The following is a 144,179-nucleotide window of genomic DNA, read 5'->3' as shown; positions in this document are numbered from 1 at the left end:
AATAAACTCCTTAGCACTGGAACCTCTGGAAAGCAAACTTCAGCGTGATACACATAAGACTTCATATTTCTCTGCTGCCCATTAAAATGCTGGCATAGGGGATCCTGGGTGGCGCAGCGGTTTAGCGCCTGCCTTTGGCCCAGGGCGCGATCCTGGAGACCCGGGATCGAGTCCCACGTCGGGCTCCCGGTGCATGGAGCCTGCTTCTGCCTCTCTCTCTCTCTCTCTCTCTCTCTCTCTGACTATCATAAATAAATGAAAATTAAAAAAATAAATAAATAAAATGCTGGCATATATTGGACAGTTCAGTGATATTCAGGCCAATGCAATCAGAATGAAACCTGAACTTGTGTTTAATGTCACCTAAGTTTAACTCCGTTCCCCTAGATGCCCCTGCAATTTTTCTGAGGCTTTTCATTTATATATTTTTTAAAAACACGTACATTGGTCATTGTATTTCATGATTTAAAAATGCTGCTGTAAATAGAGAGTTACTAAATATACCACACATACACTGCCAATTTTCAAAGCAGGGAGATAACATTCCAAGTAATAGAAAAGCCCAAAGATAAGAATAAGCATGTTACAGCATGTTTGGGAAACATGAGGCAATATGCTTAGCTGATGTATAAAAAATAAGGGGATAAAAGCGGTAGGACTTGTGTGATGTCAGACTATAAAGCCCTGGAAATTAATCTGAGGTGTTTAATTAATTATTTAACTAATTCTAATAATTCATTGAGTACTTAACTCAGCAGGCACGTTGCTATGTACTGATGATTTATATTTGAACAAGGTAAGATACCTGCTCTCAAGGAGCTCAGAAATTCATAGAAGATACGAGAAAACAATGCAATACAGTATGACAGCTCTAGACAAGACATATGTAAAATGCAGTAAGGACTTAAGGCGAAGGTTTATTCATTCTTCCTAGCAAAATGAGACAAGAAATGCTTTACAAAACAGGTTTCGTTTCTTGGTATTGAAGAATAAGTGATGGTTTACTGTCAATTTTGTTAAAGGAATCAACAGTTACAAAAATCCAGAGGCAGATATTTTAATTCAGGTAGCACATTGTCAGATTGTGCTTTTTGCTGTGCCCTTCTCTCTAAATATTGCAATGACAGATAAAACAGATTTTTGAAAATAAAACTTCAGACACAAACACATTCATGTTTAACCAGAACAAAAATTTGTAGAGGCACTTGTTGGCTTAATCAATGATACATGAAGCAGACTGAAACAATCAGTTTCTATACTACTGGGTATGTATGTATGGTAGATTATAGAAGCCACGTTCATTATATTAAATCAGAAACCAGATGGGTTGTTCCAACCTGTGAGAGAAGGCTAAAAATCTGTGACTCCTTGTTGTGATTACTTTTTAAGTGGAATTGTGTATCTGAGATGGTGAGAGAAAGGTCACAAAGCCACATACACAGTACCTTGGTCAGGCCAGGAGGAATTCAGTGAATAAACAAGTCTTTCTGTAGTTTTATCACAGGAGAATAGCACCCAGTTGTAAGTATTTGATCTGGTTCTGGAATGAGGGAGGATACAGAAATGCACCTGCAAAATATCTATCCTAAATACAGTAAGTACAGAGATCAAGAGAAAAATAAACCACAGATACAAACCTCCCAGTCAAAATAAGCCTCCAAACAAATGTCTAAAGCGCATAGGAAAATTAAAGCTAAGTCACTCCATTCCTGCAGTCTGGAAGATAGCCAGAGTGACCCTCATGATTAAAGCTATCATGATTAAAGCTATAATAATGCATGAAAAAAAGGCGTTTGAAATACATATGCACTCACACACATGCACATACACATTTTATAGGACTTCTTGTAAGGTGACATGAAAATAGGGATATGGTGAGTGGAATAAACAGAATGGTAATCCTGGGAAACCTAAGGGTTCACAGCCAGTCTTCACTCTGAGGATGTCAGCTCACCTTGAAGAAAGCAGTGTGATGACTACGTGTGATATGGGCAGGAGCAGAAGATGAAGTTTGAGAAACTCCCAAGTTGAGAATTGCCAATTAAAACTGGGACCTCAATAGACTCTACAGAGTAAGAGTGAATGACAAACACATCACAAAGACAAAAATAAGAACTTGACTTTCTCACTTCTGGCACTTGGTAAAAAAAAAAAAAATAGTGCTCTCCCCTTAGAGATCCTTTAAAAATATTTTTTAATTGATTGTAACTTATATATATTTAAGTTCACAAACTTAAAGTATACAGATATTTGAATTTTGCATTTGACCACAACAGAGATAAAGATACAGAACATTTCCATCATCCCAGAAAATAATATTATGCCCCTTTTCAGTTAATATAGCCCCTATTCCTGGAGTAACTATTATTATGACTTCTAGAATTATAGATTAGATTTGCTTGTCCTTGAACTTCATATAAATGAAATCACACAGCGCATCCTGCATGTGTCTGACTTCCTTCGCTCACTGTAAGAAGCAGAATAATGGACCACCAGAGATATCATCAATCACTTCAGCTAAAGTCAGTAACAATTTTCTTACCAGCACTTCCAGTTGAATTTAAATTTGGAAGAGCCATATAAGGACATTTTTCTTCATGAGGAAGACTCTAGTGTTAGATCTTAAAAATAAAAGATCATTAATGTACCTTTTTCTGGTGTACCCCTGAGGGTTTCCATTGTTCCTTCCATAGGTGCCTGAGTTATTATTCTACCTCTATTGTCACAAAATTGGTGTGTCCCATTGATGTATCTATAGCTACTTTTTTTTTTCAACAATTCTCTGCTTATACTAAAACCCGGCATCTAAAAAGGTCAAGTGTGTAACTGCCTGCCTAGCTATGTTGATAGAGCATGAGACTCTTAGAACAAGTACAAGAGGGACAAAGGCATTTTTATTAAATGCACTTATATGTTACTTAGGGGTATTTAGTGAGTAGCTTAGGCAACAAAATAGTAATTATCTTTATGATTTAGGCCCACGTCAATCCAACAAAAGGATATAAGTGGTTGAACCACAATTAGGTTTGAATTATTAGGCCCCCATTCAGCTGGGTAAACAATTGAAGGTAGTACCAGACAGTCCAGCCTGGGGGACTGAAAAAAGCATCATGCTCAAGAATCGATCAGTTAGGGTCTAGAATTTTCAAAATAAAATACGTAAGCAAGAGATGATCCCTTTCTGGGAAATAGCCATATTTAGTGACCAAACTGATTGTGAGAAGTTGAGAAAGATAGCGTCAGAAATGTTTTTTAGCCCACACTTGAGGAAGCTATTCCAATGCTCATTAATACCAGGTGGTTGTGAGTAGATAGTAGGCAGAAGGGAAGGTATATCAGTATATCAACTCCCTTTGGTATAGGTCTATTTTTGAGTGGGTTTTGCAATTAAAGGAACACATAGCCAGATTGCAAAAGAACCACATATCTAAAAACATGACAAAGATTATTTTCAGAGGTCATTAATTGAATCAGCTGATCAAAACAGCAAGAAGTATCAATAGCCATGAGTAGCCATGAGACCTACTGCTCTGAGAGAGTATCAGTAATATAATGTAGTCAGTCCTTTGGGAGCAGGCAAGGGTCACTTCTGCAATGTGGCCTCTCTTACCACAGATCAAGTGAAGAGTTCAGGTAGGACAGGCAGTGAGATCTGCATTAGAAATATTGATTCTCATAATGTGTGCTCAGTCCATGAGGGTGGGTGTGTTGCCATGTCTAATACAATGATGGATCCAGATAGCAATCTGGACAGATTCATTCAGCAACTTGATCTAGTTCCTCACTAAAATTGGGCCCTAATCCTGGGCATCTATGAGTGACTCAGATAGCTCAACAGCAGCTACAAATTGTCTCCACAGTCATGGCTCCAAAGAAGAGTACCTCAAGCTGCTAATCTGTAACCTTCCAAGTGGGACACCATAGGCAATAGAACCAAATATAACAAGGTCCCTGCAGGGGAGTGGAACTAAAACAGGTATATTAAAATCAGACAAAATAGATGTGCAGGTTCAAATCATTACTAGTGATAAGGATAAATGACTCAACTGACCAAAAGCACATAGCAATTTTTTAAAGATTTATTTATTTATTTATTTATTTATTTATTTATTTATTTATTTATTTGAGGAAGAGAGATCAGGAGGAAGGACAGAGAAAAGGGGATAAGCAGATTCCCTGATGAGCATGGAGATCAACATGGGACTAGATTCCAGGACCCTGATATCTTGACCTGAGCCAAAATCAAGAGTGAGATGCTTAACCGACTCAGCCACCCAGACGCCCAATCACACATCAATTTTAAACTTATATGCACATAATAATAAAGTGTCAAATTATACAAAATAAAAATCTACAAGTCAAAAAGGAGTAGACAATATCACTTCTTTTACTAAGAAATTCAGCAGTTGCTTTTAGTAAGAGATTTTAGTGTAATATTTCAGTAGTGGTTGCACTAAACAAAAAAAATGTAAGTAAGGATATGTAAATTTTGGACAGTACACTTAACTTCTTTTAATGGGCACATTTAGAACCCTGAATCCTATAATTAGAAAACACAAAATCAAAGCATATAAGAAACCCTTAGGAAAATAGGCCATGTAACCAGGCCATAAAGACTAGTCTCCCCAAATGTCAGTGGTCTATGGTTCTGCAGACCACATTCTGTGACCACAATACGATTAAGTTAGAAATACATAAAGACAGCAACAATAAAAGTGACAACTTGTTTTATAAGAAAGCTCTCTCAAACTTTTACGCAGTATACAACTATAATTTATACAAGTTTTTAAAGATCATTGAAAAGGAGAGGATAGCTATTTTTTAAAGGTGTCATAACCTGTATAACCTTGTAATCTTTAAGAACCATTATAAGCTTGAAAGCAGAGAAAGTGACAATATATCTGCCATAGACAGAAGGTTTGTGTCCTAAAGCTTTGTATGTTGTAACCTAATCTCCAGTGTCATAGTATTTGGAGGTAGGGGTCTTTGGGAGGTGATTAAGGCATGAGGGTGGAGCCCTCATAAGTGGGATTGGTGCTCTTATAAAAGAGACCCCAGAGAATTCCATCATTCCTTTCATCATGTAAGGACACAGTGGGAAGATAGTTGTCTGTGAACCAGGACACAAGTCCTTACCAGACACTGAATTAGCCAGAGACTTTTACTTGAACTTCCCAGTTTCCAGAACTGGGAAAAATAAATTTTTGCTGTTTATAAAACTGCAAGGACCAGTCTGTGGTATCTTGTTATAGCAGCCCAAATGAACTAAGACAACAGGAAAGGGCAGTTACCACCCGTTCCTACTCATGCATGTACACATAAAATTACCAGCTTTGATTCTGGCAAACAGAAGTTGAGAAATGTGTGGGGGGAAAAAAAGATGATAATAAATCATGGTAAAGTTTGATTAATTCCAGAAATGTTGTCTCAGTGCCATTGAAGAAAATCACTGCAAATGTAGAATTATATATTCTTTCAAATTATTCAGGCCTAAAAAGCAACTGAGGTAAGATTTGTGACTTCTTGTGAGGAAACTATTGTAAATCTTTTCATTTTGTTCACGTAAAATAATCAGTCAAGAATTAGGCCTCCAAAATAGATATCTTTAAACATACAAAAATATAGGAATGATTATTATTGTTAGGTAATTCCTAAAAAATAGTGAACTGAGATGTTTTATTTGCTAGTTTATTTTGAGAGAGCAGGAGAGAGCATGCACAAGTAGGGGGAGAGGCAGAGGGAAAGAATCTCAAGTAGACTCCCCACTCAGTGTGGAGCCTGATGTGGGGCTTGATCCCATAACCTTGAGATCACAACCTGAGCCAAAATCAAGAGTTGGATGCTCAACTGACTGATCTACCCAGGTCCTCTTGAGAGGGATGTATTAAAACACATGAAAAAATGATAAGCCATAATGATCATTAGTGCCTTTTGGTTGTGATAATAAACCATTGAAATATAATAACATTGACTACTTTATATTTCAAATGTATAGGTAAAATTAGAAAAAATAATTTAAAAATGAGGCAGTAATGTTCAGTGTTAAATTATTCTAAGGAGGGGATCCCTGGGTGGCGCAGTGGTTTAGCGCCTGCCTTTGGCCCTGGGCATGATCCTGGAGACCCGGGATCGAGTCCCACGTCGGGCTCCCAGTGCATGGAGCCTGCTTCTCCCTCTGCCTGTGTCTGCCTCTCTCTCTCTCTCTCTATCATAAATAAATAAAAATTAAAAAAAATTATTCTAAGGATACCATTTTTTTCCCCTACAGAGTAGATAGATACTCTAGATTTTGTTATAAAAAATAATGTGTGTGTGTATAAGGATAAGATAGAAAAAGAAAGAGGGAGAGGAGGAGAAAAAGAAAGGAAATAGAAGAGAAAAAAAGGATCAATTGACCAATAGCATTGAAGTCGGAAGAAGAAAAGTAGGATACATGAAAGTTTTCTTCATATTTCCTTCATTATTTCTGTATTTTATTATTTTCATAGACGTACCAGAGACATGCATTTGCTGCATGTCAATAAAGGACACGCAGTGAATTATTACTATATGATAAATAGAGAAAAATACACTAGTGATACAGTTGGGAGCAAATTATGGAAGGTCTGTGATCATGTTAAGAAAATGGAACTTTCACCAAGAGTCAGTATATTGCCACACCAGGGTTACTAGGTGGGAAGTAATTTTAACAGATTTCCAACTTAGAAAGAGAATTCTGGTGGCAAAGGTGGTGTAATAGATTGGAGCTGTGTTAAGTTGGAGGGAGGGGGACAAATTACAAGGGTATTACAAAGTTTTAGGCAAGGCGTGATGTAGACCTAAATTAAAATGCTAAGAATGAGTCCAGCAAAAGGGACAGAGGTCAAAATTTACTTTCAAGGCCTCACTTTCTTAATTTCTCTCTCACACGACAGCATTTCCAGACCACTTCATAGCACAGTGATCATCCTCTATGCACTTGCTGCTTTGTAGTCTAGAGCATTATATTTGATCATTATCCGTAATCCATCTAGATATATCAAACTTCCACTGCCCTTCTGGAAAGCTGAGTTTTACAGATGACAAAGACTAGAGATAAATGCTCTTCTAGCATTAATTCTTATCCTTTAGAGATGTGCAGGGCCCTTTTCTCAAGAGTCTGCAACTTTTCTACCAAACAGAGTAGCAATCACTGTAAAGATTTTATTAAGTATGCTTCATCCAGTACCAACAGAACTTTGTATCTGTGCTATAAGGTAACTGTCTTAGCTGAAATCCATCCAATTTTATTTTCCATCCAAATATGTATTATAATCAGCACCTGAATATGTGAGACAAAGAAATACATTTGAAATCTGTTTAAATTCATGTCAGAAACACTGAATGAAAGCACAGGCTTCATCGATAGGTCTGGAGAATAAATTTATTTTATAAACCAAATGTAGCAAATGTTTCTTTCTTCTCTTCAGTACAAAGTTGGGCAGTAGAGAATTGTTCTCAATTATAATAGGATTCTTTTCTATATAAATTTCCAGTGGTATGTCCTAGAGGGGGCAAAGCACCCATTAAAAGAAAAAAAGAGAGACATGCTAAATTAATTAGAATTACAAATAGGGAAGACTCATCAGATCATCTGGTCTGTTCTTTCCATAACTGAATCCAGGGAGATTTTAAATCCACATCTATTTGCACAGCAATCATAAATTCTGCATTGATATTTTATAAACATTTCTTTAAATTCACTATAAAAGGAGTGCCTGAGTGACTCAGCCAGTTAAGCATATGCCTTTGGTTCAGGTCCTGACCCCAGGTCCTGGGAATGAGCCCTGTATCAGGCTCCCTGCTCATCGAGGAGTCTGCTTCTCCCTCTGCCCCTCACCCAACTCATGCTCTCTCTTCCACTCTCTCAAATAAATAGATAAAATATTTTTTAAAAATAAACTCACTAAAAAGTACATGAGGTCTATTTTTGACTCTTGAAAAATCATAAGGCCTTTGTAGTTTGTCTTGTAGAAGCTACAAAAGTCAAAACATTGATTGATGACATGGGTATACATATTTAAAAGACATTCTCTGAGATGACTAATAAATGCATTATTTATTACATTGGACTTTATAATTAATAGATCATCAAACTCTTGGTGACAGACTTTAATTAACTAAATTCACAAGGTTGGTCAATAGGATAATTTGTTGAGTTATATGATCTGTGGTAAAGCATTTTAAGTAGCTAGCTTATATTTAGATTCAAGACTAGCTTATAGATAATGCTGAATTAATTATAATATATTCAGAGCATCTGTTTTCCCTGTAGGAAGGGAGGTGAATAACTGTGTCCAAACTCTGTACCTACTCTCCTGGATGTGCATGTGAGCATGTGCTTGTGCGTACACACACACACACATACACACACACACACACACACACACACACACATCCTAGCCAGGCTTGATTCAATTTCTTTTGCCCTCTTGCTCTTTCTCTTTGCTACATGACTGCTGTCACAATCTCATAAAATTTGCTTCTCTAAATACTTCTTTGTTGTGTTACTCCTGGGTCTTAAGTTAATGTATTATTTCTTCAGAACTTTTAACAATACTGATTAAGCCTAGGAGACATTCTGTCCTCATCCAATAAATGCTGAATGAGTTTAAGCTAGAGAACTGCTTTGGTTTTCTTATCTTCAAATTCTTGGGAGAGGGGGCACCTATCATAGTAGAAGTCTCTGTTCTATCATAATTAGAAAAAAAAGAGAGGCCAAGACTAAGAATGGATCAGATTCACAGGAAATAGAGCCATGACAAATATTTCCTTACTCGGTGTCAGTGTTATCGATAGCTTCCTTGAATATCAAATTCTCCTTGCTGACTTTGTAATTATGCAAAATTTTGACACTATGTCAATTTGCCAAACACACATCCCTATTCTAAAGAGAATGAGAATGCACTCACTGGTTAATCTAGATATTCAAATACATATTTTCACTCCAAGTCCTGGATTCCTACTACTGCACCAATGACTCCAAACTTACCATGGCAAAAGGTTCAAAGCACTTGCCAAGAGTTTTCTATATTCAAAAAAATATATTAAAACTCTGCATGCTTTTCTGTATTAATTTTTAAATGTACTCAGATGCTACTCTAATTAACTAAATAAAAATTACTTTTAGCATTGCTGAGCACAGAGCAGTATGTTTAATTGTACGTTTTAAAAAACAATTCAGGCTAAAAGTACAATTTTTTTCCAGAATTCGAATAATATTTTCATTTAAAAAGCCCCTCTTGCTTTCAAACACTTGAAAGTATTGCCAAATACCATTTTATAATAGCACGTAATACTATTTTGCAGGATTTCATTGCCTGTGTCTTACAGGATTTTTCCCCATTAAGATCCATATACCCCAATTTGTCTTTATTCATGAATAACCATGACAAGCCAGGATAAGCAAAGACTTGAACCTATCTGAGTCATTTCATTGTAAATTCCATTCAAGAAATGATCTCTAGGATATAGTATTTTTGCCTAAAAGCAGCATCTTTACTACTGTTTCCCAAAGAATATGACATAGAATAGAATAATGACTGCCTAGCAACTTTTCAGGGACTCCTTCAAATACATATGCACCTTGAAATATTAGAAACAGGGAGTCAGAATATTGTGGTGATTTTAACGTCTCTGTTACTAACTCATGGTGAGCTCAGTTTTCCCATCTGTATAATCATAATAACAACAACAACAACAACATAAAATTAACATTTTTGAACATTTATAGCATGCCAGTCATGGTTATAGTATTTTTCTGAGTTTATCTATCTAGATCATATCTAGTCACTGGCCAAAACAGTGACCTCATGAGGGGGGAGATTTGGTGACCTATGAAAAGGACTGCCTTAATTTTCTAAAGTTTACCTTACAAAGAAGATTGGGTCCATTATTTTTCCTGATGGCGATAATCTCTAGGAAGCTATGCACAAAAGGCAAATCTCTGGCTCAAACATGAAGGATCAGTAATGGTGGCAGAGCTAAAATTAGAATTTTGTTTGAAAAGTAATTCAGAAAGCTGGAAATCTCAATGTTCCTGCAGTTCACTCTAAACCACCCTTATCTTCAAATGTTACTCTGCAGCTGCAAGAATATCACTACCAGGACTTCTGTGCAGCCATTTGAGTAGCTTGGCCCTTCCTGGCTCTGAGGCTAATAATGTACAGAAAAAGGAAATTCATAATACAGCAAACAGATCAAAGCAGTCATTGTCATTTTAATTTTTTTAAGATTTTATTTATTCATGAGACACAGAGAGAGATGCAGAGACACAGGCAGAGAGAGAAGCAGGCTCCCTATGGGGAGCCCCATGTGGGACTCAACCGAGGACCCTGGGATCAGAATCTGAGCCAGAGGCAGATGCTCAACCACTGAGCCAGCCAGACACCCTATGGACATTTTAATTTTAAAGAAGAGTACTTATTATACATTTTAAAACAGTTTGATGGGCAGCCTGGGTGGCTCAGCGGTTAGCACCGCCTTCAGCCCAGGGCCTGATCCTGGGTCCCCGGAATCAAGTCCCATGTCAGGGTCCCTGCATGGAGCCTGCTTCTCCCTCTGCCTGTGTCTCTGCCTCACTCTCTGTGTGTATCTCATGAATAAATAAATAAAATCCTTAAAAAAAAAAAACAGTTTGAAAAGTGATAAAGTGAAAAGTGGAAGTACCACCCATTGAATTTCTTACCTTCTTTGAGGTCACTATTTTATTCAAGATGTTCTCATTTGCACTCTATTCACATATATGAAAAATATATAAATAGACACAAAAGAAATAAAAATAAGAAATTTAAATTTTTTTTATTCATTTAATATATGTGTTGGCTATTTTTCCATGTCACTATATATAAATTCATCTCATTGTTTAAGGCTGCATGATTTTACATTGCATGGATGGATCACAGAAACATCCAGCCACTCCCCTGTTGCCCTGAACAGTCCTGCTCTGTCCCAAGTTTTCTTTCACACAGCAAATCAAAATCCTTGCATTTTCCTGGACACATTGTCTTTAGAAAGTAGTTTAGAACTCTTGTTTTTAGGGATGCCTGGGTGGCTCAGTGTGTGAGGCTTGACTCAGGGTGATCCTGGAGTCCCAGGAATAAGTCCCACATCGGACTCCCTGCATGGAGCTTGCTTCTCTCTCTGCCTATGTCTCTGCCTCTCTTTTTCTCTGGGTCTCTCATGAATTAAATAAATAAATAATCTTAAAAAAAGAACTCTCGTCTTTAGACATTGCCCTTTGGGAGCCTCACCCTCACTCCCATCCCCAATGTTTCAGTGTTTCTTTGGACTATATATTATTCTCTCTGGTAAATCCAAATTTTTCTTCTGCATGTTCCAATTTCAGTGATGATGCCTAGTTCCACTAGGTTGGGACCCTAGTGACAATCTGACAGGTCTGCTCACTAGGAGTTAGGCAAATCCTATAGTGTGGGAAGTGAGAAAGGCTATGGGAAGGTCATGAAGGAGGAAGAGGGTAGGATGGAGGGGAGGGTCTTAGCGTGCAAAAGAGAGGGGGCTGATTTTTTTTTTAAGTAAAGTACTTCAAGTTGGATTCAATAATCTCTTTAGGTTTTCTTTTTAGTTCTAAGATACTCTGACAAATTTCTCTTTGCTCACAAATCTGTAGCCCCATTTAAATGCGGGGTAATTAACCCTTGAACACATAATTGCCCTGGTCTTAACTCCCTAGTTCATTTTTGCACCACATTGAAATCCTAGAGGTTTTTTGCTTGACTGACCCTAGAAGTCATATATTTGTTTGCATCTGGCAAGGTACATGACAGAAAAAAAAATAAATCTCCTTCACCAAAATAAATTATTCAAAAGGAAGGTTTTCATAATTCCTGCACATCTCAATTCCTATACCCAAGAGAGGTCCAGAGCAGACACTGAAAACACGCTTGTTAGAAGACTGAATGAATGAGTTAATCATTTCCCTCCCCCCCCAAAAGTAAGCCAGCCTCCCATTTTTTGGTTTATATGGAGAATTAATCTTTTACCAAAGTCTTCAACTCAGACTCTGTTTAACACTCCATTAAACAAGGGAAGAAAGCCTTGTTATTGCCAGAGTAGTTTGCAAGTTTCTCTTCCTGCAAAAGGGAAAGCAATCAGAAACAGCAAAAGGTGGAAAATGTAGGTAATTATTTGTCCCATGCAGGTTGTTATTCTCTACCATGAGGAGAACAGCACGTCCTCCAACCACAAAGTACTTGAACCATCATCTCAAAACAAATACTGCCCCATCAATCAGCAGCATTTTGTTGAGATTTGCATGCATATTCCAGGCCTCACAATCTGAAGCAACATAGTAGATATCCATCAAGAAAAAGGAGGCCTAGCAGTTAGGCTTATTTTTAGAAAGTTAACTACAAGCATTATGGCTATGAAAAAAATATAAGTGAAATCTTTACGGAAAGCATCATGCCTTTTCTAAAGATGCCAAGAAGAAATCGGAAATTTGTAATAGCAATATATAGTATTAACCATCCGCTGCATGATGTTCTAATAGCTTTGCAAATATTAAGTTATTTATTCTTCAAAATACACCAGGAGCTTCTACTATTAACACCCTACCCCGTTACACAAGATAAAACTGAAGCAGAAATGTTTAGAAATTCTCTGAGGGTCTCACAACTCGTGAGCAGCAGTCTATATACGAACCCAGGCATTTTTGTTCTGAGGAAATAAATATTATATGATACTTAATAAATTAGCAAATTATCATATACATAATAGATACTTAAATTTTAGAAAACAGATTTTACCTCTGAAGCTTCTGAACTAAATCAATTGATAATGTCGAGCTCCTAACAAATCAATTTAATAAATACATGCACTAATCACTGTGTTTGACATTGTGGAATTTCAAAGTGATGGATAAGGGACCAACTCTGGGCTAAAGAATTCATTTAATTAATGGTAACAAGGGTCAGATTAAATAATGCTATAATGAAAACATTTTGTGACATGGGAGGGAGGTTAGTGTTAGAAACAATGGCAGTAGTTTCAGAGGCATTTTATTGAAAAGAAAAAGATATTTAAGACTAGTTTTTTTTTTCTTTTTTTACTCACTAGTAATCTGAGTTTCAGCTACCTTATATGTTACCTGAATAAATAAAATTCTTTCTCCCATATTTATTTACTTTTTTCAGTTGTTTTTGTTGTTTATTTTAGGTGAGATGCAGGTAAGGCAATGTATAACAATGGACATAGCAGTATATAAATTAATGTGGTATTACCAACATTATCACAATTCTTGGATGATTTGCATTTTATTTGTTGTCTACAAAAAAAGGGATTGATTCTTTTTTTTTTTTTTAGATTTATTCATTTTAAAGAGAGAGAGAACATGTGTAGGGGGGAAAGGCAGAAGAAGAGAGAGAGAGAATCTGAGAAGACCCCCACGGAGTGTGGAGTCCAACAAAGTGGGGCTTGCTGGATCTCATGACCCTGAGATTATGACCTGAGCCGAAACCAGCAGTCAGATGCTTAACTGACTGACCCACCCAGGTGCCTCAAGAAACAATTATTTCTATTTTACCACTATCTCCAGTCATTTTATATTTACGTCTCTCCCTAAATTAAATTTTAATTATTTCATCACTTAATTACTTCCTTCCAATGATACTCAACTGTCCTGTTTTGTTATTGTTATTTTATGAGCTTCAAGAATCTACCAACATCATCACTACAGCTATAGGAGACTGTATTTTCCAAAAATGGCTTTAACAGTATCTTCCATGCCACACTCTCTTCTTACAATTTGACTTTGAAGTTCTTTCCTTTGAGATGTGGGACTGGTCTGTAACTATGGCAGAGGCAATGACATGTGACTCCCAAGGCTAGGTCATAAGAGACAATATAACTTCTTCTTGGTTCTCTTGGGATGTCATGTCCAAGGAAGTTCAATCAGATCACAGAAGGATCCACATGGAATTTAAATGACCCTACAACCCAATTCTTGTGGGAGCTGACCAGTGAAAGAGGAAGGCAATGGAAAGGCCTAGTTGTTTCTTTCAAATACAGGACTCATGTCATCCTCAATGGCTGCCAAATCAAGAGCATTATAATCTCTAATAATGAGTTTTGGTTTTCCTCCTATAAGTCAGTGATCTACAAATTATTTTGATGTAAACATCTATTAATAAGTTTGACATCTATGATCAACATGTTTATATGTATTTATGAAATATGTAGGCAGACTAGTAGATTTTATGTTATAAATATACAAAAATATAAATTTTTAAAAGCTAAAAACACACAAAAATTATAAATATATTCACATTTCTTGTTGGTACCCAATAAATTTGTCTTAATTCATTCCCCAGAATATACATGCCCCACTTTGGCGACCATTGACAATAAAGTCCCTAAATATTCTATTCTATATAAGAATCTAAACCACTTAGATTTGTATTTTACAAAGGTCATTCTGATGAGACTGGAGAATGAATAGTTAAGGCCAATTATGGCAAGGAGGGAGTAATCACATAAAAGACTATCCAACACATGAAAAAAGTAGGATGGTGGTATGGATTAAAAAAACAATGTGGTCATTTGGAGCAATGTTTGTGAGGTGGAATAAAGAAAATTTAATGGCTGATAGAATGTATGTGGTGAGGGATTCCAAGTTTTAAAAAAACTTCTAGATATGAAGCTTGAAAAAAAAAAGAAGTGGGTAGAAGTACCATGGAACTGAGATCAGTAATACAAAGAAATAATGTCCTTTTGAAAAAATATAATAAATTCAATAAATTAAATTTGATTAGTTTAGGTTTAAGTTACCAAGAGTCATCCAGATGGAGAGAAAGAGTCTTGAATATGCAACATTTATTACTCCTGAAGCATTAATTGGCAGTGTGTGTGTGCATTAGTTCAAACAGTGATGGTGAATTATTAGATCAACCAGAGAAGGGGCATGGATTGAGAAGCATTCTGTTTAAATTGCTGTTATTAAAAAATAATAATAATAAATTGCTGTTATTGGTATAGTAATGATAACGGTAATACTTGCATTATTACATCACTGATATTTATTTTGAAACTTTCTCTGATTGTTTTAAGTTATTTTATGAAAAACACTACTAAATCCCAAATAAAGCCTTTAAGGAAATAATGGAATAAGTATGTGATTCCATAGTTTCTACTGAGAAATGAAGGAAATGACAACTGGAGAAGAAATATTTTTATCACTAAAATAGAAAGAAAAATCTCCAGAATTAGCTCCTTTTTTTAAAGGTTTTATTTATTTATTTATTTATTTTATTTATTTTTTTTAAATTTATTTATTTTAGAGAGAGAGAGTGTGCACACACAAGTAGGGAGAGGAGCAGACTGAGAGGGAGAAGCAGACTCCCCACAGAGCAGAGAGCCTAATGCAGGGCTTGATCCTGGGACTATGGGATCATGACCTGAGCAAAAGGCAGGTGCTTAAGTGACTGAGCTACCCTGGCACCTTCAGAATCAGCTCCCTTAAGCAAACAAATAATTGTTTCATAACATTTTAGTTTAGACCATGCCAAAATCTTCTAAAGGAAGCAGTAGAAGCTCCTGGTTCTAGAAATATACCATTGATTTTTGAACAGCATGGGTTTGAACTGCACAGGTCCTCCCACACATGGATTTTATTCAATACAGGACAGGACTGTAAATGTATTGTCTCTTCCTTGTAATTTTCTTAATAACATTTTTCCCTAGCCTACTTTATTATAAGAATGCAGCGTATAATATGTATAAATACAAAATATGTGTTGACTGTGTTGGTAAGGTTACTGGTCAACAGTAGACTATATAAGTAATTAAGTTTCAGGGGAGATAAGAGCTTGGCACCCCTTACCCATGTATTATTCAAGGGTTAACTATATAGTATCAGAGAGAGGAGTCATAAAACTCTTTTATAAGCAGCAAAACTCCTTTGGCAGAAATATAGTCCGTCAGGTCAAGATCACTAATTAGAATTGAATGAATTCCACTTAAATTTTGCATTAATGCCATCTCTAATTTCTACAAGTTTAACAATATCTACCCAACAGAGCTTGGAATTTTTATCTCTATACAATATTCAGAGTACATAACCTTTTCAGAGTCTCCTTTTGCTTTAAACATGATTACTTCTTCCCATTTATTAGAAGTTCTTACTTGGATTAAAACAAAACAAACAGAAAAGGTCCAGTTGTTTTTTGTTTTGTTTTGTTTTGTTTTTTTACTTAAGAATCATGGATATATTTCACATATAATATTTTGCTCTTCTAGAAATTTGGCAACTGACATTTCAAGAACTTACCCAGACCCATTTATCATTGTAGCCATTTTAAAATCAATTTAGTAATATTGGAAGCTCATAAATGGTCGTAACAAACATTTGGAACATGAAAAATGAAGTCTCTCTGTCTTTTCAATTTTAGAAATGAAGGTATCTTAATAGGAAATGTTCTTACATGAGCAAAGGCATACCTTTTTTTGACCTAGAAAAAAATAATACTGATAATCATTTTTTGTTTTTATATAGAAATTTATCACCTAGATAATACTTACAGTTTCCAGGTTTCATATTTTTAGTAAATCAGGCATGGTAGGTATTATTACTCCCATTTTACTTACGGAAAGAGTAAGTACTCAAAATTATGCAAAGAACAAAAGATACCAAGTTAGGACCAGAATGAATATTTGACATCTCATCCTGTTTTCACTATATCATGCAATCTCCACAAAACTGAAAATAAGACCAAGAGGCATTTATGATTGTTTTGCCTGTCCCCTAGCAATATGGGATGGGGCCAAACCTTAAATCCACTCTTGTTCTCTTCATCATTTTACTGAAATGAGTCTTGCCAGGAATGCTAGATGAATGTTCTGTGGAAATAATTAATCAATAAAGGAATATGAATAATAAGCAAGAGAACTGGCAGTTTGTCCACTCATTGCAGTAAGTGGAAAGTTGGAACACACACAGACAACTGCCAATGCCTGGGAATGTATGCGAAGCATCGTGATAGTAAACTGTAGTAGGACTAGCTCTCTGAGAATTAGGCTATGTCCAGTAGGAAAGACTACTGAAGGCATGTCCTGAGATATGAACGAAGGAAAGTTTCAAAGGCAGAGTACAGAATCAGGAGATGAAGGTTAATCATCTTGGTGCTTTTCCATTTGAAGATCTCCTTATAAAATGTATCTGTAACTGTATAAATCTGATTTTCTCTCTTCAACTATGATCTTACAAAAGATTACCAAAGATTACAAAAGATCTTACCAAAAATTTTACAATGCCCTTCAAAGTCTCCAAATATATATATATATTTTCATTAAGCTTCCAACTCTTGGTTTCAGCTCAGGTCATGATCTCATTGGTGGTGGGATGAAGCCACTTGTCAAGCTCCTTGCTCAGTGAGGAGTCTGCTTTAGGATTCTCTCTTTCCCTCTGCTCCTCCCCCTGTGCTCTCTCTTTCTCAAATAAATACATGTTAAAAAATAAAATTCATGACCTCCATATCCATTTGGACATTGTTTCCTAGGACTACGGGCATCAGCTCTCCTAGTCTGTGTTTTCTGGACATGGGAACTAAGAGATTTGCATGTGAAATTTTATTGAGAAGTGCTCTTGGGTAAAACACTAAAAAGAACTATACATGATGAACAGAAATACCTAATCCAGTATGGTGGTTGAAAGAAAGGATGATTCAGAAGAGGTGATACATGACCTGAAAAGTATTTTCTTAGTGACGGTGAAGAAATGGGAATAAGTAAGGCATCTTGAGAAGAGTGAATATCACACAACAACATGTTGGCATGTGTATGGGAATCTCAAACATGGGATATTGCTGGAATGTAAGTGTGAAGCAAAAAGTAGTAGAAGATAAAGTTGGATGGTTATACAGGGGTCAAAATGATAAGCTGAAAAGTTTGTAGGTAATGAGTCAGGGAATGAAATGATTGAAATTGCATGTTGGATCATTCTGGCAACTTTAGAAAGAAGAGATTTGAGAGGAACTCTTTTAGATGCAAGGAAACTCTAGTTAGGAGACATAAATGCCTTCTGCCTCTCATCTCTACACATGTACTGTCAGTAATCAGTTTTATATCCTTTTAACTTCTGTGAATTTGTTCTATCCAAGTGTATTGGGAATTGATATTTGCTTGTTTTCTTAAAACCTCTAAGACTACTTCTTTGACCTGGTTTATTCCAATTTAATTCAAAGGTTGACAGATAATTAACAATCATTTCTTTTATACCAAGTGCTGTGCTAGGTGCTGGGGAATTGATAAATATATTGTTCCTTTCTGGGAGGCATTTTAACTTTTACCATACTTGGTTGAACTATCAACTTGAAAGTTCCCAATGCCAAGTCTAATAACCAAATCACCTCAAACCCTCTGAAACCTTTTAAACTTCTTGTTTTCTTCTTAAAATAACTTTGTAATTGATAAATTAGAGATTCCATTCTGTTTTTTTCTAAATTAACCATTGAAGGGATCATAAAATGGACAACAAAAAAGCTAATATGGGAGACAAGTGAAATAATGAGAAACACTTCATTAGAACAAAATGGAAGAAAAGGAGGGAAAATGGAACAAAGAAAAAAATAATGTGAAGGTTAAGAAGCTAGATACAGACAAAATATAGTGTAAGATCCCATTTATATAAAGTTTAAGAACAGGCAAAAGTAATCTATGATGCTAGAGACCAGAATAATGATCACTCCAAGGGTAGGGGCTGTATTCATAGGGATGGAGCATGAGGTAATCTTTATCAGTAATGTTTTTAACTCTCTGCTGGTTACATGAGTGTAAACACATGCAAACATTTATATATCTGAACTCTAAGATGTGTGTACTTTGCATAAGTTATGCTCAAATTAAAAAATGACTTTTGAATATTATAAAAATATTTCTAGATAAGAACATTTTTTTCTCCCCTCCAACCAGTACTAGGCTGAGACAGGCAAGCTTCTTTTCTTACCTGTGTTAAAGCATCAGACTTTAATTTACTCTTTGGGATCCTGGTTTTATGTGAGGTGTCACCACGGTTGTTCCATTTTCTGCCTATACAAAATGTACTCATACAAATGGCCTCCTCAAGGTTGGGAAAACACCCTCAGTGAGGGCTGACTGGACAACTGTATATTTCCCGGAGTTCTTGGTTGATTGGTCTTATGTTGTTCTTCATATCCCTACTTTCCTGCCACCTTATAATGAGTGTTACAGATGTATGTATGTGTGTTCCAAATACATATTTTATCCAACATTTTGGTAGTTTCAGGAAGATTGTTCTAGATATATAAATGTACAATGTGATAAGAAATGTCTCTCTCTCTCTAGCATGAATTTTCCCTCTGTGTTTTAGACTTGTTGTGTGTTGGATCAAATCACCTGAGTGGGAGGTTTGTTATTTGTTGATTTCTGTGGTTATTGGACCCAATCTCATTATTCTGCAGATGCCACCAGTCAGGCTCTAGCTCCTCACCCATCTATCCTTCGCACCACCCTGAGTTCAGGACCACATCTAATATTTTTAACTGGAGCTGTTGAAAGAGACAGAGGCAGTGAAAGAAGAGGGAAGGAGAGAGACAGAGGAATGAAGAGAAAGGGAGAAGGGAGGGGAGAGATGTATTAGCTGCTAAGTGACTATTTTTCTGATGTTTTCCCATTTTTGCTATGGTTTTTAATAAATTTCTCATTAGATTTAAAATTGGTTTGTGCGAAAATGGAAGGTTTTTTTTACTCAAATTTTATTCAAATTTTAACAGATTTTACCTCTTTTCATCAGCTCTTTATTAACAGTTTTTCCCAGAACTCTTCATAATTTTTAATAGAAGCCCTTTATTTTGTCATTTATTTATATTCTGAGTTTCTTGAAATATAGTCTTATTGGGAAGTCAATCTAAAAAAAAAAACTGTCATAGAGGTGCCTGGGTGGTTCAGTCAGTTGAGCCTCCTACTCTTGATTTTAGCTTAGCCCATGATCTCAGGGTCATGAGACAGAGCCCCATGTAGGGCTTTGTGGTCAGCATGGAGTCTGCTTGAGATTCTCTCCCTCTCCCTCCGCCCCTCCCCACCACTAGCACACACACACACTCTCTTAAAAAAACAAAAAAACTGTTACATGTGCTAAATTCTGTGGTATTTTAAATTTTTATTTTATGAATAATGAAACTAGATGCTATTCCACCCTGTTAGTTCAAAATTCACGATTAGATTCTATTTGACTTTAGTTAATAAACTAACCGGAGTACAAGAGTAAGAGGTACTTCACCTCAAAATCCAGAGGCTGTGCCTTATGATGGTCCAATAATAAATGACTAAGTATGGTAGTGGAGTCACTAAGAAACCCAAAAGAGATATGCCTAAGAGAAATATTTAAAGAATTGGGCTAATGTAGCTAACTGTTAAAGATCCAGGTGGAAGATAATCCAAAGGAAAGCCTGTTACCTAATCAATGGGATCAGTGAAGCATCATTTGGGAATTGCCTTGGGCTGTCATCAATACTGGAGATAGAATAGTTGTTCCTGCCTGGGAACTACCTTTGCTGAGAAAAGCAGCTTCCTGGGATCCCTGGGTGGCGCAGCGGTTTGGCGCCTGCCTTTGGCCCAGGGCGCGATCCTGGAGACCTGGGATCGGATCCCACATCGGGCTCCCGATGCTTGGAGCCTGCTTCTCCCTCTGCCTATGTCTCTGCCTCTCTCTCTCTCTCTCTCTCTCTCTCTCTCTCTCTCACTATCATAAATAAATAATAAAAAAAAGAAAAGAAAAGCAGCTTCCAAACCAATGAGAGCCATTGGGAACATAGCTAGTACAATCAGGGCCAAGATACCCACTTCATAGCAGAACTACTACTGTTGCAGGATCGCAGGGTTCTTGTCTCAAGGAGTAGAAGAGTGAATCTCACAGACACAAAAAGTGAAGTGATGTGAAAGTTTATCAAGTTAGGATGAGAGCAGAAAGGAAAGGAAAAGCTCTCTAGAGTGAGAGGGGTCCCAAATGGATCGCTGCGGAGGGCTGTCACTGGCAGTCTTTATTGAGAACTGACTGGGAAGCTTGTGGCCTTGAGATTCTTATGCCATCCTGGTTTGATCAAGGACTATTGATAACATCCCTACTGACTTAATTCTTTGAGGTTTGGCCAATTTCTGTGATTACACTGTAGTCACCAAAGAAAAATACTCCCTAACATCAGGGGCCAATGATCTGTTCTATTCCTTTACTTCTTGTTCACTCTGGCTGAGAGCTTTTACCTGCCAGAAATAGAGCCTAGTCGGGGGCCCTCTATATCTCCCTGCCTATACCTTACCCTGTCCTTCCTTACTACTAGGGCAGGAAAAGTTGGTCTTTCAATATACTTCTGCCATGGAGGGAAGGAAGCAAATTTCTTCCAGAAAATGTCATAGGGTTGAAAGATTACAAAGTGAGCAATATTTCACATGACCTTCAATTATAATTATACTGTTAGACCCAGTGGATGTTTTGCCCTGACAAAATTCACTGGCTCCAAAATGACCCTCTATGAGGTCGATTTTGCTTCATGATAATCCTGTGATACAGAATTAATTTATTTAATGTCTACATAAGGAAACAGTATGCTCTGACTTACCTAAAAATTGTGAGACCAAGAAGTGACCAGTCCAGGGCATCAACCAGTTTCTCCCAATCCAATTCCAGTGGTTTACATGATATAAAGAAGAAGAAAAAAGAAATTGTGAAAATATATAATTAGCTACATGACCTTAGGAAAGTTAGTGCACATCTCTGGAAAGATTCTTTTCTTTCTCAAAAGAAAGAGAGAAAGAGGAAGAGAAGAAAAGAAAGAAGTTGGAGGAAAGGTAAAGGAAGGGAAGGGAGGGGAGGGGAGAGGGGGAAGAAAAAGAAGGGAAGAGAAAAGAAGGGAGGGGAGGAGGAACATTGGAGAAAATGCATCATAAATCCTTAGCTAACATGCTGAAAGGTATGGAAATACAATTCAAGAATGTGGAGGGGCATGTGGGTGGCTCAGTTAGTGAAGTGTCTGACTCTTGATTTCAGCTCAGATCATGGTCTTAGGGTCCTGAGATAGAGCCCACATAGGACTCTGTGCTGAGCATGGAGCCTGCCTGAGATTCTCTCTTCCTCTCCCTCTGCCCTTCCCTGTCCCACCCCTGCTCACTTTCTTGCTCATGCACATGCTCTCTCTCTCTCTCAACAAAAAGAATGCAGTCCCTAGAGCATGACTTCCTAGAATTTACATATCAAACTGTACAACCTTGGGCAATTTATTTTACCTCCCTATGAATCCATTTCCTACATAAAAATGTGGATAGTAATAGTACATACCTCAAAGAGTTACAATGATTAAATGAGTTCATTGCATAAAACAAATAGAAGAGCATCTGGCACATGTTAAGTGTTCTGTCCATATTATTATTACTATTATGGATGAAACTGATAATTTTATAATGCACCCATAAAAAGAATATGACTTTTATTATTTGTGTGTACAGTAAAAATAATGGCCTATCAAAACATTATATTGAACTCCCTTCAGATTATAGCATAGTTTACATAATGTATCACAAGTAACATAGAAGCAAAATTCCCATTGAAAGAATGACCTAAATGAGAGCAAGTGAAGCTATTTGTCAAATGTCTGCCATAGGATAAGGGCAAATCATCAAATTTCTCCACAGTCTGAATAAAATAGAATTGCATATTCTCATAGGCTATCTGATCTGATTTTGTGCTCACAAAGCAAAATTCTGGTTATTGATTCTATTCCACATGTTGGTGGAATAGAGAAGGTTAACTTTTTGGGTAATAAAGTTTTTCCGGGTCCTGGTCTAGTTTTTGTTGTTGTTGTCGTTGTTTTCCTTTATGGTTTATAATTACTTAGCATTTGATTTATCAGTCATTCTTCTAGAAGTTGGTTCAGTCTGATTCAGCCCTCCAGATTCTGGTTCCCTGTGAGGGAATTTTGGACCAGGAGAACAGAGGACCACATCTGTACCATAGTCATCTCATTAAATGCCATCAACCTCTCCGGCCCATTCTAGGGACCCACATCTATTAAGTAAAATGTGACTAGTCCATTTATACTAGTCACTCTCCATTCACATTATGTAATGATTTCCATGGCTTTCATCTCATTGCTTGATTGAAGGATTTATGTAGAAATAAGTCACAGCCCCAAAGAAAGGATAAAAGCCAGGATCACACAGGTAACAAAAGGATAAATAAATATATTGGACTTCACCCAAATAAAAAGACTTTTGTACATCAGAGGACAGTACCAACAGAGGGAAAAGACAAGCCAAGGAATGAAGAAAGCAAATCATATATCTGATAAGCCTTTAATATCCAGAATACATTTTCTAAAACTCTTACAACTTAACAAAAATAAAATATTCAAATTAAAAAATGGGCAAAGGACTTGAATAGGCTTTTCTCCAAAAAAATTAAAAATGGCCAATGAGCACGTAAAAAGGCACTCAATATCACTAATCATCAGGGAAATGCAAATCAAAACGATGAAATACTACTTCACATCTATTATGATGGCTATAATACAAACAAACAAAACCAGAAAAAAAGTGTTAGCCAGAATGTGGAGAAATTGGAACCCTCAAACATTGCTTGTGAGAAAGTAAATATATGCAACCATGTGGAAAACCAAATGGCAGTTCCTCAGAAAACGGAACTTTTTGTATTTCCATATCATCTAGCAAATTTGCTTCTGAGTATGTGCCCTAAAGAATTGAAGACAAAGATTCCACAGATACTTGTGCACTCATTCATCATGGCATTATTTACAATAGCTAAAATATGGAAGAAATCCTAGTAGATAAACAAAATGTGGCATAGACATAACAGGAGAATATTATTCAGCCTTAAAAAGGAAGGACATTCTGATACATACTACAACATGGATAAACCCTGAAGACGTCATGCTAAGTGAAGTCACTCATCATAAAAAAACAAATACTCTACGATTCCACTCATTTGTAGTACTTAGAACAGTCAGATTCATAGAGAAAGTAGAATGGTGGTTACAAGGGGCTGAAGGAAGGAAGGAATGGGCAGGCCTAGTGTCCAATGGGTAGAAAGTTTCCATTGGGGAAAAAGAAAAAAATTCTGGAGATGGATGGTGGTGATAATTGCCCAACAATGTGAATGTATTTAATGCTATAGGACCATACACTTTATTTTTTCTTATTTTTTTAATAAATATTTTGTTTATTTATAAGAGACACACAGAGAGAGAGGCAGAGGGAGAAGAGAAGCAGGCTCCATGCAGGGAGCCGGATGTGGGACTCCATCCCAGGTCTCCAGGATCAGGCCCTGAACCAAAGCCAGATGCTCTACCACTGGGCCACCCAGGCATCCCAGAACCATACACTTTAAATGATTAATATGTTACATATATTTCATGACAAAAAGTTTTAAAAGTCAGGATCAAAGAATAAAGGACCATTTACATGGCCTGCCCTCCCTCTACCAAAAGAGTAAGAAGCAAAGAAATAAGCTAATAGTAGTTGGTTTGCATACAGTAATGAGGCAAACAACAACAACAACAACAACAACAACATCAATTAATTTAACCAGATACCTATGACTTCTCTCCTCATGTCTTCATCATTAATTTCTTCATCAATCTTTTCTTCATCAAGATTTCTGTTGCACTTAATACCCAACAATGGTGGTGCAGCTCAGACTGCACTAGAGATTCAATCAGAGTTTAATAAGGAGTCACTTCTGTGTATCTGAGTCTCTGCTTTGTGCTGTAATAAAACATCAACTCTCTGTAATATGGTGATCCTGCCAGAGGATATTCGAATATTATCATCCTGTAATGGCAGAGTTAACTTGAATTCTTAACTCAGTCTTCTTTCCTGATGCCAGTTTTCTTCTGAGGGTGGGTTCTTCAAAAAGCATGTGTAAAACTATTATTCTGAGAGTAAACATCACATTTGACATAGTCACATAATGTTAAATTACAAATTATTCTAGATCAATTGCCATTAGTACCTTTTAATGGAAGTTCCTAAAAAAAAAAAATCAGATGAAATTTAAAATTGATTTTGTGACCAGGGCTCTGAGTCATAGGATCTAATAAAACAAAAGAGTTTTGATATTTATACTTAGGGTCTAAGTCTGACACACTCTCTGATTTAGTATATAAACCTAAATAGCAATATTTCTGACAAAAAATATATATGCATGAATGCACAGAGAAAAATTACACATATATGGCCCATTCATTATCTGATAATCTTTTTTATCTTAGGTGTCAACAAGCAACAAAATTTCAGTTTATGTATTTTCCCATAGGAAAAAAATTATCCAGAATGCCATTAAAAACTTCTGAAAAGGTTTTTCTTTCTCATTTGTCTCTAGCCACCTCATCAAGCGTATACTTCCTCATTATTCTTTCTAAAGCACAGCTTTGATCATGTCACTGACCTGTACAGAAACCATTACATGTTCCCCGTTGCCTGCCAAGTGAAGCCTAGAACCTCCTTCAAGCTGTCCAGGACTTAGATCAGCCTACAAATTCCTTCTCAAACTGTCCTGCACTATTCTTCTCTATTCATCTTCCCCTCTAAATAGAACTACCAACCTGTCATTCCTGAATAAGCCCCCCAATTTTCCAATCCCTAGACCATTCTCCCTGACTGAATATGACCCTATGTATCTAAATTCCACTCTTCTATGGCCAATGCATTATTTTCATCTTGCTTAGTATCATATGAGAGTATAAGGAAGAAGATCTATATGTCCTGGTGCTGCTTCACCATTTGTTTACAAATTATAACTATATACACTACCTACCCTGTGATACTTATTAAAAACATACAAATAGGAAGTAAGAAAGATGTTTCAGCTTCCTAGGAATCTGGAAATCTATGTTCTATGTATTCTATGTATGTGTATCTTTCTGGAAGTAAAAAGCTTAATGGAAAAAATAATAATTGTCAGTTCATTTGTCTAGAAATTTGACCCCAAAAGAGTAAAAAGAAACTGTATATATACAAGTATTGTTGTTTGTTTATTCCACAAATACTTATTAAATACATGCATATACTTAGAATTATGAAAGGCAATGGAAGTGATGAAAAAATACAGAGATTAGTTCTGAATTCCATTTTTTAGGAGTAAAGAGGCATAACCATAATACAAGATCAAAAGTGACACATTGTAAAAAGAGAGATGGTTGTGGAGCTAAAAGGAAGAAGAGAGGTTGTGTCAGCTGGGAGGATCCCAGAAAGTTTAATGTTAAAACAGGATATTTCCATTTGTCTTCAGCAAATGTCAACCACAATGGAAACACATTAAGACAGCTAAGTATAAAACCCATCAACATGAATCTGTTTCCATGGTGTCAATTCTATATGTTTATATAGATTTTTTTTGGACTCATGAAAAATATTTTAGCAAACCTATACAAACAAAAACATTGAAAGCCATATTTGCCACAAAAATACTAATGTTCTTAGATATTAGTGATTTGGAAGATCATGGTGTATACTCCCACCCTGAACTACCTCTCTCTTAGAGATTTGGGGAATTATTTTCAGACAATTCCTCCTTGGAAACTACTGATGCTGTATGATTTCATCAGCACAAAATAGTTTCATGAGTAGGAAGATGTTTATTTCAGGAGCTAAGTTTTGTCTTTCACAAATTTGAAGGGCTAGAGGCGAGTTTATGAATCAATTACAGTTTATTTCAAGATGTTTCTTGCCTTTAGAATCTCTGAAAAGACATGTTCCAGAAGGTCTTTTAAAGGTCTTTATTTTTTAAATGAATATATGGATTCCTGTGGTGAAGAGAGAAGCAAAAAAGAAATCCTGTTCAATTAATAAACCCTAGAATGTTGCTATTAATAAAAGCTAAATAAACCAATATAGTAGTTATTTGAAAAGTGAGGCAAAGCAGTGAATTTAAAAACATAACTTAATACATGTTTATTTCGTTTCTGTGAGGTTCCACAGTTTCAGGCATGATGGACACAATGAAAAAAGCAAACAAGGTCTTTTCCATGCACCTCATGTTCTAGATGTGTAAGTTATAGGGAGAAGGGATATGAAGAGTAGGAGAGGCAGTAAAATGCTTGTGATTAACAAGTAAACAAATTTCAAAACATAATTTCAGGTACTGATAAGTGCTATGAAGGCAGTAGTGGAAGGTGACTTGATAGAGAATTGGAAGGGACTTCAGGTTAGGTGATCATGGAAGGAGGCATATATAAAAGAGGTGATATTTGACCTGATACCTGGATTTTTAATTTACAAAACAATAAGCCATGTAAATATCTAAGCAGAAAAGCGGTAAGGGCAAAGACCCTAAGGTGGAAAACAGTTTAGAAGATTCTAGAAAAACAAAAAGGCTAGAATAACAGAAACATGGTGACTGAGGCAGAGGATGCTACAAAGTGAAGCTGGAGGGTTAGGGAAGATCATCTATGTTTGCGTAGTGTATAAAAATACTTTGGGTTTTATTTCTCAAAGCCCTGACTTGAAACCATGGTAAGGATTTATGTATACCTTTCTATATTTAGTGAAATGGAACTTTTATATTTATCCAAAAAGCCATTCAGAAACTTTTGAATGCTAGAGTTCCTCCTATTGAGGAACATGGTAGAGTGGAGGGGAGAGAAGGTAGACAAGAGGATAGACTAGGTACTTACTGTGTAAGGATTTATACAGTGATAGACGAGAAAGTGATAAAAGCCCCGGGTATATTACATTTATAAAGTATTTTGGATATTCTCGGGACTGATCTATATTCTAGTTGGTAAGATTCTTACATATAGCATAGCATGTAAATTGAGCCTTGAAATATAGATATGAGTTGAGTGTGTGGAAATGGAAGGTGGTAGGTGCTTAAAAGTAGGATTAAGACAGAAAGAAAAATACAGAATCTTTTATGAAACCCAGCAAACAACAATTACAATAAAGTGTTATTGATACAGTGCATGTATTATGAGGCAATGAAGAGAAAAACCTCCATTCATTTATTCAGAGAATATTTATTGAGCAAATACTATGTGGGAGATACCAAACTAGCTACTGATGAACAGTAGTGAATAATAAAATCCTTGTTTTTATGGAGCAGTCCAGTAGGGGGAGACAGACAATACACAAGCAAATGCAGACTACAGGGCTGTTATGAGCACTTCGGAGAAAAATGAAGCTGAGACAAAGGAAAGGCAATTCAATAAATGGTTAAACTTGTACAAAGAGTGACTAAGAAAGGCCTCTCTAAAAAGTAACATTATAGTAGAAACCTGAAGCACATGAGAGCCATCAAAGCAGAGAAGGCTGTAGGCAGAAATGCCCAGAAGTGGGAGCATATTTGGAATGTTCAAGAAACAATATAAAGAATGGGATAACTGAAATATTGGGGGTGATCTGCAAAGGTGATAAGAGATGAGGTCAGAAAGGTGAGGTGAGAGAGACAGGACACAGACATGGGATATATAGTGCCTCACAGGTGATAGCAAGTTGGGAAGCCATGGGAGGACAATGAATAAGACAGTAGAATGCTATTTCATTTTCAGGAGACACTGTGACTACTCTCTTGAGCAGAACCAAAGAAGGACAGAACAGAAGCAGATGGAGCAACTAGGAGGCTACTGCAGTTATCAAGATGAGGGACAGTGACCTGGAGCTGGGTCTTTATGGAGGAAGTGATGAGAATGGAACAAATTCTGAAAATACTTCGAACTGATAGGATTTGATAATGGATCTAACACTGGGGAAAAAAAAAGGGAAGTCAGACTGGCACCAGTTTTTGTTTGTTTGTTTGTTTGTTTGTTTGTTTGTTTGTTTTAGCCCAAGCAAATGGGATTGCCATTCATTCAGGTAAGGAAGACTCCAGGAAGAGCAAGTACTAGTTAAATTGTCTAGATGCCACATTTAGATAGAGTATGTTTGAGATGCCTATCTGTACTGAAGCAGAGATTTTGTGTAGGCAGCTGAATCTACAGCTCTAGAGTTCAGGGAAATCGGGCTGGAAATAAAAAATTGGGAGTCATCAGGAGTTACATGAAATGTAATGCTTTGTGACTGGAGTATAGTAACCGTGAAGTAAGTGTACATAGAGAAAAGAAAGAGGTTGAGGACTGAGCCCCGAAGAGTACAAAATTTAGAGTCCAAGGAGAAGGAGTAGATTCAGCCAAGGAGAGGGGTACTAATGAGGAGTAAAATAATAGAGTCGAAAGGAATTAGTCCCCTAATAACTAAATGCAGCAAAGAAAGAGTAATCAATTGTGACAAATACTTTCAAGTAATTTGAGAGCTGAAAAGTGACCATTGGATTTAGCAATGAGGAAGTAATTAGTAACCCTGACAAGAGCAGTTTAAGTGGACTGGTAATAATTGAAACCTCACCAAAGTAGGATCAATAGAGAACAGATGGAAAAGAATTAGTGAAGGTTAACTCCCCTGAGAAGTTTTGTTGTAAAACACGGCAAAGAAACAGGACAGTAGCTGGAGGAGGAGCTAGGGCCATGAAAAGGTTTGCTTGAGAAGGGAGTTAATTTAGTCTAGCTGTGTGCTGCTGACCATGGTCCAGTAGAGAAAGAGAAATTGGTGAGACAGTACAGAAAAGGAAAACTGTGGAAGTGATGTATTTGAATGCTCCAGAGAGTTGTTATCTAGGGTCCCAATGGTTTATCCATATTAGTAGGAGGGAAAGCCAAGTATATTGGTACAAATATTTACAGGGGAATAGATGTAGTAGTAGAAACTTGAAGAAGTATTTTTTTTTCAAGATTGAATATTTTAGAGAAAGCAAGTGAGCAGGGGAAGAAGCAGAGGGAGAGGGAGAGAGAAAACACTGAGGGCAGAGCCCTATGACAATGTGGGTCTAGATCCCATGACCCTGGGATCATGACTTCAGCCAAAATCAAGAGTGGGGCATTCAACAACTGAGCCACTCAGACATCCTTAGAAAGTCTTTTCTAATTGCTTTTTTCTTCTCTGTGAAATAGAAAGCAATGTTATCAGCTGAAAGTATAGCTGGAAAGGAGATGGTTTTAGTGGCTAAAGGAGAGAAAAATTTAAGAGACCTCTAAAGGATTAGGAGGAAAAAATTCCCTAAATGGATTGTGGGTCAGGAGAAAATGTCTGTTGGAGATTAGCAGGTATGCATTTAGAAGTGGTACCATTGAGTAAAGTGTTTTTCTCCAGTATGATTGCAAGGTCAGTTTACATGGCACATTTAATTTAATCAAATTTAATTTTGCAAAATTAGTACGATGTGAGGGCAGTACTATGTATGAATGGGTTCTAAGCAAAGTAAATACATGGTGGGGGGATAAATATAGTAAAAGGTGATAAGATCCAAAGATTAAAAAAAAAACAGAGGCAAAAACTGAGAAAATGTTGGGTCATGTTCTGTTCTCAGTATAAAGAAACATATGAACTGGATGCATTGTCCCAAATTTTGGCAGTAAGGCTGGTAGATAGACATATAAATAAGAAAATTTAACCGGATGTAATGAATAAATGCTGCACCAGAGGTATGCACAAAATGTTATGTGAACACAGAGAAGGGATTGAATAAGTCTGATGATTCCGCCATGAGCAAAGATTGGGAATAAAGAAAACACTTAAAGACATAAATTGTTAGCTGAAAGACCAGTGGTAATTGTCCAGGTAGAGAAGATGGAGCTGGGTATGCTATGCTAAGTAGGAAGAAGAGTAAGTTTAACGTCCAAGGAGTGTAAAGAACATGACATGTGGGGTATGCAGTGCTACTTGGGATTAGCTTGAGCATAGGTGCTGGAGGGGACAGGGTAGGAAATGAGGCTACGCTTCGAAGTGAAAGCCAGTCATAAAGTACTTTGCTGAGCTAAAGCATTTGGACTCTTTTTTTTTTTTTCTGGATATAATGAAAATTCACTAAAAGTTTTCAGTGTGTCCTTTGAGAGGTTTTGTGTGTCTATAAATTTGTGTGTGCAGTGAGGATATGCATACATGTCTGTTCAAGACAGCGCATGATGTTTCTTTTTGTGAAAAAGTCAGCACTTGTTTGGTCACACGTTGATGTCACATGAAATGAAAAACAACAGAAAGCTGGGTTGTGGATACAATATTGGCCCAGGAGAGAGTAGAAGTAAGTCTTTCTTGGTAATAGTCCATTTAGAAACACTGGTCTCATCACTATCAGACTTTAATGGATGAAAGTGATCAGTATTTATGAGTTGGGAGCAAAACCAGAATCTGGCCAGTATCAGCAGGGGTTTTAGTTTCTCTTTGAGTCCAGGTCTGCGTCCGTGTAAGGAGACCGGGGTGGGGGTGGAGGATGGATGTATTTGATAACTCCAAGTCTCCTTCCATGTCTATGACCATGTGAAGAAATTAAAAGCCAACTTATAACTAAAATGAATACATGTCAAAAAAAAAAGTGGCTATCCTCTTTTATAGCTCAGGAATGAAATGTAAAATCGAGTTGCCCCAAACAAAAGTTGATATAGTAGGTCTACACCTAGGAAGTGCACAATGGTGTTGAGTGCTGATACGTCTATATTGATTTTCAAGCGTAGCGTGGAACATTGTCATCTGATCTGCTTAGCAAAATTTTGTTTACATTCAATGCTGACTGAATTTATTTCATTTGAATTCAGAGGAATAAACCAAAACTTTAAAACAAAGCCAGAAAGTCTTCCCTCTGTTTATATGTTTATGTAATTTTTGTGACAAAATGTTGTGACAAACCCATGGCCTGCAGTGAGTACATGAGGTTTAAGTGGTTTTATCTCAAACTGGAAGCAGATGTGAGGACGGGTGAGGTGACCAAATGCTGTATTACAAAACCAAAACAAAACCACCGTTCAGTGTCTTCGTCTCTGCAAAGCACCAAAATGATGTGTTTCAAGGATCGGCAAAGGTCTAAATGAAATTTGTCTTCATTGGGAATTAGGATTTAATCCAAGACCAGCAAATAATTCAGTTGTCTAGGGATCTGAGTGATCCCCATTAGCACCATAGGTTTCAGAGGAAACTGAGCTGTTGACCAGCTGTTAATCACACAGAGCCGGGTGATTAACCACACTGAGATCTCTTCACCTTCTACAGATGCCACACTCATAAGCATTTTAATATTCTGCTTTTATATCCCCATGCGAGACTATTTCCTCTTTCCCCTCTTTTCATTTCTGCCTACACTACAGATCCAGCTCACATTCATTTATGAAATCACACTTGTCGTGAGTGTAATGATCATAACCAGATTAAAAACATTCAATTTGTAAACAACATAATCCCATTTTGAATCCTGGTGAAGCTACCTGTTAGGAATCCTAGGGTGTAAGAGATAGTCCCTGAATGCCACAATCTGTTCTGTATATTGGTGTTTTCTTCATAGATCCAGAACTATGGGAGGAAGCAACACTACTTTCAAGGTTGTTAAAAGGTTCCAAGATCTGAAACTAGCACTTTAATTTGTTAGATTCTCTACTATAGCACCACACATTATTTTTATTCTTGTTATTCAAACACCTTGAATTTGCTAACTCCTTCTTATCAATTATTCAACCAGAGAAAAGTCGAGATAAATTTTACAATTTCCTTGACATAAATGAAGATTTCAAAAAAGGTAATGTCAGGTCACTTGGAATGAAGTAGTGACCTAGATTAGAAAATGATCCAGTGGCTTACATTTTCCGTGTGTGTGTGTGTGTGTGTGTGTGTGTGTGTGTGTGTGATATGTTACCTCATGTGGCACATAAACCAACAACTAAAACTCAGAAAAATTGAGTAAAAAAAAATCTGATGAGACCATCTAGCATATAGCTAAGGTCAGAAAGCCGGCACTTGATGTTTAAAATCACTGTTGTTTCCTCTCTACCTGCAAGTGTGAGTAGCATTGACAATTGTTTCAGTTTCCTAGGCCAAGACTCTACCACCATCTCATCAGTCCTCTCTCTACAGTGGTTTGTATCTCTGGTGATTTAAAATTTATATATCCTCTTCCAGTCTTTTAGTCATTATAATTAAATTTAAACTTATGTTTTATAGATTTACTATAAATAAATTATGATTTACTGTAAGTAAATCATCTAGATTAAAAAAAAAATCATCTAGATTTACTTAATATCTATATCCACTTGATAAAGAAAAGAAACTTTAGCCAAGTTTTACTTTCCTTCCCCCATCTCAGATATCTCTCATTGTAGAGAATCTGAAAATCTAATTGCAGATTTTTATTAATATCCAAATTTTTACATTTTCATCAGCAATTATATAAACTATAGTTCTACTGTGTTCTTCACTAGTGTCTTGTAACCTATATCTTCCCTTTCTTGCATTCACTTTTTATTTCATTAAAATATAATTTCTATCATGTCTTTTGAATTGATCTGAACTCTTGATTATCTGAAAATGTCTATTTTGCTAGTTAACTCTGAATGACTCTGGTTTCAAAAGCATTTCCGTTCATAATATTAAAGAGATGTGTTAAATGTTAAAAACTAGTGCCAATCTGCTTCTTCTGTAGGCAATCTATTGTTACTGCCATCACCATGAATGCTGTCATTCTTTTGTATATACTTTGTGGCCCTCTGAGCTTTCATGGCAGTTCCCCAGTCTCACTCTTATGTTCATTTATTAGGCTTGGCACTTGGCCATCTGTGTCATCCACTATGTTGTTGCTTTTCTCTTTCTCTCACTATTAATGATTTTCTCTCCTATATTATCTCTATTCTCTACTTTTAAAACTCCACTTGGCTGATGTCAAAATGTCAGAACATACACTCTATGTCTCCTAATTTTTCTCTTTTGCTTTCTGTGTCTTTGGCTTTTAGCACAGAGGGCCGATCTTGCAGTCATTGATTATTTTTTTTCCATCTATGTCCATTCTGAAAATCAACTTAGGTTTCGAATCTTGATTTTTTTTTAGTGTAAATATATAAATGCTCAAAGAAAATGAAAATTGACACTAATGTTCTCACCAAACACTAAATATTTTCTCATATTTTCCTGCAGTCATATTTTGCAGATAGACTTGAAGTCACTTTTACTCACCACCTGCTTTGTTCTCTTCCTTCATTTACTGAGGCAATTACTATCATGAGAGGTGTAGTCTTCAAGCCACTTTTTAAAAAGATTTATCTATTTATTTATTTGTTTGTTTATGAGAGCAAGAGAGCATGAAAGCATGAGCAGAAGGGGCAGAGAGAGAGAGAGAGAGAGGGAGAATCTCAAGCAGACTCCATGCTGAGTGCAGAGCCTGATGCAGGACTAAATCTCATGACCCTGAGTTCATGACCTGAATGGAAACCAAGAGTCTGATATTTAACTGATTGAGCCACCCAGAACCCTCTCCTCAAGCCACTTTTAATCACTTTCATCTGGATATATATCCATAAGCAATATAGAGTTCATGCTTTAAATTATACAACTATCATTCAACAATATATATTGTTTGCATCTTGCTTTTTTATTCAATACTGCATTTTAATATCTAGCTATTTTATATAATATAGTTCAGTCATTTTAAATATTATATGCTATTCCATGATATAAATATACATTATTTATTATTTATTTTCCTATTATATCTTCTTATTAGTGGAGAACTAGGCTATTAGTTATTATTAGAATTGTAAGTGATCCCATGTCACTACCCTACATCCATAAAGCCCTTGATATTTTTCCATCTCATTTAAGCTAAAATATAAATCCTTATCCTTTCTACAGGGCTCTAAATGATGCTCACCTTGTATACTATTCCTCCAATCTTCCTTCCTTCCAATTGGCCCTCACTTTCCCTGTCCCAGCTATTTATAGATTCCTTTTGGTTTCTCACATACTCTGAACTCTTAGGAGTCTTCACATATACCATGCCCTGTGCTTGGAAAGCCTTCCTTGTCTCTATCATTTGCTAATTTCTTATCATTGTATCTCAACCCAGTTTTATATTTGCAGAGTAGGAGCTTAGGAAAGAAATTATCTTCTTCTTCACTGAGAAAAAATAGTTGTGTTTCTAAGAACTGGGGCCTCCTTACTTCAGCATGAAGGCAAATTATTTTTAAGAGATGTTTAGAGCTGAGCCCTTTCCTAATGATGGGCAAGAAACGGAAAGCTCTGTTCAAACGGTCTATCTGAAGTAGATTGGGAAAAGGACATGGGGAAATAGTACTAAATTTGGTTACATGAGTTCCATTGCCCAAAGGGCAATCCAGATATTAGCCAGTGACCTGCAAGCCCCAGGACCATGGGATGAAAGGAATAATGGGACTTCATTCAGTTGCCCAGAACTATGAAGGTCTTAGGCAATGACTCTGGTAAGGGGCCCAGGAATGCCTCATCAAGGCAAGATAAAATGATAGCTACAACTATCATTATTAGTGTTTAATGTTAAGCATGTAATTTATCCTTATTTACATCATCAATTAAGGTGATAATCTCAAAGATATTATAATTTTCCAGAACCTTTACAAAACCCAAATTCCCAAGAAAACTTTTTTTTTCCAAAGATGCTGCTTTTGTTGATCACTTAAGGCAACATGAACTAGAAATCCCCTTGGAAATTTGTTTTTTTGGAAAAATGCCAGATTGTTTCACCTTATTGTCTAGGTTTATTTTACTTTATAATTCTGTCCCATATTTGAGAAGCCAGAAAAGTACCCGGTATATCTTTCCTGGTCCCCTCAGGGGACTTTGAAATGATTGTACCATGTACAAATGACAGATCGTGCTTAAGCTTTCAAACAATAAAGCTGTAATTTTAGAAACAGCAGAGAAGTTGCCCTGTTCTTGTTCTTCAATTAGAATATTTGGGGCTGGAAATCTTTTTGGAACAATCCCTCATGCCTAGTTAGTCTTCTTGTCAGTTATATGGTAAGTCTCTGAGTGCCAGGAGAACATGTCAACCCTGGAAAGTGATTTTATGAGGAGGCTCATTTAATTTTTATGTCTTCACCAGGGAAGTCATTATTTCTGCTAGTAAAAGATTTCTAAATTGGCTTATAATATCAAGTATTACATTTAGGATGCAAGTGTTTGGGTGGTCTGAACAGTGAATAAAAGGGGTTACTAATGATCATGTGCATGCAGTTGTCTATTGAACTGACTGGGTTGTGAGCATGGCATACTTTTGAATGTCAACTCAATTTGTAAAAATAACTTGGACTCTTAAACACTCAGGTCTGTATAATAATTTATGGACCTCAGATTAGAATCCCATAGAGTGCTTTGGAAATTTATTTAGGTAGATTTTTCTTCCAGGAAAATCTCATCATGTAAGTTTGATAGCTAAAACAGTGTGCTAAATGTTCCAGGCAATTGCCTGCTAACTTTAAATCTTGGACATGCAATATAAAATTGTGCCTACTGATTTTTTAAGGAAAAAAATCAAATTTATTTTTTCTTCCAATTTCACAGTATATTTACATAGAATTAAATGCATAAATGGATTCAAATACCATCTGACCTACTCTCTATTTTTCATATAAGAAAACTGAGACCTAAAGAGGAAGTGGCTAATATGGTTATACAGAAATTTACTGCAGAGCTAAGAATAGAACACAACTTTCCTATACCCAGTGTTCTTCCAACTGCACCCCAGATCATACCAAGTCTAATTATACATAAATGTCCATACATAAATGTGTGGATGTCCAAGAATATAGAGCTTCAGTCTCTAGTTCTCGTACCTCAGCTACTAAAATGAAACAAATTCTTTTTTTTCACTCAAGAGTAGGGTAAATAAATAAACATTTGAAAGAAAACTGCAAACAACTTCCAATATAATCATTAATATTCTCACTTTGGTTGTTAAGAAAAACAACCAAATTATCGTTTGAATTATAATAAAATCAGTTTTACAATGATGGATTTCAAGTATGAAAGGAAAATAACCTGAAATGGAAGGAATCAAGTTCCTTGCCTTCAAGGCATATTTATTCAAATATAAACAGTCACCGTTTATATGCCCTTTCTATGTAGTTGGCCCTAGAAATGATAGAGAAACTTGGAAGAAAATGGCTTCCTTGCTGAGTTTCCCAGTGTATTAAATTATACAGTTTCACTTTATGGTTTAAAATACCATGCTGATCGATGTATGAGGCATAGGATTCTCTTGACAATTTGTAAATAAATGAATTAAATTTTAGATTCACTTGATTATTTGACCACAAATCATCCAACTTGATTTGGATTCAAATTTCTCAAAGTTAAATTATATAGGAAGGACTTAGGGAGAAGAGCAAGTCATGGTAATAAATACCACAGAGGATGATATTTTTTTACCGATTAAAGTATATTCCTATTTTCATTTGCTCCCTTTTATAATTCTTTAAAATTATAAATTGCCATTTTGAAATGGTAAACACTACAAATTTAATCTCTTCCATTATCCCCAATACCCTTTGTTTTTTTGTACTTATGTTCAGGCCATCTGTATGGCTACATTTTTTCAAGAAAATGAGCCTGAAAAGTTTGTTGTTATTTTTTAACTTGAAACACAATTTTCCATGAGAATTTTCAGAAAAAAATTGTGACTGTTTATGAAAATGTTGCTTCAGAGTAGTGACTCCACAGAGAAGAGACTTCTTAAAGCAAGGACAGTTGATAGAGAAGTAGCTACTCTTATTGTAGTATTTTGTAATGTATATATATGCATCAAATCACTATATTATGCACCTGAAACTAACATAATATTTATGTCAACTGCATTTCAATTAAAAAAAAAGCCAATTAAAGAGGATATCTTGGGGCTCCTGGGTGGCTCAGTCAGTTAAGCATCTATCTGCCTTGGGCTCAGGTCATGATCCCGGGGTCCCAGGATGGAACACTGAGTCAGTCTGCCTGGTTGCAGGCAGCCTGCTTCTCCCTCTCTTCCTTGTTTGTGCTCTGTCTCTCTCTCTCTCTCTCGCTACCTCTCTCTCTCAAATAAAATCTTAAAAAAATAAAATTTTAAAAATAAAGAGGACACCTTATATTTTTTCTTCAGTGCAAACAAACAAAGACAATGAATTTCTTATCCTGGCTGTGCTAAATTAGAGTAAACTGTAAATTCTGTAGCTCTATTTTCCACAATATCCAAAGGATATTAAGGAGTAAAATAAAGAAAATATATCCAGAGTTTTTCAAATTCTTTTACTTATTCTGATTTTTTTGTAATTGAAGGTCATTCATATTCAGAATTCTAAAGCTTCAACTGACATATCAAATTATCTCTTACAGAGAGAATCATACTGAAATTTTAAGATATTTGTATATTTTTGCATATTAATTTATGGAGATCAGAAAGCCAGTTTAAAGCAAATGCCTTCTTTTTCCTTTGTTCTTTGAGTCTTTCTTACTGCCCACGTGGCTCATGTAGAACCTGGAGCATTACTATTGTTGGCGTAAGTGTTTTCTATTATTCTCTAATATTTTCTCTTATTTCTATATTCATTCTATTAAATGAATTAATAAACACATATACTCAAGTTTAATCTTGGAGAAAATTTTTGTTGAAATTTTTGAAAGTATTTTCATTATTGTTGTCTCTAAGTTATTCTTTCAGTTTATCCCATACAATTAACTCTTGACCCAGATTCCTATAAACAAATATAAAGTCATGGAAATAGGTAAAACTAGGAAAAGACTCACATTGTAAAAAGTCTTTACCAAGGTCAGAGTGGATAACAACACAACGACCAATACCCTTTATTGAGCATTTTTTCTGCAGTAAATTCTTTGCTAAAAAGCCTTCCATAGATTACTTAATCATCAGAGCAACCTTGGTAAGTGGGTACTATTAAATATATCCATAAGGAAACCGAGAGAACTTAAGTAACTCAAAAAATGTTGCAGAACTGGCCATAGGCATAGCTGGTAAGTAGCAAATCTGGGATTTAAACTTTAATGGTCAGTGCCTAGACTAGACTGTATTAGACTATATTTAGGTCAGAGGAACCAATCTATTTAGGAATGGTGGCACAGGACTTGTCAGCTCAAAGTAAATGCCCTTTACATAAAATTCTGAGTTCTCTTCTCTTAGATAGGATTGAAAGGTGCAGAATATACCAAACTATATTCCATTGAGATTTAATGAGAATTAAAAAGCAATAAGGAGTGTCTAGTTAAAACAGTTATTTCGTTCAACTTGACTTGATTGTCAATTTACAATTTGTGACTTTATAATCTACTGTGCTGTTCTGACATTTTTATTTCCTTTCTTGTTCTCATAGTCTCTCCTCCAAACAGCAACAGAACAATCTTTTAAAAGTATAAATTATACCATTTCCAGTCTTAAAATACTCTAGGGCTGCAGTCACATTTAGAGTGTATCCCCCTCCTTGTTAGCTTCTGCAAAGTTGTGCATGAGCTAGCCCTTGCCTACACATATGACAGCATCTCCCCTCATTTGCCTCATTATGACTTTCACCTCCACTCACTTCAATCACAGCCTCTCCTCGAATATGCCCAGCTCCTGATCTCCCTGAAAAGCTCTTCCCTTGAATTGTTAAATGTTTCATTTCATCATTTCATTCAAGTCTCCATATATACTCCTTAGAGAAGTCTTTCCTCATTAACTTACTTAAAAACCACCCCCAACCTCATCACTCCATCCCTTTTCTGGCTCTGCCTACAAGCTTTTATTAAAACCTAGTTTATTTACTTTTGTATCTGTAAGTTCCATGGGGGCAGAGACTCAAGAGCAGCACTGTTCACTGCTGTGTGTCTAGTGCTCGGACAGTACCTGGCACTTAGTAAGCATTCATTAGCTTTATGTGAGAGAATAAATTTTATGATCCTGAATTATTTTAAAAATTATATTCTTGGTCTAGGCACACTTTTTCACTTTAAATCATACTGAAAAAATTTTGCAGTATAAAGATGTTTAAGAGATTATAAATTATTTTACGAAAGCACATTTGGACTACTCATTAGGTCAAAATTATCTTCTGATTTTTAGATATATTTTCTAGCCTACATTTTTATGACAGTATTTAAAGGAGGAAAAAGGATGGATGGGTGGATTCTATTTTTCAATACTTATGTATCTCAAAGTGATACACAAACAGCAGAACCTTTGATTATATCAAAGATCCACAGAAGGAGCAGCAAGGATAGATAGCTCAGCAACCAAGACAGGGCTCTCTGGCTTGTTTCTCTCATTTGCAAAATCCAGGAACTGGGCCTGATGGTTTTGAAGACCCATTCTAGTTTATTGTTCTACAAATTGATTATTGTAATTTGAAAAAGAATTATCCTAACCCTGAAATATCAAAATAAGAATATAATTTTACTAATTTGAATTTTATAAATTATAGCTATAAATGCCAATAACTTACAAGAATCCTTCCTAATTAGAAAAGATTACCACTCAGCTACTCCACTTACTGTGTGACATAGAGGATGCGGAGAAAAGGGAACCCTCTTACACTGTTGGTGGGAATGTGAACTGGTGCAGCCACTCTGGAAAACTGTGTGGAGATTCCTCAAAGAGTTAAAAATAGACCTGCCCTACGACCCAGCAATTGCACTGTTGGGGATTTACCCCAAAGATTCAGATGCAATGAAACGTCGGGACACCTGCACCCCGATGTTTCTATCAGCAATGGCCACAATAGCCAAACTGTGGAAGGAGCCTCGGTGTCCATCGAAAGCTGAATGGATAAAGAAGATGTGGTCTATGTATACAGTGGAATATTCCTCAGCCATTAGAAACGACAAATACCCACCATTTGCTTCAACGTGGATGGAACTGGAGGGTATTATGCTGAGTGAAGTAAGTCAATCGGAGAAGGACAAACAGTGTATGTTCTCATTCATTTGGGGAATATGAATAATAGTGAAAGGGAATATAAAGGAAGGGAAAAGAAATGTTGGGAAATATCAGGAAGGGAGACAGAACATAAAGACTCCTAACTCGGGGAAACGAACTAGGGGTGGTGGAAGGGGAGGAGGGCGGGTGTTGGAGGGGAATGGGTGACGGGCACTGAGGTGGACACTTGATGGGATGAGCACTGGGTGTTTTTCTGTATGTTGTTAAATTGAACACCAAAAAAATTAATTAAAAAAAAAGAAGAAACAATTAATAAGAAACATATAATGGAAGCCAATCTCTGATATCAACCCAAAGGTATGTCATTATCTCACCAAATTTAAGTAAATTCATGAAGCCATGAAATGATTTTTAATGAATTATGAGCTCTTCTACCACACTTTAAGCTGAGGTCAGGAAACTATGCCTTATATTTATGTTGGCTATGTTTGCTAAAGTACCTACCATATAATAGACTCAAAAATCTTTGTTGAACTAATAAATTAAAATTCAATGTAAAAAAAAAGGGGGGAGTAGCTTCATCTTTCTGTGCCTTAATCTCTTCACTTGTAAAATAAAATTAATTACAGTATATGCCTTATAAGGTAGATGCTAAAATTAAATGAGCTGATATGCACCATTAATGTAGCATGCAACATATTATAAGTGCGAAATAATGTTCATCTAGTAAACATAAACGCAGTTAATAAATTTAAGGTTTTAAGAACAAGTTAAAGTGAAATATACTATGAATCTTCCTAAAACTATTAATCAACTTCTACACTCCTCTTTTTAACAAAAGAAGGGACATGGGGGATAATTCAAAAAGTAAATTTGAACATAGACCTGATTTAATTAATACAAAATTCTGAATCCACTCAGTTCAGACAGAAGTATTATTATAATTATTTTGCCTTAAATCATTTATGCAGATATATTAGCATTATTTTTTTCTTTTTTTTTAAATTTTTTTTATTTATTTATGATAGTCACAGAGAGAGAGAGAGAGAGGCAGAGACATAGGCAGAGGGAGAAGCAGGCTCCATGCACCGGGAGCCTGATGTGGGATTCGATCCCGGGTCTCCAGGATCGCGCCCTGGGCCAAAGGCAAGTGCCAAACCACTGCGCCACTCAGGGATCCCTAGTTTTTTTCATATTAGGAATATGTTATAAGAAATATACACAAAGGAATTCAATAGTTACAACAAAAAGAAATGTATATGTCTCTTCTTTAATAAAACCAGGAAGTGATGATTTTGCAAAACCATATACTAGGAATAATATTTGCCAAATGTTTCAGTATTCAAATCAATCCAGAGAAGAATAACAGAAGAGATACTCACTTTTAGAATTAAGCAATGTACAGATTTCACTAAAAGTTTGGAGAAGTTCCTGAAGAACATAATCATGATTCTTTTATTAAAATAATTAATAACAAAAAAACATCAGTGGGCCTCAGAAGAAGAAAATACATTTCTTATGGGTTGCTATTCACTATTTTGACTCAGTAGAAAAGTAAGGAAGGTGAAGCCATACAAGAGACAACATAAATATGCCACCTTCAGCTTAACTCAGCCATGTAACTCTGAGTTAAGATGACCAAGAAGATGCAAATAACCATTAAATAAACCAGAGAACTCTGATCTATGAGGCTTCATTGTGAAAAATAGTGACCCTTACTAATGCAATCTGCATACCTAGAGAGGACACAGATTAAACATACCCAGAATGGAATACACCACAAATTACGTGAAAACGTATCCCAAAATGTGCGCTGTCACTGCCTATCATGCCCACTTTCACTGCTTTGCTACACCATGGAGCAAATAATATGTCTGGAAGGTACTGCTAACATTAAGATAGCACAATAAGCAGGAAGTATACAACATGGGATTTCTATTTTAAACAAAAGGTAAGGACAGAAATAATGAAACAACTAAACAACATGAAAGAAAGAAGGCCCCAGAAAATGAAATTTTGTAAAATAAATTTTTGAATTCATTATGGTAAAAAAAAAGAATATAAATTATTTGCAAAGAAATTTCAAAGAATGATACAAGAAATAGAAAAAAGACAGCAAAATAGGAAAAGTAAACCAGAAGAGATCAGGAATGGCCATTAAAAATCACAATGACTCGGTGGTGGGCACTGAGGTGGGCACTTGCTGGGATGAGCACTGGTTGTTATTCTGTATGTTGGCAAAATGAACACCAATAAAAAATAAATTTATTATTAAAAACAAAAAAATCACAATGAAAAGCATTATTACAATTTGAAAATACATTAATATTTGTAAGGCATATGATTGATACTGTTAAAATTGAAGCAATGTGGCAGAGGACAGATGTAAACATGCAATACCAAATGGAAAAGACAGTGACAAAAATGCTGAAAGACATAGCTATGGAAAGCACAAGGAAGAAACCAATTGAGACATAACTGGTATTCCTGGAAAAGAGAAAAATACACACATGGAATGAAAAATATCTATGTTAAGAGAGATGTTGCTCAATGTGGCAAATTAACAAGCAAACTTGGCTCCCTCTACCACATTAAAACTAGATTAAACCAGAGAAGAGGGTAAGAAAATTTGCAAATCCCAAATGATAAAGAAGGAAAAAAGAATAATGAATGTTGATATAACCAAGATGTACAAAACATAAAAGATTTTATAAATGTACATATCAAATATAAATGTAAATCTGAACATAAATAATTGGTAATTAATGATAACATAAAAGCAAAATATTCCTCATAATGTTATGATTTTATATAAGATGGTAAAGGAACATCATCAATAATATGATAAAATAGTTTCAATGAAAATTTGCAAAATGTAAAAATCTAGATGGACAAAATAGAAAGATATAAGATGGAAAAAAAATTTTAAAGATTGTATTTACTCACGAGAGACACAGAGAGGCAGAGATACAGGCAGAGGGAGAAGCAGGTAAAGAGAGAAGCAGCTCCCTGCCAGGAGCCCAATGTGGGACTCAGTCCCAGAACTCCAGGATCACGCCCTGAGCCAAAGGTAGATGCTTAACCACTGAGCCACCCAGGCATCCCTAAAATGGAAAAATTGATGCAAAAATATAATATTTGACATAATCTAATAATCATTTTAGGAAACTGAAATGAGAATCAAAAACAACCCCTCCTCATTCTCCAAAAAACTTTCCAAAGGAAAATAATTATATGATTAATTCTCACAAACTTGTTTTAACACATTGTTATAAAAAAAATAGAAGCTAATGAGGCCTTCTAAACCTAAGCCCCAAACTAAAATAAGGATAACACAAAAAGCGTAGGTATATTTCAAATATGAATATAGTTGTAAAAGACCCCAATAAAATGGTAAACAAACACAAAAGTGTCTTAAAAATAATATATTTTGTTCAGTAGACTTAACTCAGAAATTCAGATGATCTATCACATTAATGAGTATAGGGAAAAAAAATCTAATGATCAATAGATACAAAGTATTTGATAAATATTAACAAGTATTTATGGTTAGAACCTAAAGCTAGGAATTGACTGGAGCATTCTTAATTTGATCAACACTTACAGGAAATCTCATGATTCATGAAAAATCTTTAGTTAGACATATTATCTTTAAGATCAGAAATAAAAAGGCCTGGTTCTCCAGGCCTATGATTGAAATAAATCAATAGACAATTTAAGAATAAGAAGAGAGACAAAGCTGTCCTTATGTACAGATAATAGAATTAACCACATAGAAAACTCAGCATAGTGAAAAAAAAAATCAGAGAGTTGCCTGGGATTCTGAATACAGGATGAAAGTACGAAATATGAACATGTATTTATATTGGTAATGTCTAACTGGAGTATGTATTAGGTGCAATTCACAATAGGGGGAAAAAGATAGGCATTCACATAAAAATAATTTACCTTGCATAAGAAATTCATGGAGAAGAAACTTTAGTTATATTAAAGGATATAGAGGATATAAAGCAGCTTAATTCAGAGACTAATTTCATGTTCATGGATGGAATTTTTAACATTACAAAGATATCAGTGCTTTTTCAGATTAATCTATAAATTCAACACGAATTTGGAGCAAAATCCAAAAGGGTTGTTTGTTGTTGTTTTTGAGGAACTATGGAAAACTACTTAAAAAGTTTATCTTGAAGGGCAGCCCGGGTGGCTCAGTGGTTTAGCGCCGCCTTCAGCCCAGGGCGTGATCCTGGAGACTTGGGATCAAGTCCCACATCGGGCTCCCTGCATGGAGCCTACTCCTCTCTCTGCCTGCCTCTGCCTCTCTCTCTGTGTAGTGAGAATATTTAAGTTCTCTCTTAGCAAATTTCAATTATATAATACAGTGTTATCAACTATAGACACTATGTTATACGTTAGATCTTCAGACCTTACTCATCTTATAGCTAAAAGTTTACACAATTTTACTAAACTCTCCCTAAGTCCTCCATCTCCCAAACCCTTGACAACTGCTTTTCTATTCTCTGTTTGAGTTTTTTTTTTTTTTTAATTTTAGATTCCATGGATAAGTGATATCATGTAGTATTTGTCTTTCTTTGTCTTAGTTCACTTAGCATAATGCTCCTAAGGTAACTATGCAAGGTGGTGGATATGTGCGGAAGAGATGGGAGGAGTACTTCTACAGTGTATTTGTATATCAGATCACCACAGTGAACATTTTAAAAATCTTACAACTGTACATGTTTATTACACCTCAGTAAAACTGAAAATTTAAAAATATATATTTTAAGCCAGGAAAAAGGGGATCTCTGGGTGACTCAGTGGTTTAGCACCTGCCTTCAGCCCAGGACGGGATCCTGGAGTCCTGGGATCGAGTCCCATGTCAGACTCCCCGCATGGAGCCTGCTTCTCCCTCTGCCTGTTTCTGCCTCTCTCTCTCTCTGTGTGTCTCTCATGAATAAATAAATACAATCTTAAAAAAATAAATAAATAAACCAGGAAAAAGTACCTTCTTAATGGAGTTGTAAAGATTAGTTGAGTAAAGCACTTAGAACACTGGTAGGCACTGGATAAATACTCAGTAAGGATTAGTCATGAACACAAAGCAGGAAGGAAAACATTCACTCCTTAGTATGTAGGGTCACAGAAACTGGTTCACATTCCAGTAAAAAAAAAGACTTTAAGAACTCCAGGTGAGCTTTTAAAAATTAAATATAAGAGATAAAATGCTAAAACTAATAAAAAAGGGTTTCTTTTATTTTTTAAAGTATAAACTGCAAGATAAACAGTTGATAAAGTTGATTTCATTAAAATTCAGATTTTTGTGCTTATGATCCTTTATGTGTTTATGATCTTTAACAGAAAGGTAAAAAAATAGCAAGGAGATATTTGCAACATCTAATACTAAGAACTATCTTTAGACTATAAAAAGAACACATAAAAGTTATTAATATCAAAACCCACCAAAATAAACAATGCCCCAAAATAACTCTAAATGGCAGAAGTTATGCTATAAAAGAAAATTCTGTGAACACTAAATCATTTTAAATATAAATAACACTAAACCGCTTTGAAAATTATGGTTATTGAGGAGAATGTAAAGTTGTAAATCTTAATACTGTAAAAATACCACACAATAAAAATTGAAACTATGGAAGCCAGGGGAGGAGGTAGGAAGACATATGGACATAAATTTCTTATTTTTTAAAGCAGGGAGACAATAGATAATGTGCAAAACTTATAAATTGGGAAACATTATTAGGTAAATAAATGATTGCAATCATAACATAGCACCCTAAATTACCAGACTATGAAAACAGAAGTGCATAAAACAAACCAAATATAGACTAGAAGTAAAGGAATTCAAAAAAAATGCTGAAAATAAAATGAAATATAAAATTAGAAATCAGAATATGAAACATGTGCTAAATTTCCAAAGCCTCTCATACATGTTTCTAATATATTCTGTGTTTCCTACCCATGGCCAGCCTCTTAAGAGTTGTTTTAGTGTTTGATTCATCTCTGTGCCCAGTTCCATGCACATGGCAGGCATTAAAAAATAAATTCTCGGGATCCCTGGGTGGCGCAGCGGTTTGGCGCCTGCCTTTGGCCCAGGGCGCGATCCTGGAGACCCGGGATCGAATCCACGTCGGGCTCCCGGTGCATGGAGCCTGCTTCTGCCTCCTCCTGTGTCTCTGCCTCTGTGTGTGTGTGTGTGTGTGTGTGTGTGTGTGTGTGTGTGTGTGTGTGACTATCATAAATTATAAATAAATAAATAAATAAATAAATAAATAAATAATAAATTCTCAATTATGATGAATATATATAGTTAGAAGCCTATCTACAGGGTTGCAGAAGACTTTAAAAATATCATGTAAGGTTGATTAAATCCTACTCTGATGGATCCCTGGGTGGCTCAGCAGTTGAGTGCCGGCCTTTGGCCCAGGGCTTGATCCTGGAGTTTCTGGATCGAGTCCCACATTGGGCTCCCTGCATGGAGCCTGCTTCTCCCTCTGCCTGTGTCTCTGTCTCTCTCTTTCTCTGTGTCTCTCATGAATAAATAAATAAAATCTTAAAAAACATCCTACTTTGGATGCCAATATTTTGAGAAAATTTGAAGAACAATTAATCATGTATTAACCTTTACTTGAGGGGTTCAGTTTAGAGTCTCAGCAGGAAAAAAAAAGGCACACTGAAATTGAGTAACTGGAAGGGGGTTTTCAAAATGGATTCTTGGCAAAGAATCTAGTCTAGTATAGGGATCTCTGTAAGCTAGCTCAGCACACTGGGTGTAGTAACAGCATAGTCCCACTACCACCCCAAGTCTTGCAAAAGTGAAGTAAAGAGCAGTTTTGAGTGGAGAGAGAAAGGCCACCTAACAGAAGGTAAGACCTGCCATATAGACAGCCCATAACAACCTCTGAAGAAAACTAACAAGGAAAATAAAACCCTGACTTGACTTCCCTCTCACAGAATCTCCTAGAAGTGCCATTTATTGGTCAAAACCAACTGAATGCTAGAGGACAAAGAGCCAGCTGATGCAGCTTCCAAGTTTATTCTCCTGGGCCAAGTGCAGGTAGAGAAAGGTGAGCAGAGGGTCTAGAGGGAGAAAGAAAAGATAATCTGACATGGCGACTCTCTTATTTCCCACAACATTAAGAATATAGTCTTTGTCAATTCTTTTCCATGGTAGGCAGATAAATATTATTTTTTAAAATAAATGCCATGTGGTTGGATTCTGAGCTTCTGTCTGACCCATAATTATAATCTCTATCTTCTGTGTATCTCTTTGCAAATAAACTAGAAAATCTACATTCTGTTCACTCAAGAGTTCTCAGCCACCAGTCTTATTTGGTTTTCCGTGGGTTAGAAAATTGGGTCTATGGGACTCCTGGGTGGCTCAATGGTTGAGCATCTGCCTTCAACTCAGAGCGTGGACCTGGGGTCCCCATATCTGCATCAGGCTCCCCACGTGAGCCTGCTTCTCCCTCTCCCTGTATCTCTGCCTCTCTCTGTGTGTCTTTCATGAATAAATAAATCTTTTTTAGAAAGAAAAGAAAGAAAGAAAGAAAGAAAGAAAGAAAGAAAGAAAGAAAGAAAGAAAGAAAGAAGAAAGAAAGAAAGAAAGAAAGAAAGAAAGAAAGAAAGAAAGAAAGAAAGAAAGAAGAAAGAAAATTGGGTCTATGATCTAGTTTCTGGTCGATAAAAAATAAGTCATGAGTGGCAGATAGTTTTCTGTTCAGCAACAATTTTCTAACCAGGCAATTTTCAGTGCAGCGAAGATGGATTTCTTTCTCTGCAAAGAAGATCCAAAGAAGCACCTAAAGAGTGTCTTTGTTGGCTTTTAGGATAGCCAATCCTTTGGTGCCAAATCTTACATGATCCTTTTTACCACATCATTCATAAGGACAGATGTTTTGAATTGAGGATCATACAAAAGCCAAAGTATGCTCTTGATCTTAAAAGACAGGATTAAACTTCCACTGTACTATAATGCTTTTTTCATCCAGAGACATTAATTTTAAGATACATTCTTTTCATTAGAAGATTTCTGTCAAATGAACTGAAATACTCTCATGGTCCCTGTAGCTGGTTAAATCTGAGCTCTGCAGAAACATTTTCATCAGTTCACAAGACAGGCAGAGAGTATAAGACAAAATATTCTCACCAACAAATGGAACTTTGGGTCTCATGTTAAAAAGTATCATGCCATGATATCATTTCTTAACTCCTTTGTTTTTACAAGAATTCACGTAGAACATATGCCAAAATATAGTTCTCTGCAGAACAGTTTAGATCTTGTAATGTATTCCGTATTCTAGTTAACTTATTTTCCCACCTACCCAGTCATGATTTCAACTATTCTAGTAAATTCTTTAATTCCCTTACCTATCCTTTTTTTCTCAAATTCTATAGCTTATCTTCTGTGATACAGATCTGAAATTAAGAGGTACCTGAATAGCTTCACTTACATGTCACATTGGTATACACAACTTCTGACTGCTTGAAATATGCTATCCTTCTGAGACTCCCTGTCTCATTAAATAATATTATTATTAAATTACCCAGTTTTCAGACAGAAATCTAGTAGTCTATGAAATTATTATTCTTCATTACACAACCCAACGCCTTAGCCAATCACCACAGGTTGGGTTCCCAGGGAAGCAAACTCTGAGGTAGAAATCAGTGTTTGTAAGTTTAGTAGAAAGAGTTCTTGGGATCAACAGCTATAGAAGGGAAGATATGGAAACAGTAGTGTGTAGAGGGACAAGTTGGATTGAAATGTAGTCTCGGGATCCCTGGGTGGTGCAGCGGTTTGGCGCCTGCCTTTGGCCCAGGGCGCGATTCTGGAGACCCGGGATCGAATCCCACATCGGGCTCCCAGTGCATGGAGCCTGCTTCTCCCTCTGCCTGTGTCTCTGCCTCGCTCTCTCTCTGTGGCTATCATAAATAAATAAAAATTTAAAAAATTAAAAAAAATATCTTAAAAAAAAGAAGAAGAAATGTAGTCTCAATGGACGCCTCAGCCAATTTACTGTGGTTGTTCTTGAATGAACATTTATATCCCCAGTTTGAGTAGTCATTGGATATGGGTCACCCTCGGAAGGGGTGCAGCGTTGGATAAAGGAGCTCTTTCCAGCTGGAACAGGGGTGTTTTTAGCAGATGCACTCCCTGAAAAGTGAATTCAAGAGGCACAGTCTCCACTGCATCAATAAATCACTTTATCCTATCATTCTATATCTTAAATAGTTCTCAGGTCAGTCCACTCCTTCATTTCCCAGTTCCACCACCCTCATCCATCACTAACATGTATCCCCTATATACCAGCTATATAAAGGTTCCACCATATCCAGTACATTTCTCTTCTCGTTTATTTTTCAACCAGCTGTGCAATATTTATGAGTCACTTATGGGACCATCTCTCTCCTCTGCTTAAAAACTTTCAGTAGACTCTTATTGCCTTTATAACCAACATCAATTTCTTAATAGACTAATAAGGCACTAATGATCTTTCCTCCGCATGTCTCTTTAACATCCTAAAATCATTTCCTCACTTTTCATCCTCTGGCAATGCCTGACTATATCAAGCTTTTCAAATGTCCTATATTCTCACCAGTCTGATTTTCCATACATTAATTCTGCTGCCAAGAATGCACATCACCTACCTCTGCCTTTATAGTTGATTTAGCTATGCCTTTTTTTTTTTTGAGAGGTATTTCTTGAGAATAGGTTAGATCCTTCTACTTCTGCTCCCTTAGCATTTTTCATCTCTTCAATCATAAACCTTCCTTAACATAAAAATGTTTATAGATCTCTATTATTATTATTTTAATTTGTATTCATTGCCTGTCTGCTAAATAATCTCATGAGGACAGAAGTTGTGCTAATCTTAATACTTAACATGGCTCAGTATGTGACATATAGTAAGTGTTAAAATATATATATATATATATATATATATATATATATATATATATATATTTGTTTGAATGTATGTGGCTCATCTAACAGGATTGTCTAAGTTGAGCCAGGGGAATACTTCAAAACTTCTGAAACTTTGAGAAGTATATAACAATGCCATCCAAATGTGATAGACTTGGATGGGATATTTTTAATTTCTCTTTTTTTTCATGAAAATTAAACCAATTTATAGTGATGATTTATGATAACAATGTGTCCTCAAGTAGATGTCATCTGTTTGCACATCAGTACGTTACCTATTATTTAAGGTTTGGGGAGAAACAAATGAACTCATCTATAAAGCATTTAGTACAGTGCTGGACACAATAGGCATTCAACAAATGCTAGCTATTGTTTTAAATTATACTATAGTATAGCATACTGCTATAATATACTACACATATATTAAACGGAGTTGCCTATTTATTAATTTTTGTCACAAGAAAGTTAGCATCACACAGTCCTTTATACTTTACCAAGCACTATTACATTATTTAATTTTCACAAGAATCCTATAAGTCATGGACTATTGCTTTGGGTGTGTCTCAGTTCTTACCTCATTAAAATAAGTGATTGGCCTGAGGCAGACAAAAAGTATGTCATAAAATGACAAAGTCTCTTTATGTATTTATAATGTTAATTTGTATATATGTATATGTAAGATAAATTTGTACATATAAATTTCTGTTCTACATAATACAAATTTGTTTAATTACTGGAGATGCTCTATACCAACTCTTATATCTGCTACTTCTGAGAGCCTGTAAATGACAGCTATAATTTGACCTTTGTAGTTTGTCTCTGAGATCTCTTCTTCATCTCCCACAGGCTCAGTACTATGGTTGTGGAATTTCTAACTTATTCTGATCTTTGCATTTTTTTCTTGGAAATGAAGGGAGGTATCTGTATATTCTGTGTGTTATTGATAAAATAACTGGAACATTTGGTTAACCAAAGCTCTTGAGAATAAACTGTGTTTGGAAGATTTACACTTATGTTCTTTTAACATTCATTACAAAAATAGAATATCTAAAGAATCTTGGCTTTGTTTTCATTTTTGGTTTTTATTAATAATGTACATGATAAATTGTGCAGAAATAAATACAAGTTTAATGGAGTGTATATGGACAGTCTTACTCTTATATAGCATTTGACCCTTATGCAATCCAGTCTCAAATGCTTCAACAATAAAAATTAAAATTGAAAAAAAAAGGGACACAAACACACCAAAAGCAAACTCTTAAAATATTTTGAAATAAATAGGTTTTTGTTGAATTTTTTGGGGGGAGGAACAAAGAAAATAATAAAATTACACATATCTCAATGACACATATCTCAATGACACTTTCTCAATTACACATAACTCATTATCTTCTTGAGAGATTTCTCCCCTGTGCCTGGCAGCTGCTATTAGATCATCATTCTCTCCCTATCTCTCTCCCTCTATCTTTCTCTTCCTATTAGGTAGCTTGAGCCCTAGTTCTTTGTAGGATAATTTAGTCTATTCATCGCTTTACTTAAGAAAGAAAATATATCTGCCTTCCAATCTGCTCACCTAAAATAGGAACAATAGATATTCAAAATACTCTAAACATATTTGAAAAGCCTTATAATAATAGGCAATTTCTGCAATTATTGATTGACATTAGTACAAATGAAAAATTTGTGGTGTTTGTATAATTTTCATAGTACCATGTCTCCCTCAAGTACTGAAGAAAGTGCACTGAAATGCTTATGAGTGTGCATGAGATCACTTATTCATTCAAAAAAAAATATGTGCTCAGTGCGTGTCAGGTGCTATTCTAGTTTGGTGAAATATAGAAGTAAGCAAGAGATACATGATCTCAAAAATCTTTTGTAGAGGTTTCTTTCTAGTGAGAAGAGAGAAAATATATAAACCAAAAAATAAATTTTAAAGGCATTGTTAATACAGAAAAACTCCACAAAGAAAATTAAACTGGATAATCAGTATGGCCAAGTGACTATTAGATTGATAGGCCATGGGAAGCCTCCTTGAGCATGGCCCATTTGAGTCAGAAAGCTAAAGAATAAGAAGGATTCAGCTTGCACAGATCTGAAGAATGGCCTTCTGGAATAGTGAATGCAAAACCTTAAGAAGGGAGATAGGCTAGGCCACCAAAATTGAAACCAAGGCGTCAAGGGAGAAGTATAAGATAGGCAGATAATAGATAATGGACCCATGGTTGGCCATTCAAATTCAATTCTATGTGAGATGTAAAGTCACTAAAGGATTTTGATGAAGAACTTAAAACGAAGGAAGGTGGTATGGGCTAGTTATTAAGAGCCTGGCTTTTTGGAGCCAGACTGCATGATTTTGAATCTCAGTACTAAAAATTGCTAGCTGTGTTACCTTAGACAACTCAAATTTCTAGCCTCAATTTCCCATAAAATAGAGTTATATATTACATTATCCATTTACTTTATATGATTGCAGATTATTAGTATCTACCTTATTTCTTTTTAAAAAGATCACACAGGAGCAGTATGAAGAAATAATTGCACGAAAGAAAGTAAAAATTTTGAACTCCTAAGGAGATTGCATCAGTTTGTATTGCTAGCATAACAAATTTTCTCAAACTTAGGGACTTGAGACAACCAACACAAATTATCATATTTTCATCTGTAGGTCAGAAGTCATATATAGGTTTCACTGGCTAAATATCAAGGTGTTTGGCAGGGCTGCTTTCCCCTCTAGAGGCTCAAGGTAAATTCACTCCCTGCCTTTCCAGTTTCTAGAGACCACCTGCATTCCGTGGCTTATGGCCCCGTCTGCCTTCAAAGACAGCATGCCTTCTCACATTGCATCTCTCTAACTACATCTGGGAAAGATGCTCTACTTTCAAGGATTCATTTAATTAATTTGGACCCTCCCAGATAATCCAGATCAATCTCTTCAAGGTCTGTACCTTTATTTGTATTTGCAAGGTCCCTTTTGCCATGTAAGGCAACATATTTACAGGTTTCAAAGAATTAGGGCATTTGCACCTTTGATTATTATTTTGCTTAACACTGCCTAACTCAGGAGTTTTAGGAAGATATTTTAGTAATATGTAATACTTCTGTAATTTTTACTTTAGTGCCATTTAAACAAATATTCAACATAGTATTTAAATAAGTCCTTTGCAAATGTTATGTCTAAAAATATACTGTTGTTTCAAATTATAGAATTTCCTCATTATCCAAAGACACTTGAAACAAATCTTCTGAAAAGGGGAAACATATCTTAGTAAATAGCAAAAATCAATTTTTAACAAAAAAAATAATTTTCTTTATTTCAAAGTTAACAGTTGAGGCTATACTGCAATTACATGGTAATTTTTAGAATTAAAAATTAAACAAGAATCATTATTTTTAAAAATAATTTTTAGCAATATAGTGTGATGTGTGATATCATAACAGAACATTTTTACATTGACCTTTCAAAGAATGGTAAAGAAAGACATTTTGGCAATTCAGAGCCCATTTCTGATCAAGTAAACAGTTAATTTAGCCCAACTCTTCTACTAAGGATAAATAGAAAAACTGGGATAAATAGGTAATAGAGACTAGATAGATAGATAGATAGATAGATAGATAGATAATTGGAGACTCTTTAAAGAGCTACAAAGGCAGTGAAGAATTGCCTATTCAGTGTGACTATGAAAAAAGAAGGAAATGAGGCCCTGGAAGGTGAGCCTAGCATTTTAGACATTTCCCCTGGAGGTATCTACTAGTACTGTTAAAGACATCAAAGAGGAAGAAAATTTGAGTCATATTTTTGACAACCTTATAGGATTGGGTGAATAAAATTTGGACTTGAGAACCAGCTAAGGTGGCAGACCTCTGATAAACTTCTGTATGTTTTTGGTTGAAACTTGAAAGAGATGTATACTAGGAGAAAATATGCACTGAATATGAACTGGCACTTTCAGGAACTAGAGCCCAACTTCAGATAATATTAAAATTTAAAAATATGCTTAATTAAAAATAATCAGGAATATGTAATGAGAATACATGAATTAAATCCAGCAGAAATAAAATATAATAGAAGCCTATTCAGTGAAACTCTAGATACTGGAGTTGCCAGACTAAGATTTAAAGTACTTATGCTTATGTTCTGTCTCCCTTCCTGATATTTCCCAACATTTCTTTTCCCTTCCTTTATATGCTTATTATGTTCAAAAAAATAAAAGACTGAAAAGCTATAGTTCAGAAATTCTGCAAGTGAAAGATCTTAAGACTGAAACTGATGACTTAGTATAGGATTTAACAGCTTAGATGTAGTTGAAGAGAATATCAGTGACACTGAAAATGGGTCAGAAATAAACATCTTAATGAATCATGGAAGAAAATGAATGAAAAATGCAAAATAGTTGGGTAAGATACAGTGAAATAGACAAATATATTTATAATTGGAGTCTCAGAAGAAAGGGAAAGAAGTAGCAGCAATATGTGAATAGATATTGGATGAAATTTCTCCAATGATTAAACATAAAATTTACGAAGGTACATGAGATCCAAGCAAAATATTACCAAACAACATTTTACTGATAACCCTGAAAACTTGAAACAATCATAGGATACAAGAGAAGCTAAAAACACATAAAATATTTTTAAAGAAGAAACATTGGACTGAGAGCTGAATCCTTAATAGAAATAATAAAATAAAATAAACTGTACAATATTATATAGTGTGAAAACAAAGCACATACAAACCTAGAATGTTATACCCAGAAAAACAAAATAGTAAACATCTTCAAAAATTCATTTGAAAGGAAATTATCTTCATGTAAATAAAAATTAAGAGAATTTTTCCCAACAGAAACAAAGAATTATAAGGAGCATTTTTCAAACAGAAGGGATGAATCTTAGATGCAAGATTAGAGGTGCAGAGAAGAATGAAGAGCAATAAAGATTGTCAATATCAAGGTGAATCTAAATAAATATTGACTATATCAAATAAAAATAATCAAATCATAATGTCTTAGGATATGTGTGTATGTATGCATATACATATCAAAAGTAAGAGAATTAAAATATACAAAATTGCATATAGTTGAAACGTAGTAGTAAAAATTTATTTATTTATTTTTAATAGTAAACATTTATAATGTTTTAAGTCCCTTAGATTTATTTAAGGTAAAAACACCAATTAATATTAGACTAAGTCAAGAAAATAGTATTCACAATAAATAATGTATACATATAATTAAAAAAATAAATGAATTTTACCCAACAGAGGGAACCAAATAATATGTAATATACCCAAAAGAAACTGAAGATGGGAATGAAAACAGAGAAAGGAGAGGGAAATAGAACGCAAATAGGATTTTAATAAAGATTTAATAAAGGGATTTTAATAAAACTATACCAAGAATTGCAGTACCTATAACTGGAACTAAGAGCTCTAATTAAAGGAAATATAAAGTACAAAAAATGTAATACACTGCCCATAAAAAATACTTCTAAAATATGGATACAACAAGGTTGAAGTTAAAAACTTGGGAAGAGATATAGAATACAAACACCAACAAAAAGAAAGCTCTTAAATTCTGTCAGTATCAGACAAAGTAATTCTTTGTACAAAAATTTTGTTATTGGAAATAAAGACAAAACCATCAACTGGTGAAATAAACATACTTTCTGACAGGAATTTCACTTAGTATTACATACATTAAACAAAGTCATACCAAAAAAAAAAAAAAAAAACCAAATAAAATTGTTCATAGTAGTGTCTCATAATAGCCAAAAACTCAGAAAAACCTAATAGCAGTAGAATGTATGTTTAACTGACAGTATATTTATTATTTATACACTGGAATATTATGTGTCATGAAAATGAAAAAGACTACAGCTAAAGCGAATGACATATTTGCAGATCACTAACCTAATATTGATCAAAAGAACTGAGTCAAGGATAATATATATTGTATGTTTCCATTTACATGAAATTCAAAAAAATAAAGGGTAATAAAAGCAAAACTAAAGGGTAATAATATAAATTGATATTATCATTATGTTTGTTCAGAGGGAAGAAATAATGAGTAGGAGGAGAATGAGTGCAAGCAATATCCCATTTCTGGAAATGTGTGATGATTACAGACGTGGTCTCTTTGTGGTAATTGAACTCTGCAAATATGTTTTCCCTATATTCTTTTCCATATATATGTTATACATTACATGTTTATTTTTTATATTATAATTTTTAGGTAATTATATATAAGAAAGTATAATTATGTATATATAAACACACATAAATATATGTATATATAATATGTATATTATTATACAATATATATTATATATATAATCAGAAATTGAAATTATGAGAGAACATTACATTCTCTAATTGAAGCAACTTATTATCAAGGCCTTATAACAACTGATAATGAACAGCACTTGACCTTAACAAATAAAGGTATCTCAGTCTTTCTTTTTTTTTAAATCACCTATTTTGGGTAGTTTGACTGGATATAACATCAGCTGTCCTCTCTTCTTTGGCCCAGATCCTGCCCTGTCACAGTGGTCAGCATCTCGTCTAAATTAATATTGAACAATTATTTAAAGAATATAATATTTAACAAGCTAAAGTAGTGGACTTCATAGTACACTACATGACATAGTTGGGCCTTTATATAAACTATCCTCATGTACCAGTTTATTCCACAAATCACTATTATTTCCCTCAAAAGCAGGCTTCATGTCTAAGTTGCATTTTGTTTGTTTGTTTGTTTGTTTTTGCTTCTGCTTCCTCTGGCCAAAACAGTATGTTCCAAAGACTAGGCATCCGTTACATTTTTGTGTTACACTAACCATTATCATATGGTTTTAAGGTAAAGTATTAATATTCCATATTATATTAGTGGAAAATAAAGTTTACAGAGAGAAATTAAACTACTCATGGGTTCACAAGTAGAAAAAGGCAGAGTTCATATTCAAAGTCTGATTTCATAGCTAAAGGCTCTGTCCACCAAGTCTGTACCTTTTCTAAATTAAAATCATTTTAGATTAACTTGAAAGTCCATTCAACTCTTTATATTTTTTCTATGACACTATGGCTTTAAAATAAGAATAATACATTTCACAGATCATATTTTTAGTAGGTGATATTTTTACTATGTATCTGTGTTCTTGAGATTATATCTAAAGTAGGAGTTGGCAAACAACCGTCTGAAGTCCAAATCCGGTCAGATGCCTGTTTTTGTAAATGAAGTTTTACTGGAACACAATCACTCCCCTTAATTTTTGTATTATTTTGGTTGCTTTAGCACTACAACAGCAGAACTGAATCCTTGCCACAGATACCCTATGACCCACAAAGCCAAACTCTTTACTGCCTGGCACTTTATAGAAGAAACTTGCTAACTCTAGTATAAGGATTCCATTATTTTCCAATAATATATATCATGTACTCTGAGTTCCCTGGATACCAAAATAAAAAGTAAAACAATGGATTTTCATTATATAATAAAAGGAAAATAAACAATTATTTTTTATAACTGATGCTAAATTTTCCGTTTGTATATTAATGTGACTTTCAGTAGTAAAATAGAAAATTGGATATGTCAATCAGAGTCCAATCAACAAATATCACATCAGTAATTTATTTTTTTACTTTTTAATTATTTTTATTGGAGTTCAATTTGCCAACCTGTAGCATATCACCCAGTGCTTATCCTGTCAAATGCCCCTCAGTGCCCATCACCCAGTCACCCCAACCCTCACCCACCTCCCTTTCCACCACCCCTTGTTCGTTTCCCAGAGTTAGGTGGCTCTCATGTAATGTCTCCCTCTCTGATATTTCCCACTCATTTTCTCTCCTTTCCCCTTTATTCCCTTTCACTATTTTTTTTTGTATTCCCCAAATGAATGAGACCATATAATGTTTGTCCTTCTGCGATTGACTTATTTCACTCAGCATAGTACCCTCCAGTTCCATCCACATCGAAGCAAATGGTGGGTATTTGTCATTTCTAATGGCTGAGTAATATTCCATTGTTTACATAGACCACAGCTTCTTTATCCATTCATCTTTCAATGGGCACCTGCACCCCAGTGTTTGTAGCAGCAAAGTCCACAATAGCCAAACTGTGGAAGGAACCTCGGTGCCCATCACATCAATAATTTAAACAAAGAAATATTTATATGAAGGATTTTCAACCGTTAGGAGGTAGTTAACTAATAAAAAAGCCATATTGTGTATAGTATAGCAGGATAGAGCTGCTTCCAGGTGGTTGATTCTAGGGAAGTAGTTGCATCAAGGATGCAACAGGAGCTCCATCACTGAATAATAAAAATAATGGAGAACTGGTAGAAACCCAACAGAGAAAAGTCTACTTGCCTCCATCACCTTCATTTCACTCCTGAGCTCTTTGTTGATGAAGAGCTACATTCTCCATCTGGCAAGATCCCCAGAATCCAGCAGGGCAAAGGAGGGTGGATATGAAGCTGAGAAACAGAAAGTGGGTAACCGACACCTGTGTGGAAGTCCAAGATAACAGAATGAACATAAACGTCTGGTGTGGGTCTTTTTAAAATAGATTCAATTAACATTTGTCATAAGATTAAATTAGATTCAGTGGAGGTATTTTTCTGGCAGAGGGCTAAATTGTTGAGTTACAAGCTAACTGCTTCTTAATGATAATAGGACATTATCTAGAAAATATAGAAGAGTGAGTTGGGGCGTGTTATTTAGCATAAATATTGTTTTAGTTACAGACCATTTTTCTCTAGAGAAAATTACCTGAAAAAAGAGATTAAAAATAGGGTTCAGTTGGTGTAAAAATAACAATACCAAATGATGCTCTCTGTTCTGTTTTTAGCCAGTGTTGTAAGTACTTCCAGGTTCCTTCAAACTCTATCAACTTATTTCTTTTTGTTCCCAAAGGGTGTCCTACATTTTCTCACAATTCCTCTCTGTGTTATCTGTCATTTTTCTCCCATACTTCTCCAGACCAATGGAAAGGCAATGGCTGCTGAGAATGCTGAAATCACCAGAAGCCAGGGAGGCACTAAGTCAGCAAGTGCTCCCGTGCCCAGGCCAAAATTGCTGGTGTCCGTGCAGAAGATGGCATGATGCCTATGCTGTTGTCAGAGTTGCCAATATACGCCAAAGCACAGCATCTTCCCTCACTTTTATTCTGATCCGTTGCTGAAGGGCGATCCCCGCTTAGACAACTGGGTCCACCACCACCATAGGTTGCTCACATACTGTACACCACATGTCTTTAACAGAAAGTCAGAGACTCACATATTTTTTTTTCTGTCTTTATTAGAACTCAAGGGCATGTCCACAAGAGAAGAACCAAAGAAAAATCCCCTCTTCCGGTAACTATGAGCATTTTTTATGAGAATGCATTTTTTATGTATCTTACTCTGCTACACAGAGTTCTTTTCCATAAAACACTTTGGTTTCCCATGCAAGGAAATTCCAAGTGAGTCCCTATTGTTGAACTTCCAGACATGTCCCAAACATATCTAAATTCTATGGTTACAGTTTATAGTGAAATCTGTGAGTCCCTAAGACGTAGAAATGGAGTTTGTTTTTCCACCCAAAAAATATGGGGATCTCTGGGTGGCTCAGCGGTTTAGTGCCTGCCTTTGGCCCAGGGCATGATCCTGGAGACCGGGGATCGAATCCCACATTGGGCTTCCTGCGTGGGGCCTGCTTCTTCCTCTGCCTGTGTGTGTGTGTGTCTCTCTCTCTCTGTGTCTCTCATGAATAAATAAATAAAATCTTTAAAAAACAAAAAACAAAGGTTTAACATTATGTCATGTGAATTCTGCTATGACCCTTATAAAAAATAATCTTCTTATTTGTTTCTTCCTCTAGTTAGTAAATTTTCCAAAGAATTGTTATTCTAACTTTCTAGTCATTTTCTAAGCACTTAACACAGTACCTAATATAAACAGGCATTCAACAACAACTAATATTTGTTGTTCAGGTTTTCATAGAAATGAGGCACCTGGGTGGTTCAGTGGTTGAGTGTCTGCCTTTGGTTCAGGTCCTGATCCTGGGGTCCTGGGATCCAGTACTGTATCCAGCTCCCCACAGGGACCCTGTTTCTCCCTCTGCCTGTGTCTCTGCCTCTCTCTCTGTGTCTCTCATGAATAAATAAACAAATAAATCATTTTTAAAAAGTTTACATATAAATGAAGTGAATTAAGAAATCAAGTGAAAGTCAAATGCTGCCTCTATATTATTAGGTTCATTGTTTTGGCTTAGTTTATGCTAAATAATCAAGGTTAGTTTACTGATTCTCACCTGCTTTTCATATATCAACATGTTTTATAAAAGAATAGAAAAGATCACCCTTAGGAATATATGTGGAAATATTTCCTTAAACAATTATATTTGGAAGATTTTTCCACTTTTACACCAAGATTTGGTAATTGATGGGAGAAGAAGGGCCAGTAATAGCCGTTGCTAATGGTAACAGATCCTGAGGACAAACAGGAGGGAAATCCTGGGAAATAGCATGGAGAAAACTGTAGAGTTACAGGGAGGATATCAAAGTAAAAATAGAATAATTTAGAAATCACCATCTTTCTTTGAATGGATATCCTGGCAGTCAAAATCCCCAAACAGAAGCTGCTTGAGCCAAGACTTCCTTTGAAACCACTTCTATTTCATGGAAACTAATTTTTAAAACGCTCAGTGGTTTAGGAACATGAAGAGTCAGTTTACAAATCATCATCCACTTCATGAAAAGAAAAAGAAAAAGAAATCATCGAGAGCCCAGATCTGAAAACCATATGACAGACTTAAACATTAAGTCATGTGACAAATTAGAGGGACACCCGAGTAATTTCAACACAGTCAAATCATCGGCCTTCAGTCCCCATAGTGATTATGCTCTCAGCTTACATACATCTCTGCATTACTGTGGCGTCCTAATAACATCTGTTAAAAATCCTGACATGTTGGTAATGTGAGGAAAGGACATCCTTCAGGGTACCTATGCCAATAAGCAACTGTCTGTTCTAGTTACTGAGGTTTTTAAGTCTTTCTGACTATATATAGCTTATACTTCTCTAATCTCTGTACTACGGAACAGAGTATATTTAATAGTTCAATGAAAATAAGCAAACTGTGATTATTAACTAGTTCGTGTGTTGGTCTAAAAACCCAAGTCTATGATACAATGCTCTGATAATGGGCATGAGGTGAATGTGTGTTACATCTGGACTCCATTGAAAAGTTGTACTTCATGTATTTTAAATATGGAGCAATTATCTTGTTAATTAAGATTTTTTTTAGTTTTCCATTTCTCAGATTAAGAGGACATCCCTGATTGTTATGTATTCTGGCCCTAATTGAATATTCACTTTTCTCAGAACCTGCAGTCTAATCCATGAATGACTTTGCATATAGAGTTTCCTCATCACTTAGTAGTTTCACACATCCTTCAGATCTTAACTCACATATCTCCCACTTTATGACACCTTCCTCTCATCCCCCAGGCAGAGGCAATTAGGTTCCCTTCTTCCTGTCTGTTCCCACTGCACTTACTGCAACCATTGAACTTGCTTTTTAACCTCCTGTCTTGGGATGAGTTTCTCATGCAGAGGAGTGGCATGTCTTGCTTCTTTATGGCTCGATTATTTAACCCAGTTCTGGAACATAATTGAGAAAAATAGTAACTTGCTAAATGAATCCATCTGCCTTCTGGATCTTCTCTCCTCTAATACCTCATCCCAGTACTTTATATGCATTTCATTATGCTTCAGACACAGAGGACTAATTACCATTATGAAATCTTTCACAATTTTTATTACAATGGTTTTGTTCAAAGAGTTGTATCAGCCTGCCTCTTGGCTGAGACAGAAGACTATCATAGATACACAATATAGTGATGCATTGTGTTCTCTGTTGTATTTTAAGGAACGCCTGAGAATTTCCTCAACTGCCAGAACCTCTGCCATCAGAGTATCTTCATTTATTTCACTGCTCAGTCTGATTTTGACTTCCAAAAACACTTCTGGAAAAGATATACCATTAATTTCTCTGCATGTTAGTGTGCTGATACTCTCCAATGTACAAGTTATCTGAGAATGAGAGAACACTCTGCTTGAAGTTCAACACAATCCCTACAGCTTATTGGATGTGTGATTTGGAGCCTGTCACTTGACATCTGTTTCTCCCAAGTTCTCAACTGAAAAATTGTAAGAATGATAGTAACTACTCAAAAATCTCATCACTGTTTTGTAAAATTCAATTGAGGGGCACCTGGGTGGCTCAGGCAGTTAAGTGTCTGCCTTCAGCTCACTCATGATCTCTGGGTCCTGGGATGGAGCCCCGCACTGTGGGGGGAGTCCCTGCTTAACAGGGAGTCTGCTTCTCCCTCTGCCTCTGTTGCGCCCCCATGGCCACCACTTGTGCTCTCTGGCTTTCTCTCTCTCCGTCAAATAAGTAAATGAAAATCTTTTAAAAAAATTGAATGTGAAATTATGATGATGATCAACACATATTGAATACATATTAAGCACTTACATTTGCCTTACATACATTATTAAATTTAATCATCCTTGCAGCATTACAGAATAGGTGTTAGTGGTTTTTTTCTACAGAAAATTTGCCCAAAGGGGTGTGTGTGTGTATGTCTATGTCTGGGTGTATGTATGTGTGCATGTGTTGGAGAAAACATATCTAGTATAGTAATCTGGTCAGACTAATTTGAAAGGTAACAAGTGAACAGCTAGAACAAGGAGATAAGATACTCGGTTAATATGGATTTTCATAAAGTTTAATGAGGTTGTTAAGACATAAACCAGTAACCAGCTTTCAAGAAGGAAGTGGTATTTTTTAACAAAAAATTAAAAATCTGGGGATCCCTGGGGGGCGCAGTGGTTTGGCGCCTGCCTTTGGCCCAGGGCGCGATCCTGGAGACCTGGGATTGAATCCCACATCGGGCTCCCGGTGCATGGAGCCTGCTTCTCCCTCTGCCTGTGTCTCTGCGCCTCTCTCTCTCTCTCTCTCTCTGTGACTATCATACATAAATAAATAAAAATTTAAAAAAAAATTAAAAATCTAAGAATATTTTTGCAAATAACCAAAAAGGGCTTAAGAGATAGAATTTCCAAAGAGGCCATGTAATACTGATGAAGCTAAGACACACTGTCAGCTCAAAGGACAACTTACCACTAACCAACACAAGTCAGGTATGAAGCTAGACCTCTGTGCTAGAGGCAAAGGTGACTACATGCTGCTGTTACTGTCAAGGACCTTATAATCCAGTGGGAGGATCAGGGATGTAGGCAAGTTTTAAGGTAATAGTGAAAGGAAGGATACTTGTATTATGTAAAGTCACAGAAAGAAAAAACTAACCCAACTGGAGGGATTAGAAAAGAGCATGTTTGTGGTCTTTGGAAACTGAACAATAGTTAAAAGCTGGGGAAGAAAAGATATTTAACATAGGCTATCATGTACTACTTAGAAATATCTCCTTGAGGATCTAGTCTATTTGGAAAATACTGAAATGTTCTGTTCTAGTTAACAAGTATCCAAAAGACATGTCCAAAAAGTTGGAATCTAAATTCTAAACAAATTTAAGGTATTATCATGGGATCGATCACAGTAATCATCAGAATTTAAGGAATAAGATAAAATACTGTTTTATAATTTATCTAAGAAGTACATCCTCAGACAGCAGTGAAACCTGCAAAGATACAAATTGGCTCATGTTTTGCATTTCTTCCTGAAATTTAGCCAAATTTAGAATCCAAAACAACCATACCTAGTTCCTCTTTTAATAAGATCTATGCAATAGGAAATGAGAAGAGTGTCTCTGAAAATAAACTAATTATGAAATTAAATGAAATTCTATCATCCTAATTAATTGAATTCTATAATTATAATTTAATGTTTAGTGAATAAATTGCATTTTTCATGCCATTTATATGGGTATTTCTCTTTGCAATCACCGTCTCCCTATTTTCTCTACATATCTCACTTCATCTTCATAAAGGAAAATAGTAATTTCTATCCCTGGTCGGGTAAAGTATGAATGAGAGACAATTCTTATTAGGACATGTTCTGAAATAGAGCTCAGAATTGGGTTTCTTTTACCTTGGTAACTTGGAAATAGAGAAGAGATGCCAGAAGCCATGCATGAAAGATTAAAATCCAATGGCAATTAAAAAAATCAAATAGTCAAAGCAAGTAGTAAGGGGACCATTGGGGGCCAGTTATAAAACCAACTTGTTTGAGAAACCAGAACGAAAAGCATAAGTCATGGAGGGAACAAAAAGGAAGTGATCTAGAAACGTTCCTGAAATGGAAGAAGGTAACTCCAATGAGCTGAACACAAGAGTCAGGTTTTGTAGATCAGGAGTATCTGATAGAGCCTGAAATGAACAGAAAGAGTAGCCACCCTTTATACAGAAGATATGAATGGTACACACTAGAAATGAAGCTGTACCTTTTTAATTTTAGTTTCCAATAGTGGCTGACGCCTACCTGGTCTGTCCACAGGATCCCTAGATGCAAATCTCTTCTAGCAGCAGCAATAAACCTCTCTGAAGAGAAGCGTTTGGAAAATCAAAGTTTTCTCTCTGCTCCAATAATAATGTGTTGATAAGGAAGAGAAAATGAGGCTTTTGAGAAAGTGAAAGTTAATTTTTAAAGATAGTCTAAATCAGATGAGGTGATAATAGAATTTTGCTGCTTTTCATCTTTAATTCATTTGTAATGCTCTTGAATTTAAGTACAATATTGTATACTACATACCATACCCAGAATCAATATTTTTAAATCAACTAAAAAAAATATGAGCTAAATGAATCCATTTCACTTGCATTTATAAATGTATCCATTTGATAAAAGCTTTGATTTTAAGACATTAGATCTAGAAAAACATTTCCAACAGACACTTCAGAGTAGTTTGATATGTCAATAGCCTTGCATTCCAAATACCCAACTGGTAGGGAGCTTTCTCCCTGGGATCTAGAATTCTTTGGACTGAATTCAGATGTTGGGCTAGATTCTATAACCCTTTATCTGATTTTTCCTTCCTTAATCTACCTAGCCCTACTTCTAAAAAAAGTGTTTGTTTTTGTTTGTTTTTAATATACCTGTGGTTAGTATAAGGTCTTCCATACACTTTCTCTGAATTTTCCCAAATACTTTCTTTACCCTAGCAGGGTTCCAGGGAAAAAAAGAAAGAAAGAATGAAAAAAATAGATGTATAATTCTGGGTAACCAGCTCTAATTAAAAAGCTGAACAGAAATTACTTATATTCAAGAGGCATATAGTATGTAATTAGAATTGTGGGTTCTGAAAGCGTCAGGTTTAAACCCCACCTCTATACTTCGTGTCTGGGTGACTTCTTATAATCATGTAAGCACTTCCTACCAAAGTCATTTCTTTTCAAACTTATGGCTAATAAGAATACCTACCTCTTAGAATTACTGTGAAGATTAAACAAGAGGGCTCGTACTGAGGAATCACTGAATAAATGTTGTAATAGTTATTGTTATGATTAGACCCCACATTTTGGTAATATGAAGGTAAATGGGCCATTCTTTGTTCCAATTTCCTCTACATTCACTTAAATATCACCTTTCTTCATTCCTATCTTCATAGGGATGCTGATGAATTTATTTACATAAGAAAATCATAAATAATGAATAATTAAGTAGATGCTTTTTCCTTGATGAGACAAGGATCCATAAATCATACTTATTTAATATCATTATGCCAAGGAAGCTATTAATAAAATAATTAAGGGAAACACTTTATTGGGAGTTCTGTTGCTTAATGAATGCAGAATCTTTGAAAAGTGTTTTAAAACTTAACAAATGAAGAACTGCTCCTATCCTTTATAATTTTTAAGTAAGCAATTATTTCAATGCAGTAATATTTGAACTTCAATGTTTCTCATCTTCTGTGATTTTTTAATTCATTCTGTTTCTTTTATAGAGTAATTAAATGTTTTTCCAATAATTGAATGTATTTTATGCTATTTCACACTGGACTTTAAACATTAGTGAAAAATTAACGCAAATGGCAGCACCCCCCACTGTGCCCAGAGATGGCCCGATGAAACTAGAGAATATTGTGGGACAGAGTGGGAAGAAGATGGCTTTGCTCACACCCACAGTGCTTCTATTTGTCAACTCTGCACAAAGTTAAACCCCAACTTCACTCTCAACTTCATATTACCATACCCACATTTATAATTAGATTCATGGAAAGAATACATTTTAATGAGAGGTATCCAGTTTTGCTTCAGATTGTCAGGTCAGTGAATTCAAGTAACTTGGCAGACAAAAGAGTGAGAGTTTATTTTAGGTAATGAGCAGATCAGTATAAATGCTGAAACAAAGACTCAGTGTGAAGAGGAAGAAACACCATTCTTTTATGTTCTAAGATATATAGGGGGACAAGAGTGTATGATTCCTATTGGAGGAAATACTCCATGGTGATCATTGTAGGTAAGATAATTCTAAGCCTGGACTTTGATGTATAGGTTGATAGCTGCCCTTTTCTTATATACATCCATGGAAGCTGAAAAAAAGACTTGATTCTTGGATATTTAAAAAAAAAAAAGTTACTTCGTGCATTTATGATTTTAAGTGTGGACTTTAAAGGTCCCCTCTGATCTTGGCCTGTGGATGGTAAGATACCTCCTTATTTAAAAAACATGTGTTCACATACTTAATGTTAGGGTGAGATCTGTCAGCCACTCTTCAGGCACCCTGGCAACTAAAATAATATGACAGAAGGTAAATCTCTCAAATCATGTTTAAAATACGCCTCCATAAAACTTTCTTTTCATACCATTTGTATAGTACCAATCATATTGAAATGTCATTATTTTCAAAATTAACCTCTTCTCTGCAAGACTTTAAATTGCTTTGAGGACATGGGCTATCTTCTACAAACTCTTTTTCCTGCACTATGACTTTCTTGGGACCTTGGGACCTGATGCACAATAGATTCTTGGGAAATATTTATGGAAATGCAATTAAGAATAGAGCAGTCTATGCAGACACATTGTCAAAGAAGCAAGAACAAGTGGTGCTGGGGTTACTGCTCCAATGAGTATCTTACTTATAATCTGCAGAGGGAAAAACTATGGAATACTTCTAAATTAAGTCATGCCTGGAAGGCTAACGTCCAGTTTTGCAGAAGGCTGTGGGACATGAAGATTCTGTGGGAAGAAAAAGGCAACTTGCTTGCCTCTGCTGAATATCTGTTCACCTCTAATACACAAGGTCATAAAGACATTGGAAATACTAGTGCATGCGCTTGTGTATTTAAAAGAGAGAATGAATAGCAAGAAGAACAAACCTGGAATAAGAAAATATTCCCAAAGAAATATAAATTACATGGAAATATAAAAACAAGTACAATGACATTTAGACATTAATATTGACTTGCTAAAAAATTTTAAAGGAAAACATTATCTTTGCTAATTACCAACTAATTTTTGTGACTAAAACCTATTGCTATTCCAGCTAAAATAAATACCTATCCCTGCCTTAGCATACAGAGTACACTTTATCTACCAATAATGATGGCTAAGCATCAGGCCTCTGAACCAAGTGAATCTGTTAACTAACTTCTATATACCTCAGTTTTCTAATTTCCAAAATGAACACAACTGAAGAATTTACCTCATAGGATTATTGTGATGATTAAACAAACTGCTATATGTAACACATCTTAGGGAGGGTATGTGGTTCACAGTATGCGCTCAATAGATGTTAAATATACATGTTAACTATATATTTATTACATATTTTATTTTCAATTCCCAATCATTGAGTTATGAATCCCTCAATATGCCTCAATATTTCAGGTTAGGAGTTACCTGAAACTTGAAATTCAGAGTGTAAAAGAACTACCAAATCACTGGTAAGTCATTCCCTGCTACTTTCCTCAATCTAACTTCAGAGAAAACTAAGCTTAAAAATTGTTTTTCTTTAAGAAAACAATGAATTAAAAAACTTGTGATTCTAGAACGATTTGCCTGTAGTTTGAGTAAATCACTATTTTTAATATTTGGAGCTAATGTCTGGCAATCATACTAGGGTAGGTGTTTTATATTTTAAAAATTTCATGTGTATGATTTTCTAAAGGTTTTATTTATCAGAGAAAGCAAGAGCATGTGCATGTGTGAACAGGAAGAAGGGCGGAGAGGGGGGGGGAAGAGAGAATCCAAATCACATTCCCCACTGAGTGTGGAGCCTCACACTTGATCTCACGATCTTCAGATCATGACCTGAGCAAAAATCAAGAGTCAGATGCTTAACTGACTGAGCCACCATGGTGCCCCTCACAGGTTTGAATTTTGATCAACATATGGAAGGTTACCTAAACAAGCCTTTATCCTATCTATTTGAACATAAGTATGTATCCATTTTCCATTTTTGTTTATAGAATCACAAAGTTTAGAAGGAGAGATGCCTGGATGGCTGAGTGGTTGAGTGTCTGCCTTCAGCTCAGGGTATGATCCTGGAGTACTGGGATCTCGTCCCACATTGGGCTCCCCGAGGAGCCTGCTTCTCCCTCTGCCTATGTCTCTGCCTCTTTCTCTCTGTGTCTCTCATGAATAAATAAATAAAAACTTTTAAAAAAAACCCACAAAGTTTGGAAGAACCTTCCTAGTTTCCTAATCTTACCTCCCCCTTGATGTGATAATCCTTTCTTTAGCACATCTTATATTTCCATTTCTTCCCAAATATCTTTTGATGGGGGGGCTAAATGTCCTTTAAGAGGAATAGAAGGTATCAAATAAAAATGTTACTTATAAACAATCAGTTTCTTCCTATTGAAATCAAATTTAACTTCCTGTAATTTATTATCCAAGGTAATTAATATGGCTATAGATTTATCTTAAAATGAAATATATCTGTACTTCTAATGGTCCTTAGATTAACTGCTGTCCAGATGCCACCCTATGCTGAGCATCCATTAAGGATACTCTAGTTTGTCTGTTTCTCTCTTAAAGTATGATGCAATCTTACCAACAAAGAATAGGACTATTACCTCCATCCTTCAGATATCATATCCATGTTTAAAAGTTCTGTTAGCATCATCTATATCATGGTGTTTATTTGTACTGGATATGTTTACTTAGGATAAACCTTGCTTTATTAGATGCTTCGACAACTGGAGTATTTTGTTAGTGACATTTCCTACTTACTTGAGAGGTCCCAGTGTATATTGAACAAAGTCTGTTTATTTTTATATTTCCAAAGATCCTTCCCACTATGTGTGTTCATGGAGACAAGTTTGAGGGATACATAATTCACAGAGACATTACCTCTCCACAGTGATGGAAGTAGATGGCCTAAATAAATGAATAGCAGGAAAGGCAGGGATGCCCAGAGCTGTCAGGTTGACCTCAGTGTCACTGGTGTTGTATAGTGGAAAACAATCTTGAGTAGGGTTTAGAGGAAAGGTTTTGAAGTATTCTTTCATGGACAAATCCCAGCTCTCTCATTTATATCTGCATGACTTTGAACATATTCCAAACCTAGTTTCCCCATGATTTAATTTTAGATAATACTTAACTTGTAAGATAATTTTTAGGATGACATGGAAAGTTAGTACAGTGCAGTTGTTAGAAATTTGAGCATCAGAAAAATTTGACTGAAACCTTGGCTTTCCTACTAACTAGTTTCTTGACTTTGGCTAAGTTTTGATTTCTTCTTTAAAATGAGGATATGATGTTGGAAAGCTTTCCAGAGTATCAGGTGATTCATTAGGGAAAGAAACCCTTATAAAAATAGTGTAAATGAGTTAAAATAAGAGAGTTAAATTCTTCACAGGGTAATATGGAAACCATCCTGGAGTTATTTGCGTTTCAATTTTGTCTTCTCCATTCAAATATAGGCTCCTTGAGAACAGGATCAGGATCAGGACTTCCACAGACCCAGCAGAGTTCCTTGCATATTAATAGGACAGGTAAGTATAATTCTTTAAATGTCAGTTTTTTTCAACTATATAATGGTGTTAATAATAATTGCCTATTATGTAAGAGTATTGTTATATCCACAAGAGAACAGTTACTACAGTAGTAAAATAAATTATACAAAGTCTTGTAAATTTTGAAGTGCTATTGCTGACAGGTCATTAAATCATTCTATGTTTAGTTACTGTGTGTGTGCTTGAGAGAGAGAGAGAGAGAGAGAGAGAGAGAGAGGAATAAGGATATATATGTCAATGGTCTTCTAGTGTGGTTTCTGGTGTCCCGGCATTTCCTTGTACTTAAACAGATAAAGTTAGTGATTTGAACTGTCAGAATTTAGTAGACAGACTCCTGTATTTAACGTAACCAGTAGGGGGGATCTTAATAGGGAAAGAGTGAAGGGGCAGAGGTATCAAATGGTAACAGGCTCAGCAAATGGCATGACTATAAAAACCATTTTTGAAAGACAGCCAACAAGACTAATTGAGGTTCTAGCCCAATAAAATAAAACTAATGTGCCTTGCCTCAAAGGAGGTCTGTAAAACTCTAGTCCATTGTAGAATGCTCCACTACACCAAGTACATAGGCGCAATGTGAGCTAGGCATGGAACACATCTAAAATCTATGCAAACTAGAGTGACACGAGGAGTTCTACAAGGGCCAGAGGTAGTGTTTCAGTCTTCTGACTTGGAAGATCACATGAAATGGAAATGTAGCTTTCTGGAGTTCACTTCAAGATAAATACAAATGAAAATATGTGGAAGCTTGTGAATACAGTTTCAACACTTCTGATTTTTTTTTTATTTTTTATTTTTTAACACTTCTGAATTTAATTAGAGGGATGATTTATACAGATGACAAGTGCAGTAGCGAAGAAAGAAGACAAGCTTGGCATCTCTCAAATCTGTTTGCATGTCTACAAAATTGGGATGATAATAAAAACAATATTATTAGAAAAAAATAAACAGAGATTATCAAAATATTCTTATATTGCAAAACACACATAAAAATGTAAAGAATAAGACTCATGATTCCACTAAGCATATAGGAAGCCACATGACAATGTCACTTTCACAAAATCATGCAAAACCATTACTTTTTTCAGTGCATGCATGAGAAAGCTGAGTCAACAGACTACCAAGGGTAGAAATTTCAAATGGTTATAGCCCCTCTGAGGGGAGAGAGGGGCACACAATAGTTGGACTGTTGGTAGGGCATCTAAGGTAGAGGTCACCATAAAAGTGATCTAAAAAATTAATATTTTAATTTTTTTAACTGAATGTATTGGCTATGTGAGAATTTAGATTTCCTGGAAGCTGAAGACATCATGAAATCTCATTAATTTGCTAAGCCTATGACATGCTAAAATTAAAAACACACAATATCAGAGACTGAATTCAGCATATGAAACAGTAAATGAATTTGAAATTAAGATCAATAGAAAATATTTTTACTGAAACAGAGAAGAAAAAGAGTTTAAAAAATATCAGAACTTCCAGGGGACAGGTCAAAGGACCTAATATACATGTAATTGGAATAAGAGAGGAAAAAGAGAATGGGACAAAAGAAATATTTGAAGAGACAATGGCCAACTTTCCCCCTAAATCAATTAAAGAAAACAACCAGCAACTCAGAAAACCTAGGGATAAATATAAATAAAACTATAATTAAACACATCATAGGCAAATAGATGATAGCAGACTTTCCAGCAGGCACTATACAATCCATAAGAAAATAGAACATGAACTTTGAAATACTGAAAGAAGAAAAGTTATCACCTCAAATTTCTATCCTGAGCAATAATAACACTTAAAAGTAAAGATTAATTAAACACTTCTCTGGACAAAATGCCATAAGAAATGTTAAAAGAAGTTCTTCAAGCAAAATGAAAAATAGTACTCCATGGAACTGTAAATCTAAACACACACACAGAGAAGCATCAATACAGTAGATGTGATAAATATGAATTTTTAAACATTTTAAAAATAATTAAAAATAATTAGCTGTACAAAACAAAAAGAGAACTAAATTGCAGGGTTTATAACTAGTAAAATTAAGATGCGTTATAGTAATCCCATAAAGGATGAGAGGGATAAAGTAGAAGACTGCTGTTGAAAGATCATTACATTATGTATTAAATGGAAAAATATTTGAGGAAGACTACGGTGGCCTAAGGATGTATATTGTAAACCTGTAGAAACAATATAAAAAATAAGCAAGAGATATAACTAATAATCCAATATAAGGCAGAGTAAGAGGAAACAGGGAAAAGATAAAACCAAAGAAAATCATTTTTAAGATTAGTTTTAAAAATATCAATAATTACATTAAAGGCAGTGGTCAAAACACAGCAATCAAATTTTAGAGATTATCAGAATGTCAGATGGGATAAGTTGACTAGAAGTGGAAGGATATGGAGAAAAGATACACATGCCATCAATAATCAAAAGAAAGCTATGATAAATTTATTAATAACAGACAAAGCAAACTTCCAAACAAAGATTTTTACTAGAGATACAAAGATAAATTACATAATGATACAGGGATATAAAAGGCTTAAGTATGGAATGCAAAAGCTGATAGAACTGAAAACAGAAATAGAGAAATTTTGGACTTGGAGACATCAGCAGTCCTTCCTCAGTAATTGGGAGAACAAGCAGACAAAAATCATTCAAGTATAGACTTGAACAGTATCAGGAAACTTAGCTGAGCTTTATAAAATATTCCACCCAATAAAAATAGAATATACATTCTCTTTGAAGTACACTTCACTGAAACCTCACCAGAGTAGACAACTATATTATTGGCCATAAGACAAATCTTGAAAAATTCATAGGAATTAAAAGAATACAAAGTATGTTTCCTTAATACAAAACAAACTAGCAATCAATAGCCAAAAATTATACAGAAATAATCAAATATTTGCCAATTAAATGACATATATGCTAAATGCCTAGGACTAGTTGTCAATAATTTTAAGGAAAATTAGAAAATATTACAAATTAAATAAAATGTGAAAACAGAGCATATCAAAATGTACAGGATATAACTAGAGCAGTGCCTACAGGAAAATACATTGTATTACATGTCTATATTAAAAGAAAATAAGTATCTATATTCAATAATCTAAGTATCCATATTTTTAAAAAGATTTCATTATTATTCATGAGAGACACAGAGGGACAGAGGCAGAGACATAGGCAGAGGGAGAAGCAGGCTCCTCGCAGGGAGTCCGATGTGGAACTCGATCCCAGATCTTGGGATCATGCCCTGAGCTAAAGGCAGATGCTCAACTGCTGAGTTACCCAGGCATCCCTCTAAGCATCCATATTAAGAAAATTGAAAAAGATGAACAAAATTACAAAAATCATGAAACAGAAAGAAAACAACATAAAGTAGCATTCATTAAAATAAAATGACCAGGTGCTGATTCTTTTCAAAGATAAATAAAATTTAAAAAACTTTAGGATGACGAATTTTTAAAAAGACTGAAAAAAAAAATAAAAATGAAAAGACTGAGGAAAAAGAATGCCAGAATTAGTAATCAAATAAGGATATCACCCAGATTGTACAAATATCAAAAGGAAAAAAAGAGAGTAGTATAAATAACTTTAATAATTTAATGAGATGAACATATCTGAAAAGTGAAAGCTATGAGATGCACTCAGGAAAATTAGCTAGAATGATTAGTTCTGTACCTTTTATTAATGAATTTGAAATTTTAGTTAAACACCTTCCCTCAAAGCCATCTACCCGCACGGATAACCTCACCTGGTGAATTTTATCAAACATTTCAGGAGGAGATGATGTAAACTTGACACAAACTCTTCCAGCAAATAGATGAGGGTTGTTATTGACTAAATACATCCCTGCAAAATTCATGGATTGAAACCCTAACCGCCAGTATGATGTTATTTGAAGGTGAAGTTCTTAGTAGGTGATTAGGTCATGAAAGTGGAGCCCTCATGAACAGGATATTGCCCTTATCAAAGAGCTTCCAGAGAGCTCTCTCACTCTCCCTGTCATGTAAGGACACGGTAAGAAGACCACAATTTTTTTTTTTAAGAAGACCACAATTTATGAATCAGTAATAAGGTACACAACAGACACCAATTCTGTAGACGCTTTGATCTTGGATTTCCCAGAACATGGGAACTCAGGGTTTGTTGATTAAGCCACCTAGTCTATGGTATTTGTGTTATATTCAATGGACTAAGGCAAGCATGTAGTTCTTCCTAAACATTTATGAGACCTCTTACCAAAACTTGAAAAATATGTTTCAAGGAGATAAAAGATCTATATCCCTCATTAATAAAGATCTTTGAAAAGTAGTATCACTTCAAATCCAGCAGTGGAAAAGGATAATATGTCTTGATCAAGTGGAATTTATGCCAGGAAGGCAAGGTTATAATTCACTAGGGAGTAAGAGATTGAAGATGGGTAAAACTGGTAAAGGGTGTCAAGAGATACAAACCTCCAGCTTCAAAATGAATAAGTTATGGGGATGTAACATACAGTATGGATACTATAGCTAATAGTAATGTACTGTATATTTGGAAATTGCCAAGAAAGTAACTCTTGAAAATTCTCATAATGAGAAAAAATATGATCTTGTATGGAGATCAATGATAGCTAGACTTATTGTGGTGATTATTTCATAGCTTGCACAAATAGCAAACCATTACATTGCACACTTGAAACTAATATATGTCAATTATACCTCAATAAAAAATGAAACAGGAATAAATTTAACAAAATACATGCAAGACCTACGCTTTTTTTAAAAGATTTTATTTATTTAGTCATGGGAGACACAGGCAGAGGGAGAAACAGGCTCACTGTAGGGAACCTGATGGGAGACTCGATCCCAGGACCTTGGGATCACAACCTGAGCTGAAGGCAGATGCTCAATCACTGAGCCCCTCAGGTGCCCCCATATGGTTTTTTAAATTAAAAAAACTGTCAAGAAAAATCAAAGATCTTCATAAAAGGGAAATATAGTATGCTTACAGATCAGAAGATTTAATACTATTAAGAAGTCACATTTTCCCAAATTGTTCTAAAATCCAATGAAATCCTAACAAAATCTCAGTAAGTTCTTCGGTATACATTGACAAACTGATACTAAAATTTTTGTGGCAATGTAAAAGACCTAAAATAGCCAAAAAATTTTTGAAAAACTTCTAGAAGGAAACATAGGAGAAAATTTTTTGCAAGCTTGAGTAAGGGAATGATTTTGGGGGGCACAAAAAAGCATGATTAATAAAAAAAAGACCAGATTTAATCAAATTAAAAATACCTACTCTGTGAAGGAAAACGTTATGACAAGGAAAAGACAAGCCACCTAGTGAAAAAAAAAAAAAAGCAAAACACAAATCTTATAAAATTCTGGTGTTCAGATATATCAAGAACTCTCACAACTGAATATTAAGCAAAAGATTTAAACAGTTCATCAAAAATATATGAATGAGAAATAAGTACATAAAAAGATTCTCAGCATCATTAGTTATTAAGAAAATATAAATTAAAATAAAAGATACCAGAATACATTTATTCAAATGGCTGATTTTTTTTTTTTTAAACTGGCAACCGCATGTCAAATGGTACCAAGAATACTGAGCAACCGGGACTCTCATATATATCTGGTAAGAATGCAAAATGGTAGATCCACTTGGGAAATCAGTGTAGCTATTTCCTATTAAGTGAAAACTTGACCAGGTGATTTTAGGAATCCTGTATCTATGTATTTGTCCAGGTGAAACGAAAACATAAATCTCAACTCAAGGCCTCCTATATTAATGTTTATGATGACTTTATTCATAATAATCCCAAACTGGAAACTATCCAAATTTTCACCAACTCCTGAATGAATAAGTAAATTGTGGTATATCCATCCAATAGAACACTCTCATTAAAAAGAAACAAAGTGCTGATACATTTAGTAGCATGGATAAATCACAGGAGCTTTACTCTAAGTGAGAGAAGCCAGACACCAACGACTATATACTGTATAATTTCCTACAGCCTTCTGGAAAAGGCAAAATTATAGGGATAGAAATCAAATAGGTGGTTACCAGGACCTGGGGGTTGGGTAGGGTTTGACTGTGAAGAGGCATGAGGGAAATTTGGTGGGATATGGACAAAGTCTATATCTTGATTTTAGTGGAGGTTACATACGGTTTATGTTTGTCAAAACCCCTAAAACTGTACATTTTAAAAAGTCAGATTTTGTGTGTATAAATTGCATCTCAATTAACTTGACTTAAAAAAGATGTTAGGAAGTAACAGATTTTAATTCAGGTAAACCACAGTATTTGCAGTCACGTTGGTCTTTACAAAGGATCTTATTTGTATATCGTTTTAACACAGTTGTGAGGTTAGATAAGGTGCTGGGTCTTTTAGCTACACCATCCAATCCCTTTTCCAGCCGGGTGTGACTGAAAGTAAACGTAATAGCAGATTATGGGGAGAAAGCAGAATGACATCTCGGTGTGTATTTCACACACACAATTCCCTCCCCTGTGGGTTGCTCTGGACTGGCCATGTCCCTTGATGAAAGGTCACATTTCTTCTGACAGGCACCTTTGTCTACCCATATTCCTCTGTCTCTCCTTAAACTTTAACCCTTCAAGATTGGGGATAATTGGCTACTATTGGGTTCAGGGACCAGAGAGGTCCCTCTACACCCTGCCCACATTAAATTCTCCACAACTTTATTCAATTTCAACGTGCCGTCTCTTTACTGTCACAATCCTGATTGATACATAGAACAAGGTGCAACTCCTAATTCCATCACTTTGAAGCTGTGAGCAGTTGGCCCATGCATTTATCATATTTGAACTTTAGTTTTTTCATCTGTTAAACATGAATAATAATACCTCTTCAGCAAGGTTGTCATGCAGGTTAAATAATGATATACTAGCTGAAGAGTTTTCATTAATAGTTTCTCCCTTTTTCATCTTAGTCTCTCCCTTCTATCACTGGATGTATATTCTCTTTCAACTTCTTCACATGCTCCTGTTTCTGCTCTTTCAAGGTAACAGAATTTCCCTAAAATGTATTAATGCATAAGCAATTTATACAGGGGGTATATAATGTGCAGAACCCTGCATAAATGGCTTAAATGTACCATGGTTATGTGCCTGGAATAAGCTTGCTATTTCGACTGCTGCAGAACAGTTAAGTCAAACTTTTGAATTAGGTCAACAAAATCCACAAATAGGGTGGAATCTTTGGACTGTCTAAGCAGGGACAGATCTGGAATAAATCAGCCGCAGATATCACTTGTCAGCATGCTGAGGGAGGCATTTCAAATAAGACTAGAAGGTACGTCAAAAATATTGGCTTCTGGTAGCATTATGATGTATCCATTAAATCTATACTGAGAGTTTTCCGTCATGTGGATTCAAGCTAACATAATCGTTTTATGGCAGTAATGTCTAAACAAGGGTCCACAATTAGGCTGTATTTTTATCTTGACTTGTGAGCTATCACTGCCAACTACTCAAATTTCAAGCTTGTTGAGAGGTATGTTATCCTGGAAACCCTTCATTAAAAAATGAAACATTTTACTGTCCCACCAATTCGATGTGCTCTGGTCAGTCCCTATCTAGATCCAAATTAACCATGTAATTGTTTCTACCCTAGTGACTAGTATTTCTAATGACTTTTAGAGAAAAACCAAAGAGAACAAATTTATTTCTATTTTCACAAAACATCATCTGGCTTGGATTCTTTTTCTAGCTTTTTAAATAGTGAGACAGGATGACGTTGTGGGAAAGGAACTGGATATGGAATTAAGATGCGTGTTTGAAACCTGGTTCTGCTACTACTTCCCAGCTGTGTGGCTTCATAGAGTCATTTGATTAATGTAGACTCAGTTTCCTTTATCCATTAAATGGGCATCTGGTGGTGAATCAAATGAGCTCATAATAATCTAACAGCATAATACGTATTCTAGAACTTAGTAACTTTTACAATCTGTGTGTATAAGGTTGCAAATGTGATTACTAGGAAATGAAATGAAGAAACCTTTCAGACAGAGGCAGGAATGTTTTGGTGAAATGAAAATTAAAATACTGGAGGACGGAGAAAGATAAGAATGATTACAACGCCTGCATTTATAGCCCACATGTCACAGTTCGGTATTTATAGGTTTGTTAGTGACAACCTTCCCAGTATAGCAATGTTAATTACGAAGTAGCTGTCAGTCTCCCTGACACAGCACTATGCACCTGACTAAGGCTGAAACTGCTCACCATTTCCATAGATGATCATTTCATTTAAGAGTCCAAAATATACCCCAATAAATCAGTTTGAGTTGCTGGGTATAATCTCCCTAAATCTTACTTTGAAATAGCCTGGTGAGCCTCTTTTTTTTTTTTTTTTTAAACAAATCCTAGTGCATTTTTGTTTCCCAAATATGATTTGTAATTATCCGAGCTAGACATAAAACCTCAGGGAGAAGTGATGGGTCTCAGGCTGAACACAATATTAAATGTATACTTAAATTTTCCAGAGCCCAAGCTCCTGTTGCTACTTAAATACCATGAGCAAAGCAATAGATAAATATGGAGAAGAGAGAGGGAAAGAGAAAAGCTGAGAGAAAGAGAATAAGAGAGAGAGAGAGTGGGGGGGGGGGGGGAGACTGAAGAAAGGCTTGGGAAAATGTTCAGTGGAAAATCTAGAAATGATGTAAGAGAAAGCAAAGACAGGGATTGGAGTAAGGGGTGTCTAACTGAGACTATAAAAACTCAGAGAGAAAACTCACCATCAGGGCTGAGTTTGGGAGAAACTGCACAGACAGGACTCTAAAGTTAGAATCTCCTGATTTTTCACAAGGTAAGTTAAATATAAAAACTATGAGAAAAACTTAAGGGTTTACTTTTCTTTTAAACCAGTTTTTAAATTTTCACATACTGTTAAAATGTTTCGATTATATCTTGATTTTGAATGTTTCTTGGTAATATTTCCCTCTCTAAAATGAGTAGAAAAATCTAAGAAGATATTTTTGTAACACAAAATTAAAGTGGAGCTAATTGTTCAGATATTTCTTATTTATTATATTGTTTGTTGCTTTTATTTCCCACTTCAAAACAAAGAGAAAGACAATGCAAGATGATGATTCTCTATATATGTTAACAGTATTAATTTTGCTTTCATCAAAGATGTCCAATGTCAGAAAATGTTTAAGTGTATAAAAGTGCTCAACTTTTAAAAGCCTCGGTAGAAAAGAAAGGTTTTCTCTTATCTTGATTTCTATCAAAGTTAAAGCTTAAGAGATATTCCTAAATTAATCAAATTCTAAATTCAATATTCTATATTCTTCAAACCTAAATTATCCTCTGGTTTTCTTCTTATAAAACTCAAATATGCCACTGTGATATTAATAACAGTTTAGACTTAAGTCATACAAATTCTTTTGTATTTGAAGTGCTCTTGCTATTAAATGATTACATTGAGAGTTAATCTGAAACATATATTTGAGTTATGTTTAAGAACAAATTTAAAACTTTATTTCTGGTTTTGATCTGTAGGAATAGTGTACACTCAATAAATTCAGTTTTACCAATGCAAAATATTGCTCCTTCAAAATACAATGATAGATTCCATAGGTTTAGGAATGTGATAATTATTTGTTTTTAAATTATCTTTCTAGAAATTAAATAATGTTAATAATAATAATACATTATGAAGATTTTAATGCCCACATAAGCTATGAAATTGATAGGTCTCCCCAAAAACATCAGGCATGGCATGTATCTCCTCCATACTTTGGTACTAGTTTTCAGTATTCTTACAGAATTTTTCTAAGGAAACTCTCCCACGGATGTGAATTCAAGTCTCCTCTTTGTAAGCAAACTGCATGCACTGTGGTGTCATTGAATAAGTCATTTAGAGTAGGCTTTTTTTTTCTCCCCCTTATTTCTTGGAGTTTTGAACTGATTCCAGTATAATGAATATGGGCAGTAGAGAAGCAGATATGTTTAGTAGACTAGATTTGGGCTCTTCAGAACTATAATTTTAACTTCTTGTTAAAATACTTTCAATGATTTGAACCTTTGATTAATAAAATTAGATTAATGGAACTTGTCCCAAAGGAACAGAGCTCAAGTAAGCAGTCCCAAAATATTGCCCCAACTCTGTCACTGTGTAGTTTATAGCTTCAGGCAAGTCTGAGGCACAGACTAGGGTTCAATAATATCCTGTTATTATGGAAAGAAATAAAAAAGCTGGCAATGCCATGATACAGAGTGGGAAAATGGCCAAAGGAAGCTCCCACATCAGCTAGTTTTTCTATATTAGAGAATGAAGACTCAGTTTCACAGTATTTTGGAGCTAATCTTTACACATTGCCTAATTTAATCTTATTGCCTATATTTCATCTACTGAGATCTCTATCTACTGGACCACTTTTGCTTAGAGACTATGGTGCCCTCAGAGGAACATGAGCTTGGGGGTCAGAAAACCAAACTTCTAATCCCAGTCCTGACTTCAGCACGTTTCGCTCAGCCTTCTCCGAGGCTTCATTCTCCCCCAGAGTTATAAAAGGTGAGCCCCAGGTCACCAGGTGCCCTTCTAGCCCTGGGTACCTCTCTATGTAGGCCAACTCCCCTGTGCCTGAGGTCTCTTTGATTAGAGGTCTCGTTTAAGTGAGCCTTTCCCTGTCTTTAATCAGATAGTTCTCAGGGTATCTCTGTGGAGCAGTGGTTAGCTCCAGCTGTCATCATTGCCGGATGTCTTAGCTGGCTTGAACTGACTGTCGCCCAGCCTTAGCCTTATCAGGGTCCCATCAGCTTAGGCCTCAGCATGAGGCTGCTCTCACAAGAACAGTTCCTCCACCATGCCTCACCCTACTCCCTCCTTTTCTTTATCCATCTTAAAGTTTTCCTTCATCTCCTTTCCCTTTGCCAACCTAATTATCTCTGAGCCTTGCTCTCTCCATCTGTTGAGAGTGTTAAATTTGACAGTTTCCAATGAGCATCCCCTCCATTTTCTAAAATTCTATGTTCCTGTGACACATAAGGCTGTAACCATGCAAAAAATGCACTTTTAAAATATCACCCATACCACCAATGGCAACTTGGCTGTTGGCCCACCAAGTCAGAGCTGTGGTTCCCATGGGATCATTTTGCCGGGTGCATTTTCCTGTAAGCTCTGACTTGTCCATCCACACCAAGGCTCTAAGAGGCATCCTGTCTTCCTCTGTCTCTTTTGCGGTCCATCCCTTCCCAGCTCTTCCAGTGCTTGTGTAAGGTCTAGTTCCAGTAACAAGATCTTTCATTCCCTTAATCCCCATGGTGGTTCTGCTTTCATGACAGAGCTTGACTATTGCTATACAGTCAATATCATAAAAACTCTGTGAAAATCGTAATCCTAACAACATAGAGATTTTCAAAAAAACAAAGTCAATAAAGACATTTTAGGAACTATAAAACAAAAATAGGTATCATATAAAATTCTATTAAAATTCAATTAAAAATTCACTTTTGTTACTACAATGAGAACTTGAATAATTATGTTTTGAGTATAAAAGAGATTACTTCCCTTTGTTTTCTTCCCATTATGATATTCCGTTGTATGCTAATATTTTCATAGAAATATTTCATAGAAATGTTATTGCTGAAATTAATGATAATGCATAATATACTGTAACACCAAACGTCAGAGTGGTTGCCACTTATAACTCTCTTTGGTGAAATTTCTTTCCTTGCTCAATATTACTTTGTTATAATTCATTTAATAATTACAATACCACTTTGCCATAATTCTAGAATTCAAGTAATTTAAATGAATTTCATCCTTAAAATGCATAAGGATAAAAAATATTTTTCATTACATAAAAAAGTAGTATGGCATCTTTCATTAAGCTGCCAGATTTAGAAGTCATTATCAGGATAATGATAACTACTATTTGCATAATTAATTTGTGCTAGTCAATTGCATTATTTGTAATCCTTATAATAAACCCACAAAATAAATTTGTGCCCCATATTCCTGATGAAAATATTAAAGCAAGAGGCTAAGTAGCATACCCAGTCAAGAATCATATCCATATCTGTGTAACTTAAGGACCGACCTCTTCCTGCTAATTGACTTCATTGTATACAGAAAGTATACACACAGTACAGGGAGTTCGGATACCAGTATTCTAAAGTAACTCTGCTTGTCTCAGGGCATCTATTTTAAAAAACACAATTATAATATTTTTTCATTTAGATCTAGCATGATTGATGTGGTGATGAAAGGAGAAACATTAATTTCAAAATAATAAAGTACTATGCAAATGTTTAAAAAGTGGTTACTTACAACAATTGTACTTGAAAGGAATGGAAGAGCCTGTTCTTGCAGGAAGAAATCCCTGGGCAGAGCACGTGGTCAAGGATTCTCTCCACTTTGACCAGGCTGTGAGCATCTGAGGACAAGATGGGTATCTTACTCACTGTTATCTCCCTGGCGCTTGACACATAATATATACCTAATAAGCACATCCTATTGAGTACATAAAATTTATATTTTTGACCCTTCATGTACATTTTAGACAGTATTTTTTATTGATTATATTGGCCAGTTAATGTAATTGAAATGTAAGTTAATATTTTTATCATATATTATATGTAAGTACAAAATGAGATAAAAGATAAAAGGTGGCGGTAACATTCCACAATATCCTGAGGCTAATCTATGTCATCTTTAATTGCATTTATCCTTTGAAAGCCTTTTTATGCCAGATAAAAAACCTTCCAATGTATCAAATGGCCAAGCAGCTAGTTTATGTACAAATCTACCAGCTTTTCTCTACCCATAATTTTAATGATACTAGTTTTTCTCATGATCAAGCATTAGAATAAAACAAGAACTCCCATTAGCAGAATTGTCTAGAATTGTCTACAGTCATACACTAAAGATTTTTTCTATTTCCAGGTGACATTGTTTTATTTCAAGAAACTTGTATTAATTCAGGGATCTAAGCACAAGCTAAGGTTGGATAAGGAGCAATCTTAAACTCTACTGGGATAATTATTGGAGAATATTGATTTGTGATGCTTTCATTAGAATGAGAATCTGAGATATTGAAACATTAATGGACTTGCTGGGACTCTGTCATGAGCTTCGTCCCATATTACTGTGGTTGTACAATTTGGGCAAATCTCTTCCCTTCTCTAAGCCTTAGTTGTTTTCATATCAATAAAGATGGAATGTTAATATGGTCTGCATTCCTATTTATCTAACACATAAAGCTGCTACATTCATTCATTCATTCATTCACTCAACACATCATGTTAACTCTAAATACTTTGTTAAATTTATTTACCTGGGCTTTTTAGTAATGCAATCTTCCCTTATTGTCATTATAAATTCCCTCTTAAATTTTTGCAAGAAAAGAGACTAGTACTGATTGCAAATTCCAACTAAGCAAAAAGAGAGACTGAACAACAAAATTTTTGAGATTTTTCCAAAGGCAATAATGTCTAAAAAAAGAATGAAAAGGGTGCCAAATAGAATAAAATCAATTAACACATGTATAGTAGTAAATTAACATTCTTCCTGATTCATAGCATTCAGGGAAAGTCCTTTGAAAATGCAGGTGTGTGCTACACTAAGAACATGTCATCCGTAAACATTTTACTTTATAAGCAGTTTGTTTTGGAGATGGAAAAATGTTTTATGCTTTTATAAATCGGTTATACTTGAAGGAGCATGAAACTGAGAGTCTGAAATGTAAGTTGTTTTTCTGGCTCTTTTAACTTGCTCTGTGATTTTGGGAAATGTACTATTGCCTACTGAAGAGCAATGTGAATGAGAAAGAACACATTCCTGATATTTTAATTAAAACAACAAAAAAAGGGAAATGTTAAACTGCTATCTCAATTTGCACCTTTCTTTCAGGATTGTACTTGAAACATAAAGTACCCATCACACAATTTACTCAAGATAACAAATTTTACAAAGAGAATTTCAAATAAATGTCTCAGCAACACAAGTATTTTTCTCAGATGTATTTTTGGGAGGATGATGTAGATTTTATATATATATAAATAAATAAATAAATATATATATATATATATATATATATATATATATATATATATATATACGCTAACAGAAGCTACAACTTATAATACAAACTGCTTTTGGACAAAAATCCTCAGTGATTTTTAAGTCTTTTATTTATGATGATACAAAAGCAATTACCCATTCCTAAAATTCTAAGTGCTACACTGAGTTGTTCACTGGGGCCAAATTCCAGAGGCAGGGAATTGAAGCTCCAGTAAGGAAGAGACCCTCAATTCACCTGGTGGGAGTCTCTCAAGCATTTCCAGCACCTGGCTGCTTCACACTTCAAAGAAAACTAGTAGCAACTTTCTTACCACTCTGTTCAAATACTGTCACTCACCGAAATATCAAAATTATCTGTACAATGTCAAACTGTAATGTTGCACAATCTGTAATACTTTATCAATGCCCCCAAATTTTCAGTTTCCTACCTGGTTGTTGAGTTTAAGTTTAATGTTCCCTGGAAGAATTTGGCTTCAAAGATCTGCCTTCAGCTCAAATATAATCCCCTTGAAGCCATGTAGTTAATCTTTTCCCATGATCTTATAGTTTACAAAACGTTTTCATGTACAATTTAGAGTTCCCATTGAAAAGTTTTTACCTATTGTAAAATAATAATAAAAATGATGTGGTATATTTTCATAAATAATTATCTTTATACATTATTAGTAAATAATATGAAATATAAGATTAAATACACTTATTACTGATATTTGGCATCCTAAACCAAATCCACAATGCTTATGCTGCTGGTAAATTAATTAATTTTAAATTAACTAATATCGAAATTTTATGAATTGACACAGTGGGTTTTATTAGACAATAATTTTATTTTGACAATTTAAGCATCTTGTTTAGGGTCACCAGACCAATAAGTAGCACAGCAAGGACACTTCTCCCTATTCCTCATATCTAATTTTGTGTTGTTTTTCTCACCATCGCAGAAATTTTTCTGATGTTTCTGCCTATTTGTTGACTGAAAGAGTTATATTTTTAAAATACTAAGCATAATGACTTAAGCATGATGAGAAAAAAGTAAAAAAGCCCAAGTAAATATTTGAAAGTACATTAGGTGTACTATATTTCATCCATTCTGATGCACATTTAACATCTTGGAAATTGGAATGCATCATACACTTGATAGGATGTCATAATTTAATTGGTAACATGTTTTCTTTTTAAAATACATGTATTAGATGGGATCTCTTACTATAAATGACATGTTAAAATGAAAGATTTGGAGGCCCTCCTGATTCAGCTGGAAATACTTTAAATTCAAGAGGAATGTGTTTATGTCAAAACCTACATGCAATTTTATGCATAGACTGGATGATTTGAGGGACAGCAGAAGGTCTTTCTAGCGACACCTGCACCAATTATTATCATTACCTACAATGTCTGCACTTCTGCCAGAAAAGAGCCAGATTCACCAACAGACTTTTAAAAAGCTAGAAGCAACATTAGAGGTCATTTAGACCAAGCCCATTTCACTTCACCTACAGAGGAAAGAGTTAGCCCAAGCAATAGATATGGTCAAGCCAAGGCAGGGCCTCAGTCTCCCAAGACTTGGAGCAGGTCTCTTTCTAGTACAGTGAGCCACATAGACTTTGTGTCAGGCATTGTCCCTTTTAGGTCCTCTTTTGAGATAAAAAAAATGATAGTCACTCTGTTATCTATTATTCCTAAAGCTTTTCTTTGTTATCAAAAAGACCTGGATGACTGTAACTCATGGAGCAGGGTACAGGGCACACTGAGCTTACTGTTTTACAGACTTACTCGGAGCCAAGCTGATTCACCAATTGCTTAGATGACTACCATCACTTTCTTTTTAAATTTAATTTAATTTAAATTTTATTTTATTTTATTTTATTTATTCATGAGAGGCGCAGTGAGAGAGGCAGCAGAGACGTAGGCAGATGGAGAAGCAGGCCCCCTGTGGGGACCCCGATGAGGGACTTGATCCCAGGACCCTGGGATCAGGACCTGAGCCAAAGGCAGACCCTCAACTGCTGAGCCAACCAGGCATCCCACCATCATCGCTTTCTAAGATGATGGTGAGCAGTGCAGCGCGCAGGTACCCATGGTCATTGCATAGTGTCAGAACTAAGGACCTTTTACAATATGTCCTATTAAATCTCACTTTAAAAATATATAAAGCCTTAATTAGTTTGTAAGTCCTTTATCCTTTATCTTTAAGCCCTTTATTTTTCGTTTTTGTTGAAAATAAGGGTGGGGCAAAGTCTATTTTGAGTATTTCCAGTCAAGTAACTAGTAAATTAAAAATTCTCAAAGTTATCAAGGTTCACCCCTAAACTCAGTATTCTTGAGACTTTCTAACATTTCTACTACCCATAGGTCAGACAGCAATGATAGTCTTAGATTGAAGAGAAGTTTTCTTCATCACCGGAGTATTTTGTGTTTTTCAACGCCAGCCCTCAAGGCAGATAGTTTAAAAGTGTCATTAAAAAGTGCCTACAGTCAGATGTTGGCTCACAATGTTTTTTTTTTTTTTTCAGCTTAACCTCTCTGTCTCTCTTTCTGACACCTACCCTCATTCCTGTTTGCTTTCTTATTTAGATCTGTGGGTTTTGATCTTTTCTCTTTTTTCCACTTGAGAGGGCTTTTTTTTTGTTTTGTTTTGTTGGGTTTTTTTTGTAACAATGATGACTCATTTTCTCACCGATTCTCAATAAGGCAAACATCTTTCTTCATTCTAACAGAATTCTCATTTAATTCTAGCTTAAATATAATTTTTTTTTTAGCTTAAATATAATTAAATAGTTTCTTTGCTACTGTACTTTCAGAGCCTTTAATATGCCAATATGCACGCTCCGTGTTCCTTGAGGGGATCTACAATATATGTTGCTTCCCAAACTTAAAGGACAAAACTTCACACACCTGGCTCCCTCCACTGCCACTCCAGCTACAGTTTGAGGATCCCTTTGGGATATAATTCTGACATGTGGAAAAGTCTTTGAAACAAAGGTTGAGAAGTTGCACAATGTGAATGTTTGTTTGTTCAGCAGTATTATTCACAATGTGAAAATTCAGGAACATAGTAGACCAATTGGCTGACAGTGAATTAAGTATTGCACCTAATTTTATCAGTCAGGTCCCACCCTCACTGTCTCCTTGGAAGATTCTCACTAGCCAGAGGAATAATATTCAAAAACTGCTCAATGTAAATTACTGATGTCCTGGAAAAATGACAAATGTCTCCGCTCTAGTATATTCCTACAATGAACATCCTTCAGTGTTCTTTCTGTGATTTGGAGTGTACATGGGGCCAACTAGATTTTAAGTCATAGGCTATATTTATCCACTATCAACAAAATAGGGAAACGGAGCTCAACCTACTCTTTTCCTTCCCTCCCTATAATTTCCTCTATTTCTAATTTTGTGGCAATCAAGTTTCAACTAGTTAATCAAATGTCTTTTGTGTGGCAGGTGCCAGGGTGTTTGTTTTCATTAGTGTACCAACTGCCATATTTAGGAACTTGGCCTTTTGGTTAACTGGCTACAAGCATGGCTTTAAACCATTAAATGTGTGTATTTAAACTCAGCATTTATTTTTACATCTCCCTATCCAAATAATCAGGATGTGGTTATCTTTAAGATGATACATTATGACTTTTTCCTATATACACCCAAGCACAAAAATATATGCCTTGGACATAATCATCAATATTATAAATGCCCATCATCCTGTGCCATTTATAATATCGCAAAGATGAAGAGAAACCTGGTTAGTAAAACGTACATAAAAATAGTTAAAGGAAATCCACATGGAAAGATTTATAAAATTGGACAGTTTCACACTTTGTAACCTGTTTTTAACATGATAAAAAATGAGGAAGGCAAACATCACAATTGTAGCTTAACTTTGATTGAATAAGAGAGCTATTTTTTAAAAAATAAAGATATGCAAGAAATATGAAGTCATTTTTAAAATAATTCAGGTTTTGATGTATCTTCTGCAGTTAAAAAGACATCAGAATAATCAGGAGGAAAAGGCATAATTCTGTGGCAGATATTCTAAAGAATTCGTAATGCATTTTTATCGGATAGCTGTTGCATTCTTTCTTGTTATTTTTCTACTGTCTCAATAAGAGAACTAGTCATGAGTTACTGTTTTTTGATACTTACAAAAGTGCTCAGCTCAGATATTATTTTGTTAGAGAACACAGGATTTACTGCCCTCTTCCAGAAAGGGTGGAATATAGAGAAGCAACTAGTGGTTAACATAGTAAGAGTCCAAAATATTTGTTGGTGACATATTGAAGAACTAGTTTAGACTAACATGAAAATCAAAATTATATTTAATAAATGTTATAAACAACACTAAAATCTGTTTATGCCCATTTTAAGTGTTAAGACATGGTTAGCACAGACGCTACCCTGTCTATATAAAACACTTGTCTGTATTCTAACAGATGATCTTTCTTGCTAAAATCTACACTAAGGTTTCACAATAGCAGTATTATAAGGAAATGTCATAAAAAAATTCTTGGATCACACCAAAGCGAATGTAGTTACTAAAGAAATACTTAGTAATACCTCATCAGTGTTCTTTCACTAACAAATTACAAGTACTATAGGAGATAAAAAAAGTTTACACAAATCAAGTCAATCCTCTCAAAGCTCTTTTGAGGTGAGAATTCTTTCTTGCTTCACTAATGAAACAATAAAGCTCAAGTAGATTAGGTGATGCACATCCAGTGTTACTAATACAAGGAGACTCGAGTCCAATTTTTCAGATCCATCTAAGCATCCCATCCTTTTTAATCCCAGAAGTTTTCCAAATGTTTTTTTATGGAAAAAAAAGTTTATTGAGACTTCGCACTCATCATATATGAACTGGGGACTGGGGCGGGAGAGTTGAGAGGTGAGACTTTGTCAATATAACGTACTAAGTAACGAAGTTGGACCCATTCTATTGTAACCCACAGACTGTAAACTTCCCTAAAACAGGCAATGCCTCCCCTTTACCAGCAGTCAAATTGGCAGCTAGCAGACTCGGTATAGACCATAGATTAGCTTTAATTGTTGATATAGTGGTTTTTTAAAATATAGGAAATCACAAATGTATAAATAACACATCTTTGTGCTCACTGCACAGAATTAACAATTGTACAATTGAGACATATTTGCTTTAAAAAATATATTCATTAAAACTAAGTCCCTATGTTTCCCTCCCTCCACAGAGGCAATCATAGTCATGAATCAAGTTCCATTGGTTTATACTTTAAGTGTGTGTATAGATTTCAAAATATATAAAATTGCTTTGTGTATCCCCAATTTAGGTAAATGGTAGCATAGCATATATGTTGTTCTACAACTTCTCATTTCCCCCAAAGTAGCTTCTTTGAAATCTATGCATAGAAATACACATAGCATTTAAGACATTGTTTTAACAGTAGACACAGATATATTTAAGTCATTTGTTCTAAGTCCATAATACAGATGTACCTCAATTGATAAATCCATTTCCTCCTGGGTGGAGTACTTGGGTTGATTCCAGTTTTTGACCACTATAAACAATGAGTATACAAACTTTCTGATACATGTCTCCATATAAACATGTAAGAGATACTTTGGAATATATATCAAGAAGTAAAATAAATGGGTTATAGTGTAGGACATGATCATTTTCAACTTTTCCGGATATTGTCCAATTTTCTTCAATCCAATCCAATCAATTGGATTGGTTTCCAAATCCACCAGCATCACTTGTGTTTTTCAGTGTCCAAGCACCATTCTAACATTTGCAATGTTCACTTTAAATTTTTGCCAACCTGATACATGTCTCTCTCTTTTTTGTATTAAATAAGTTGCAAGTATTTTGGGATGATGTATTTTTGGATGTTTACTTTCCATTAGGTTATTTCCTTTTATGAAATGCCCATTCATAACTTTGGCCAATTTTTAATATAATTGTTCACTAATTGTTATTTTTAATTTTATTTATCAGTTTTAAGCATTTCAAATGCTAATCTTTCTTTTATACAGTATGTTGAAGGTATATCCCATTTTGCACCTTTTGAATCTTAAGAAATCCTCTCATAACACAAGGACATATATATATTTGCCTATCGGATACGTGGTGCTTTTGAATTTGTGAATTTGATAGCTTTTAGACAGAGCACATTCTCTCAGGTTCATGCAGACCTTGCTAGGCCTTATTTTCTAAAACCTGGCCAATTTCACACATTTCCCCTAGATATATGAGGTTATAATCCTTGGATTAGATAGTCAAAGAATAAAATTATACAAATTAGATTTCTCAGACTTTGGTTAGTTCAAATTATGATTATATCTATACAACCCCAGTCTAGGTTTCCATGGAAATGAAGCCTTGATAAAGTTCATGCAAGGAAAACTGACAGTTTCTATTAAGTATTATTTAAGTTTTGCAGAGATGCACTCCAGCACATAGAAGCTGAATGATTTGGCTTATCACCTGCATCTAACAAGCTTTACAGGAGCTTTTGTTCTCTATCTTTATATGCCAAACTAATAAATGTTGACTTTGATGTATGTGACCCTCAGATGCTGGACTGGAGATTGGCAAATGCACATTTTATTCTGGCCATGACGTTGATGCTGTGGAGTTCAGGAAAAGTACACTCAGTGGATATAGCAACAGAGGTAATTAATGGAAACTAGCTTAAGGGATCATATATTTTTTTATGAACAGAAGCCATTTCTACTAGTGTCAGAAGCAGGTGCTGCTGGAAAATAGATGCCTCCGTAGCACAAAATCAGGGAGATAGGTTTTTTTTTTTTTGTATTGTCTTGACTTCACTATAGATTCGGAGAAGGCCGGTTATCTGACTGTCAAAAAATAAACTGGAAGTAATAAAGATTTGTATTCCCTGAACAAAAAGCATTAAGAGAAATTCCATTATCATTTCAGCCATATTTTTAATGAAATCAATTACATCAAGGTGAAGTGCTTTTGTGGGAAAATTGAAGTTGTTAACTGTCAAAATTTAACTCGCTTTGGCCAAACTCTGTACTACTATACAAATATTTTCTTGCTGCCATGACTAAAGTACACAAGGAAAGAAATGTGAGGACATCTCCATGCAGAGAAACAGTAATATGGCTTATCTGATCTTATAGAAAGTGTTCTCTGTACTTCATAACTAAACAAGTGAGAATTTGAAATGCATTTTACTGAAAGAAAGTTTTACATGAGTTCCATGAATTTTTTTCCCCTGAGGATTAAGAATATCTTGAAAAGGAACCAAACTCTATTTTGCATGTGCAGTGATTGGAAGAATGAAAACATATTTTTTTGGAGGATCCTCTAAGAGATAGAAGATCTCCTATATTTGCCCTTTGAAAGTTTGTCTACTACTCTTTAGAGTTTCTTTCTCATGATTATATAGCATCCTTCCCTTCCCAGTTTCTATGTTGTCAAGCTCATGTAGGGAAGAGATAGACATTATGAGTTTGTGGACATTATGGAGTCTGCTCTGTAAATAACAAGAGCCATGAGAGATTTCTTGTATTCTTTCTATATGATGACAGTACGCGTGAAATAATCAGCTTCATGGCAGTGTTAAGGATAGAAGAGAAAAAGGGGAGATAGGAGATAGAGAAGCAGGCCATAAAGTTATTAAGAGTATACACTAAGCAGTAAGGAGTCGCCGTTGATGGGAATCAGAAAGAGCAAGAGCAAGAGGGGTTTTCCAGGAACTATTGACCAGACTGCGCAAATTTGGTTGGCTCAGGAAAGAGGAGGATTGATAGCTTTGAGTTTAGGTGTCAGACTATAAGTATTTCAAGAGTTTCTGGGGCTAATGATGAAAAGAAAAATGTCACTTTTTCATTTTTTGAGGGGAAATGAAGAACATAGAGAATGGAAGAAATAATCGAAGAAGGACAGGAAAGGAAGAAAAAGTCTTGCCAAGACCAATAGTCTGGCATAAGGAGGAACGTGACTAGTGGAGGACGCAGGGAGGAGGGCCCTGGGACTAGTTTCTTCCCACAGGGGAATTTTCTCATTTTCTTAGAAAAGTATATCCCCCCAATTGCACAATGACTAGAGATAATTAATAGAAACATTTTTTAAAAAAAGATTTTATTTATTTATTCATGAGAGACACATAGAGAGAGGCAGAGACATAGGCAAAGGGAGAAGCAAGCTCCTGCACGGGGGACTGGATCCCAGAACCCTAGGATCACTGCCTGAGCCGAAGGCAGACACTCACCACTGAGCCATCCAGGTGCCCCAATAGGAACATTTTTAAATGCTGTGATCAAGCTTAGGAAAGGAAAAGACAGGCTTCATAAATGACATCTACACTTTTCTGATTTGCATGAAGTGCAAACTGGCAAAATATGTAACAAAGAAGAAATTTTGCATGGGAGGGTGAAATTATCAGGATAGTTCTGACTCACAGTAGACTCTCATTAGCATGTAGTAACATTGGGCAGCCCAGGTGGCTCAGCGGTTTGGTGCCTGCCTTCGGCCCAGGGCATGATCCTGGAGTCCTGGGATCGAGTCCCACGTAGGGCTCCCTGCATGGAGCCTGCTTCTCCCTCTGCCCGTGTCTATGTCTCTCTCTCTCTCTCCCTGTGTCTCTCATGAATGAATAAATAAATCAGAATATTTAAAATAAAAAAAAAAAAGCATGTGGTAACACATCACATGGAAAGATATAGTAAGCTTCATGAGGGCAGAGACTGGATTCTGTTCATTTTCACATCTGCCAAGTCTAATGCAGAACCTGGTCCATAGTGAGTGCTTAATGGCTTGAATTAATAAATTGTGAATGAATGGTGAAAAGAAAGCAGTGTGAGGTTTGCATTTTCAAAATTTCTTAAACAAATATTCAGAAATTTGCTGAGTACTAACTATAAGCAAACTACTGGCCTAAGCATTGAATAGAATAAACAAATAAAAGACTAATTAGACACAGTTATTGCCCTCAGGATATTCACAATCAGAATCAGTACAAATATATGGTAACCAATGTAATACAAGGGAAAATGTAATGAGCACAATGATGAAAGAAGTATAAATAGAGTGTTATGGGAATGATAAGGAAGGATGCAGTTGTTTATTGAAAAAGATGTGAAAAGAATAATCAGTTAATATACTAAATTTTAGAGGCAAGCCTCTAGTTTTTTTCCTTTATTCCTGTGCGTGTGTGTGTGTATGTGTGTGTGTGTGTGTTGTTTTAATTCTTTTGGATATACCTCACCTCTATGCATTTTTGTCCCCAAAAGGCTTTTTCTCAAGACCATAAATCCACAAGAAATCAAGTTTTCACGACAGGCAGGCAGGTCAGCTAAAGGTAACAAAAGCCAAATGAGATGATTACACACATTTGAGGTTTCTTTTTCTGAACAAATGGAATCACCTTTCCCGCCCTGCAGGCTTTTGATTCTGGAGTCATAGATGTGCAGTTGCCACCCACAGTCAGGGAAGAGAAGTCAGCTACTAATCTGGCAGCAAAACTCTTGCTTCTTAATGAACTTGTGTCTCTGGAGAATGATGTAATTGAAACAAAGAAGAAAAGGAGCTTCTCTGGTTTTGGGTCTCCCCTGGACAGACTCTCAGCTGGCTCCGTTGATCATAAAGGTAAACAGAGGTAAGGAACATTTTTATTTTTTAATTCAATTCTTCCACTCTAATTTCAGAAACAGAATTCCACATAAAAAGTGTAATGAAAACCTTGTAGATAAGTATATTTGACAGCGTTTTAGCTAACTTGTGAGTTTAATAGTATGATTTTGAACAGAATGATTTAGTATCTAAAATGACTGCTACAGTGTGCATTAATATTGTTATACTTTCCTGAGGAAACTTCCATTGCATGCAAATGTAAAATAGTTATTATCAGACTATTACAGCATTGGGAGGTGAGGGTGTGTGTGTGTGTGCTATGGGATAAATGTTCTCGCTACTTGAGTCTTCAATTTAATAGAGCTACCCAGAATTCCATTTCTATTTTCACCTATGAAACAAAGCTTTCCAGAATGAGTGAATGAGCCTACTCCCATATACCAAGAGGTGGTGGAGATTTCTCAGGACTTGGAGTCAGACATGTATGTTTAAATCAAATTTCTGATAATTTCTAGCTATATGACTTTACAAGAATCTTATTCTCTGTGATCCTCAGCTTATTTATCTGTAAAATGGGGATAATTACTTAACCTCTATAAAATTCAATGAGTACTTGGTATGCTGTTATTATAAGAGAATTAGAGTCATTAAATCTCTCTTTAATCGTTGAGTAACTATAGTAATTTCGAATCAGTTTCAAACTTTTCATTTTCTACTTTCTCAGTCTTTGTTCCTGATCTCATACATTTCATATTAGAAATTGCACAAAAAACCACCCAATTACCAAGGTCAGGAATCTGAGGAATTTGCTAGGATACCTTTTGCTTGCTTTAAACATTTTATTTTTCATGAAATTCTTCAAACTCATTTGTTTGGTGTCTTAAATATCTCCAGAATATCTTTTCCTATTAAGGCTTTCCTAATTTGGGTCTAAATTATCTTTTTCATATTTATTTTTTCCTCCAATCCTCCTTCATCTCCACTTCTACTACCATCATTACCTTTTATCACCAGTGTATCCTCTGCTCTACTGCCAGGGGAGATCATTTAACCCAAAAATCTTTTGGTGGATGTTCCCATTGCTTACAAGATAAAAGAAAACTCCTCAGCACATCCTACAAAGAATTTCAACATCTGGCACCTCATTTTTTCATACACTCATTTCCACGTCCTTTGCTCCAGTATCACCTGCTTACTTGGAGTTTGAGGACTTGTCATCTTTATTCATAGTGCCATGACTTTGCTCCATGATTCAGTATACAGGATACAATTTGCTACACTTCTGAGAGTCTCAAAGCTACATGAGGAAATAAAATTACCACTTGGGGAGTGTAATTTATCCTACTTGTACTTAAAAAATAGTCCCTCACTCCTGCTTTGAAATTCAGACCCTATTTTAATTAAACAAATACAAATTAGTTCCACTTAGTGTTGTAGGCATTGTGTTGAGTTCTGGTGGAAAACAGGAGGAAAGTATAGTCTCTTTCCCTCAAAGAAAACACATACTAATAAGAAATATGAAAATATTTATAATGAATTACAGTACAAAGCAAAAAGAGTTATGTTTATAGAACAATTTATAGAAGGCCATGGAAATTCAAGGAATCAGTGGAATGTTAGTGGAGAAAATATGCCTTCTAATAAATGATATTTCTTTATTCCTCAGTTTGCAACATAGTCTATTAAATAATTCAAAAATCAACATATAGATGCCATATATAAGTATTTAAATATAGATTTATAATAGCATAAATACATAGCATATATATCAGATTCATATATCATCAATATCATAAATGCATAAAACCTATATTGAAGTTTCATCCTAAAAATTTCTTCAGGAAGTATCATAAGGGGGGACCATATCAGGAGACATAATCTATCTCATACACCCCAGCTTGCAAGAAAGAGATTAGCAAGCATTTGATACCCATTTGACAGATTTTCACATATAAAGGCTACAAATAAACTATTATAAACATTTAAAAAATTAGGGAATATTATTCCCCTGAGCACTTCTTGAAAAAACTGCTAGATGAGCTTCTTTGGAGGACAGAAATTATTGGAGAAATATCATCACAGGAATTGGCGTGAGTGTAACACTTCACTATGTAATCACAGTAAAGTGAGGGAGGCAAACCAAGAAACAGACTCTTAACCCTAGGGAACAAACTGAAGGTCCCCAGAGGGGAGACGGTTGGGGGAATGGGTTAAATAGGTGATGGGGATTAAGGAGGGCACATATGATGAGCACTGGGTGTTGAATCACTATATTGTACACCTGAAACTAATATTACACTGTATGTTAACTAATTGAAATTTAAATAAAAACAAAAAGAATATCCATTTACAAGTATGTATAAGGAACCAATAAGAGGGATCCCTGGGTGGCGCAGCGGTTTGGCGCCTGCCTTTGCCCAGGGCGCGATCCTGGAGACCCGGGATCGAATCCCACGTCGGGCTCCCGGTGCATGGAGCCTGCTTCTCCCTCTGCCTGTGTCTCTGGCTCTGTCTCTGCCTGTGTCTCTGGCTCTGTCTCTCCTTCTATCTCTCAAGAATAAATAAATAAAATCTTAAAAAAAAAAAAAAGGAACCAATAAGAATAATACTAAAATATAAAAAGTAGGGGATCCCTGGGTGGCTCAGGGGTTTGGCGCCTGCCTTTGGCCCAGGGCGCGATCCTGGAGACCCGGGATCAAATCCCATGTCGGGCTCCCGGTGCATGGAGCCTGCTTCTCCCTCTGCCTATGTCTCTGCCTCTCTCTTTCTGTGTGTGACTATCATAAATAAATAAAAAATTTTTTAAAAAAAGTAGATTTGCACAAATGGAGTCTCATACTGTGTTCCTGCAAAAAAAGACCCAAAAGTAAAAAGATGGTAGCTCTTAGGTTAAATTACAAACAACACAATTTCAATAAAAAAATACTATCAGATATTTTTGTTAAAGAAATCGATTACAAAATTAACTTGAAAAAATTAATAACTGGCATAGACGAAAAAAGAAGGGCCCAACAAAATATTTTAAAATATCATATTTTCCTTTCCATACAGTAGTATAATAGCCCATGGATAGACTAAAACTAAAAAAAAAATAATTAATTAAATAAACAAAGCAGAAATTCAAGTAATAGATGTATAACTTGATTTAAAAGCAGCCTCAGATATTAGTAAGTAAAAGGATAGACTCTGAATAAGTGACTTGGAAATATGGAAAACAAAAGATAAAATTGATCCTTTCTCAAACTATACATTGTGATAAATTGTAAATGAATCAGAGATTTAGGTGAGAAAACAGATGAATCCATTGATATGGAGAAAATATTGACAAGTTCTGTTCAGAGAGACAGTAGGTAAAGTCTTCAAAATTCTGATGCAAAAATCCAGAAAAATCCAGAAAAAAATAAGGAAAAACTAGATACACTTGATTGATTACATATTTTTAAAAGTTTCCATGGCTACAGATACTGTAAAGCAAAGTAAAAAAGAAAAATAGTAAATTAGAGAAAGGCTTGTAACTTATACCAAAGACAAAGTGTTAATAACTTTAATATAGAGAGAGAACTTTTAAAAGTGGAGAAGAAAACAAACAGGCCTATGGAAGATGGGGTAAAAATAGTTCACGAGAAAAGAAATGCAAATCATGCACAATCAAATGAAAAGATGGTAACTATTGTCGTAAGAAGAAAAGCATATTAAAGTTTTTCTCATATACTATTCTTGTGTATGTTAAATTGGCAAAAAACCATTAAAAAGACAAGATAGTCTTGCCCTAAATCCACCTAGTAGGTGGATTATCAGGAAATATGAAAGGCAGAGAAATTACTTCAGAGACACTAAAGGGATGTGAACAGCAAGTCAGACTATAGGGAACTGCAAGACGAATAGTCCAATTTCTTCAATAAAAGAATTACAAGGTTTTGAAGAAAAAGAAAGAGATGGAAGGGAAAGGGGATCCTAAAGATGAAAGCAGAATAAGACATTTATTAACCAGTCACAATGTTAGGGGGTCCTAATTCAAACAAGTGATTTATTTTAAAAATAACTTATGTAGGAGACAATTGTAAATATGAGCAAAATCTACTTGATGATTTTAAGTAATTATTGTGTACTTTTAAATATCAAAATGGTAATGTGGTTACATTAAGAGAAGTTCTCATTTAAATATTTCATTGAATGTGTTTATCTTGGATTTACTCCAAAGTCATACAGGAGTGAGAACAGAATGGATGAAACAGCCTAACTGGTGATTGCTGACTTAGAATGAGGGATATTTGGGAGCTTATTATACTATTCTATTTGACAGGTGCCTGAAATGTCCCTTGATAAATTAAAGGGAAAAAAAGCTACACACTGAAAGAAAGAGTAGATTAGATCTGGCCAAACAGTAAATGAATTCATCATATGAGAAGGCTAAGGAAATTACTTTAGAATACACCAAGAGATGGAGAACAGAATGAGAAATTACAACATATATATTAATCTAATAAGAGTTTAGTGGGAACAAATAGAACAGAAGGAATCACTACTTGAGGAGATGGGGTTATTTTTTTTCAATATTTTCCAGAAAAGGTAAAATAAAATATAAATTTTCATATTCAGCAGTAATAACAAATTTTGACTGAAATAACTAGTATTGCTTTTAATCATTAGGTGGATTAAGAATAATTATTCTGTGGAAAGGAACTCATGTAAGAGATGGTTTACAGGCTTGAACATTCAGGGCATGTTCTTGCAAGGGCTTAATAGCATGGTGTTGGCTCAATATCAGATACAGACAAGAAGCAATATAGGAAACGAAATTGGGAAGGAGATTTGGGGCCACACAGGGACATCATGTTCAAAAACTATGTTCAAAAACCAGGCAAACCCCATATATAAACTCATTCAGTATCTCTGAAGCTAGACAGTGAAGGTCCCATCTAACATATATAAATCAAGAAAGCATCTTAGAGTAACTGATGATCTTAGGAGGTCAAAAATTAGTTTTCTATTTCCTTTATTTCTACCTTACCCTTCACTTCTGACTACTTCCAGAAATTGGAAATGAGTTAAGTGAAACTAATATATTTGCACAGTAGTTTCCTGATGAGCTTTAAAAATTGAGGATTTCCCTTAATGTAGACTTTTTATCTTGTTTCACGTCTGGAATTAAAATACAAAGACAAGGCTTTTCTGTAGTCTCTGGCATAACAACAAAGGTGAGCTCCGATGTCAGGATTATTTTATTTTGAATTTATTTAGAATTACCTATATACATTAATAATTTTCTCATGTAGATGTAAGTTATTTATGCATTTTATATTTTTATTTTCAATAGTTGATGTTTTACTCTTTCAAAGTAAATTCAAAGGGCACATCTTGTGTGGGGAGTGTTCCGGTTTTATATTTTTAATAGGGATTCCTGTTCTTGGTCTTAAATTAAATATTATATTTGGTTTGTATATTAGGAAGGTGAGAAACTTAAAATAAGTAGTAGCTCTTATATAAAATATTTCTCTATACCTTCTTGAGTTTTAATAGAAAAATAATTAGATTTTTTCAAAATGTAATGATAACTCAAGATTAAAGATTAAAATTTTCAATCATCTGATAAAAAAAAGTATCTTTCTATCACTGAAATGTATATAAAACAGTGACAGGACAAAAATTTGCATTTTCCCATATTTAGTAGAAAAAGACACAGTTTAGAATCCTGCAACTTTTTTATTAAAAGAAAATTCATAAGAACTATAGTAATTTTGCTTGGGAGAGTCACACATAAGGTTATTTGCTGCTCTTTTATCATATTTGAGACAATAGCTTTGGTCCATTAATCCAGGTAGCTTTAAACTCCTCTATATATTTTTAAATTTTTCACAAAATTAGGAAATATCGTTTACTTTAAAATGCATGCGTACACACTTTCTTTGTTGCTTATAACCTATGGTTTTTGTGACTATGCCATCAAGTTTTATCCTTCCCAGGCATGCAATCTCTATCTTCTCATATTCACCCAGAGAGGAGCATGGGTCTGAGATCAATTTTCATACAATAGCCCCAAGATTGTATCCATCACTTAATCCAGGGATTCATAAACTTTTTTGGGTCATGGGCCACTTTGGATAGTTTGGTGAAACTTCCTTCTTATATTATTATTTTTAAGTGGATAATATTCATAAAGTTCAAATCTTACCAATATTCGTAAAGTTCAAATCTTACCAATAGAATTATTCTGTATATAGAATTTTCCAAAATTTTTAAATTAGTAAATAACAGCATATATGTTTATTAATACATAAAATAACAAGTTCTAAGAGCCAAGTCTAAAAAGTAACAATCAATTCAAGTAGCACTGAACATAAAAGCAATTTCGAAGTATCTACAGTGACTGAAATGTGATCTGAATGTAGCTGTGATTTCTATTTGTAACAGAGGTCTAGACACTCCTCATGTTATTGTGATTTGTTCCCTGCATTCATATTTCCATTAGAGGGCAATGAAACTGAAGATGTAACATTTTCCCATCACATTTATGGATACCTGAACTATATTGGTACAGGACTCCATATTTTAAAAATCTGACTTTCAAGTATATGACATGCATTATTTTATTTCCAATTATTTTAAAATATTCAGAAAAGGAAGATTTTACAGTCTGCTTTTGAAAAGCTTCATAAGAGATGGAAATAGGAAAATGAATGAATAGTTGGGGAAAAATTTTTAAAAAAATCATGAAAGGATAAACAGAGCAAAGTCTATGCCAGATCATATTAAAATGAAGCAAAGGACCACCTATTGGTTCCTATTTTGTATGATGCTTAGCTTTTTTCCTACCTCAGTTTGACACAAGCTGTATTTTCAAATGGATGTGCAAATTACTTTAATTCACAGGGCGAAGTTAACCATGCTTTGAAGTCCAAAGTATTTTCCTCATTCAGCTCATCTGTTTAAAGCCTGAAGTTAATGAATGGTTTTCTCATTTATGCAAATAAAGCAGCTATGATTATATCCCTGGCCAAGTAGTATCTACTGCATAAATGACCCTCTAATATTAGAAGATGCTAATAATTGGTCTGGAATTTCTCTAAAAACTGTGTTCCTTCACTCCCTCCCACAATGCTGAGACTACCTTGGGGAAATAAAAACAGTACTAGTACTCGATATCTATATTTACTTGCTCTAAGTATTTTCTGTTATTGTTTGAATTCCCTCATTAATATTTTGGGGTCAGCCAAGCAAGTGATATTATTGTGTCAGTCAGAGTTTCTGCAGGAAACAAGCAGCACGTGTGACATAGGAAAATTTGAGAAGGATTTGTTCACAACAGGACTTTTTATAAAAGACAGAGCAGAGGGGAATTGTTGTGGATGGCACAACAGCCTGAGACACTGGTCCGAAGAGAGAAGGAAGGGAGGAGGTTTCCAAAAGTCAGAGAGACAGTCCTGAACAGCCAGATGGGTCAAGAGAAGCAGTGACCTTCCATCAAGAGGAAGTGATCTTGGAGGGCAGGAGGCAGGGGGAATTATCCTGATGTCACTTCCTCTGTTTTTCTAGTCTCTTCCCAAGGTTGCACATTACCTAACCAAACCAAAGACAGAGAGCAAAGGAACTTTTATGTGACCCAAAGAGGTCGGCCTCCTGGACTGAAAGTCAAATGAGCAAAGGCAGGGATTAATTCTGGCAAGCGAAAGCTGGACTCCCAACGTAATTATACACATTGTACAGATTCAGGTCAATAAACTTTGCTCCAGGACATTGTTATTATAACCACTTAATTCAAAGAGAAGGACCCTGTGGGACACACTCAGAAAAACATTTTAATCCTCACCTACATGCAATCTAACCCATTCAGTAGAAGTTGGCTTTTTTTTCCTATCTTTTAGATAAAGACAAGGACAGGTACTAGGACTCCAATGGTCCCATTGAAATAATAAAGACCCCTCTGGTCACTTTTATTAGAAAACAACCATATTTCAGTCATCAAAATAACTGTTCTTACGTCTTAGCCCATACCATAGATATGATTAAAGTTTCTCTGCTCCCCTGCTTAGGCCCCATTCAAGCTGTAAAACTGTAATGGGAAAGGTAGGGGTGCTTCTAGTCAGTTGATCCTCACCCCTCCTCCTACTACAGTGGGCTGCCTTCCACTTCCCTGATCTTGGGGATGGCAGTACAGAGTGGTAAAAAGAAAAAAAATCTGACCTGACTGATACTGTTATGCCCTGGCTTTGGTGCTCTGTGGCCTCAGTAAATGACCAAAGCTAATTCCTTATCATAGGATGTTTTTTTTTTTTTTTTGTTTGGGGGGGGGGTCATCACATAACCCCCATTGGGAACGTTGATATACACATCCTTGCTTCCTGCAATGTCTCTCCCCTGGTAAGTCAGTTTGCCCCTCAGCCTCTTCCTCCCTTCTCAAATTCTTCATTTGACACCACCACCAGCATCACCCCTGACGGCAAGGCCTTCAGGGAAGGTGCCTCTTGTAATGAACCTAGGCCAACTGTACCCATTGTGCTTGCCCTGCATCTGCTCCACAGAAAACCCACACCTTTGATTCTGGTCACTGAAACTAAAGCTATTCCCTGTGTCACCATCTCTTCACTCTTGCTTGGTGGAACTCATAGCTTCTTGCTCTTCAGATTTTCTTGACACTATCTCTGAGGCCTGCCTGCTTCCTTGGGTATATGTCAGGCTGTCTACATTTTTTCTTGAAGCTTGCCCCACATATGAAAGAAGAGGAAAAATACCACTGTTCTCCAATATCTCACTCCACAGTAATTCTCCTCAATCACCTACTCTACATCAGTTCTTTTACTGGAGTCAAGTTGGGAAAATCAATTTTTAGGAAACCCCTTTGCAAAAACTTTGTGAGTCTAGCATCCCACTTTGGAATGCAAGAAGAAACATTTGCTACCTACTTCTGTTTTTCCTTAGCTTTTTTGAGGCCACAGCCAAAACTAAGATAGAAAAAAAAATCCCATTTTAACATTCTGATATATATGGGTTTTTTTTTCCTAATCCCTATAACTCCCTAAGAAGATATTATTATTCTCATTTATTTGCATATTTTCAGGGAGACAAAATGATTTTCCTGAGTTTACCAGCCATAACATTAGATTGTTTAAATACAAACCCAATGACATTCCAGGTAAACAGCTGCTTCTAATGAAGAAATTAAAGTCCTGCATGAATAAGGCACTTTTCCAAGGCCTAGAACAGCAAGGTTTACTTAGAATGTATACATTAAATAAATAGTTTCAGAGAAAAATTATACCAATGATATATAGGTTTCTTTTTTTTTTTTTTTTTTTTTTTTTAATTAACTTTTATTGGTGTTTAATTTACCAACATACAGAAAAACACCCAGTGCTCATCCCGTCAAGTGTCCACCTCAGTGCCCGTCACCCATTCCCCTCCAACACCCGCCCTCCTCCCCTTCTACCACCCCTAGTTCGTTTCCCCGAGTTAGGAGTCTTTATGTTCTGTCTCCCTTCCTGATATTTCCCAACATTTCTTTTCCCTTCCTTTATATTCCCTTTCACTATTATATATATAGGTTTCAATCCAAAGCCAGACATAAAATTCAGACGACAGTTGAGAATAGAAGTTGTGGTTTCATCTTGTCAGATATGATTGCCCTTCTTGATGACAGTCCCAAAGCTTAAAGATAAAAATCCTAACATTTCATTTGCCTTTCTAATTAATTGTGAAACAATGATACAGACCTAGACTGACGTAGACGTCTCATGGTTTTTGCTATTCCTTTCCAGCTCTTATTTGGTGATGCCCAAGGAAGTAGTTCAAAATGGGCTCAATTTCGGAGTGAGAAACACAGGAAAATAATTCAAAGTATGGTACCCTATTTCCCTGCTTCCTTTTTCCCAGTCAAAAAGCCTGGCTCAATAATAAGAAATGCTCTTAAGCATAATGATCCAGGACTACTGTTCCTTATAGCTGCTCTTTATTGCCAGCCTCTCATCACAGCAGCTCAACACCACAGACTGAGACAGTCCCTTTGCCTTCACTTCCTACCCTAGCTCGTATATGAATGAGTTTAAAACCTTCTCCCCAAAGAAGATTCCATGGATAAGATTTGATATGTACATCACCCACCGCAAATAAATAAATAAATAAATAAATAAATAAATAAATAAATAAAAATTCTAGAAGACATTTTTATGTAAATCTATTTGCTGGGTAGAAGTTCTGAAGGTTTCATTAGGTCCTCACAAAGTTTCATGAGCCAAGCAAATGAAGATCCCCTATACCTTATCCTAGCACTCTACAGCAATTACGAAATCAAGCAAGCCTATATTACTTTACAGAAACTTGAATCTCATTTTTTACTCGTGTTCATGGTTTGTTTCTGAAGGCCTGTTCATATGCTCATTCCTTGGGATAATACTTCAGAAGGTGACATTATGCTTAGTCAGCACCATCATCATAAATTCAATAGAATCCACTTAAATTTGAATTACTACTTTGAAATAGAATTCCAAAAGTCATACATCAACTTTCTGCTAAGCCAAATAGCACTTTCTTCCATCTTCCTAAACACATCCCATTTATTAAGCCTCAAATTTCCATGTAGAGGAACTCTAATAAGGGAAAGACTGGCTTTTTGTCTTACCTACCCTTGATTCACTCCCTTCTGGAAGAGAAAGTAGTCATTTATCTAATAGGCCACTTACTGAGGACGAGTTGAGCATGTTTAGTAGATCCCTTTCTTCCTGTTATTAGATAACCATGACTAGTCACATAAAGCTGTCTAATACTAGCAGGAAATATGAAGAAGGCCTTTCAAATGCAGATGTCAAGTCATATCTTATATTCGGCTGATCACTAAGAAAAATGACATTTTGATTTCCTTTCATTGATCATAGCTTGTTTACCTATTGTTTCTGAATGTGGATTCTGGGGGAAAAGGGGTATTATGTATTGGTCCCTAAAAATTACATCATCATTCAGACTTATTATGGTCCTTCATCCTAATATTCTGGAATTTAGATTCAAAAGCCCAATTGTCTGTTTCAAACATGACCCTGTGGACTTTGATGATTTCCCTTTTCATGATTTAAAGGGCTTTGCTGAGTCCTTCATTTTAGTCTATCCTCATACATTAGTTCTTTCAAGTTCGTATAGCTGTCCTCTTACAGTCATTTCTTCTTTTTTTAAGTTTGTTTGTAAAGATTTTATTTATTTCTTTGACAGAGAGAGAGAGAGAGAGAGAGAGAGAGAGAGAAATCATAAGCAGGTATAGAGGCAGACAGAAGGAGAGGGAGAAGCAAACTCCCTGCTAAGCAGGGAGCCTGATGTAGGGCTCCAACCCTGGACCCTGGGCTCTTGACCTGAGCTGAAGGCAGACGTTTTACTGACTGAGGTACCAGGCACCCAAAGTTTATTTATTTAAGTAATCTCTACCCACAATGTGGGGCTTGAACTCATGACCCTGAGATCGAGTCACATGTTCTTCCTACTGAGCCATCCAGGCACCCCCTCATCCAGTCATTTCTTAATTCTATACCTTAGTTTTGAATTGCAACAACAAAGATTGCAGGATTCAGAGGCCATCATTTGTTATTGTTTCCACATACTCCAAAAATTCTTCCTGGGACCTGCAAATTAGGTGTGATCTCTTCTCTTGTGGAATCCCAGAGCATTTTGAACTTCGCTGTATTAGATACCTATTGCTATACAGGTGAACTACCCAACACTTAGCAGCTTAAGACATTAATAAACATTGATGTTCTTGTATAATTTCTGTGCATCAGAAACCCAGAAAACTCTTGCCTGAATGCATTCTGGCTCCAATGTTCCTGTAAAGGTTACAGTGAAGAAGTTGGCCAAGGCAGCAGTCACCTGGAGGTGTATATCAGGGCTGGATTATCCATTTCCAAAATGACCCATTCAACATGGCTGATGGCAGGAAGTCTTAGTTCCTCACTGGCAGTTGGCAGGAGGCTTTAGTTCATTGCCACATAAACCTCTCTATAGGACTGTCAGAGTGTCCTTAGGAAATGGCAGATGACTTCCATAATGTGAGTGATCCAATATGGAAGAAGCTGCAACATTTCCATGACTTAGCTTTGAAAGTCACACATTAATCACAATATACTGTTGGTTACAGAAGTCAGCCCTGCTCAGTGTGGAAGGAGACTGCATTATGGTGGCATTACTGAGGTTCATGTTGGATCCTGGCTACTGTACTCATCTAAGCCTCATAGTATAATAATTTAATTCCATCTTTTACTAATCTAAATTACTGAATTATTTAAGGGACCCCCAGTGGCTGAGTCAGATAAGGATCTGCCTTCAACTCAGGTCATGATCCCATAGTCCTGAGATCGAACCCCCTGTCAGATCCCTGCTCAGCGAGGAGCTTGTTAAGCCCCTCTCCCTTTGCCCCTCTCCCTTTGCCCCTCTCCCTTTGCCCCTCTCCCTAGCTTATGCTCTCTTTTTCTCAAATAAATAAATAAAATCTTAAAAAATAAATTTCTGAGCTATTAAAAAGAACATCCTCTGTTTACCATTACTGCATATGTTCCTTTTCTGCATATTACTCAAAGTTGCTGGAGTGGCATGCCTTTCTTGACAGGGCCTGACATTTTATTGACCATTTAAGAGATACCAGCAGATAAGACTGTTGTTTTTAGAGAACATTCCCCACACTCTGATTCTTAGGTTTCTTTCCTTGGAGCTCGAAATTGTAAAGCAGGATTGGTAAAAGTTGTTGTTGTATAAAACAATTGGGAGAAAGAAAAGGAAAACTTTTACATTCACATGAAATAGCTATTAACTTCAATTAAGCTCCAGTCCACAAACTAAGCTTAAAATTTTTAAAGCTCTGGTTACCATATGGGACATATTTTCATACCTTGATGTAATTAAATCCCAATAGGATAACCAAAAAAGAAGGTACAATCTTCAATTCATTTCATGAGAAAGCATTATCTGGTCATCAAAACTATATACAGAAAGAACAAGAAAAAAATTTAGAATAGTAGCATTAAGGAGAGAAGATAAAATTCCTACAAAAAATATCAAAACAATTCCAGTAATGTATTAAAAAGACAATACAGCATCATCTTTGAGTTCATCACAAAAATACAGTATAAGGTTGGTTTGCTTTGGAAAGTCAATTAACAGGATAATAGACTGAAGAAGCTAAGCCAGATCATTCAATAGATGCTGAAAAAGCACTCAGTAAAATTAAACATCTACTTATGATCAAAATCACTGATAAACTAATAATAGAAATAGAGGGAAACTTTGTTTTAACCAAGTAAAGGGCACCTATTAAAAAACCTTACAGCCCATGCCTTTAAATGGTGTCACAACAATAGAAAATCTAATAAACTATGAAAGGTCTTTTATGGAGAAAATTACAAAAATTCTTGAGAAGGCATGAAAGATAACCTAAAGAAAGATCTTAGATAGTAAGATTCGATATCGTAAAAACTTCAGTTCTCTCCAGACTTATTTATACCTTTGATTCGATACAATTTGAGGTAAAGTTGCAAAAGGATTGTCCATGAACCTAACATTTATAAATAACTGAGTATGAATATAAAAAAATGACCTTTGTCTCATTCCATATATAAAAAATTTCAAAAGAATTAAGAACATAAATGTGAAAGGAAAAACTACAAAAATATTTTAGGATGAAATAAAGGAATATCTTCATAACATTAGAGCAGGAGTCATTAATAAACAAAAAGTAAAAATATTGATAAATTTAAAAACAACATTAAAGATTTTCATAAAAGACACAATAAAGACTAACCACAAATGGGAAAGTATTTCGCATATAACTGACAAAAATCTAACTTTTGGAGTATTTGTAACCCTCCTACAAATCAATATTAAAAAAAAAGAAGAAGAACTAACTGGGATACCTGAGTGGTAAGTGTCGGGCTCTTGCTTTTGGCTCAAGATTTTAGGGTTGTGAGATTGAGCCCTGCCTCGGGCTTCAAGCAGGGTGTGGAATCTGCTTAAAATTCTCTCTCTTCTCCCACTGCACCTCCCCACCTTCTCTGTCTATCTCTCTCCCTCTCTAAAAAAAAAAAAAAAGAAAAAGAAAAAAAGAAAAAAAAAGAAAAGAAAAGAAAAGAAAAAAGAAAACAAAACAAAACAAAAACTAACCAATAGAAAACAGGCAGCAGACTTGAACAGGTACTTCCATGAGAAGAAATCCAAGCAGCCAATAAACAAAGGAAAAGGGGAGAAACTTATTCAGGGGAACCAAATTAAAACCACAATGAGATAAAATTGCAAATGCTTGACATCTTGCCATTTGCAACAACATGGATAGAAGTAGAGGATATCATGCTAAGTGAAATAAGTCAGTCAGAGAAAGACAAATACCATATGATTTCACTCATTTGTGGAATTTCTGAAACAAAACAGATGAATATAGGGGAAGATGAAAAGCCCACATTGCAAGGTTTGGCCTAGATCTGAAACAATTGGGAGTTGTCACACACCACTCTTGGATATGTAAATTGGTACAACTTTGGAACAGTCTGTCACTAGGTAATAGAATTAAGCATAGGCATAGTTGACAATGGTACTTCTAAAAACACACTTGAGAGAAATCTTTAAATGTGCCCTAAAGGCATCTATAAGAAAATTTTCATCTGAAGAATACGTAACAACAAAAAAGAAAATAATTCCAATTTCCATCTACGGTAGAATGTCTAAATAAGTGGTTGTATGTTAATAGAATGAAATATTTACAGCAGTGAAAATAAAGAACTGAAGCTATATATATCAACATGGACAAATCTCAAACCAAAATACTTGCTGAAAGAAGTCAAGAAGAGTTCATACATGATTTCTTTTAATTTTTTTTTAAATTTTTACTTATTTATGATGGTCACACAGAGAGAGAGAGAGAGGCAGAGACACAGGCAGAGGGAGAAGCAGGCTCCATGCACCGGGAGCCCGACGTGGGATTCGATTCCGGATCCCCAGGATCGCGCCCTGGGCCAAAGGCAGGCGCTAAACCGCTGCACCACCCAGGGATCCCAATTTCTTTTAAATAAAATTTTAGAACCATCTACACTAAACAAGAGAGTTTTGAATAATACATCTAGATTATAAGGAAAAGCAAGGAGATAATTAGACCAAAATGCAGTCTACAGATTACCTTGGCAACGGAGCCATGAAAGGGACGCAATTTGGGAGCAAGAATGCAGGTTAATTCCAAAGTGCAGGTAATATTCTATTTCTTCATTTGGTGCCAACAAGAATGTTCATTTTATTTTTCTTTAAACTGCAAATAGATAATTCTAGAGGCTATTTCGTATGTGTGAAGTGATTCTCAATAAAATATTTAAATACATATTTTATAACTGTTGTTTTAGAATGTAAAAAGCTTTTTAGAATGTAGATGAGCAAAGAATATAAATGTTTAAAAGAATCCTATTTAACACAAGAAGTATATATTAGTGTAAAGTTTAAAGTTATATTTAAAATAATCAATCTATTCTCTATATTAGTTTGGCAGATATTTTTGTATCCTTAAACTATTTCAGAATCGTTTAAAATGGAAAATGAACACAGATCTATAATATAAGCCATGTCATACCATTATTTTGTCACAAGAGGGACTAGATAGTCAGAAAGTACAGCTTTCCCCTTTGGTCTTAAGAATATTTCACTTTCTTAACTTTTATGTTTTACACATTGTTTATTCCTGTAAGTGTACTTGTTTAGAGCTTAGTACAGTGATATATATTTCATAACAGCAAAAGTGTTAAGATAAATACTAGTTAGCCATTTTACTTCTAAATAGTTGGAGGCTGTATAGAAATTATTTAACCTACTGAAATATGATCTTTTTTTGGTTTAACTGCTTTATGGGAATAACTGTTTTCATTTTGTTTTAGTGCCAAAAATGTTAAATACTGAATGGCTTTTCATATATATTTGTTTATTGATTTTTCTTCTTTGATTTAAAGATACATATGAGCATTTGAAACCAATTTCAAATTTTAGAAAAAATATCAAAGTAATTATATGGATCTGTGGCTAGAACAAAAGCATTCATATCCACTTGGCCAGTGGTTTTCAAACTCTGCTGTAAGCACCCTGAAGTGTTTCTGGAAGCTCTTTCAGGGACCACCATATAGGGAGAAGGAGGGGCACTTCTTTACAGTGACAGGTCTTTTTATTATTATTATTATTATTATTATTATTATTATTATTATTATTTATTAGAGAGAGAGAGAGCAAGAACACAAGCAGGGGAAGTGGCAGAGCGAGAGAGAATGAGAATAGCAGACTCTGCTGAGCAAGGAGCCTGATGCAAGGCTGGATCCCAGGATCCCGAGATCATGACCTGACCCAAAGGCAGATGCTTAACTGATTGAGATACCCAGGCGCCCCTATAGAGACAGTTCTTTACTTAACATTTTAGGTATTGATCTCTTTTACAAACCTTTTATTTGTATAAATAGTAAACTACAAATAGTTTGAAAACCAGTGGATAGGGGAGGACTGATAGAAAATGATAGTAGGATCAGTTAAAATGTGTAAAAATTATTTCATTAGCTTTTTCTTTTTTTAAAGATTTTATTTATTTATTTGAGAGAGAAAGAAAAAATACACAGGCAGAGGGAAGGGCAGAGGCAGAGGAAGAAGGAAAAGCAGGCTCCCCAGGGAGCAGGGAGCCCAATGAAGGACTGGATCCCAGGACCCTGAGATCATGACCTGGGCTGAAGGCAGATGCTTAACCAACTAAGCCACCCAGGTGCCCCATTTTTTAAAAGACTTTATTTATTTGTTTGAGAGAGAGAAAAAGCATGAGAGTGAGAACATGATAGGTGAGGAAGGGCAGAGAGAGAGAGAGAGAAGCAAGCTCCCCACTGAGCAGGAAGCCCAATGTGAGGCTTGATCCCAGGTCCCTGGGATCCTGACCTGGGCCAAAGACAGATGTTTAACCAACCAAGCGACCCAGGTGCCCCATGTTTTTTTGTTTTTTGTTTTTTTAAGATTTTATTTATTTATTTGAGAGAGAGAGAGGGAGGCCTCGTTAGCTTTTCTCAAGTAAAATGTGAGCTTTAACAGATAGTGCATATCTCATTCACCACTGTATGCCCAGCGCAGAGAATAAATAACAATGGTTCTGCATAAAGCAATCAAATTTAGTTAAGAAATAAGTGTGTTAAATAAACAAACAGGTCTGAAAGATAGGCGAGCAAGTATTATCTAAATTTTATCAAAGAGAGAGAGAGAGAGAAGCTCAGAATGACAACAGTCTTACAAACGCTTACACTACCATTAAGTAGAAGAACCAAATAGAATCAAAGTCTTTCATATCCTGGTTCCTAATCAAGTCTTGGGGAAAGAATGGAAGGAAAGGACATGGAACAAGGGAAGATGTAAGGAAAAAAATAATTTATTTGCCTTTCCATCACTATAGCTGCCTTTTATTTGCTTGAGCAAAAAAAGATCAACTGCAGGAAAGAAAGGGGAAAATGCTACTTTCATTTATTTTATCTTTATTTTTTAAAAAATGCATTAGGACTCTTAACCAATACATGTCATGTTCTAATTTATAATAACACATCATACTTTCCTTTAAAAAAGCAGAAGCGTTACTTTTCCTGCCACCATCCATGCCACAGGCGCTTTGGGAGGTCAGATCACATGTGTGGCACTACTCTGCCATTTCCTTCCCCTTCTCACCAGGCTCATGGTAGTAAGAATAAGGTCTCCTCAAGGACATTCACACCATAACCTACAGAACCCATAAGTACATCACCTTACATAGCAAAAGATACTTTGCAGATAGGATTAAAAAGTATGCCATTTCCTTCCCCTTCTCACCAGGCCTTTAAACATCTGGAAGGGGTTGCTTTCTCACTTCCTCTTCCTACATTTTTTTTCTTTTTTTTTTTCTTCCTCTTCCTACTTGTCTGGAACTTCTGAGCACTCTCCTCCACCCTGAGGTGACTTTTATCTTACCCCTGCCCTGATGGAGTTAGTCAGTAAAGTGACTGAAGGGTTCAAGGAATAAAAAGTCATTATCAGTCTCATTTTTTATATATACAGAACATTGCCCACGACATAAGCTCTCAATCACACAAATATATTCATGTTTTATCACTATGGTAATACATTACCTTAAACTTCTGGACTCAAAACAATACAAATATATTCTGTTACAATTCTGTAGGTCCAAAATCCAATAGAACCTTGGCAGTCACCATATGCCAATCTACACAACTTTCCTTAGTTTCCTTTCCAATTAGGTGCAGCCATGTGATGGATTGTTAGCCACTGTGTAGCTATAATTCTCCCTGCTGGCCGCTCTGTGCTCTCCTTTGCCTGATGTGCCAGCTGACTAAGGAAGAAGTCAAGAGGTCAGCATGTAGCACTCCTGGAGGGTCCAGAGGAGAAATCATTTCCTGTTCTTTTAGGTTGTTGGCAGAATTCAGTCCTTTTGGTTGTAGGACTTATATTCTCATTTTCTTTTGAGAACCTCTAGAAGTCACAGAATTCCTTTTCTTTTATTTTAAGATTTATTTATTTGAGAGAGACAGAGAGAGAGAGAGAGAGAGAGAGAGAGAGAGAGTGTGTGTGTGTGTGTGTGTGTGTGTGTGTGTGTGAACAGAGGAGGAGGGTGGAGGGAGAGGGAGAGAGAATCCTCAAGCAGGCTCCCCACTGAGCGCAGAGTCAAGCAAGGACCCTGAGATCATGACCTGAACAGAAATCAAGAGTCAGATACCCAACTGACTGAGCCACATGGGCACCCCTAGCATTCCTTTGTTCTTGATCCTTTCCTCCATCCTCAAGGCCAGTGGTGGTGGGTTAAGTCCTTCTCAGAGTGCAGCTCTCCAACCAACCCACTCTTCAGTCAGAGTGGGCCTACTCAGATAATTCAGAATAATCCTCTCATCTCAAAGTCCTTTTTAATCCTATCTGCAAAGTATCTTTTGCTATGTAAGGTGATGTACTTATGGGTTCTGTAGGTTATGGTGTGAATGTCCTTGAGACCTTATTCTTACTACCATAAGGAAAATAACTGCTTAAAATAAAAGTTTATAAATTATGTGAATAAAAATAAAAAATATAAAAGGTGTTTTTTTCTTTTTTCCAAAAATAATTACTTATAATTATATCAGAATACCCATAGCACAACTGATATGCATAATATCCTATGACTCTTCATCATTAAATGTGTGCTTATTTTATAGAGAATATGTTTCCCCTTTGACTATCAAGTTGAAAAATATGTAGTCAATGTAGTATCAAAAAATCCAGAGTACAAAGATAGACCCCACTTCAGAAGGTATGTTTTTCAGAAATCTAAAGAGTAGAGGTAGTGTTATGGCTAGGTTAAGAATAAGCACTAATTTTTTTTCCTGGATCCCCCCCCCCACTGATCGAACTACTGTCTAGCAGACAGCCTTATAAGATCATATATACTATGCCATCTGCATTGACTAACAGAACCACAAGCCAACCTAGAAAAGATGGTGGATGTGAATCAATAGAAAAGAAGGCTGCATTAGGTACAAAACAGAGCAAAACAAAACAAAACAAAACAAAAAACACATAACATGGCCCTGTTCCTCCAATATCATTTGGAGATAACCTCCAAATTTGATTCATTGCCTATTTTTATCATCTTTGTCTACATAGTACTAAGCACATATGACTGACATATATAAAGCATTAAATATTAATTACCATCCAATTTATTATTTTAATTACAATCAGTGTAAATGGATGTTCCATGTGCAAGACACAGTAATAAAAATACCCCATGTTTCCATTTTTCTCTATACTTCTCAGAGCCTTAAAATCAATTATTTACCTAATAATGATATGAGGAACACTTATTAGACCTGGTAGTTAATAAAGACCTTGTGTCAATAAAAATGAGATATTTTTTCCTCTGCGTGTTCTTATTTTCTCATTACTCATCTAAGAGTACTTAATCATAGATTTTTGAAAGCAAAGGCTATGCCTGATTTATCAATCCCAAGGTAGCCGCAGGAGCCTTAAATGGTAGTTACATAATAAATGATAATAGAAAAAAATCATAGATATTGAAGTTTTTGTTCATATTTAATGTTTAAATTGTGTAGTGTATATCGACAATCTAATGCAGGTAGAATAGAAGCGATTCAGAATGTTCTGAAACAAATATGTTAATTCTTTAAGCCTTTGAAAATTGATTCAGTTGAGGATGCCTGGTGGCTAAGTGGTTGAGCGTCTGCCTTTGGCTCGGGTTGTGATCCTGGGATCAAGTCCTGCATCGGGCTCCCTTCGAGGAGACTGCTTCTCCCTCTTCCTGTGTCTCTGCTTCTCTCTGTGTGTCTCTCATAAATAAACAAACAAACAAACAAACAAAATATTTAAAAATAATTGATTCAGTTGTCTCTGTCTTCATGAAGAAGACTGAAAACTTCTCTTAGTTCCAAGGCCAGTGAGAGTTATGTTCTGAGAGTTCTGGGACCTCCCCTATTAGGATTTTTATTTGGTGGAACTAAGGGATGGCAATTACAAATCAAATTAAAACATTGCTTCTTTCTAAAGAGAGAATTTACTAAACATACAAGCTAGAAGTCCTCTCATCTGATTTTTTAAACTTCATTTTAATAATAAAACTATTTTTTCAAATAATAATTGACACAGAGAATATGTAACAGACATAGGCCATTTTGTACAAAGCTTCTCTGGGTAAAATCTGAATGACGAAATAAGTGATGACATAAGTAAGCACTGTTACCACCCCCACCATCATTCTTCCCTGGAAGAACCATTCTGAGTCAGAGATTGGGGAAAACACTGACCTAGTGCAATTGTCTTCCATAACAGAGGAATACACCAACATTTGAAAAGAGAAAGGGACTTACCCAAGCTAAACACTCAGCAGACTGATATGCTAATTAGACCCGGCTTTTCATCTGCACTGTTTGATTTTGGATAAGTAATTTAATTTCTCAAACCTTCAGATTCCTCAGATATAAAGTAGAGGTAGTTATACCTACTTTGACAGAGGTTGAGAGGATAAGAGATAGTGTCTGGCACATAGTGGGTGCTGATGAAGCTGATGGATGGTAACTAGTGTGTGTATTCCAACTCCTAAAGAAAGCCCCTAGATCTGCAAGATATAAAAGAACAAAAGTCATAACTGATAACTTGGACTTTAGCTTAAAAATGTTCTCCTTGGTTTGTTTCAGGAAAGTAATAGATCATCCAAAAAGGCGATTTGGTGTTCCTGTGGATCGGATTGGTGGAAACCGTCTCTCAAATTCCAGGGGCTGATACCAAACGTGAGTACAATTTGAATGTGTAGCAGGATATGCAGGCTTCGGACTAACATTTCACAATGGACTAATGGATGCATCTTGATTTGTATATTGCCCTTTTGATTTCCTAGCTTATAAATTCACTGTTTCAACATTCCTGTACTCAGTATATTGATGTTAAGTAACTTAAATACATTAAAGAAGCAAAAGAATATTCGAGATCTACTTCACCATAAAAAGATTCAGTTATTCCCACCAATTTTTATATAATTATTGAATATTAATATGTGAGCAATGGTTAAAATTCTATGATGTAATAAATCACTGATGTAATTGATGTAATAAATACATAACTGTGTAGTAATCCCTCTATTATGAAGAAGACAGATTTCAGTGACACGCACCATTTGGTTGCTAATGACTACATCCCCAGAATTGTAATAACATGGACCATAGGGGAGAGAATAGTATAGCAGAAAGAGTATTAGCCATGGAATCAGAACACCTAATCCCAATCCTAGCTCTGTCACTTGTTCATTATCTTGTTTCCATACTTGTTTCTCTACATCTTGTACCATTAGATAGTAACATAGTGGTATTATGAGAATTAAATTAGATATATATGGGGCACACACTACATAATGTGATCTTCGATTACAGTTCTGAAAATGTACTCTGTGCTGGGCCCTATACTTGGTGCGATCATCCCATTCCATAAATTAGGTCCGATCACTATTCAGTATCTTGAGAAGTAGTACATTACGAGGAGTGAAGTGTCAGCTGGAGAGGCCAGCTCTGTGGATCAAACCCCAGTTCATCTATCTGTTAGTTGTGGGACCTTGGTTAAATTCTGAAATTCCACTCTGTAAAATGAGGACAATAATAAATTCTATCAAATTATATTGTCCAGGGTACTAAATGAATTGAAACATATTAAGCATTTAAAGTAGTGTCTGACATGTAAGTACTCCATAATAATAGCTAATACTATTACTAATATACAATAAGCAGAAAAGGCATATTAACCCACAATGCCATATGGCTAGTAAATGATGTAAGTAGCTTAAATTCCAGAGCTTAAACTCCAGAAAGCTTAAATTCTGAGCTTACATTTTCAAAAGTATATTTAGTCATACATTATATATTTTAAAAATAAAATGTTAAACATAAAATCTAGGCAACGTATTTTTTCTCAGTAAAGCTTACAGAGGATGCATCCTCCCTCTTAAGCAGATAAGACAATCTGGAACTGTTTTGCCAATTTCAAGCATGAATTTCATGCTTTTTATTTCTCTCAGGATGATCCTTAGACCAATGATACAGATTCCCCAAAACATCACACTATCCCTGAACCTCTCAATTTAAATCCTGCCAGTTTTTTCTTTTCATCAAATGCCCTAAACCATAATGAGAAGCCAATATTTTTACTTCAACTTTATTATTCTCAGAATGACTCAGTTAAAAGATTTTTTTTTTCTCCATGGAGCTCTTGATCAATGAAATCATGAAGTTACTGATGTCCACCAATATGAGAGGATTTAATGAGTACTGTGAATAAAACAGTGCATTTTGAGCACTACCATCTTCAAAACATGGATTGAACTTTCCTTATATCTAGAGATATACCAAGTATGGTTACTCTTCAGGACTGTTTAAAATCACCACATTATCTTTGAGTAGGATCTAATTGCTATTAAGAACCAAGTAACTCCTTGAAATTAGGATCATAATCCTCCAGTTTCTCGATGTATTGAGAGCATTATGACACTGAGATTGAAACAAATAGGTTTCTACATGTACTCTATCACCTTGGACATGCTGGATTATCGCCCATTTTAGTATTTCTGAATTAAACCAAAACAGGTTATGATTTAAAAAATCATGTAGGAAACTCATTTACATATACATTTTCATATGAAATTTTAGACCATACAAACTCCCGATAACCACTGAACTATGAAAAGGTAGTTGAATTAATATAATGTCTCCTGAATCACTATGGGTGAAATTCAAATTCATATATTATGTCCTTCATAGTGGTATGATGACAACCACTATCCTTATTGTTAAAGTTTCAAGATAGTAATAAAACAAAAGAACAGGCTTAGAATAAAATTTAGCATCATATATTTTCTCTTTCCCTTTTGTCAATCATTGCAGGTGCAGCCGTTTAACCATTAGGTTTCTATTCATTATTTCCTGCCATTATCACTGAGATTTCTTAGATGCTTTTTTACTTCCTCATATGAAGTTTAGTGTTTTATAGTTTATGAATAGTAAAAAAAACATAAAAAATATATCTGATTTCCATTTAACTTTACAAAATCACTTTTGTATGTTATTTCTTAGTGGTACAGTATTTTTTGGATTAAGTCACTATGAGTTTCAAAAACATAAAATCTCACTTAATCCAACCTTTTGTTTTGTTTTGTTTTTAACAAAGGAGTCTGTGAGAGGGTCTGTGAGAGGAAATTGATTTGCTCAAAATTTTACAGACTTTTGGAGCAAAATCCCAAACCCAGGTGTCTCTGAACTTCTAGGCCAGCATTCTCTTCATGACCTATAAAGTCTTCAGGATGCTAAGTTGTCATTGCTGGATGCCACCTTTTCTGGTTATACATTTCTAAAACAAACAGAAGTGGGATGTTATACTTTGTGAAAATCTTTGTTCCACTTCTGTGGGAATTAATGTGTACTCTTTTAAAGTAGGTTTATTTGTGGGTTTTCACCTTCTCGGTTTCAGTCTTCATACTAAAAGTGAAACTGGTTCTAATCGTGGAAGTTTTGCGTGGTTTGAGTTTAGATCTAGATGCAGCTGCTGTATGTTACCTAGTTTCCAGAACAAATAACCTCTTCTCAATATGTGTTTTAGAAAAGAAGATAACCTGGTATTTGGAACAATGTCTTCTCCAAGTCATTAACATATTGGACCACAGTTTTGAGTTTTTTATAGGCTTCAGCTCTAAGCAACTCAAATGGGTTTTATTTAACATTTCATATCTTCTCTAAATACAGTTAGCAAGTTCTACATCACTGCCATTGAAACTAGGATGCCTTCCTGATGAAATTTGGTAGAAATAGGACTATTAGTTATGCTTTCCCTTGCTGCCACATGCACAAAGACTTTTAATAATGTAAGGCATATGTTGCTGTATTTTCCTGACAATTTTTTATTTTAGATAAATATTGACACACTATCATTCATATATATTAAAAGAACTCTCAAAGAGCAGAAATATCATGTTTAAATGTCAGTATTATTGTTGGGCCCTTTAAGTAGAGCAAAATATACAATTAGCAATGTGCTTTCATAGCAATAAACTGAAAGTATTAGTTTGATCATTTCTTTTGTATGTCATGGCAACATCCCTGAGCCAAGATTGAAGACTGAAAAGAAATAGAATGTAGCAGGTATCCAAAGCAAGGAATTGTGGCTTGAGCATAAGCACCTGGCTTGTACATTGAAGATGCTCCTTTTAATGTTTTTTCATCTGAAATTATCATTTTGCATTATTGTCTTTGCAATTAAAACATGTCCTAAGAAAAAAAAAGCTATAACGAAACATCTTGTAGAGTTTTAGCTCTTGTCAATCGATGTTCATGGTACTTCCCTTATCTATGGAGCTCTCAGTAGCTTTAACAATTTCAATTTTCATTTTTGCAGACACAACTTCCTCGGGGGGAACATCACAGAAACATGGAAGATGCTTCAGTGAAATTCTTTGCACTTCTGAATGATAAAACATCTAAAGAACTGACCTTCTGCAAATCCTTTCCACAGTTTGAACTTCAGTCTATCACATCAAAGTATTGTTATAACTTCAATTAAATTATGCAGACCATTTCAAAGCATGGATTTTTTAAAATATGTATTTTAGTTAAGAGGAATGGTTACCTAACTCCAAAACTTGCTTTTCCAAGAAACAATCGAAACACTGTACAGTGAAATGCTTTCTATATGCATTTACTAGTTATACTCATGCTGTTGAAGAATAATAACTGAAGACCAACTTGTTTCTGTAAAACTTGGATACAATCTGTTTGCTCTTTATTGAGGAACAAGGAAAGACAGTGTTGTATATGTTCTCTTAAATATTTTATTTCTCTCTTATCCTTTGCCTGTGAGCCTCTTGGGTAATAATTATGAAATTAGGCTTCTCTTAATGTATTCACCTATCAGTCAGGTTCAACCAAATAAAACGTAGCCCCAGTTCCAGAAATAAAAGAAGAAAGATTTATAAACAAGGGAAAAAAAAAACAGCAGTAATAAAGCCCATCAATTTTATTCTTCTAAAGAACTGAGAAAATACTTGCAGTTCAGAGCACGTTAACAGAACTAGGAAGTGAAGGATATCACTCATTTGTCAAGTTTGGAGGTTTCATGTCCCCTAACAACTTTTCTTTTATCTAAATTACAACTGGTATTTAATTAAGAGCAGCAGTGGTTAATTGTGAGAACAACCTCACAGGAGTAACAGATGAAATTATGGGGGAAGGCTAAGAATCACTAAGTAGTTAACTACTAAAGTTAACTACTAAAGCAGTCTGGGGCTCATTAAATATACATAATTTTAGCACAGTATAATAAGTATCTTCTTGATGCTTATTATACTGTGACTCACCTACAAAACTGGTTTCATACACTGTGTCTAATAAGGTGTTGAAAAGTATACTGTGTTTAAGAATGATTTCTTTAAAATGATTCAAATTATTTTTCATTGATCTATTAAAGCGTAAAGTGTCATACTCTGGAAAGTTCATTTCTCAACAGTAACTGTGATGTTACTGCAACTTAGGTACATGAGCCCGTTGTGCATTGGGTATGCTTTCAAAACACAAAGATAACTTATTTCTTGAAGCAGACACAGCATAAGTTAGCAGAAGTTTTTAAAGCCTCTAGAAAACACTTCTTTAAACCCAAGTAATCACTGTCAAACAGATCTGACATATGAGAGGAAGAAAGTTTGGTCAGTAGGACAGCGGTTTATTTTAGCATAAAAGGAAGAATGTTATAAGATGGTATATTCATATTACAAGAGGAAAAAATGGATAGTTGTTAATTTGAACTAAGAAATGAATAAATATATCATTCAAAGAATAAAGTGGACTCAAAGAACATAGAAGTGAACATGTGTACTTAGAATACAGAGTGGGTTTGCATATAGATTCTTAGTTTTGGGGAAATCTTTCCAACTGCTGAAAATCTTCACATTTAAATTTAGAGAATAAACAACAAATTAATGGTTCTGTTAAATGTAATAGATGGACTGTAGCAAAGAAAGATGAATTTTGAGAGAACTAACCAATTCTGTTTTCCATAAACTTGCATTAGGAAGTTAGCAGTGGGTAAATATCCTGTACTAGGACTTGTCATTTGAAAGAATTATTTAAGAAGTTAGAATGTATCTTGCCATCTTTCCCCAACCTTCTGTTGAATTATAGGAATGTGTTCTAGGCCTTGGAAGTTCTTTCTTCCCTTTTTCTCCCATCTGGGTGTTTGTAAGCTTCTAATCCAATGAGGTGCTGCTGCTTCATGCATTGACAAAGGTATTAAAGCCTACGATTTTCTTATGGTGAAGATTTAAAGTTGAATTAAACAAATTGATTTCCTATCATCTTTATTTTTTTAATGCAAAGTTATGCGTATGGCCTTCAGTTTAATTAAAGTCAGAGGTCACAATATATGGATTTATACTCTATTCTAATGTGTAATGCATTTATCTCATAATATATACACAAGACTTCAAGAACAAAAAGAAAAAAATGTTTTCTCCACTCATAGCTATTTTATTTTCTATTTTAATTTTTACCACTACTTTATACAAAGTAGAAAATAAGTCAGCAGTACACTAGTTTGAAATAAGCCATTCTTTTAACATAGCAGGAAATTAAAACATAATTTCTGTTAAGAATATGATGAATCATCTCATTCATTTGTGAAGCTTCATAGAGCAAATTGTAAATATGGATTTATATCTTCTGGCATCAATTACATAACCTGTTTTTCATGAGGGATGTTCATTCCTGGTTATATCATCTTAAAATTTACTCACACTACAAAAAGTCTAGCAAATTATACCTTTAATCTACAGATAACTTAAAGGAATCAAATTTCTCAAAGCAAACTATTAAAAGGTAATTTGGTGGAATCTTCTAACAGGAAGAAGTAGCAATAACTTTTTAAAATTACCTTAGCCCTGAATGTTCAGAATGCATATTGTTTAACTATTCCAAAGTTAATAAACATGAGATGATGAACACAGGAGTTTTTTACTTTCTTTATAACGGTATTATGTTTGTGTTTCTAACTGGTATAAATATGTGAGAATAATTAAGCATTATTGAGCAACTAATATTTATGTACATTTGATGGCTCCTAACAAGTATATAAATAACACTATAGATATATTACTCAACTTGATTTGTTTTATGGGTTTTTAAACTTAAACAATATTGTCCGTTCTCTCTTACGAGATAGATTTCTCTTTAAGCACCACAAAATTAATATTATGTAGATAAGCTGCATTTACCCCATGTGAAATAAGGAACTGTGTGTAGGCTCATCTGGCCATCTATTCTAGTCCTTGATTTTTTTTTAAGTTATTCATGAGAGAAACAGAGAGGGAGAGAGGCAGAGACACAGGCAGAGGGAGAAGCAGGCTCCATGCAGGGAGCCTGACATGGGACTCGATCCCAGGTCTCCGGGATCACACCCCGGGCTGAAGGTGGCACTAAACTGCTGAGCCACCCGGGCTGCCCTATTCTAGTCCTTAATATTCTGTAAAGTTACTTTGATGATGTTTCTGTGCTAGCACAGGTGACAGACAAAATTGAACTCCCTGCCTTGAGTTGATTAAATAAGCTTGTTCAGATGCAATCAAGAGCAGTTTGATGTATAGATGTGAAAAAGAAAATAGAATCAAGAAAACGCCAGAGTTTTGTTTATTTTTTAGCACAATGAGTGTAGTCTCTTAAGACATGATGAGTCTCAAATATTTCATGATGCTGTGATGGGAATTAAGAAACCAAAAGGCAAATAGTTTTGTAAGAAAGTTTTCTTAATATCTATCTCTGAGACATCTAATGTTACTTTCTCCCAGAGCCCAATAAATCATGTATTCCTTTTCTCTAGTGACATATTTATTTGGTTGTAGTAGTTTCAGTGACAGTTGTCCAAATGAACAGAAAAGAGATAGTAGCTAGCGCAACCATAAGAAAGAGAAAGGACAATTTTTTTTTCATAAATTGAGACCATAGAGTTTAATTTTCCAAGATGCTTTTTAAAATATTTTAATTGATAGCTCAATAGCTATCACCAGACAAAACCATATATAGACATTGAATCTATGGAAAGCATACAATTATAGATACAACACTGTCAACTTTAGCACTACAAGTCCACTTGATATAGCCCATGCCAGGCAAAAGGGCAACCGACTTGCCATTATTCACAACTTAACCCTTAAGTATGCAATATGCAGAATAAATGCCACCGTTACTTTATGCTTAAAATAGCTTCAATCTTTAAGCGGTAATAAGTAGACGTATTTCTTTTTTCTAATGTTCTTCTCTTTTTGTATCCAGAGAAAAAACTTCAGACACAGTATTTCCAAAAGCAGGCTAAAAAAGAAAATGAAACAAATTCTTTATTAGGAGGATATTTGATGAAGCATCACATTTGAATAAAATAGTTCATGTGTAGCTCAGTATGAGCAAGAGAGTTTGGTAACAGGATTGTTCAATGTGGTTGTTATGAGCCTCATGTGAATCTATACATTAATTAAAATTAAATAAAATTTAAAAATTCAGCTTCTCCATCACGCTAGCCACATTTAGAGTACTCCATAGTGACTTGTAACCAGTGAGTACCATAATGGTCACTTCATCACAGAAAGTTCATTTATATAGCACTGTTCTACATAATAATGCACATAATACAGTTCAGAGAATACAGTAGGTTGTCCAATTAGATACACCTCTCTGTTTTATATTTGGGGTGACTGAAATTCCAAAGAGGAAGTCACATGAGTAAAAACTATGATAAATATGGTTCGATTTATGGGGGAAGGAGGGGAAAGGAAGGAAGAGAGTTTAAAGTTCACTTTGCAAATCACCAAATGTTATTTAAACAATTTGATCGTCACATTGAGTCTTCACATTCGGACCATAAAAATGATGCTTCAGAAAAATCAAACCAATTCTAACAGTACTCTTTAACCTTCAAATGCACAAATGAGTCATTTTAAATCTTCTATAGGTTGTTCCCAATCACCTGACTTATAGTAGCTTCATAGAATTTGGGATAAATTTCTCTGATTCCTGGGATGCCTGGGTGACTAGTGGTTGAGCATCTGCCTTTGGCTCAGGGCCTGATTCCAGGATCCAGGATTGAGTCCTACATCCGGCTCCCTGCATGGAGCTGGCTTCTCCCTCTGCCTGTGTCTCTGCCTCTCTCTCTTTCTCTGTGTATCTCATGAATAAATAAATCTTAAAAAAAAATTCTCTGATTTCCTTCAGTCTAAGTGGTTTAGAAAATTAAGACCTCAGAGGACAGGTCTTTGATTCACTATTGATGAATGGGACGCACTGTAAAAAAGAGTTTAAAAAGATACTCTTTGAAATACTCTTTGAAATAAATGATAAAAGTCTCTGCTTGCCAGGTTTCCCCTCCCTCTCCATTCACTCTGTAAACCAGTAACCCTCAAGTGCATCACCACCTACACACACAGTGTTATGACAGCTTCAGAGTATACTTTTCATTTCTACATGAGCCGCAGCTTCCTTTAATGAAACCACATTCAAATCCTATGAAAAGAGTTTATTTTCAGACATTAAACTGAGGAGCTTGGCCCACTAATTCAATCTTCTTTTTATAATGTGTTTCAGAAAGTTATCGTCACTGGCCTGTCTGGCCCTTTGGATATCATTGAATAACTCTGTCAGGAAGATATAAATGTACACATATCCAAAAATTACTCATGCGGGGCTTGATTAAGTATGCAATGGGAATACAGTTTGGGAAATTTTCTGGACCTGGATGAAAGGAAGTATCATGAATGATATCCCCAGTAGAGCCAAACTCTTCAGTGCTTATCTACCATTTATCATCTGCATGAAGGAAATCCCTCACTATCATTCTGGTGTTGATGTCTGTCTGGTTCACTCTTGTATCCCTATTTTTATCAGGATGCTATGCATTGGACAGCCATATATTTATTTATTTTTCATCTCCCCTTCCCAAGTTTCTTCAAGTGTGCTGCTTCCATCTTATGTCAGCTTATGAAGCCAAAAAGCTAAAGTCACTGAGTGCAACTAAGTAAACCAAAGTGAGAGCTAAGAGACCTTTTCTTCTTCTTTATTTGCTAAATTTGACATTACATTTTGTAAATTTAAGGTGTGCAGTGTTACTTTGACAAATTTATATATTGTAATATGATTGCCATTGGAGTAGTATAGGTCACATTACATCATTATAGTACAATATCATTGTCTATATTCATTACACTGTGCATTAGATTTCTATGACTTATTTACTGCTCATTACAAGTTTGTATACTTAAACATCATCAATCTGATCCAAACCCCCTTTGCCTCCACAGCCCTCTGGTTACCACCATTTTACTCTTTTTTCACTGGGTTGACTTTTTTAGATTCCACATAGAAGGGATATCATAAAGTACTTGTCTTTCTTTGTCTGACTTATAATGTGCTCAAGTTTCATCCATGTCGTTGGAAATGATATTTTCCTTTCTCATAATTGGATAATATTCCAGTGTGTGTGTGTGTGTACACACCATTTTTATCCATTCATCTCTTGATATATACCATTTTATCTATTGATATACACCAATTTTATCCACTCATCTATATATATATATATATATTCCTGGAAGTGGAATTGCTGGATCTTATGGTAAATCTATTTTTAATTTTTTTAAAGAATTTCCATATTGTTTTCAATAGTGGTTGGACTAATTTACACTCCCACCAATAGTGTGTAAGAGTTCCCTTTCACCACATTCTCACCATCACTTATTGTCTCTTGCTTTCTTTATGATAGTCATTCTAACAGGTGTGAGGTGACATCTCATCGTGGTTCTGATTTACATTTCCCTGCTGATCAGTGAATCTTGAGCATCTTTTATGTGGCTTTCAGCTATTTTGATATCAGTTTTGAAAAAAAATCTAGTTCTTCTCATTTTAATTAGGTGTTTTTAGAGGTTTTTGGAGTTATTAAGTTGTATTCTTTATATTTCTTGGATATTAATCTCTTATCCAATATATGGATAAGAGAATTTCTCTTCTCCCATTGTATAACCTGACATTTCATTTTGTTGTTTCTTTTGCTGTGCAGAAACTGTTGAGTTTGATGTGGTCTCATTTGTTATTTTTTGCTTTTGTTGCTTGTGATTTTCTCCCATTGTATAACCTGACATTTCATTTTGTTGTTTCTTTTGCTGTGCAGAAACTGTTGAGTTTGATGTGGTCTCATTTGTTATTTTTTGCTTTTGTTGCTTGTGATTTTGGTGTCACATCCAAAGTCACTCCCAAGACCAGTATTGATAAGCTACTCTATATTTTCTTCAAAGAGTTTTATGTTATCAAGCTTATGTTTAAGTCTTCTCTCTATTCCAAATGAATTTTTGTGAGGTATGAGGCATAGGGTCCAATTTAATTGTTCTGCATGTGTTTCTCCAATTTTCCCAGCATTATTTGCTGAAGAAATCATCCTTCCTCCATTGGATTTATTGGCTCTCTTGTTGAATATTAGTTGACTCTATATGCCAAGATTTAATCCTGGGCTTTCTGTTCTGTTTCATTAGTCTACATATCTATTTTTGTGCCAGTAACATACTGTTTTTTTATTACTATGGCTTTGCAGTATAGTTTGAAATCAGATTTTGTTCTTTTATCCTCAGGACATCTTTGGCTGTTTGGGGTCATTTGTGGTGCCACATAAATTTTAGGATTATTTCTTCTATTTCTGTGAAGTATCCTTCTTTATTTTGGTGAGGATTGCATGAATCTGTAGGTAGCTTTGGAGGATATAGCCATTCTAACAATATTTATTATTCTAATCCATAAACACAGATTTCTTTCCATTTGTGTCTTCTTCATTTTCTTTCAGCAAAGTATTAGAGTTTTCACTGTGCAGATCTCTCACTTCCGCGGTTAAGTTTTTTCCTAAGTAAATGGGCAGAGGACCTGAATAAACATTTTTCCAAAGAAGCCATACAAATGGTCAAAAGACCATGAAAAATGCTCAACATCACTAATTATCATAAAAGGGCAAATAAAAAACACAATGAGGTATCACCTCATACGTGTCAGAGTGGCTGTTGTCAAAATAAACAAATACCAACTGTTGGTAAAAATGTGGAGAAAAGGGAACCCTCATGAACTGTTGGTGGGAATGAAAAATGGTGTAGCCACGATGGGAAACAGTCTAGATGTTCCTCAAAAATTAAAAATAGAACTACCATATGATACAGCAATTCTACTCCTGGGTATTTAATTGAAGAAAATTAAAGTGGTAATTTGAAAAGATACATGCATCCTTCTGTTGTTGCAGCATTATTTACAATAGCCAAGATGTAGAAGCAACCTAAGTGTCCATCAATAGACGAATAGATAAAGAAGACATTACTATAATATCCATTAAAAAAAGAAATTTTTGCCATTTGTGATGTGGATGGACCTAGAGGTATTATGCTAAATAAGCCAAACAAAGACCATATAATTTCACTTATATGTAGAATCTAAAAAAAAACAAAACAAATGAACAAACAAAACAAAAAACAAAACAGAAATAGACTCTTAGATACAGAGGATGATCTGGCAGTTGCCGGAGGGGAGGGAGTGAAATAAAGGAAGAGGAATAAGAGGTACAAACTTCCAGTTATAAAATAAATAAGCCATGGGAACACAGTGTACAGTGTAGGAAATATAGTTAATAATATTTAAAAGCTTTATAGGGTAGCTAGATTCATTTTAGTGATCACTTCCTAATATTGTATCATTATGTTATACACTTGAAACTAAAATAATCTTGAAGATCAACTACAATTTAATAAAACAATGTATTACTAAGTGTTATTGTTTTTGATGCTATTGTGACTGGAATTTTTTTCCCAAAGCTTCATCATTAGTATAAAAAAATGCCACAAATTTCTGTAAATTGATTTTGTAATCTGCCATTTTACTGAAATCATTAATTTCAGCAGTTTTTTTTAATCAAATTTTTGGGATTTTGTATATATAAGATCATGTCATCAACGATTAGTGACAGTTTTACTTCTTCCTTCCTTCTTTGACTTTTATTTCTGTCTTTCTTAATTATTCAAGATAGGACTTCAGTACTATATTGAATGGAAGTGGTGAAAGTGGGCAACCTTGTCTTGTTTCCAAACTCAGAGAAATCCCTTTCAATTTTTCTCCATTGAATATGATATTAGCTGTGGGTTTGTAACATATGACCTTTATTAGGTTGAGTTGTGATACTTTGATACCCAATATATTAAGAGTTTTTATTATGAAAGATGTTGTTTTATCACATTAGACAGCAACATTCTTAATGAATTTAGTAGGCATCTATCACGATATATTAAATGATTAAAGCAAAGTATAAGATTCCCCAGTAAGTATAAGTTATTAGTTGCATTAGCTGGATCTCTGGGTCCATTTTGCTTTCATACAATGTTATTTATACCAGACAACTTCTAGTTACATAATGGAATCACACTTAAAATATAATGTAGGCTGTTTTTGTGACTTAACCTAGGCATTCAGTTCATATCTTTTACCACCACAAATATTTACTTTATTCCTACTACATACAAATATGTTTTAATATCTCCTTGCTAAAACACAAAGAAGTTTCTTTGACATGCCCTCAAACTTCTCTAGCTGATATCCCAATTTCTTCTACTCTTTAGAATGAAATTTCTCAAAAGTAGTGTCTATTGTCAGTGATTCCTGACAAATGATAAAAATATTGTTTTATCATGTTCTCTTTAACAAAAAGTCCACCAAGAAATTCATGTCAAATCCATTAATAATCTTTCATTGCTGTTCAGAAGGAAAGTTGCAGTTATCAACTTACTGGACTTATTAAAACTTTAAATACAGTTTCACTACTTCCTGGAAACAGTGCAGCCTTCCTTTGTCACTTCCTTCCTTGGTAGCTACTCTTATCAAGAGTTCCTTTGCTGATTCTCTCATCTGCCCAATTTCTAACTTTGGAATCGCCCTGGATTCTGTTCTGGCTGTCTTCTCTTTTTTATCTAGAGTCATTCCTTAGGCGGTATGATCACAATACCAAGCAAAATTGATATGCTGATAACTGTCAAATTTTTATCTCCAATATGAGCTGCTTCCCTAAACTTCAAATTTATATATTCAATGGTCTATTCAGATCATTACAAAAGTCTCCCCTTATCTGTGGGGGATATGTGCCAAGACTCCTCCCTAATGGATGCCTTAAACTATAGATTGTACTGAATGCTATAAATACTATGTTTTTTTCCTATACACACATTAATATGAAAAAGTTTAGTTTATAAATTCGGCACAGTAAGAGATTAACAATAACCAATAATAAACTAGAACAATTGTTCTAGTTACAATTGAAACAATTGTAACAGTATACTGCAATAAAAGTTATCTGAATGTGGCCTCTGTCCCTCAAAATATCTTATTATACTATAGTCAACCTTCTTCTGGTGATGATGTGCGATGATAAAATGTCTATGTGATGACATGAAGCAAAGTGAATGACATAGGTACTATGATGTAGCATTAGGCTACTATTGACCAGAATTCTGATATGTTAGAAGGAGGATCATTTGCTTCTAGATCATGGTTGGCCACAGGTAACTGAAACTACAAAATGCGCATAAGGAGGCCTATTACACTGGGAAGATATTGTTATGCATGGCTGTAGTAGGGATATGACTCTCCAAATATTCTTGTGGGTTTTTTTCTGTTTTTGTTTTTGTTTTTTTACATTTTCTAGGTGTTGTCATGACCCTGTTAAGTTAGATTATGATCATGTGCCTCATTTGGACAATTAAGAGTGTGTTTATCTCCAATTCTCTCCTGTTCTACTACAGGGACACATAGAATAGGTACAGAGTAAAGGAAGATAACCAACATACACAAGGTTTCATGTAAACAACAAATAAATCTTAAAGCAATTTATATCACTGAGATTGTGAGGTTATTTTCCTAATGTAGTTTGCCTTATTTACCCCCCAAATACTATCTGACAACAAATAAAAAGGGAATAAACGGAGTCAAGAAATACAAGATCTCAAAATATTGAAAGAACTGACTTCTTCTAGATCCCAAACACTATAAAATAAGATTTGAAACTACTCCAAGAGACAGAGGCTCTGTAAATAGAACTCAGGGCAAAAAATCAAATTGAGTGTATAGTCTTTAAGGTATGTTTCAGATATTTTCCAGGCAACTGCTACCAAGTTGGGGTGAGAATGCAGAAAAATTAAAACTGTTATTTATTTATTTATTTATTTATTTATTTATTTATTTAGATTTTATTTATTTATTCATGAAAGACACACAGAGAGAGAGGCAAAGACACAGGCAGTGGGAGAAGCAGGCTCCATGCAGAAGCCTGACATGGGACACGATCCCGGGACTCCACGATCACACCCTGGCCTGAAGGCAGGAGCTAAACCACTGAGCTACCCAGGGATCCCCTAAAACCGTTTTTTAAAAAGTATTTGCATATAGCAAGTACATGAGAAGTTTTCTAAATTTTTGAAAGAATATCATTGCCAAAGAAACCATAAATCCTAAAACAAAAATATCTTTGACACTTTAAGACAAAATAAATCTTGGGCCTCCAACTTTGTAAAAGCAGGATGAAACCTGAGAAAACTATGTCATCCTGGAGAAGAGAATAATCCCAAAGTAGCACATAAGATGTGTCCAGGAATAAAAATGAAAAAGCAAAAATCTCAAACAGTACAGCCATTGGAAACATTACAATGGGCAAATGACTCCTCCTAGATACCACAGAATCCAGTCAAGACACTTTTTCCCAACCGGAGGGTAGAGGACCTTTATAATATTTGCCCAGCGGGATTTGAGAATTACTGGAGGATAGTATTCTTTGTGTCTCTTGTTTGTTTCCTTTATGAATGGGATTATCGATTGTGCTTATCTCATCCTTGTTCCTCTTCCAATTACTGGATTTGTCCTTTTAGCCAACAGATCTATAAATAAAGAAGCTACACTGTAGCTGATGAAGACAGTAAGTATCTCCTCCGGGAGAGCCTATTCTTTGTTCTGCGTTCAGTCAGTGAAAGAAATCTGGAATTGTCTCTAATGGGAATGAGTTGAGTAGAGTCTATGTGGTTAAGGAGAGATCAAAGGATAGACTGTGGTAGAGGCAGTACTCCCCAACTATTATATGTACTTCCTAAAATCTCTCAACCTGTCTTGCCAGTATTTTGGGGCCAGCCCACTTGACTAATTCTAGCCAATGGACTTCAGGAGAAGTGACACCTATCATTGAACTGAGTTCTGAATTGAGGCAGTTTAGAGCTGGGATGTGTCCTCTATCCTTTTCCTGTGTCTTGGCAATATTAGGGACAGTAAAGATATAACAACATTCTAGATGATATAGCCAGAAAATAGCAGAGGATTGTACTACATGCATTGAACTTGATTATTAATAGGCCTCTGAGATTTGGATTAAAACTGGTACCACATTATAGTCTAAGCTATGTTAATTATAGGAAGGCCCAATAAATCTCTATCCCAACACTTCTATACCATCAAACCTTTTCTTCTTCCAGCTATCTCTTGCTCAATAAATAGAAATCACCCTCTTTTACTTAGTTGCTCAAAATAAAAATTTAGAAGTCATTTATGATGCCTTCCTTTTTTTGAAAAAAAAAAAAAAACCTCAAACCACAGGTAATCCTACTGTAAATTTCGTTAATTTTTTTATTCAAATATATCCAGAATCAGGCTCCTTCTTATCAATTCACTACTGCCACCCTAATCCAAGCTACTACCACGTTATCATCTGAAACACTAAATTCTCTTCCTTAATGGCTTCTCTGCTTCTACCTTTCCCCATCTTTTTCAGTGTATTCTCCATGAGGAGCAGTTCTGTTAAAGCTTATCTCATTATTCTCTTGTTCAAAGTTTCTAATGATGTCCCAGTAAAAGCTAAGGTCCTCAAAACTCCTGACAGTTCTCTCCCTGACAGCTTCCAATTCACCTTCTATTACTCTCTCTTTTCTGGCTCACTAGCTGAGTCACTTAGCAATTGGGTTATTGTTGGCATATAATTTTACCTCTCTGAGATGTAATTTCCTCATCTATAAAATAAGCATAGTAATGGATATCTTATGGTGTTTATGATGAAAATAAAATAATAATTATAGTATTGATCAAAACCATAAAAAACAAGTTAAGCTTACATAGTATTTACTATATGCCAGGCATTATTCTAAATGCATTTCATATATTTACTCATCCCCGACAATCTCATAAAGATAATTATTATTATAATTTGCATTTGGGGGCAAAGAAAATGTATAGGAAGTTACATAATTGCTCAAGGTTACCAGGTAGGAAATGTCACATTGATTTTAACCCAAGCAGTTTGGCTCTAGAGCCTATGTATTTAACCACAATATTTTGACATATTAAAATATAAAATGTCTGGTATACGCTAAGTGTTTAAATAATACCAGTGCATCCTTTTCCCACTTAGTAGCATTGTGAATCTTAGGAAGGCTCACATCACTATTACAATAGAGGAATATACATATAATTTTTTCAAATATAATAACTAATTCAGCAAGAAACAATAATTTCCCAAGAAATGTTATAAAAAATAAGACAGTCCAAAAGGTAAATCTTTCTAAAATTAACTGTGATGATTCAAACCTTAAACCAAGTGTTAGAGCAATGAGGGTTCTCCTTACTTCAATAAAGATGTTCTAAAATTTGAATTGACTTAAAACTGGGTTGTTTCTATTTGTGATTCTCCCAACTTCAGTCTCTAAGCAAAATAGCAAGCATAGGTCACAATTTTAAGCAATAAGACCCTATTTTACTTAAACCTGGGACATATGACTTTGCTACCTACTGCGGTAAACACAACATAGCTCAGATACATTCATAAGGGAACATTTTCATTGGCCTTTTTCTTAAAAATTAACTTGGATTTTGGTATTCACCATAGGATTAAGAAATGTCAAGTTAATCTCTTCTCTCTCAGTAATCATTGCAAAAGTTAATCTTTTAGATATCAATTTTAAAACTTTGAAATGAAAATTTACCTCGCTTATTTGGATGGGAAGAAGATAGACCATCTATAGCATAGGATATCTCAGCATCTTTTGCCTCTGTGAACTGCTCTTTTAGGTTTTCCAACTGTTAAAAGTCAAATATAAAAATTATTGATCTTTCATAAGAATGATACTGCTTTCTACCGAAGAAGAATTAGAGTAAGACAGGAAAAAAGAGTAGGAAAAATGGAAGAAAGAAGAGAAAAAGGAATAGAAAAGGAGAAAAACTATAAAAAAGTAAATAAAAAGAATTAAATAGAAAAATACAAGGAAACTTAGAGACTAGCTGGAAAAGGTACATGACTCAACAGGAGATCAGGAAAAAAACAAGTTTATGATGAAGGAAGTCAACTCGAGGTGTTAATTAATGGGGAGCCTGTAAACACAGACTGTGTTGCTGGACTAGATTTTATGTCACCTATAATGAGCAGTCCTTTTCAAGGAGCTCCAAAGAGTTATGTAAATGTTTGAATTTCCTGAAATATTTCTCCTTTCCAGCAGAAAGAGAGAAGTATTTTGAGGCCCTTGAGGTTTTACCCAGGATTCAACCCATGTTAATTTTTAGCAATCTCTCTGATTGCCCTGAAGACTTAACTCTTCAACCTGGCTCCTGAGGATGTCCAACCTGCTCAGAACGATTGGGCATAATTCACTCTCCCAGACAGCCACATGGTTTGTATAGTATTGGATTTGCATGTGTGTTTGTGGAAAAAGTTTTGAAATAATCTAACTTGGTGATCTTCACATTGTTTCCCCACATGTCAAGCAGTGGGGGAAGAAAGCTGCTAACTGGCCCCCTATCAGGGCAGCTGAGAGCAGGTCAAGAATGCAACACCTCAGGCCCCCAACTAGCTGCTTTAAGCAGGACAGCTCCACCTGCATATGCTTCATTGACTAGGAACACATCCAATTTATTTGGGAAAAAAGTATTTCCACTTTAAAAAATAATAATAAATTTTGAAAATCATGAATCTAGGTATAGTCTTCCATTTTATAGATGAGGAGATTTAGATCTAGAGAATTTCAATTTGTCCATGGTCTTATAGTTAGGTAATTGGAGAGCTGGGATGAGAATCCAGAGTTTCTACATGTTTCATCTCAAGATCACTTCAGCTATAGTTTTGTTTTGGTTTTCTTTTCTTTAAGTGAAATTTGACTATTTTCCCCCTACTTTACTCTGTCTCTAGCAGGAATAAAAAAATTTTACACTATAGTACTAATAATTTTTCAAAATGTGTCCAAAAAAATGCCTTGTAATTATCATTAAAATTGAAATGTAAGTATTTCACATTCTCACCTGGTTAAGTTCTTCCAGTTTGTTTGCCAGTTCTATTCCTGCAAGATACATTTTTCATATGAAAAATTTCATTGCAAGTAGTATTTCACTCACTTCAGAACACACATTCAGGATCTTATGTGGAAAGCAAAGGTCTTTTCCATATGATTTAAGACCACCCATCATCCCTAAATAAAGCCCAAATATTTTCTCAATACCTGTAATATTGAATTGCAACCAGTTATGTAATGAGAAAATACTTAATTTCTAGTAACAAACACAAAGCTTTCTAAAATAGACCATAGCTCTAACAAGTACTATTATTTAGTTCTAATAAATACTATTATTTAGAAATAAACTATTTTATTGACATGAGGAAATCTTATAAAACAATATTAAGTGAAAAAAAGTAAGACACAAACATCTATATAATTCAACTGAGAAATACCTAAAATAATAATAACTCCCTCCCTTACAATGAGCACGCATTTTTTTATAATTTCATTCATTTTCTTCAATGAGAATATCTTACTTCTAATTTTAAAACTTTGTATTTTTGAAGTGTTTATTAAGATAGTGTAGTCAGTACATTGTCCCATGAATAGACATTTTCTTTAGGCCAGATGTTTTCTGAGAGTGTACCACACTGACATATTATCACATTTTTTCTGAAGCTAGACTTACTATTTCCGGCAGTAATTGTCATTTCTTAGAAAGCATTCTGATGCACAATTATAAATTAGATTCTGCTGTTCTTCAAAGAAAAAAAAAAAAAAACTCCATTGGTGTAGCCTAAATTTCCCACTGTTCTTTACTCCAACCGTTTCCCACATTGAGAGAATTTGATTGCAAAATGTGCTATAAGACTGCAGTTAATTTGTGAAATTTCTAGTGGAAACCTATGAACAGATGTGAAGCATTTAGTAAAAGAAAATATTAACTGTGCCATTGAGGAGCTGCACAGATGAGAGGAAAATATGAGTAAAGGTAACTATTTTGTAACAAGATGGTTATTGATCCCACTAGGACTCTCTAATTGAAGAAGATAGGATTTTAATATTTGTTAATAATGCCATTGCTTTTAGCGTGAATATGAAGTAATAAAAACACTTAAGCCATCAGTGCGGCATAAAAGGGAGTAGTTACTATTTTATTTAATATACATTAACATTTAGAAAGAGCAGTTCAGAAGACAGAATAAATTCTTGACTCACCAACGTTGGAAGGTCTTTGGAAATCAAAATTTTTATTCAGTAGATCCAGCAATAGTTCCTTGCTATTTGTATCTTCTTTTGCAGGAAACAATTCATTTCCTGCAATAATCATCTCAATGTAATGAAACCTCCAATTTCAATCTGTCACTGAAAGTATTTCTAATTAAATACATTTTACAGGTAACTATCAATGCATATACTCACCAATAAAAGGGGTGTGGAGAAAGTTGTGTAATCCAAAAAAATGGGCTGATAAATAAATCGTTGCGTGCATAGGAGCACTCAAAGAGAGATTGTGAGAGGAAAGGTGGAGACGTATGTCTGAAAGATGACACCCTAAAATTTACCTGCCATCATTTCTAGGTAGTAGAATTGCAGGTAGATTTCTTATTTTTTATCTGTATTATTGAAATTTTCTACTCTTGTGCTTAATATAAAAAAATATAATTCAAAAGTTTTATTTTTAAAGAAAAATAATTTAAGATTTTATTTGCTGTACAAATTTAAATATGAGCCTTTTTTGTGTTCTCGAGATTACCTTTAAATCATCTAAGGAAACCTTGCAGGAGAGGTGGTATGATGTCTACTTTCTCCCTATTTTTAAAAAATATTTTATTTATTTATTCCCAAGAGACAGAGAGAGAGAGAGAGAGAGAGAGAGAGAGAGAGAGAGGCAGAGACAGAGGCAGAGGGAGAAGTAGGTTCCCTGCAGGGACCCTGATGCGGCACTCCATTCCAGGACTCCAGGATCATGACCTGAACCAAAGGCAGTTGGTCAACCACTGAGCCACCCAGGCATCTCTACTTCCTGTTATTGACATCTTTCCATCTTTGTCAATTTACTTCCCAGCCCCTTCTTTGATCAGATGCTCAACTTTTTCAGCACTTTAAAAACAGAAATATCACCCAAATTTTTGTAAATATTTTATTCTGGAGTAGAAATCAGGACAAAATGGCCTTTACTCAAGCCATAAAACATGAAGACTCAATAAACTATCAACAAATAATGCAATTGAAACAACAGCTAGTGTATTACAAACAAAATGAACTTTTGTGAGGTGGCCTGCAAAATCAAACCTTTATCACAGAACTTCTGTAGATCCCCATTTCCTAGTTCCTCATAGTCACTGACAGTGTGAGCAGAAACTAGATTTGCGAGTTTGAAGTTTATTTTTTTATTTATTTTATTTTTTATTTATTGTTATTTTTATTTTTTATTTTATTTTATTTTATTTTATTTTTGCGAGTTTGAAGTCTAGAAGTGCAAAAATTGTGATTTTAGGTACAGAAATGGCTCATGATTTGAATATAAAATTCCATTAAATCATCTGCCTTTCCTGTATCTACAGAATGTTAATTGATGAATCCAGAGGACTAAGAGGCTAATGAAAGGAATGAGAAAGCCTGGGTGAGGAAGCAAATGGATGACTTGGGGCAAGTGACAATATTGTATCTACACTGACCATAGTTCATTGATGCTTAGTCTTCAATTTCTTTACTTCATAAACATAGAAATTATCTGTGATTTTTTTCTATTGATTAATTAAAACACTAATAAAATATTAATGGGACTTTTATTTAACATCAATTATATGAAGACCTTCAGAAATCATTTAAAGATGTGGCCATGCAATAACATAATTGTTATTACAGTTGTTTATGAAAATGTTAAAAAATACACCTTGTAATGTTTGTTTGAAAAAGAAATAACATACATTTGACAGCCAGATGATAATAGTTAACTTGTTTCAGAAAGAGAACTGTATAAGAAAAATGGATTCATTACCTTCAACTTAGAGAATGTATAAGATGAGAAGGAAGTAATGAGGAAAGCTTAGAGCTGAAGTTTTTATGTTTCATTCACAATCCTCTTCTGCATGTTTAAGTGGGACATTTTTCACAAAAGAAAATTGATCAAAAAAAAAAAAAAAAGAAAATTGATCTATTTTCCTTTCTTGACCAGTTTGTTTTCTAGTAACTACGTTTTCGTAACTGTCCTCAGAACGTCTTGTCACTACCTTTTAAGGCAACCATCATTTACAGGAATCTCAGAAGAAATATTTTCTCAAAAAAAATTTTTTTTAATTTTTTTTATTCCTAAAGTTAATATATTCTCTAAGAAATATAATAGAAAATAAGTCCTTTTTTCTTGATTTCATATTTAGTTTTAAAACAGATGCATGGGCAGCCCGGGTGGGTCAGCGGTTTAGCGCCGCCTTCAGCCCAGGGCGTGATCCTGGGGTCCTGGAATCGAATCCCACATTGGGCTCCTTACATGGAGCCTGCTTCTCCCTCTGCCCGTGTCTCTGTCTCTCTGTTTCTCTCTCTGTGTCTCTCATGAATAAATAAATAAATAAAATCTTAAAAATAAATAAAACCGATACAGCCTTAAAAAATTGCACTATTCAGACTGTTTCTGCCTTTGAACTAAAAGTTAATATTGATAAAGGAAACGTTTGAATAAATACCTGAGTGTCGATGCACCCTTAGCACAAATGATGGCAAAGTGACCCAGATGTGATGGAGTGAATGCTTTTACAAACACACAGATAATACGTGTTCATTTTTTTTTTAAAGATTTTATTTATTTATTCACGAGAGACACAGAAAGAGAGGCAGAGACACAGGCAGAGGGAGGAGCATGCAGGGAGCCCGATGTAGGACTCGATCCCAGGACTCTGGGATCACGCCCGGGGCCGAAGGCAGACTCGCTTAACCCCTGAGCCACCAGGCGTACCAATAATACTGATTCATTACTACGTAAGATACTGGATCAAAGGTTTACTGTCTCCTTGCTTTACATTCAAATGTGAAGCTTTTTATTTGAGACAGAGGAGAAATTTTACCAGAAAGAAATCTGAAAACCCCCAAAATGATAAAATACCAAAATTTAATAAATTATATATATAGTTTTCTGGGTCATGATATTCACTCTTCAGTCTTTTGTGTTAGGCAGTATGCTCAGTGTCAGGTTTACCCATCAAGCCGTGCTTTTCTATAGTCCCAACAAAACGAAAGCTGGCAGACTGTGCCATTTGTCTGAAATACTAACACAGAAAGAGCAAGGGATGGTAACCTCAACTTTGTACCCTGTCAGCAGACAAATGCTTATTTGAGAAATGTGTTAAAAGATTACAATAAGTCAAATATTTGGCTGCTTTGACAAATGTGTGTATGGACAGAGGCTCACTCTAATCATAGACAATTTAGATAAGAAAGTGACCTTACTAGTAATTTAATCTTTTCCATTTACATACAATGCAACAGATCCAAGGGAGTCCCAGAGAGAAAACTTTCCAATATACTGCCAGTGATATAAGCACATCAATGTGTGGTATTCTAGGGTCAGAGGTGTTATTTAATTTTAATTGAGAAAAATGCTTTAGGGTTGGATTTTTCTATATTCCACATCCACGTGAAATCAGAAGTTATATTTACCACTAACTAACATCCAAGGGAATAAAGGGGGAAGGAGAAAAAATGAGTGGGAAATATCAGAAAGGGAGACAGAACATGAGAGACTCTTAACTCTGGGAAATGAACTAGGGGTGGTAGAAAGGGAGGTGCGTGGGGAGTGGGGGTGACTGGGTGAAGGGCACTGAGGGGGGCACTTGATGGGATGAGCACTGGATGTTATTCTATATGTTGGCAAATTGAACACCAATAAAAAAATAAATATATTACCACTAACTAACATCTTAACCTTTTTGAAAAGCTCCCAATGAATGGTGTCATTTTTCCTCACATGTCTGCAGAATGGTAAGAATATTGAAAATCTCATTATTTCACAAGACCAGTGGAGGCCCACGAAGTGCAATGATTTTGACCAGCCAAACACAAAATGAGAGCCATGGATAAAATCCAAAGTTTTTGATTCCCAAGCTTCTATTTATGTCTCTGAGATAATTTGTTTTTTCAATGGGAAAATCCTTATAAATAAATAACAAGGATTTATGCTTTTTTATTTTCACTGCCAAAAGAACTGTTCTTTCACTGACTTTTAAAACCACACTTGAGACAACATGATCTAGTAAAATTGAATTCAGTCCAAAAGGGAGAAACTTAGCCCTCTTCTTAAGCCAATATCATGTAAACCAAATGTATTATGTTCTTTTTTTAATTTTTATTTTATTTATTTTTTGTTTTTGTCCTTTGATTCCCTTATGTAAGACAAAAGCTAAAGACTCCTTCCTATCAGGGAGGTCAGTTAGATGATGGTAACCTGAAGCTAGAAGGGAAAATAGCACATTTTAAGTTACTATTTTTCAAACATAAAGAAATATACAAAAGTTTCAATGATATTGCTCACCTAATAAACCAACATTAAATTTAGCTCTACTGATTCTCAGATGAAGAGTTATTTACACTACAAAATGAATTGAAGACTTTAAAGAAAGATTAACAGAAGTTACAATATTATAAGAGCAGATATTTATTTTCTCCAACTTTATATAGAGTAAATATTTGTAGATATCATAGATTAAATTATTTCATTTAACATAAGTACCCTAATATGTTAGAAATCTGATAAATGCATAATGTGGGTGCTAGCACTGTCCTCCTTGAAAATACTATGTAGATTTCCCCTTGCATTATTACTTCCCCATCTCTGCAAATACAAATTTCCATCTTAATTTGTTCTTTTCTGAGCCATTCTCCTCTCATAAATAACTTATTTATAATCTCATTGGATAAAAATATTACTTTTGTTTCCCCAAATGTACTTCAAAATATGCACATATTAGTTCATTGATTGTATTACTATTTATACACTCACCACCTATGGTCATAGAGTAGAAGTAAGAAAAAGGTTCCCCATGGTTAGAAAAAAAATAATAAAGTGCAGTTAAAATACATTTAGTACAAACTGATTAAAATTAATTTACTTGAGAAGAACAGCATCATAGATTATAATTTAAAACAGCAACTTCTGAAGGGATGTTTGATGATTACATAATACCAGTGCCTTAGAGCATTATTTCAATAATGGCAGAAAAATCAAGGCAATGCAAACAGGAGAATAAGGATTATTCACCCATCTGTAGGATTTTAGATTCACGTGTACATACCTTGGGTAAGATATGGCCGTCCATGCACCATTTCCAAAAAAATCATTACAGATAACAAAGTTAGGAATCCAAAGCAAAGAGTGGTTGAAAGAATCTTGTTCATGTTAAAAATCTGTGCTAGCAGAGAAACTGACTATCCAGGTCAAGATGAATACTTCAGTGGCTCTGGAATGCTGCAGAGATCACTTTTAAAAGGTGGCAAGTGTGCTTCAACTACAAATGATCTGAACAAAGAAAAAAACTTATAAAATGTAATGCATTCTGTCAACATGATTCACTACTTGGAGAAGTGACAGGTTTGCTACTCAGTCAATGACAGGAAGAACTCAATCGATATATCTCATACCTGCCCATTTCGCTAAAAGCAGACATTCCTATGCATGCCCACGCACTCAGACACATGCACAAGCATAGTGCAAAAACTGGCAATGTTGAACCTATTGGTTGGATTTTCAGAACAATTAAATGGGAACAATGCCTTTCATTTGACTAATTTAGAGCCCCACGGAGGTCTTCCCATGTTATTTGCAGCCACCACTTCATTTTTAACCAACCAATAGATTTGAGTTGGGAAAGAGCTCAAATTGGAAATGAATCATAATGGGAACATTAATGTCTTACTGCATTGAAGAAGGATGGTTTCATTTTGCTGCAACCAGCACTTCTAGAGATTAAAGCTAAATCTAATTAATTCAAAGTTGGCAAATGTCCCGTCAATTACACTCTTTAATACTTGCTTTAATTGTAATGGTTTTCTTTTTAAGTCAAAGTCTTCCAGTATATCCACAATTCCAATTTTATGGCTCCAAGGATGTGCTAATGACCTCTGGCCTTGGCATTTACTTCTTCGATCAGGAGAACTCTGGATGCATTAGCTCTAAACGGACTCAGTTTCCTCTGCATAAACGGCAGCATGGGATGATACGAAAAAAATGCAATGACCCAACTTTTCATGAACCCATTGCTTTAATAAATTCCCTGAATAAACTCTAAACTACTTAGTTTGATATTCAGTCTTGTGTTTTCTTTGCAGGCTCATTTCCACTACATGGCCTTCTGCACCGGTCATAGTAGGCTTTCAACTGATGAACGTATCTTGCACTTCCTTACTTCAGAGCATCACTTCTGTCTACCTGGACTCCATTCCACCACCATTTCACCTACTCATTCCTTAAACCCCTGGGAAATGACACTAGCTCTGCTTAGTCTTCTGGATCTCTCTCTTTTGCTTTCAGACATAACTTTTTTTTTTTTTTACCTCATTTGGACTACCACAAAACTGCTTAGATATCTATCATCACCCCAAATCCATTCTTCCTTCCATTACAGTTCCATGTTTTGTGTGTCTGCTTCCACTATTAAATTGTGAGTACTTTGAGATCAGTTCTTGTCGTGGACATTTCTGTCCTGATTTGCAAATTTTGGAGCATTTCAAAGGAAAAATAAAAAACATATTTGATTTGTGAATAAGCAGTAACTGAAATTTTTGGTAATTTAAAGGCAAAATTGGATAATGCTCTTAAATTTTACATGTAGGTATCAAGCTAGAAGAATGGAAAGAATAATTATACCTCCTTAAGTGCCTATTTTCTCTTGAGCCTTAAAATTCAAGAACAATGTCTTTGCAACTTGATCCTTAAAGTGTTTTTTTTTGAAGATTTGTATTTGTTTATTCATGAGACACACACACACACACACACACACACAGAGGCAGAGACACAGGCAGAGGAAGAAGCAGGCTCCATGCAGGGAGCCCAATGTGGGACTCGATCCTGGGTCTCCAGGATCACACCCTGGGCTGAAGGCAGGCGCTAAACCACTGAGCCACCCAGGCTGCCCTGATCCTTAAAGTTTATCATACCATAGTGTTTCAAAACCTTTCATCATTCAAACATACCTTGATACCATCTATCATTACTTATTTAATACGTTATTTGAACTAGGTTTTTAAGCTCTATTTTAAAAATATATCAATATGGAAAATGAGAAATAAATATTACTTAATGGACAAATAATATACAGCTATTATGAAAAGTAGTATAGTTGCAAGTAATTATTAAAGAAAAAAGTAAAAACAAAATATAAAGTGCACCTATAATAAATCTGATCAATCATATATAAAATATAATAATAATAAATCTAATAATTGAAAATGAAGACCTGGCAATAAATAACAAATGAAATGCAAGTAAATATGAATCAGTATTAAAGACATGTTCAGTTTATGATTACTTAATTCAAAAATATTGAATATAAATAAAATTATTTGGATTTTTAAAAATTTTGTTGTTAAATAGCAGCACAAGGAACCCCAATTCCCGTGGAGTTTGCCTTCTTAAAAAAAAAGGTAGCTTAATTGAATTGCCTTCTCTAATAAAGTTGGATACTGATGACTCATTTCCTTTTATTTATTTTTTTTCTTTTTTACTGGCTGACAGAGAACTTTTTACTACTATTCTGTACAGAAAATTCAACAGCATCCACTCAGCTCAGTTTGGTGGCCAGTTCTTTAGCCTTTGTCTTTTCCAACTTGGCAGCATGGGCCACCCCAGTGAGGGCAGTCCTCATCATATCTGTCATTGTAATTGGTCCTGATGGCTTCCACCAGCTTAGCCAGAGCTCCTCTGTCTTCCAAGTTAACCTGTGTGAAGATGACAGTGGTGCAGGTCTTCCTGTTGACCTAAGGCCCCAGCCTGGCCTTCCCCTTGATAATGCAATGGGGACTCCCATCTCATGACATGGGGCAGGCAGGAAGACAATCAGCTCAATGGAATCCACATCATGTACAATCACTACCAGTTGAGGCTTCTTCTTCCTTTCCACCAAGGTGGTGACAGAATTAACCCCAGCTCTAAGGACAGGAGGCGTCTTAGAGGGGACATCCCATTTGCCAGCAACTTTCTTCTCAGCCCAGGCCAGTTTCTTCTTCTTCTCTTGCTTTGTCTCTGGTCCATGTCTGTGGGCCAGCTTAGGCAGTTGAGTAGCTGTTTGGCGTTCCATGGTCTGGGTGAACTGGTTCATAACGAGAAACACTTTTAGATGTTTATAGAGAATAGCCTTTTGCCGCTGCTGCTGAATGTTGTGGAGCCATTTTCAAAAAAGTTGAAGTCTCTTTTGGACTGAATGTCCTGTCTGATGCCAAAATTCTTGGGCATTTTCTCAGACAGGAGATTGACCATCTTCTTGGTTTTGGGCTTCTTCAAAACAGCAGGGGCTAGGACCACCTTCTCCTTAGCCCTCTTTCCTTTCAGAGTCTTGCATGGCCACAGGAGAGAGCTCTGATGACTCATTTCTTTCTTTTTTTTTTTTTAATTTTATTTATTTATGATAGTCACACACAGAGAGAGAGAGAGAGAGAGATCAGAGATCTGTGGGTCAGAATGGGAGCCAGGGGACCAGGACCAGACTTTCGGGGTCTTCTGAGCAATTTCATCTTCCGGTTAGCCCCCCAGTGTCTTCCTACCACCGGAGCACACCCCTTCTCTCTGGCCCTCTCATCACTTATCCCAGCTAGAGTATGTAAGGGTTCACCCACCACCTTCCTTGACCCATCACCCCATGATCTTTGATGGAGCTTTGCTTGGAGGGCTCCCCCAAGTCCCCAGGTTGCACTAGGGCCTCGGGAAGCTGTACCTGACTGGACCCATTGCCTTTAGTGGGACCATACCGGAAGGACCTGGGGTGGCCTAGCTCTAGCTTTCACAGATGGCCTTGGCACCTAAAACAAGACACTGATGTGGGGTCTTTTAGGAACCTTTGGGGTAGCCATGACCTCTCTCTGAGGCCCTTCTGAGGCAGAAAGAGCTCTGGCACTT

At 35.2% G+C, this 144,179-nt stretch overlaps 2 protein-coding genes and 1 pseudogene across 2 annotated transcripts; 1 reads left to right on the top strand and 2 right to left on the bottom strand.

Moving 5' to 3' along the window:
• Positions 1–79,332: 79,332 nt before the first annotated feature.
• On the top strand, positions 79,333–119,292 carry OSTN (osteocrin). Its single transcript, XM_041732069.1, has 5 exons — positions 79,333–79,427; positions 91,194–91,292; positions 94,035–94,249; positions 115,404–115,496; positions 119,137–119,292. The coding sequence occupies exons 2-4, from the start codon at positions 91,194–91,196 to the stop codon at positions 115,486–115,488; spliced, it is 399 nt and encodes a 132-aa protein (XP_041588003.1). The 5' UTR covers positions 79,333–79,427; the 3' UTR covers positions 115,489–115,496; positions 119,137–119,292.
• A 3,702-nt stretch (positions 119,293–122,994) lies between these two features.
• UTS2B (urotensin 2B) lies at positions 122,995–140,467 on the bottom strand. The gene is made up of 5 exons (XM_041731500.1): positions 140,365–140,467; positions 135,296–135,394; positions 134,103–134,140; positions 132,797–132,890; positions 122,995–123,092 (listed from the first exon to the last, which is right to left on the bottom strand). The coding sequence occupies exons 1-5, from the start codon at positions 140,465–140,467 to the stop codon at positions 123,067–123,069; spliced, it is 360 nt and encodes a 119-aa protein (XP_041587434.1). The 3' UTR covers positions 122,995–123,066.
• Positions 140,468–142,873: 2,406 nt separating this feature from the next.
• Positions 142,874–143,654, bottom strand: LOC121477388 (annotated as a pseudogene).
• Positions 143,655–144,179: the final 525 nt, after the last annotated feature.

Source organism: Vulpes lagopus, chromosome 17, assembly GCF_018345385.1.
Source record: "Vulpes lagopus strain Blue_001 chromosome 17, ASM1834538v1, whole genome shotgun sequence".
In the NCBI taxonomy this organism is placed as follows: domain Eukaryota; kingdom Metazoa; phylum Chordata; class Mammalia; order Carnivora; family Canidae; genus Vulpes; species Vulpes lagopus.
The sequence above is the reverse complement of the archived record's forward strand: the minus strand, read 5'-3'. Positions and strand labels throughout refer to the sequence as shown.

Bases quoted from the DNA above. Each gene is read 5' to 3' on its own strand.
- UTS2B (XM_041731500.1), bottom strand. From the start codon at position 140,467: ATGAACAAGATTCTTTCAACCACTCTTTGCTTTGGATTCCTAACTTTG. The intron at 134,141-135,295 runs GTGAGTCAAGAA...TGTATCTTGCAG, and splicing joins CCAAAGACCTTCCAACGTTG to GAATAGAACTGGCAAACAAA. The intron at 123,093-132,796 runs GTAAATTTTCAT...TTTCTTTTTTAG, and splicing joins TTCCCATCCAAATAAGCGAG to CCTGCTTTTGGAAATACTGT.
- OSTN (XM_041732069.1), top strand. From the start codon at position 91,194: ATGCTGGACTGGAGATTGGCAAATGCACATTTTATTCTGGCCATGACG. The intron at 91,293-94,034 runs GTAATTAATGGA...CCCGCCCTGCAG, and splicing joins CAGTGGATATAGCAACAGAG to GCTTTTGATTCTGGAGTCAT. The intron at 94,250-115,403 runs GTAAGGAACATT...GGTTTGTTTCAG, and splicing joins GATCATAAAGGTAAACAGAG to GAAAGTAATAGATCATCCAA.